Source organism: Anser cygnoides, chromosome 2 (genome assembly GCF_040182565.1).
Source record: "Anser cygnoides isolate HZ-2024a breed goose chromosome 2, Taihu_goose_T2T_genome, whole genome shotgun sequence".
NCBI classification, from domain to species: Eukaryota; Metazoa; Chordata; class Aves; order Anseriformes; family Anatidae; genus Anser; species Anser cygnoides.
Window position 1 is genome coordinate 115241903 of NC_089874.1, and position 113042 is coordinate 115354944.

General features: G+C 42.8%; 1 protein-coding gene across 3 annotated transcripts; it reads left to right on the forward strand.

The window, feature by feature from the left end:
* Window positions 1–22585: 22585 nt before the first annotated feature.
* Window positions 22586–93457, forward strand: TAF4B (TATA-box binding protein associated factor 4b). Of its 3 annotated transcripts, XM_066992881.1 has the most exons (17): window positions 22587–23033; window positions 38078–38226; window positions 38965–39072; window positions 43092–43259; window positions 43365–43487; window positions 45606–45695; window positions 48774–49346; window positions 54309–54444; window positions 54880–54985; window positions 60081–60250; window positions 62976–63106; window positions 68779–68904; window positions 69962–70018; window positions 80776–80895; window positions 83645–83726; window positions 84490–84550; window positions 87885–91709. In XM_066992881.1, the coding sequence occupies exons 1-17, from the start codon at window positions 22760–22762 to the stop codon at window positions 87910–87912; spliced, it is 2502 nt and encodes an 833-aa protein (XP_066848982.1). In that variant the 5' UTR covers window positions 22587–22759; the 3' UTR covers window positions 87913–91709. The 3 variants fall into 3 exon arrangements, with proteins under 3 accessions (XP_066848981.1, XP_066848982.1, XP_066848983.1); XM_066992880.1 differs by having other exon boundaries at window positions 22586–23033; window positions 83645–91715; XM_066992882.1 differs by lacking the exons at window positions 83645–83726; window positions 84490–84550; window positions 87885–91709 and adding an exon at window positions 91755–93457 and having other exon boundaries at window positions 22592–23033.
* Window positions 93458–113042: the final 19585 nt, after the last annotated feature.

A 113042-nucleotide genomic window follows, 5' to 3' on the forward strand; every position in this document is an offset into this window, starting at 1 on the left:
AACTCACATTTTTTAATGACAAGTAGTAGGTAAAGATAGAGTGCCTGAGACTAGGGTCTAGAAAGCTTTAACAATTGGTTCCTTGATATAACTATCTAGCTGAAAGGAAGTGCATAAAAGTAGAGTGATTTTAGTCTTTTTGGGATTGTGTCAAAATTCCTCATTGCAGAGGTATATATTTCAGTTAGTTCCTGAGAAACCTGTAATATTTGGAATGATCCAGTCTCACAACAATCTGAAGAAAAAAAAATGACTTTGGTTCTGCTTGTGTTTTCTGACACTATTTGAGTTTCCATAAATCCTCTGGAAGAGATGGTAACAAGAAGGAATTGGCAGCCATTCCCTTCCACAAGCAGACAAATACAGAATGCTGATTCATCATTATTTTCAAACTTAGATTTAAATTTCAAATGTCAGAATGCCAGAAGCTTTATACAGGAAAGATAATAATGTATAATGTTATGGTAGCCTTCTCTGTTTACAACTGCTTCACTAAAGGTCTCAGTTCAGAATGTTTCCTGAGAACAGCTCCTAAGAGTTAGATGTTTCTTGAATAAAGCCTTTAACATGCTGGTGACAGCACCTCATTTTCTGCATTCATTTCCAATTGACAAAAAAATAAATAAATAAAAATCACTTTGCTTACTCTAGTAGGTATGATAGCTCAGGATCTTCTGCTAGTAGGATGCCAGGGTGAATTGCAGGCTCTTTTTTCCAGCGCGGACCATTTCATCTTGCAATTTAAAAAGAAGGGCATTTCTGCATATGTTTTGTAACATCAGCAATAAAACCAGGTAACAGTTACAGCAAATCTCAAGGAAGTAGCTTCTTTTGGTAGATGAAGAAGGAAGATAGCAAAAGGAAGAACTGCCATTTTTGGTTTAGTATGTCGTTACCAACTGGTCTTAATGTCATCTCGTAACTTCAGTGGGATTTCCTACACGCCCAGTCTCCATGGACGATATGCTGTTCCAAAAATCTGTGGGCAACATGCTCTAGGTTAGACCAGATCATCTCCAGAGGTCCCTTCCAACCTCTACCATTCTGTGATTGTGTGATTCTGTGAAAATGGAGCTAGCATCTGCCTGCATAAATGGTTGAGTCTCAAAAAATGATTCAGAGTCTATTTAATAAACAGTAATTCATTATCAAAATACATGACAATATCAACCTTTTATTAGGGTAAATTATGCTTGTGCTTCCTAAAAGGGATTGTACTAACAGGGTAAATTTGTCTTGAATTTATTCTGTTAGCTTCTTGTCTGGTTCTTTCATTTTTGCCATGTATATGTTGCACTGGCTATTCTATAGAATATTAATAAGAAGTAGCACCTAAAATGCAAGCCTATATGTTCTGATATAAAGTGAAGTACTCAAACAGCATTGCACACTACAAGGAAATTGGTGGCTCTGCCATGTTCCAAAGGGGCAATAACAAAACTAGAAAAAGTCAACATGATGCTAAATTTTTATTCTTGTATCTGTCATTTTAGTAAGAAAATACAAATATTTAGAATAAAGGCACTCACACCATGTTCAGCAGTTTGCACTAATGGGAGTAAGTGCAGCAGCTGCAGTGAGAAAATCTTTCTGTGTCCTGATTTTATTCTTCAAAGGGGAATCTCCAGCTAGAAGGAATGTATGCAATAAATAAAGAATAGCAGAAAATCTAATCTAAGCCTCCATGGAGCTGAAAATTCTTCGAGAATTCTTGGAGGTTAATATTTTTTTTAGGACACAGAAGCAAAGTACTGTAGTTCACTGATTTTTTTTGAATGTCAAAAGCAAAGCAGAAAAGATAAACCTGAGAAAGCACTGCCAAGCAGTGCTGAAGAAAAGGTATCAATGAACTTGAATATAACTTAATATTCTTGTCTGTTAAATGCAAGGAGTTAGGAGTTTGCAATGGAGACGTGTAGTATTCTGGAGATGCTTCTGGGGGCTCTCACTTCTGCATCATCCCTGGCCTTTTGAAGACTCATGGCCATATGAAGGACAGAGGAAATGACAGAGCAGCTACAGGGCAGTGCTTCTACCTCGTCATCAGAATTCTAATCAACAACTTGCTGAGGGAATACAGAAAGATAATTATATCAAGTGCAGTTTTCTTTCAGATGGCCTGATCCCGTGACCTGAAGAAGGCCTCCCTCATTCCTCTGGCAGTGCTATTTCCAGTGCTGCCCAGGACGCTGTTGTCCTTTGCCACGAGGGCACGTTGCTGACTCACACTCACCTTGTCCACCAAGAACCCCCACGTCCTTTTCTGCCAAGCTGCTTTCCAGGCAGCCTGCCCCCAGCATGTACTGGTGCATGAGGTTATTCTTATCCAGGTGCAGGACTTTGCACTGCCCTTTGCTGAACTTCATGAGGTTCATATCTGCCATTTCTCCAGCTGGACTCCATGCCACTGGTCACAACCCTATAAGCATGGCAGTTAAGTTCTGCTAGCTTTCAGTACACCCCAGTGTACTCTTACCTAGCCTGTATTTCAGCAGTTTGTCTATGAGGATGCTATGGGAAATACTGCCTGAAGTCTTATTAAGGGTGAGATTAAAAAAAAACATGGCACTACCCTTATCCACTGAAGTAGAAGGCTATCAAGTTGGTTAAGTGCAATTTCCCCTTCATGAATCCATGCAGACTACTCCCCATCACCTTCTTGTTCTTAATATGTTTAGAAAAGGTTTCAAGGATGATTTGCTCCATCACGGTCCTGGGGATCAAGGTGAGGCTGAATGGCCTGTAGTTCCCTGGGTTCTCCCTCTTGCTCTTCATGAAGATAGGAGTGACACTTGCTTTCTGCTAGTCCTCAGGAACCTCTCTTGAACTTTCAGAGATAATCAAGTGGCCTTACAATGACATCAACCAACTGCCTCAGCATTTGTGAGTACTTCAGATCCCATAGACCTGTGTAAATCCAGTTAGATTAAATATTCCCTGACCTGATCCTCCTCCACCATGTAGTTCTTGCTCCACAATTTCCTACATGTCTCAGGGAGTAGAAATTTCTGAAAGTTGATCTTACTGGTAAGGATTGAGGCACAAAAAGTATCCAGTACCTCAGCTTTTATAATGTTCTTTGTCACCAGGTCCCTGCCCCAATCAGGGCTGATAAACGTGTGGAAGCCTTTCTTGTGTTTCACATCTCTCACCAGATTCAACTCTAGATTGGCTTTGGCTTTCCTAACCCCATGCCTGCGGTGTCTCTGTATTCCTCCAGGACTCCTCCTCTGTCCTTACTTCCACCCTTTTTATGTTTGGGTTTTGTCAGGAGCTCCTTGTTCAACCAAGGAGGCTCCTTGTTCAGGTCTCCTTGCTCAGTTCCCCACATGTAGGACTGGACCATTATTGAGTTTGGAGGAGATGATCTTTGAAAACTGACCATCTCTCATGGATCCCTCTTCTTTCCAGGGCCATACCCCATGGTGCTCTGCCAAATTCTGCTCTCCTGAAATCTAGGGTTGTGATTGTGCTTTGTAGTTCCATCCTCTCAGGATCTTAGTTTCCAACATCTCATGGTCACTGCAGCCAAGGCTCTCCTGGACCTTCCCATCACTGACAAAACCTTCCTTGTTTGTAAGTGTGAGGTCCAGCTGAGCACCTCTCCTTGTTGGCTCATTGCTCACCTTTCTTAGGAATTTTCCATCTATGCACTCTCCTAGCCTTTTGCATTGCTTATGCCTTATTGTTTAGCTCCACCAGTAGATATCAGGATGGATGAAGTCTCCCATGAGGATCAGGGCCTGCAAACATGAGGCTTCTTCCAGCTGTCTAAAGAAGGCCTCATCTACTTCTTCTTGCTGATCAGAAGGAACAACTTCACCAATGTTGTTCTGCACCACCTGTTTTCACTGCGGTGGTGTGTAAGAGAAATGGCACTAGTGGTCATTGTCAGTGACAAGACTCTCTCTGTAATCTGTTTTTGGACAAATATAACTGAGTTGACTCCTTATCCATCCCAAGGCAGAGCCCCATGAACCATTTCTGCTCTTGTCACACATAAATGGCACTTGTTTTTGTTCTCTTCTGTCTGCTCATTGTTTATGTACTCAAAGTATTTCTTTTTAAATCACAGAAGAATAGCATTGCCATTTAACATTGTGTTCTTTAACTTTCTGTACGTAGGATATCTCAAAGTCACTGTATATTTTATCAGAAGGTCTTTGAAATTTATTCTCTTGGTAAATAAAAAATAATAAATTATAAAATGAAATATAAATCAGGGAATACAGTTATATTTGTTCAAAAATAGATTACAGAGAGAGTCTTGTCAGTGTTAATAACCAGTGGTGCCATTTCTCTTATACAGCACCTTAGTGACAACAAAACACAGCAAAGAAACAATATACTCAGATTCCTGTAAATAAGATCTGTGAGTATTACTGTGCTTGAAACCAATTTGGGAAAATATACGCTAACTGAAATCTTGTTGTATTGAATGTACATTTATTGTTTTCCACTTTCAACGTCTGTGGGATTTTTGCTTCTTGCTTGCTTTTTTTCTACTTCCCAAATGTTTTCAAGGATAAAATAATTATGACTGGAGATCCAGTTGCAGGGTGAGGCTCTTTTAACACTTCTCACACACACTATGTATACATTTCACTTTTAGCTTGGAATGAGCGTATTCCAATTTTACAATGTTTAAGAAGAAGTCTAGATAGATATGTTGAAGACACATATCACGTCATTGTACCATGGTATTCATCCTTCCAGAAGGGGCCCCATTTCTCTTTGTCCCCATTTCTGTATTTGATATGTGTGCAGTAATTTAGCCACCAGGACTGAATAAGGCACACAACTCACTGAAAGCCAAAACTCCTTTCCCGTGAAAGTTTATTTGTTTATACCTTTCTGTCCTGAGTAGTCCCAACATCAGTGGAAACAAAGTAGGTATGTATTTTCAAGAGCCGAAAAAATCACTAGGAAAAACGACTAAGGTATTTTGAAATGCTTCCTTTACTCCAAATTTCTAACATAGATTGTGCAGGTACAGGGAATTGTTGCTTGAAATGGTAGCGTCTCTAACCTGTGTTACACAGATATATATATAAAATACGTATCTATACAGGTGTGTTTCTTTTCAAGCAGAAGCAAAAGGGAGGAGAAGGAAGATGCTTTGTGTTGTGTGTGCAGTCTGTGAGAAGAGGGTCCCAGAGTACAGGAGGCCTGCTGCAAGCAGGAGATTGCATTCATGGGGTGAAGTCTGGACCATGGGGACAGTGGATACTGGAAAGCTGCCCTTTCCCTGTTAAGCAACTGAGGAAAGCAGATGTGCAACCAATCCCGGCATGTGCAATCATAGAGTCATTTAGGTTGGAAAAGGCCCATAAGATCACCAAGTCAACCATCACCTAACACTACCAAGCTGCTAACACTACTCCACTGCTTCCCTAGGCAACCCATTCCAGCGCCTCTCTTCAGTCTTTATTCTTTCCATGAAGAAAATCTCCCTGACATCTAATCTAAACCTCCCCTGGCACAACCTGGGGCCATTTCCTTGCATCCTAATGATGACAAACTGTTCGGATATTCCCCTGGCATGTGAGGTGTCCTCCTGCCTGCCCAGGAGAACTTCCCTGTGTGTTCACAGGAGCAGACACACCAAAAGGTGGTGGGAAGGTTGAGCTCTAGGAGAAGCAGGGGTCACACACAAATAGACTTTAATTGCAATGTCGATAGCTGATGCTTGCATCAAGGTGGAAAATTGCAAAGTAGTTATTATAGGCCTTGGTCTTCCCTTGTTTTAAAATAAGGGCAATAAGGAATGCATGCTAGAAAGAGGTAAATGCCCTTTGAACTACTATACAGACAGAAATTGACTGTAATTTTCTCTAAGCAACATACAAAAATGGAAAAAAAATATAGTAACTGTGTTGATTTCTAATATTTATTGTGCTTTAAGGATGTAGCAATGGTTTTTACCACTCCCCATCTTTTTCTTCTATTTTGCATGAAATTTTAAAGCATGACTCTAGTCTAAAAAGATACTCTAGAAAAGTATCATGGTGTTATTCCATAATGCTGTATATTCTTTTGCAAGTGAAATAGCAATTTATCTTACTATCGAATCAGTCGGAAAATCAAGTTGAGTTTGCTCTGAATATCAGTAAGAAAAATCGTAGATTAAAAGACTAATTAGAAGCCTTGCTGAGGGGAAAGAGGGCAATAATAACACCTGTGCCTCTCTTGTATTGATTCTATAGCATTAAAAAGGAGTCTTTTTTCAATAACATAATTTAAACATTATTATTAAATCCTACTAGTCTTCTGATAATGATAAAATATGATTTTGCATAACTTTCTAAATACATTCACAGTTTGGCTATTATTATGCACATATTTTTGCAGGAATAAGGTACTGCGGCTCACATAAGTTCATTATGCAGTTTTCTAAACACCCCATTCTTTCTTACTCATTCCAAGTGGGTCTTCATTCTGCCATGTGCGATGCATAGTTTTACATTGGTGATTTAGCCACGGGGAACAATTCAGTTTGGAATAAGTCTGGTTTGTAGGATTCAGGGTTTATATATTTATTGAAAATTTTAAATACAGATTTTATTTTTGGTTGATGCTTGTCTTTCCCAGACTTTCTCGTAGTGTTTGGTCAATATCAACTTGAAAAATTAACTAGACACTTACACGGACAATAAATTATAACCCAAGAATCAAGGGTAAGGGTAATTTTGCTCTCTGAGAATAGGAAATAAAAGATGGAAATTCATCAGAAATTATGACCAGGAGAGCCAAGTGGAAGAGAAAGTGTTTGAATCTGGTGAAGAGAAGCAGATGAGTATTTACTGGCATTTATTGGTTAGTGAGCAAAGTAAAAGCATTATAGGGCTAGAACGGAGGAGAAATATTGTAATGGATTGGAAATGTAACAAGAAATTGCCTGCGGAAATTTTTGCTGGCCTATTTAAAGTGGAAGTTGTATGAGCTCTAAAACAAGTGGAATTGGTGGCTAGATTTTAGGTACCTGTTGGTTTGGATTTTTTTAAGAGCAAACATTTTATGTTATGAAAATACAGTCTGCATTTTCCCTAAATGTGAAAAGATACCAGCTTATATCTTTCAAAGTAATGTACAGTTTTCTGCATTCATTTACATAGTGTTTTACATTGTGTGTATTCTATATAAAATAGAAATGGTGAGAAGTTTAACAATGCAATTTAGCAAAGCTTTGGTCTTAGTCAAGTGATAGAGGTAATATTTATCACAAGGAAGCCGTGTGAAAAAGGGATGAGTTTTGTATGTAGGGTACTCAAAGAGATTTTCTTTCTCGAATGCTGGACCAGAAGATAAATTTCTGCAAGGAAAGGGCTACTCGTGTTCTTGTAAGTCCTGTTTTTCATCAATTCATTAGTGTTGGTAGGAGACAATCTTTTAGGAAGACTTTGAGAAAGCAAAGGAAGGGATGCTTATGTGCTATTTCAGTCAAGCTTGAGAACTTCAGCTTAAAATCCTCGTTTAATTATCACTGTTCACTCACATCGTTCATTTATTTTCTTCTGCCCGTTGCTGGATCTGACAAAGCACTGAACAAAATTTTCTTTCTTTTTCAACGTTGATTGATTTATGTGTTCTAAGAAAAAGGTTTTATGAGGGGAAATACTGAAATTCATACCAACCACTAAAGAAACAAGGTTCTTATCAGCTCTTATGGTGTTGACTCTAGCATCCTCTCCATTAGTCTTTCTTAGAAGTTTTCCAAGCAGTGGTTTTCATGTTTCTTTCCTTCTACCAGTATATACGGAAGGAGCTTCTCATAAATGTCCACAGTACATCACTGTCACCTTTAAAACTTTTCCCCACTGAAATACCTATGAAACCAGTGACAGCGTTTAAGTCGCAGTCTGGCATTATCGTATAGCTAAGTAAAACCTCACAGCTAGCTGTTTTCAAAGGCCATGTTTTTCCCTTCAGCCCCCTCCACGCTCACTTGTGGCCACACGTTCCCACTTTGCCTCCTGTGCCATCACTGTTACTCATCTGATCTTGCAGTGAGATGGGTAAGTAAGCTAAATTAGCAGAAAAACAATTGCTTTTCTTTACAAGTAGTTTTCTACCCATTGAATTTCACAAATTGGGAGCAGATGAGTTTCGGTGTCAAAGCAAACGAAGGCAATTACTGGGGCAGAAAAGTGGAGCAGAATCACCCTTCTTTGTCAGAAGTTAGCTTTTAGATGAGCTTAGCCATGATTGAACCTATAAATAGCTAGTACACCGAGAATGCTGCTTATCACATTGATCTGCTATCTCCCTGGGCCCGTGTGCCTGTAACCACCCTATTTCCTTTGTCTTCTACTTTAGTTGTAAGCATTTTGTTCAGGGGTTGCCTCTCCGTAGTGTATGTATAAACCACAAATTTTGAAACTGTGAAACTTTTTGCTGTGATGTTTACCACACCGTGTCATCTTTCCTTCCTAACAGTTGTCAGACATTATTAGCTACTGTTTGGGGAGGATGACATGGCCTTCACAGAGCTGTTTGTCCACATCATTGTAAAAAGGCTTAGTATTATAACATCTCCTCTGCATAATACAAATAAAGTTAATACTGGAAATAAGAAGAATTTCTTCATTCTCACCTAGCAGTTTGGAATTTGAGGGCTGTATATACAGCTGTGTTGGGTACATAGAGAAAAATCTGTCACCTTCCTTCAGGAGGAAAGAACTGTAAGGAAAATTTATACACTTGATGATCATGTCTGTTTGGCCTGTGCGGGTATTGTTCCTAGTGTTACAGTTCCACAGTATGTTCTGTGAGGGTAGGGGGGAGCGAAGGAAGAAGGTGGGAACTCTTCTTTTTTTGGTGGTCAAAAGATTACTGTCACCCCCTGAGAGTGCAATTTGATGCTGCACCTAACATACTGTGCATGCGAGCTGCTGCTGAAGAAAATAGCCCTGAACTCACTGATTCATTAAAAAAGCGAATTATTTTTTGTGAGTTGCCACAGAGTTGTGTGATTGTTAAATCCAGTTCAAGAGAAGTTGCAGGAATGTATGTATGGAAGTGGCTGGGAAGAACAGAACTGCTGCTTTTTGTGGTGATCCCTCATTAGGATGTGCTGTCAGGATGTGAAACTGTCCTCTTAGCTCGCTTTCAAAAGGGATGAAAAATAAACTCAGCTTGTCAAAAAAAAATAAACAAATCAGTTTTGAGTTGGGTCAACACACTGGTCTGAGTTAGCAGCTGCAGAACAGCTCGTCCAGCACAAGAGAGGAGAAGATGCAGGGAGGGTCAGGAGATGGGGAATCTTCTCTTTGGAGACCACTCTCAGAAAGGTGGCCTTAGGTTGGCTGGTTCTGACCAAGCTGCTCCCCAGGAAGGGGATTCCAAGTGCTAGAAGAAATTTTCAGCAGTTTAACAACCGAGTCAACAAAATGAACCATCTTTTTAAAAACATATATTTTTTCCTTTCGGAAGCCGGGTGTTTTCACTGGCCTCACAATCAGGTGGATTTGCAGAAGAATGGGAGGACGAAGAACTATGCCATTGAGTGGATAACTGACTAGAAAATTGGGAAATCAGAAACCTGTTCAACTGGCCTTACTGTCAGGAAAGTTATAATCTGAAACTGTGTCTTGGATTTTCTACAGTACCTCGTAGTGAAGAACAAGGATGTACCTCAGCAACCTTCTCTCCTTCTCTCCTTACGCACCGTAAGGGTGCTGTCACCCTGATTTCCTGGTGCTGTGGGGTGGAGGGAGTGGTACAATGCCACAGCCACGACGTGTGGTATGGTAGGGAGCTGGCTATTTTTAACGTGGTTTTGTAGGCTCTAAATCCATACTTAATGCTCTAAGTTAACTTTCAGTAAACTTAAAATTCTTTTATGGCCTGAAATTTATTTAAAATTGCAGTTTTTCAGTTAGAATAGCAAAGTTACTTCTGTGCGCTGTTCTAAATTTGTGTTTGACTTCACCTACATTGCTGTTTCAGCTGTTTCTGACTTAAATAAATCCTTGCAATAGTTTGCTCCTTCGTGAATATTAATTTGTTGTTAGCTAACAAAAGAGTCGCTGTGATTTCTTTAGCATTATGCTTATGCAGACCTGACTGCTGATGCCAGAGTAGTGATTAACAGAACCATTAACGGGCTCTTGAGGGTCCAGAAACAGTCAAATACATCTTACACAGCGCTGCAACTGTAGCAGGTAAGCAGTTTGACATTTTTAGACTTTTGTGTAAAAGCCTCAGATGACCCTTTGCATCAAAAACAAACCAGTTGCTTCTATTTTTACCTGTAAAAAGAGGAAGTCAGGTTAAGTTCTCTTTGCATGACTTCTTTAAAAATGTGAATATCCCTTGAGAAAAACAACTGTTTTTCACAATAAAACACATTTTATTATTAGCAAACTTATCTGTTCCTTGTATATAGATCTGATGAATAACTTTCTTGTGTAATTTGGACATAATGCAGAGAGACATCAAACAATATTACTATATAAAAGAGTTGAGCTAAACTTAAAACAACGACACAATCTCTTTGAAAAGAGAGCAGTGTGAATGGCCAAACTGAAAGGAAAACTAGTAGATAACAGATTCTTAATTTCAAATGCTGAAGACTAGCATACCACCTGTAAGTTAGCGGATTGATCACAACCATTTGAGATGGTCCTTTGAATCTGTTCACAACTGTGCCTGAGGTCATGTTAAAGGATAATGTGACTAAGCCTTAATTCCTGAGGTCAGTCTGATTTTAACAGGGAATGCATAGTTCACTATGAAACCAGTTATTCACTAGTTATTTCTGTGTGCCTTGAGTGGTAGGGCAAAACTGGAATGCTGCCCATGAACCAACCTCTGAAGACCCCAAATAATTTGTTATCAGAAATGAGTAGCTCTGCGGTGAATACCTGTATCCAGCTTTTTCGGTTTTGTGTTTTTCCTGTGTAAAATTCTTAGTTTTCTGAGATGCCAATACTGGTTGGCCTCTTCACAATGCTGGACACAAAACAATGGCTGTAGACTTTCCTGTACCTCTGCCTTGATTGTGGGTTTTGATATCAGCGGGAGTCCTGGGCTGTACTGGGTAGATTTGTTGGGTAGCTAACAGTTTTGGAAGGTTAGTGTCAACTTAATGTATGTATATATAGTAAGTACATACTGCATGTATGGACCATATGAACAATCACTTCTATGCAACAAAAGTATTTGCATAGTCAGTGCATTTCTCAAAAGCTGGATGTTGAATTCTGAACCAAACACCAGCAGGATTAGAAAGAAAGTTCAAGTTGAGCGAGCTGTGGAAGCATACTAGGTTTTGGAAATACATTTATAATAACCTACAACAAAGACACATGAATAGATATAAAAGCTTTACAAAGCTTTTCTTGATACTTGCCTCAAGAAATGGTAGCCTGTTGATACAGCAAAAAATAAGTGGATTCCATCTGAAATTTGTCTTGTGTTTCTTTATGATTCTTTTGCTCACTTACTGCTTTTTATAGAAACCTTTCTTTGTAGATATTGAAAACTCACATTAACTGTACTTGAAGGGACACAAACAGCAACTAAGAGGACATTACAAGAAGGTTTGTGGTAGTGGACAACATGACAAGAGGTTTTGTGGTAGTGGATTTTGAGTCACATCTTGCTCTTGATCATGGGCTTTATAATTGACTCAGGATGGACTGGAACACATATGGTGTGGGTTCCCTTGTGTGTAGTGTTTGATTAAACTAAAAGATTTCCTTATTGGTGTTGCAGCTGTGCCACTGGAAGCAGCAGTGAGAGAACTCCTCTGGATGATTATACTTAGGTTTCCAGTCCAACTGCAGAGAAACTGTTGAATATGTTGGTTGATCATGGAAGCTATGACCAAGAGTATCAATTTTATTTATTGTTATTATTAAAGGAAGACACACTGAGGCAGGGCTGAGGAAGTACCCTGGCTGAAGAAGTGGTTTCACCTGTTTCAGTCTGTACTTTGTACTTGGCTATTCACCACCTTAACTTACTGGAGTAAATTCATTGCTGGCTTTGTGCCTAATGGTTGCTGAGGGCTCTTACAGTGCATGAGTTCATGGGGTACATCTTTAGTGAACAAGACTGCCAAAGGCCAATTTATGTCCCCAAGACCGTGGTTGTACCTTGTCTCTGAAATGGACAAGCTGTATCCTGGCTGACCATTCCCAACGTGTGCTGTTCCTGAATGCTGCTCAGCAATTGTCTGGGAGAGCACTGGTTAAGCTGAAACAAAGGATCATAGAATGGCTCGGGTTGGAAGGGACCTTAAAGATCCCCTAGTTCCACCCCCCCCTTCCATTGGCAGGGACACCACCCACCAGACCAGGTTGCCCAAGGCCCCATCCAGCCTGGCCTTGAACACCTCCAGGGATGGGGCATTCACAGCTTCTCTGGGCAGCCTCTGCCAGGGCCTCACTACCCTCACAGTGAAGAATTTCCACCTAATGTCTAATCTAAATCTATCCTCTTTTAGTTTAAGACCATTCTCCCTTGTCCTATCATTATCTACCCGAGTAAGAGTCCTTCTCCATCTTTTTTTTGTAAGACCTCTTTAAGTACGGAAAGGCTGCCACAGACCATTGTAGCAATAGAGATAATCCAGTCCCAGTGTCTGGGCCCATGCACTGACTACTTCTCTTTTCTGGCATAGGTACAGCTAAGGTGACTGCACCTTAGCTGCTGCAGTGGATTGATCTCTCCAGCACAGACAGGAGCAGCGTCCACCTTTACTATTCAGAATGGCTTCATTTAATTTTCTGTGATAATAAGATACAGGTACCTTCTACACATAGTAGAAGAGGAGGGAGAAAGACAGTAAGCCAACACATTGTAATACCTTCCGTGCTTTGGTTACTTGTAAATCAGACCAATTTTTTTCAGAATGGATTAGAACCGTCTATGCCTTAGTGAAGCGAAAATCAAAGATCACGTTTGCTTTGAGGCAAAGGACTGAAAGGCATAATGATCCTTTAAAGTCTTATGCTAGTTGTATATATGCTTCTGTGTATTTTACGAATTTCTTGTTACCAATGGAATAAAAAATCAAAAGAGAAAGTTGAAATGTGAATATCACTTCTGTATTGGCCTATCTTTATTTACAAGTGGATAGTCTTAATGCTGTATTTTTTTCTCATTATTGTGTTGATACTGTAAATGCTAGTTTCATCAATTTGATATTTTTGTCCTCTCCTAACACATCTTAATGCCTTTGATGGCTTTAACGTATCTGCTAGTATTGGCAAATAAATAAACATTTTGTGTTGTCATTGTAATTGTTTAAGAAACATAGATATAAAAGCTAGATTCCCCCGCCCCCACACGCAATACTTTTAATATGTCAGGCATTAGCTATTCCTGCCATTACCATTATCTCCTTGGAGCTTACAGTTAAAAGGTAAGGAGAAGTCCGAATTCCTTCTTTCCGCCTTTCTTTCTTCTTGCATATTTTTTTAATTATTTTTCTGAAGGTGGGTGTAGAGTATCCAAGTTAACTTACTGATGCAAGTGGTAGTGTTTTTGCTTTGCAGTCATCTATTGTTCGGTACTGTGATATGCCCATCACGCTTTCTTTTGGTTCCCTGTCCTGCTGGGACCTGCCTGTAGTTGCTTCTTATTCCCTATTTTTTGCCTCAAGGGTGTAGTTAATTGTTTTACAGCTCATGTTCTCTGCTTGATTCCCAAGAGCCAGAAAGCAGGAAAGTTCTAGCCACCATCTGCTTTTCCCCTGTCCTGTGGATTTCTTTCATCTCTAATGAACTCAGACCAAAACACAGACCACTGTACTCATGAGCTACCATAATACTTCAAAGGAGCTTTTGAGCTAGCTGGGCAAGAATTCTGGGGCCTACAGATAGACATTAAATAGATCAAGCAACGAGCCCCTGAAAAGCTGAGGATTTACCGAATCTGACAACTGTTTTACTAATGACAGTGTTGTAAACATGAAAAAGATCCCTTCTGAATGTACTTGTTTCACTGTTAACAGTGCAAAGCCCAATTTTGTCCCTTTCTTTATCATTTGAGAAAATGTTGATGAAACCTTGACCACAGGATTGGCAGTGGTGCGTTAGCACTTGGGCCAACAGGGATATGGTTAGTTGACCATGTCATGGGCCAGGGTGGTTGTAATCAGCTCCTCAGTAAACCCAGATGAAACTTCTGCCCACTTTCTCCTTTTCACTTAAAAGACCAAGTGCTAGGGTTTTACTATTCTTATTATGGTGTATTTTTTTATTAAACTTCAGAGTGGGAAATATAACCTTTGAATCGCTACAAATATTTATTCCCTAGATATTGCAAGAAAAGACTATAGCTTCAGCCCTAGAAGCCAGTCTTGCACACCAAACCACGTGAGACTATCTATGATAGTAATTTAGATGTCCACACTATTATCCACTAGATGTCCACCAGAAGACTATGATAAAAATTTAGATGTCAGTCAGTTTTGAGTTCCATTTGAGGGAAACCCTGTTTATATATATATATAATATATATATATATAATCAGATGTAAAGAAATAGGTACCAAACTTTGGCTGTTCTTCAAAATGGAAATTCTCAGCTTTTTGCACACACACACAAAAAAAGGTGTTTGTGAAATGCTGAATATGGCTCTACATTGGTTAGTGATGTATTCTACATCGTGCTTACTTAGAATGCTTTTCTCTTAGACAGACTGAGTTTCTCGAACTGTTGCTCACAGGACAGTGTTGAAGGGTTTTGAAATGTATCCCCTTCCTCTAGCTCTGTATCAGAAGTTGTTTTAGCAGACACAAAGATGCTGGTGTAGTAAATGTAAAGAAAACGTTGTGTGGCATGAAAAGATTGAGAACTGCTGTTCCAATAGAGTATCTGGGAACATAAACATAAGATCAAATCTTGAAACATTATTGGACTCCAAGCAGAAGTAGCAAGGGGAAATCTTGCCTGGCAGAGAGGCAATTTCTGATCTGCATATTGCATAGTGATATTCGGGGAATCCCAGTCTGAAATGTATACAAGCCTTTATGAGATTGATTACAGCAGGTAAATTAGTTAATGTTGTGGTGGGGTGTATAACTTCCTTTCTTTACTCAATAGGCCAATGCGATGCTAAAATTGTGTAACAGTTTTTTTGGAAAAGAAAGCTCAAAAGGACACCATCATCCTTGCTAGAAGTAAATGATCCAGTACAAAGTGTGTGATAAATGCTTCAAGAAAAGCTTGGTTTTCTTTCCTTTGCGAAAATGTAAAATGCTTAGTAAACTTACTTGTTTTAATGATTTCATTGTACACTGCACTGTGAAATCTAGTTGAAAAAACATTGAACTTCCTATAATAGGGAGAAACGAGCCACCACAGGTATGCGTTGATGACTTTATAGGAAATAAGTATAAAACTTTATACAAAATCTCACAAATTATTCCAGGTGACACCTGTGCATTCAACCTGATGTATGAAATCTCCCCTAACATCTGGTGGTACAATGTTAGGTAACTTTTGTAGTGTCTCTGTAGATTGATAGTGCTGGGAGCTATAGTGATCGCTGCTAATTTATAATAGTGTAAGACACTGCTGGGAACATTTCATGCAAAAAGCTGTGTAGGAAGGTGTACGGCAACATGCTATTAGCATTGGTTATAAGACATTATCATTTTTTTTGAAAATGATGAAAGTGCTAGGAATGTTTTATCCTGTAGCGATCCTTATCGCAGTATTTCTGACATGCTGTGGTCCCTTCATAGCTTAATAGCTTCCATTTCCCTCACAAGTAGAAAATACAGGCTTTAAAGTATATACAAGAATTCACACTAAAAGTGTGATCAGAATGCAGTAGGCTTTTGTTTTGTTTTGTTTGTTTGTTTGTTTTTTCAAATAGCTATATTCTCAGGACTTACTACACTGTGTTACAAAAAGAGGATACATAAAATACTGAGCTGAGCTACCCAGGACTTTATAAAGCTACGAAACAATGCTATCAGTCTCAAATGAAAAGATTACTGTTGTAGCTTGCAATTATTTCTCCCATATCTTAAAGAAGTCCAGCTCTAGAGATGGGTCTTGATAAACAAAACATTTTGACTATTTAAGAGAAATGCATATTAGCCAGCAATGTGTCCTTGTAGCAAAGAAAGCTAATGGTACCCTGGGCTGCATCAGGCAAAGTGCTGCCAGCAGAACTGGTGAGGCCATGCCTGGAGTGCTGGGTCCAGTCCTGGGCTCCCCAGTACAACAGAGACCTGGAGCTCCTGGAGACCGTCCAATGAAGGCCACCAAGATGATGAAGGGACTGGAGCACCTCTCCTCCGAGGAGAGGCTGAGAGAGCTGGGACTCTTCAGCCTGGGGAAGAGGAGGCTCAGGGGGATCTGATCAGTGTGTATGAAGACCTGAAGGGAGGGAGCAAAGAGGTCAGAGCCAGGCTCTTTTCAGTGGTACCAAGGCCAGGACAATAGGTGATGGGCACAAACTGGAACACAGGAGGCTCCTCTGAACATCAGGAAGCCCTTCTGTGTTGTGCAGGTGACCGAGCACTGGCACAGGTTGCCCAGAGAGGTTGTGGAGTCTCCTCCTTGGAGATCTTCAAAAGCTGCCTGCACAGAGTCCTGGGCACCCTGCTCTGGGTGGCCCTGCTTGAGCAGAGGTTGGAGGAGGTGACCTCCAGAGGTTCCTTCTCACCTCAGACGCTCTGTGATTCCGTCAGTGGAAGAAATAAAATAAAATTAAATTAAATTTAAAAAAAAAAAAAGAAGCACAATCTTTGAAACCATGTTCATTGTTAAAGCTCTTCATGCTTCTTTCCCCAGTAACTCTCAGGTGTGGATTAGCGGTGCCAAAGGCAATCCCCAGGAGAGAAGGTGTGGGTTCAAATTTACCCCGCCTAAGTGCCCTGACCTAGGGCTTCCTGCCTCCAGGCCTTCAGCTTGCGTAATGCATTTCAACAAGAAGTGTGCTTTGAGATCCAGCATGCACTTCATCATAAAATTAATCATAAAATAGTACAGTAAGTGACCATAATAAGGAAGTTTAGGCAAATAGCATAGAAGAAAAAGGGAGAAGGAGCAATAAGTAGACCAACTTTCCCAAATATGCAAAGAAGTTAATTAATTTTCTCTGCATTAATGCTTTTGATATTAGTGTATATATATATATATATATTTAGTTTTGCTAAGATTAAAATGAGCTAATAATCCCTCTCTGTCCCTTCAAATATGAGAATGGGGGGGGTGGAGGTGAAGAAGGAGAGAGAAGGAAAAAAATCTGTATTTTTATTATTCACCAAAATAATTAAAAAGGTAAATCCAGGTGTTCTTTTTATTTTTGATCAAGTAAACCAATTTGTTTGAAACATCCATGGAACTAAAAGGAGGAAGAAAGATCACAGTTCAGATTCAGAAATCAGGTATTTCCATGCTTTTGTGTATTTTATGTATTAAGAGTGAATCAAATTACAAATTGCCAGTGGAAGGCCAGCTAAAACACATGTTCAGCTAAAAAACATGCACGTGCTTAATCCAAGACAATATTCAAGCATAAGGAGGTGGAAATTACATGAGTGCAGCACTCCAGCAATAGTTTCCTACAACATCAGATTTCTGAGGATCCAGGAAAATAAGGACACAAACTTGTCTTTTGAAGGAGAATTCATAATGTACCCTGATAAAACTGATTTGCTATGTCCTTATTCTAATCAGTGGTGTTTTTTCCCTTTTTTTTTCCTTTTCCATAGAAAAAATAACTGTGCTGTAGACTTATTTTCCCAGCAAAGTTGGAATATTCGTTAGAATGTTAATTCTTGAGTGTTCTGTTTTCGTTTAGAAATAAAAATTTCTAATAGCTGGGATTGCTGCCTTTGTGTTTATAAAACGCCGATTGACACAATTAAATGCAGTATATGTTTTTAAGTTTTGGAAAGTGCCTAGTGGAGTGTAGTTCCAACTGACATCTGAACTTGTTTAATACTAGGGCACAGGAAGACACCCCATCTACTGCAACAGAATTCCAGTCTCTGCTCAAGGATGTCGGTCAACACCAATGCCAGTTTTGATTTGTCTGCATCTGATAGATAGCAGTTGTGTTAGAGCTTTTGCTCAGCCTTATTGTGGCTAGGATGATCCTCAGCAATGTGGCTGCTGGTTTGCTTCGTAACACAGACAACGCTTGCTGCACGATGTTAAACGGTGGGAAGGAGGTACAGTCCCATTCAGTCCCTCTGGTGACCCTACTGCTCTTTGCAGGTAGCCTCTTCATTGATCATCATCCAGTTCTCACGTCAGAATCAAGAAATGGGCAATGTTGGTGGTAGGGGGACAATAGGATGATAGGACTAAATGATCTTGGAGGTATTTTTCAACTGGTGGTTGGTTTTGCTTTGAGGTGTTTCACAAATACTTAGCAGCACAGTTTTTGCTAAGGAACATAATTGAATAAATAGATTATAGCATCACGTATGGAAATCAGTGATACTGTTTCCTTTTGTCTCATTCCAAGTTTTCAGTACAACAGAGGCTGAAATGCAAGTTTCAGAAATAGAGAAATGAAAAAGAATATGAAAAGAAAAAGAAGAAAAATACCTAAGTCACAGAACAGTTGTGGTGGCTGTTATAACCTTTTTGAAATTCTAATAGGCCGTCATTGCCTACAGTGCCTATAGCTGCTGAATGGACTTGTTTCTTCCTAAACTGAGCTCTGTAGTTTTCCTGAAACTTGATGGAACTACAGTTGTGCTAAACCTAATATGTTTGTTCACTGTACGCTGTGAATAGAGGCATACATTCACCTGTTCTTTTTTGCTTGCACATGTTATTTGCCAGAAAAAAAAAAAAAAACAAAACAACAACAACAACAACAAACAAAAACAAAACAACAACAAACAAACAAACAAACAAAAAAAACGTTTTCCAGGAGCTGATGGAAACTGCTTTCTCTTAGTGAATTTTACCGGAAAGCAAATGGTATCCTGTATGACTCCTTAATACAGTTAGATAATTCTTACAATGCTAAGCCTTAAAGAACACTAACATTGATTTATCTCGGTGTTCCATTAAGTATATATTTCTGCCCTATAACTAAGACTTTAATTCTGTGAATCTTTCTTTCAGAGGCATTTTAATTGTACCTATTCTTTGCTTCTGCATATTTTCAGGTGCCCATTTCTATTGCTTGTGCTCATCCCTTCCTTCTCTCCTTTTGTTTAGCTTTCTGATCTATTTTCCTCATTTAAAATCTAGCTTGGGAGATGCATATGTTTGCCTGACCTTCACGCTGCATCAGATCACTTCTGTAGCTTCGTAACGTAGCTTTGGGTTTCCCAAACCAGCAGGTGCACACCCAGGCATGCTTTCTTCTGCTTAATGTGGCTCACCTAATGGCTAAGCTCCGTGTTCAGTAACCTCACTCGTTATTAGCAGCTCAGGGTAGTCAAGCAAGCTTTATAGTCTAGAACAAAATAAAAGTATATGCCCAATCCTTTTGTTCTACCTTCTTGTTCTACTTGTGAATGTTTTGTAAGGTTTGAAGCTGCAGTGTACTGTACCTCACGGAACAAAGAGTTTGACTTATGTAAGTGCAATATTGGCTTTGGCATCTGTCAGCCTGAATGTCCAAAAAGAAAAAGTTTCTTCCGTAAAAGATAGGCAGTCAAGAAAAAACAGGGCAGATTGTGACACTGACTATGAATTTTAAAAAGTCTACTCAAATTGCAAACTTAATGTAGAGGTGTGGTTCCTGAGGATTTTAAACAACCAGTCATGATTTTACTTGACCATATTCATTACTAAATAAATTCACGTTTGCATGTGCATTCCCATTGTTTAATCTATTTGGTCATATCTTCTACTTCTTCATTTCCAGCCAACTCATTCTCATCCCTTCCCTTCCCTTCCCTTCCCTTCCCTTCCCTTCCCTTCCCTTCCCTTCCCTTCCCTTCCCTTCCCTTCCCTTCCCTTCCCTTCCCTTCCCTTCCCTTCCCTTCCCTTCCCTTCCCTTCCCTTCCCTTCCCTTCCCTTCCCTTCCCTTCCCTTCCCTTCCCTTCCCCCTTCCCTTCCCTTCCCTTCCCTTCCCTTCCCCCTTCCCTTCCCTTCCCTTCCCTTTCCTTGGTGTGAAATTTTCTCTTCCCTGATGTTTATTACTCTTATCTACGGCATCTCACTTCTTTCAGCATCTTTTCCAGAACAGCTCATGTTCTTTGTTGCTATTTAACACGTTTCATGGTAAACCCAGTTATGACCTTTTAATTTCTCCCATTAAAATTGTATATTTTAACTAACGAGATTAAATCTTCACATGTTTCTTCCCTTCATGTCACAGTTACATGTGTAAGTTAGTTCTATAGTGCTGTCAAGTCTCTGTCATTTAAGAAAAGCTTAAGGCAAATATTACAAGTTTCTCATTCCAGCTAATTTGCTGCTTGTATTTAATTGATGATTTATCAATCAGAGAGAAAATAAAACTTTTGTAAAGAGGATTACTGACCGATTAAAAATCCTGAAGCATATTAGATGGATTTTATAGGGTTGAAACAAGGTGTTGGATGTGAAACTGCCTTCAGATCTACGGACTTCATAAAGGTCTGTTTTTGAAAGAGTTAAGGACTGCTGTCTGGACAGGAGTTGTGGAATATTAGTTCCTTTATTATAACACATTTTTCCAGTGTGGAGAAAGAACTCTTCCTTTTATTTCCTGTGCAGTTTCACAGAATGATAGGTACACCTGCTTTGTTTGGAGAGGATGCTTACGGCACTTTAACTTAGCCCAGTAATTTTTAAAACTATTTTTAAGACGTGTATATTTCTAAATCTTGTGGGCTTTGTTCAGTGCTTCTTTTTTCCCCTCTTCATTATCATTGTGCTATACCTTCTCCTGTGTTGTCTTTCATATTACCCTCTTTGCTCCTTTTGCAGTCTCAGGATGTTTTGTCTCACTACGCTGTATTTTCCGCTCTCTCTTTTCACACTGTGGTTCCTCCCAGCTTTAGTGCATACTCTTTTACTTCAGTTGCTTCTTTTTCTCTTCCAGGTATGCTTTCCCTTCTAAGGACTCTCATAGTGGTCTCAAAGATTCCTCCAGAAGTTGAATGGCCCCAAGAAAAGGAAACTTGGTCTTAACTAATGGGCCAACTACATTCTTCCTTCAAGTCCCAGAAGAGCAGAGCTTGTTCTGAGGACAGCGTGCCTACCTGTGCATCCAGCTCCTTCTGCCATCAGTCACTGTCTTTTTTTTTTTTTTTTTTTCTGGAAGAGAAGTTTCCCTGCCTTCTGTTCTCTGAGCATCCTTGGACACATGGGAGGTAACTAATACCCTGGTTGTTACCTTGGGCGTGTAACATTGGCTCATACACGTAAGTAATTGTAATTTAATTAGCTCAGACTTGGCAGATCCGAAAGGGGTGCAGAGAGTGCCTCCTCCCTGCCGTACCCCATGGCCTCCTCTTCCAGGGTCTTCCTAGTCCACTCTTGCACTTTGAAACTAGGTATTGCTGCTGCCTCTCTGGGATTTTGGACCGAGTTTGTTCTGGAAGGGCAGAATGCCTGAGGCAAGGGAAAGGAGAGCTGTGGTGATGAGGGCGAGGGGATGCTGTGCGAGAGAGCAAGCACTGTGTTTGGATCCTAAATAGTTCTGTTAGGCTCCTGGATTTAGGAATATGTATCTCTGGTGCGGTTTCTCTTAGCTGGTATGTTGAAATGAAGGTGGGATAGCAGGACTTTCTGCAACCTGTTAACAGCTACCAGTGTAACAATAGTGGTGGAAGTATGGCAGATCGAGCTGGACGTGCGTATAAAAATCGAGGCACTTAATCAGGTCGCCCCAGCGACGTGTCCTCGAGCCTGTTGCTGTCTGTACCAGTGAAGTCTGGGAGGATATGGCTACCTGTGCTGTGGCCACGTGCTTGCAGTTCTCAAGTGATTCCTGCTCTGTTGCCTTTTCAGCGGCTGCTGACAGCCTTTATAAGCAGTTATGCTGAAACTGAGCAAGGTTGTGGTGGAAATGGGCAAGAAAAGGAATGTCCCTCCTCCTACCGCAGCGTGACAAAGTGATAAGCAGCAGTGCACGGAGCTATCTGTCAGGGCATGGAGCAGAGTTGTACTGTTTTTGTATTCGGTTCACGTTTTAGCTTTCCACTCCATCCTCAACTAATTGCATTTCTTGTGCACATTTCCACCTGAAAACGTGGCTGAGACAGACGAGTAACGTAAGAGGTGCCGAAATGAAACTTTCTGCTAACACTTCGCCGGATTTGGTGGGGTTTGTACTGCTGCGACGAACTGCACGCCAGGCCTCGATTTCTGCAGTCCCGCTGCTCCCACCGCGGCCAGGCGAGCAGCGAGCCTCCGGCTGTAGGGGCACGGCGGAGCAGGTGCACAGAGCGGCTGCGAACCCCACTGAAACCGGCCCAAGGTCACGCCGACACCCCACCGCGGCGGGGACGGGCACGCCTCGCCTCCCTGACACAACCCCGCCGCGCCGGCCGGCCGCGGGGCTGCGAGGGGCGGCGGGGCCGGCCCGGGGCGGGCGCCGCCGCAGTAGGGCGAGCTGGGCGGCCCGGGCCCGCCCTCCGCCCTCCGCCCGCCTTCCTTCCCTCGCCGTCCCCTCCTTCCCTCCCGCCGCCGGCAGGGGAGGCCGGGCCCACGTGTGCGCCGCCCGAGCCGCCGCCGGCAGCGGCGGGGTGACCGGACCGGCCATGTGTGCCCGCCGCCGGGGCAGCGCCTGAGCGCCGCCCGCCCGCGATGCTGCGGGGCGCCGCGGGGCTCTACGCGACGCGGCCGCCCCCGCTCTCCCGCGCCCCGTCGCCGCCTCCTCCTCCTCCATGAGCGCCCCGGCGGCCGCCCCCGTAGGGCTCGTGCCCGCCGGGCACCCGGAGCAGGCGGCGAGCACCGCGGCCGGCTCCCCGGCTCCCTCCCGGGGCAGCGCCGCCGCCGCCTCCTCCAAGGCGCCCGGCGGCCCGGCGCCCTCCGCCCCGCCGCCCGCGGGGCCCCCGCTGCTGCGGGTGGCCGCCGGGGGGGCTCCGCGGCCGGCGGTGGCTCCCAAGGGGCCGCCCGCCGCCACCATCCAGCTGCCGGCCAACCTGCAGCTGCCCCCAGGTGAGTCGGGGTATGGGGGGGGGGCGCCCTGCCCGGCCCCCGGCTGCAGGGGAGAGCCGGGGGGCCGCGGGGGTCCCCTGGGTGCCGAGGGGCGGCTGACAGCCGCGGTGGGGAGCGGCCCCCGGGTGGGCGCAAAGTTTGGGGCGAGTTGCTCGCCGGCCCCAAAATTGCCTGGGGGCTGTAAGGCGGGGGGCGCTGGGGGCGCTTACAGCGCTGGAGGCGCTCTCAGTGACCGCAGTGTGGATCTGGGAGCCTCCATAAAACAAGTTTTTGTTGTCTTTAGGGAGTTTCGGGGCAGGTCTCTTGCTCTCTGCCCGCCGACTGGCCAAGTTGCGGCAGTTTGTGACTTGAGAATTGAGGCTTTCAGGGAATTGAGAGGGATGAATAATGCGAAGCGTGAACCTGTGTCAACAGCTGTGGAAATAACCCGCTCTTAGCATGCAAATCCTACTGCTTTCGCTCATGCTCTAAGCAGGCTGTTTTGGAGGAGTTACTCTTATCGAGCAGTGTTGGAGGAGTTGTTTTCCCTGCTACAGCCAGCCAGGCCACTACGGACCATTACCGAGGCGAAGCACTGCTCTGCATAAGGTCTGTGATGAAGCCTGAGACACTTCTCATCCATAAAGCATCTGTGGGAAACACAGAGTTTAGAGAAGCACCACGTTTATGGGTGTACTTCCCATAGCAGCAAAGAAAAGGTTAGGGTAGGAAGCGTGTAGTGGTGATGAAGATGGCTTAATGCTTTGGATGCTAACAGAGGTTAGCCAGGTGCTCCTACCTGCGCTTTGTCCCGAGAGGATCATGCTGTTAGTTCTAAACTTCCTTCTCCTCCCTGTCGGGCTTCTTTATTTTAAGTGTTTAAATACAGCGACCGATGCCACTAACCTTAGTCTTAATATATTGAGATCCCAAGGTATGGTATCGTTCAGTGCTGCTGTTGCTGTAACTGCTTTCTGCCAGGACAGTTCCTTTGTTGGAGCATCTTTCGCAATTACTTTCAGGTAGGATGTTGCCTAAATGGATGGCTGATCGTACATTAATTCCTGTGCTGCTGCTGCATGTATGCATTTCCTCTTTTTTGTTTCTTTTTCATCTTTCTTTTCACGTGTCTGTATCAAAGACGTATGCCTCTCCAGGAACTGTAAGAAGTTAATGTAATAAGAAAAAAGGAGTCTTTATTAAGTAAGTTTTCCTTTTGATTTCCCAGCACTCGCATTATGCTATAATGTCTGAGGATTCGGCAGTCAAGGATGAGCCTTAACTCCTTGCCAACTTTCCTCTGAAATGAACCACAGTGGACATATGTTACTGTTATTTCATGGTATGGGCCCCCGTATCTTCAGGTTTTCTACCTAGCGTTTTGACTCTCGGAATGGACCGGTTTAACTGAAGGATGTTCAGTTAAACGTGCCGGTGAACGAACGCACGTGCGAGGTGCTTGTCGTTCGGGAAGAACAACTCTGCAGTACTTTCTGACGTTGTTTTCCTATTAGCTTGGTTTCGTTATGTGAGGGCATACTGCATGTAATCGGACTTGTATTTGTGACAGTAGGCAGATGTGGCAGAAAGTAGCATTACCTTTCTGTTGCATCAGCTTGTTTTCCTTGCTCTTGGGACAAGAAATGAAGAAAGCAGGCTTTGTATTCAAAGTTCAGAGGTGCCAGTGCAGTACAGCGTTGTAAACTGTAAGTAACTGCATGGAGTTTAATACTGCAGAAGGAGCACAGTTGTCAGATTTCACATGGATCAGGGAAATCTCTCAAAATAATCATCCTATGGACAACTTAAAAATGCATTCTTGCTTGATAAAGTGTTAATGTTCTACTTCTGTCTTTATTACTTTTTAAATATGGAATCCATAAAAATCATCCAGATACTTAACTGCAAGATGTATAGCATAAAAGCTACACGTGCTGATCTACTTAGAAAAGACAGTGGAAGAAAACCACCAAATCCTGATAAGTTTGTTTCAAGTAAATGATAAAATCTAGCCATGCAGACTAAAATTGGCAAGGGATAATTCAGCTGGCTTTAAAACCATGGCATTCAACCTGTGATACCTGTGGAAGCTGTAATGAAAAATGCATGCAGACGGTAGGCTCGCCCTGAGCTTCAGTCAGAGGTGTTTGAATTGGCTTGTTTTGAGAAAGTGTGGACAGCAGTGCTCTTAGCAGGTGTTTTGCAGTACTTGGGAACTTAGTGCAGTCTGGAGCAGGCGTTGCACCTGTGCTTGCAGAGGGCTGCTGTTTGGGGAAAAGAAGGGCACCCAGGATAGCCCTGTTTGACCACATTGTTCGCGGGCAGCAAGGGCTCTTGAAAGTCATGGATTTAGGCTGTTTTTTCTTTTTCAGCTTCTGCTTTTCCCTCCCTCGCCCACAGCAAAGCCAGGAGGTGGGGGAGTTACTGGCTGACGACCAGATATGGCTCTTCACTCTCTGAGCATGGATTTTCCTTCTGCCAAAAAGTTTCCCAAGTAAGATCACTGAGCTTCGCAAGTTCTCTGGTGCATACAGAACCCACACTTGCTCATGAGTAACGAGTTTTTTCCTGCATTTTCTTCTGTGAAATGCAGGTTTGGGGCCGAGTGGCCAGCTGTAAGACTAGTGCTGTGTACTCAAGGCCTTCCTCCTTTACCCTTAAGGGTATCTCCTGTACCAGCAGTGATGAGGTGGGAGACTGCGCCTGTCTGACTGTACTACGTTTTCAGCTGGGGGCTCTTTTACGTGCTTCCAACAGGACAGGTTCTGCCCTGAAGCTTTGGTTGTGGCGTTTCAGCCTTAAGTACTCTCAGACTGGATGGTGGGGCTTTTCAACAGGGCTTTATAATACCCTTGGTTAAGTTAAGCTTACTGTTGCGGGGGGGAAATGGTTGAGCTGTGCTCTTAACAGGAGGAAATAGTTAAAGGCTCGGGAAGGGGAAGGAGTGGCGAGGTTTCTCTTAACACTTACTGCATTTCTGGTTCTTCTCTGTCATAGCTGAGTAGGGCAAATAAATTATTTTAACAAAGTAATTTGAATGTTTTGAAGGGCCACAAGACATGTTCATAGCTCACCTTAGTGTGTTTGGGCCTGATGCCAGTTTGGACAGGTGGAGGGTAGAGAAGGAGCATAAAACAATGAGGGAGTGTTGTTCCTTGGTTTCCTTCTTAACTTTTCTTGAATGCAGTTCCCTGTCCCTTCTGTGTCTGCCCATGTGGATTTTAAGTTATTCCCTGGTTCTCAAACGCTGTGGGCAAGTGTAACAGCATTGATCACAGGCAGGTGTTGAAAGGACGGTTAGACATAGCGTCACAGAATGGTTTGGGTTGGAAGGGACCTTAAAGATCCCCTAGTTCCAGCCCCCTGCCACGGGCAGGGACACCTCCCACCAGACCAGGCTGCTCAAGGCCCCATCCAGCCTGGCCTTGAGCACCTCCAGGGATGGGGCATCCACAGCTTCTCTGGGCAGCCTGTGCCAGGGCCTCACCACCCTCACAGTGAAGGATTTCTTCCTGATGCCTACTCTAAATCTACCCTCTTTTAGTTGAAAGTCTTGTGCTATCACTCCACTCCCTGACAAAGAGTCCCTCCCCAGCTTTCCTGTAGGCCCCTTTAGGTACTGGAAGGCCACTATAAGGTCTCCCTGGAGCCTTCCCTTCTCCAGGCTGAACAACCCCAGCTCTATCAGCGTGTCTTCATAGGAGAGGTGCTCCAGCCCTTCCATCATCCTCATGGCCCTCGTCTGGACCTGCTCTTGTGACGGGACAACAAAATGCAGAGCTCAGCTGGATGCTGAGCATCCTCCATTGTTACCTTAGAAGAGTGCTGGTTCATCTGGCACAGGTCAGCATAGATAATTGAAACTATTGCTGAAGACGTCCACTGGCTGGGTCCGTGCCGTGCCTCTGCATTGCTCTAGGCTTGCAAGCTGGTGCAAGGCTCTGCTGCCGTATAAATGTTCCCTTCCATCCTCCTCAGAGGCGAAACAGCAGCAGGCACAGGTCCATGGCTCCTGTTTGCAGCTCAGTTCTCTTCACTTGTGTATTTTGGCCTGTCCCTGGCAAGTTTTCTTCTGCCTACAGCTTATCTGGGCTGATAGGGAGTAACTGTTTGGGAAGCACGACTGTGCTTGCTGGCAGAAGACAGGCAGCCAGCGAGCAGGCACCTGTGGGTGGGAGGGAGGGAGGTTATGCAGTATCCCAGCTCTGCTCCTGGCTGGCACAGGGCTCTATCTCTTCGGGTTTCTCTTAATTGTGTAGCTCTAAGGTCACCTGCAGAGGTGAGGGCAGGCAAACCTCTGCACGCTGCCGCCTCCTGAAGTTGGCTGGGGGGCTGTCAAGTGCAGCACTCCCTGTCTCCCTCCTGTCCTGTTTGTTGTCTCTCGGTTGTAAAACTGCAGGAGGAGTTTGATGTTTTCGTATTTGCAATGGGTCCTTCACTTTGGAATAGAAGGAAGTGCTGATTTTTAAAATAAATTCTTATTTTCTGCTTTGATTGTGTAGGAGGAGGATATCCAAAGAGTTCTTGTTTGAACATGTCAAGAAACTAGAGGCTTTCCTTCAAAGTCTGCAGTTTCTGAATGTAGATAATTTCTTGAAGTCTAAGCATAATACTTACACTGTAGGATGACCGGTAGGTGCTAAATGATGATGGTTTCAACCCTTTTTATCCCAGTAGTGTCCTCTGTTTAGTAGTTCTGTCAGGATGGACTGTTTGCAAACTCCTCTCTTCACAAGAGGCAACACCAGCCAACTTTTTTTCTGAGGAGGGATCAGCAAAGCTGTGGCAGACCTGTGGAACTAATACAGACTTAAAAGATAGTGAGTAAATGTCTTCAGCTGATCCGTAGGATTTGGTTTTACTTTTGTGACTGAATGAGTCTGGTGAAACAATGCCTTCATATCATTAAAGGCGCTGCCCTATGGGAATTATGATTTAAATCTTGGCAGAAGATATAAAGCTAATTTCTATATTTATGGTTTTCTCATAAAAGCAGATGCACTGTGAATACTGGAGCACTGAAATATGATGCTCAGTAAAATTAATGTTACATGCTATTCAGATTTTACAATCAATTACTGATTGGTGAATGTTAAACTTTTTTTAATCATTAGAAGAGAGAACTTGAGCCTGACTTCGGTTGCTTTTGCAGTATTTAAAGGATGCTTATAGAAGTAAAAATAGCATCATCCATGCACAAGTGACAGCCGAAAAAAATACTAAATATATTTCAATACTATTTTTCCAAAGTCACTGAGAAAGTAGGTAAGCTCTGGAGTTGTTACATTGAGCAGTTTGCAATACCAGCCTTTTTTAAGTTCTCTTAGAGAACCAGGTATTTGCCATGTCACGTGATGGAAATCTGTGCTATGTTTTTTTGGGTAGGACTGTACCTTAGAGTTGTTTATGCAAGTCTGGCTGTAAGTTGCAAAGCTTCTGGTGTGCATCAAAAATGAATGATACGTACTGTCCCATGCGTTTGAAGAATTTGTGTGTTTTTGTCATCTGAAGTTTTTTGCATGAAGCTACTTCTCTGAAAATTCTGGTGATTTTACAAGAAAAATGTGTTTAACTTACAAAGCAGAAAAGATCACAAAAGATGTAGGTAAGTTGCTTGTTACCCAAATTGTGATGGTTAAGGTCTGTGCTGCTCTGTCACCTTTTTGAATGAAGTCCACTGGCAGATTTTGTCTCAAAGAAATACTCTGATCAAAACTGAAGCATGGAAAACCCGATGGCAGATGGAAAACCCTTGTTACTCATGAGCAGATCTAGTTTCTGTTCAGAACTCATGAAGCTCAGTGGTCTTGCTGGGGTAAGTTGCTGAACTAAGAGCAGTTGGGTGTTACGGTTGGTCTTGTTTTTCATAGCCCATGCCTGAAGGCCTCTTCTCGTGTGCACTCCCAGTTGGGTGGAGACAGAGGAGATGGGTTTGTTGGTACTGGCTGCTCCTAGGTGTTGCCTGGAAAATTTAGATTCTTTGTGTGGATGTTCACGTGGGGTTAAGAAGTGGGTGACGCAGGATGCCCTGGTTGGCAAAGCTCTCCAAGGCTTTCATTTGCAGCTTGCCAAGTGGCAGATGCTTTTTAGCTGAAGTGGAGCCCTCTGGAAGCCAGGTCCCGCTGGCTGTTTGGTCTATCAGGAGGGAATCCTCTTGGGGCAGCTGATGGTGTGTGTTGAAGGGGGTGGGTGTATTCAGGACACCTGTATAGGGCTTGTATCCTTATCACTTCACAAATATCACACAGTTTTGCTGACAGTTCCAACAGTATCCATGTAGACAGAAGCTAATACTTGCATGAAAATTTTGCTGTCTTCTGCAAGGATTTTTGTTAGTTCTATCCCATTTGGGACAAGGGGATAACCAGTGTTAAAATTCAGTGTTGAGCCCCATGCTTGCCTTTCTGAAATATGTATATGAATATATTATATGAATATAATTATCCAACAAAGGGGTGAGTATGTGCGTTTAGAGGAAATCAAGTGGAATTCAACCTGCTGTTGGTCCCTATGTGAACAGCAAGAGAACAAGTGTCTCATTGCAAGATTAGTCTGGATTAATTGAGTTAATTCTCTTATTTAAAGGAGACAGAGATCTAAAGGGGGGTGATACTGCCTTTTATTAGAACTCTGTCAAGGCACCAGTTCAGTTTTTAGCATCTCTTGATCTAAAATTAAAATTCATAATTAAGCACTCCACAAGTTTCAGATTTCTCTGTAACAGCTTATTGCCTCATGGTGTTCTAGAAATGCTAAGTGCAGGGTATTGGCATATCTTGTGGTTCTTATAGAGCTGTGTGCTGCTATGTGTCAGACTTCGAACTCGCTATTTAAGGAATTTGACTCCAGTGAATACTAGGAGATCACAGCAAGCTAGAAGAAGGTGTGGCGTATGGATTCGCTGGCTTGTTGCAGTAGTTCCCTTGAAGGTAAGGAAATGTCACTTTGGCTCCTTTGAGATACTGTATTATTGCCATCAGCTGAGTTCTCTGCAAATACACAAAGCTGCTTCATGAAGTAACTTGGGTCCATGAGAACTCAGAGTCAGTTTATCTAATCTGTAGGCAATCCTGGAACTGTCTGATTACTTAGGCAGGAAAGCAACCAAGCCTCAAGTAGGAAAGTTGCGAGCCACAAAGATGAGGTGGGGAAATGCTGATGGGAAACAATCCCAGAGGCTGAAAGATGTGGCTCAAGGACAAAAGCTACATGTTCTCACGATATCAAATAAGACTGCCTCGTGGAACGCAGAGTTGGCCTGGAATCCCATATGCCTACCCATAATAAAAACAGAAACTCTTGGGATTCAAGTGTAATAAATACACTTTGGGTTTGAACAGAAACAGTAGTGCCATCTTGGAACTATGCCCAGAAAACGTCTATGATCTCAGTTATTTACAGCCCCTCCAAGAATCAATGCAATGTCCAGATTTTCTTCAGATGTTTGGTATGGACATCTGTTGTTTGCTATAAATAAAAGGTACTCTACCTTGCAACTGGGACAGTTATATTTTTGCATAGGAGTTCTACTGTTACTTAGTAAAATTATGTGGATATAAATGTATTTTCAAATAATGAAGCTCAACTGTGTGTGAGTCTAGGAAAACTAACAGGAGCACGGGCCTGTATTCCTTGAAAAGGCAGCGATGCTGTTGGGAGGCCCCACTGCTAGTCCGGGAAACAGATATCCATCTGGGCCCCAAAAATGCACTAGTGAGCAGCTAGGCTCCAGCACTTTGGGTGAGATTTACTGTGTGAAACATGGTTTCAGGTATTTGCGTTTTTAGTCTAGTTCCTGGAGTAGGGGAGGGAGAGCGGGCTTTATGCTCTTCAGAAAGATGCACAATGCCAAATAATTTGAAATGATAGGTTGCCTGACTCCGTTCTATCCTGCTCACAATAGATTTCTTCATCCCTTTGCTGGCTCTGTATGTTTGAGAAGGCTGTGCATGTGCAGGCTGTCTCAGGAGCTGGTGCCCAGCGTTCGTACAGAAGCTTAGTGGAGAAAGGTTGGCGTTTCAGGAGGTTTCGGCTGTGCATACCTTGAGCCATTAGTGTGACAGAGTTGTGGGTGCATAGTGCTTTAAAAACCTGCTCACAGTAGTACAGGTAATCTGGGAAACTGTGCTGCTAGCAAAACAGTGCTGTTAACACCTGGACAGTGATGTCTGCGGGTAAGGCTGGCTTTGAAATGCTTTGAGATGCAACCAGACGTCCACAGCTGGTGCAACGTTAAAAGCAGTAGGCCAGGGTCTGCACAAATCTGCAGTGCAGCGTTCGTGTGATTGGCAAAGATGCAGTCAACTCCTTTAAAGTACTTGTGGGATTTGGCGTTTCTCTGCACCCTTGCATTTTGTTGAGCCTCCCTCTATTCTAGCATGAGAGCAAGTTGGAATTACGACCTTTGAATGCTTTTCCTGGACTGGAAATTCACGTCTTCCATACCTATGGGCAAAACAAGGTGTCTTGAATTAGAACTAAAAATTGGACACCTCACGGTTGTATCATGGTATCCATATGCTAGTCACAGCTTCTGAGCCACTGGCACAAGGACCTATTAGTATACAAACGTCCCTGGAACAAGGAAAGAATGCAAAGAGTGACTTCTGAGATATGTAATTATTCAGTTAGTGAAATGACAGATGAAGAGAATCAACTGCTTGAGGGCCTGGGGATGTGGTGAGTGGTTCTGGTTGCTACCAGACCATTGTGATTATTGGTTGACCATGGCTGAATTCCTTTTGCCTCTACAAACATTAACTTCCAGAGGTTGGTGATGATCTGTCGTGTGCAATGAAGTGCTTTGTGGATGGAGTGCACTACAAGCTGAACAACTCAGTGCGGCCCATGTGGTGTAGACAAGCCCTCTATCCCGCTTGTCTAGGAAATGTAAGAGCAATCACACGTTTTCCCTCAAGAAGTCCCCAAGCAGGAAATATTCATGGCCTCCCCAGAAGATCAGTTGTCAAAATACGATTGTATTCGATTTAAGATGGCACTTGTCACTGGGAGCCTGTGGCTGGGTAACTTCAGGTGGCAGCCAAACTGCTGTTGTAGCATTCTTAAGGCAGTGAGAAGCTGCACTTGTCACTGGTGTTGCCTCCAGATTGGGCTTTCATCCTTTTTTCTTCTTCAGTACAGGAACCTGCAGTCGACATCTAGAAAAACTCAAGTAGCAGGTGAGGGTTATGGGGAATAAGTAGTTACCTTGCATGCAGCACAGTCCATAATTCACCTGAAAACATAGGACTCCAACATATTAGTGGTTATACGAGTTGCGTAGAAGTGGGCCATGTTGGTATCTAACTCGCCTGCCACGTCTTTCACAGTATTTCATTAACACTTTCTGCCTGTCTAGCAGTCTTTTACAGCCAGTCTACAACACAATGCACCTTGGTATGGTCACCATTTAAATAGTTAGTCTCTAAGGCCTGTTTTAGATCGATCTTAGTCCTGAAATGTGTTTTTGTATCTTTTAAATGGCTCAAGCAGGATTGAAGAAGAAAAATTGCCTTTTTTTTTTTTTAAAGGATGCATTTAGAGAGAGAAACTGTTTTCAAAACTGCTGCATGGGTTAGCAGTGTTTGGCCTTTTATTTTGTGGATTTTGGTTCATCCCAAACACGCACTCTAAGAAACTTAATACTAATTTTCCTTTCAAGTTGACATTCAGCTCCTGCTAAAAACATCCCCTAAATCTTACTCTTACCTTGTAACTGCCTTCAGAGCTGTCCCTTTGTTTTGAGAAGTTCAGTGAAAACAGACTTGTTTAGGAACAGAGAGCACTTACATGTTTGAAAACAGCAGCGATGTTTTTGTTGTTAAACTGTTTGCTCATTGATTTGGGGTCTGAAAGTCTCACTTAAACCCCGCGTATTTATAATTACTGTTTTTAACCTGTATTCAGCATTTCAATGCAATCCTGAAGGGAACTTTACTAAAATTGGGAACATATCTGATGTGTGCACCCCTTGTTTCAAAACAAACAACTCGCCCTTGTTTGAAAGCAGCTGTGGTAACTCGGGTTCTCTTAAACGAATTGAGTCTGATTTTGTTGGTTCTTGCTTGTATGTTATTTGAGGAGGCAGGCATGAAAGGTATGATTTCCGAAGTAGGAGACTGGCTTTTGCTTTCTTGTGTTGTGCTGCAGTGCGCTGTGGCAAAGCAGTGCTAGAGAGCTGTTGTGTTAAGCAGTTGTGTGGGAAATCGTGTAATCGAAGTGGTGATTTAATGTGACAATTTGAGCTTCACGTGGAACGAGGGATGGTGCCTTTCCACAGCAGCACCCCTGCTAGCTAGTTCACCTCAGGTGAAACTTGAGAAACAAAGTCACAGAAACTCCTTGTGGATGTCCTCCTTCCAAAATGGCCTCCTCAGGCTTGTCTTAGGCGTTAGAGACGTAATGGTGGAAGCTGGGACGCTTTCAGCATGCGTCATGTGCAGTCCTGCTGGATGAAGCCCTGAGCTTCGGTTGCCGGCCCAGCTGTACCCTGACAGCTGTGTGGTGGTCCTGACACCGTTCCCTGACCGCAGAGGTTGAAGCAGCAAATGGGAATTTAACAGCAGGCCTTTGGTTTTCCATGGCACGTGCTGCTGGTGTGCCTATGTGTAGAGGGTGCTGTGGGTGGTGGCTGTCTAAGCCCTGTCTGAGTGACCCCGGGCGCTCTTTCTGAAGGAGCAGCTCCTCTTCAGGAGAAGGCAGCTCGCTGGGGACAAAGGGCAGGGCTCCCAGTGAGACCCTAAGTTGGGAAGCTGTAGCCTGGCTCCTTCTGGTTAGCTCTAAGGGAAGCTGAGCTGGGTCTCCGTTGTCAGCTCCTTCCTGCAGGACTGCGGCTGAAGGTAGGTGTGCAGGGAGCAAAAGGTTTACGTCAAGTAGCTGATTTTATTTCAGATGTGTTCACTGGCAGTCAAGAAAAATAAGTAGCTTCCCAAGGGGTGTTTTTGGCAGGGTAGGCAGAAGTCCTAGTGACAGAAGTCAGTTAATTGTAAAAAGGTCTGCTAATCTGAGAGACACCAGAGCCTTCCAGTGAAGCCCGTGAACACCTCGTCCCTGCTGGTGGCTGCTCACTTACATTTTCTGTCTTTGATCTGAAAATAGGAACAGCCTTGCAACTGTGAAGGGATTGTGCCTTGGGCTGGCTATCAAAGTGTAAGAACGTCTTGCCTCTCTTCACTGAAGCAACTAGTGTAAAACTATCAAGCTGCATCTCCTGTAAGCATTGCTTTCTTGGCAGTGCTGCCCAAAAGAGGGCACCTGTGGTGTTAGCAAGATGCCTGGCATTGTTCAGTAAGTATGTACAATATTTCGGTCAGAGATTGCAGATATCTTTTCAGATTTTAAAAGTGCTGAGTGGTGTTAGTCTGAAACCTGAATTTCAGTTCTTCAGAGTGGTTTTTTTTCCCTCTCTTTCTGTGGAGTTAGTGTAGTGACTGACTGCAAGAGTTGATCTGTGTAATTCTGCAAAAAAATGCTTTCTAGTGAATGTGAAAACAGCTCCTGATAAGCAATATTTTTCTTGTCAGTTCCAATAGTATTATCTTGGTAGCTGCATGACTCTGTAGTGAGCTTTCTCTGGAGAACCTCAGGGATACCATTGCCTGCTCTTCTTTCATTTCACACTTGTGCAGCTATATGCAGTGCATGAAGCTCTGAGCGCTGTGCAATTTTGCTCTGGCAGAAGTTACCTCCTATGTTTCTTCTCAGAGCCTTCACTATTGACTTAAGCACTAGGTCATTGCATCCCTTTCAAGGTGAAAAGGAATCAAAAGTTTGTGTTTTGTTTTCAGCTGTGAAAAAGTGTAGCTTGCCACAACCAGAAGTGGAATATGCCCTCCGCAACAGCTTTCAAGTTGTTTCAGACAATCCATGTGTTGGTTTACTGTCACTTCACAACATCAGGTTGTAACTGCCAGAACTCTGTGTTTGAGGCTTCGAAGTGATGTCTTGTGGCTTTTCACTCTACAGATTTGTAGTAGTGGCTGCTTCAAGTTTGTCTTCAACTTTATTTGTGCTGGTATCTGTCTTTTAGTGTTACTCCTGCAAGAGCAGTTGTAGCAGATTACCATCATATTGGTTTTGTTGGTTTCAGAGTTCTGCTTTCACTAGCTGTCACAAAAAGCTATTGACATGAAGAGGCTAGCACCTTATAAAAAAATTGCCAAATGGTACAAATATAGCAAAATTGAAGTTTGCTCCAAGTGGAAAGGTTCATATTACACTGGAGAGTTCTGTGTGACTACACTGGAGTGGCCTTGGGTAAATTCTTCTGTGCATGCTATCACCTGGTGATAAAGCTAAAAGACTTAAAGACTTTTTGAACTGTTTTGATGAAACATGAGTGTCCATGTATAAAATAATCCTGTCATCAGGTAGAAAGTTCCCTCATATTTGTGGCGTGGTGCTGTTGGGGAAACACTGCTGTCATGGTCAAATGTAAAGGGGCTACTGGGACCTGTCCCCTGGTGGGGAGGGTTATTTTGTGTGCTTTTTTGTTGTTGTTCAAAATATTGAACAACAATGACCTGTGTAGTATTTGCATAAGCTTTCCAGCTGTGTTGCTTTTGAGTTAATTTCCCATCAAGTGGAGCCTGCTGGAAGCTCTCCCTGTTCAAGTGACTGGAGGAAGGAGTACACTTCAGGCACGGTCTTCATTTCTGGCAGAGCTTAACTGAAGCTTCATAACAGTAGTGTGAAAACCACCCTTATAATTAATTAAGTTGGCTGGTAATTAACCTGTTTTGTTTCTTTCTTGCAGTATGATTCAGAGAAGTAGAATTTGTGCTTCTGACAGTTTTGATTAAAAAATAAACCAACCAACCCCATATATAATGGCTAGTGACAAAATATCCAAATTCATGAAAACAAAGAACATAACGTATTCCAAATCTCTAAAGGAATTAAATGGTGCACTTATGTATCTTTTCTTAAAGAGTAGAGCTAGCAATGAGGTTTTAAAGCAAGCTGAGAAAGGTAAACCTAAAACCTCCAGCAGCGATGCTTCTACAACCCTGAATGGAGACCTAGAGCAAAGAGAAATGCTTTTGCTATCTAAATGCGTGGCATCATCAGCTTTCCCTCTTTTCATGGAATCTGCATAAGCATGTGATGTGAACGAGGAAAAAAAGGCATTTTTTTGACTGATGAGAAATTACATGCTATGAATTGCTGTTTAAATAAGACGACATGAGAAGAAAATTGAAAATCTTCTGTGATTCCAGGCATTCACTGATTAAATTAAAAGATCTATCTGTACCTAAATGTAGCAATAGTCAAGATTTCAGTGGAGAAGGAGAAAGCTGAGTTGTTGGATGGAGTAACAGTATTTTTCTGGATACGCAACTGTCTTGTGAATCTGCCCCACCAAGTAAAGGTTGGTTGAGAATGGGGGGAATCATTCTAGATGCAGCCCTGGCAGCCGTAGTTTGTGCTGTGTAAATGGCAGGCGGTTGGTTTTACAGAATTTTATATGAAGTTTTTTGTTGCCTTATGCTTTTAGATGCGGAGGATGAAAAGCTCCCTCTAAGCACCTGGCAATAGTTTCCCATTTATCAACTGTTTTTAAAGAGCTGGTGGCTCTAACTGTTCTATTAATTTTAACTCGGGTGGAAGCAGTGTTTTAGGTTGTATTGTGTGGCATATTTTGACAACTTCCAGATGAACCAGCCATTGAAGACCATTCCATGATACAGAGTTGTTACAAACCAGGAAATACCACGAGCGTGGCAGAAGAACTGGGGTTCTTCAAACATTGGCTAACCTGCAAGACAGATCTATGCGGTCCTCAAAATAAATAAATAAAAATAAATAAAAAATATATTTTAAAAAACGAAGTACTCTTATTTACTTATCTTGCATTCTTCTGTACATTTCCTCCTTTCCTGTATGAGGCCCTCACTAACCAGCTGTGTGCAGGGGGCAGTGGTGGACCTGGCAGCTGCTGAAGGTCAAGGAAGTGAGGGCAAAGGGAAGGTGCTCTGTATCTGTAGCTCCTGTGGAAGATTTGCAGGGGTCCAGGCCAGGAACCCAGCTGGCTTTTTGTCATCGTGACCTTGCTGAAATGTCTGGGATTTCCAGAGTCCAGCCCGTGGGGGGACAGGGAGTAAGGAAGAGGCATTGGTAGCTGAATGGCTCCCAATGCAGAGCTGCTGGGACTCTGTTAAGGCATCTGATTCTCCTCAGAGTGCTTTTAATTTGAAAGCTTGAGTGAAAATACCTCATTGTTTGTTAACTGTTTAATTGTCGGTCCTTATAGCTGATGGGTCAGGAGGAGGGTTGTAGGAGCAACCATGCTGGGCAGACATTGCTGTTAGTTTAAAAGGAAAAATAAAAACCAAGGAAACAAGGCAGGAGAGTTACTTTTTCGTGGGGGTTTTCCTATTTGGCTGTAATCAACTTTGTTTACATCCATGAATTCAAATGATTTTGGACAGATCCTTGACAGAGGGACAGCTGGAAATGTCTGGAATGGCTTTCGGTGGGGACCACTGCCCTCTGACTGAGGGGCAGGGTCTTGGTGTAGGCAGGTGAACTGGTATCACTCAGGCTGCAGTTCCCATTGCAGGTTTCCTCTAAACTGCATCTTCACCTGCAAGGATGTGCCCGAATGCTCAGAAAGGGAAAATGTGTATAGAGGCAGCTAAGTCCAATAGTGGTGATACGTTTTGCAGGCTGAAGTACTGCATGAAGAGGTTGCTGTTAAAATAATTCCAGAGTGTGTGTGTCCTGGTGGGGAGAAATGTCTTTTCTTTTTTTTTTTTCCATGTCCCAAATATCTTTTGACTCAAATAATGAATCGCTTTGCAGTTTATATCTTGTACACACAATGTTTTGATATGGCTGTCTAGTCAAGTTTGTCACTTGACTTTGGGAGTTGTTTTCTGTGATAAAATGCAGCGTAAAACTGATGTAGGCTTTTTAGCTCTTAAATTTCTTGGCAATTGTTCCTTGGGGTAAGAAACTAAATATTACAGTAGCTTATCAGTGTGGTCTAGCTATTTCTTCCACAGAAGTATTGAAAGCCATAATATCGCTTAATTTCTAACAGTCTGGATGTTTTTCTCCAACAGGAACTGTTCTTATCAGAAGCAGCAATGGCCAACTAATGCTGGTATCTCAACAAGCAATAGCACGAGCACAGACTCAGCCACAAAATAACACAAGTGTACGACCGTCTGTACCTACCAGCACACCTGCAGTCAGAATATGTGCTGTACAGGTAACTTCTCTCACAGGCTTAATTTTATGTATCTGTGTGTTACATGTTCATAACAGGGTTTGCAAGTAAGCTATTAAGGGTTAACTAAGCATTTGAATGTTTTCTGAGCAGCATGGTCGGTGTGTTTCGCACATGATCATTGTGCTTTGCTTTCTCAGTTTTTCAGATTGCTAGTCATTGCATATGGTATAGTTCAACTTAAAAATTTCCTCTATTTTGAGAAAGAAGGTGCTTATTAAAAAAAAAAAAAGCAACACCACCCATACTACCTAAATGTTTATGGCTAGTATAACTGCAACCTGTCAGTCTTATGGGATACTTCTCTGAAGCAAAGTGAAGCTGAGTACCTTTCCCAGGTCCCCAGGATTTTCCTTCTCCTTCCCTAAGCTCTGCTGGCTTTTTGCTTCCATCTTTTATAATGGTAGTCAGCACACAAAGTAAAAGTAGGTCCAAAAAAGTAATTGTCTGCATAATACTCCCCAAATGCTCATCCTTTAACCATTTTATTCTGATTAGGCATTGTGGCTAAATGTCCCTGAATATGTTCTCACGTAAACTAGTAGGCAAATAGCTGCGTTGAAAAGTGCTTTAACAATATGGGTTGTATGAATGATACTTGTCTCATTACTGTAAGAGCAGGTGTCTTGGTTTTTATTGAACAAGAGCAAGTACTAACTTCAGTGCCTGTGTTTTCTGCATGTGCATAATTGTTACTTATGTATTTATTCTTTTTTTAAGAACTCTGGCACCCAGTTACTAAAGAAAGCAGTAGCTACTCCTGTGAAAACGTTATCTCAAACAACAAATGCTGTGGCTTCTACTGTTCAGCCACCTGCTGTAATACAGGTAGGTAGCAGCTTCATTGCACAACGGAATAAGTAATGGAGAGAACTGGAGAAAATATGAATATATTCTTGTAATTTCTAACTCTAATGTGGTTTTCACTAACCTGATAGCTTTTGCTCTTAACTTAATAATGCTTCTGCCAGCACATTTCAGATTTTCCCTTACTGCAGTAGAAAGTGCTTGCAGAATATCAGTGAGCAATGTGTAAAATAAATAGTTCAAAGAACCATTTCCAATGCATTTGTGCCTTGTGATTGAGCTCCTTTAAGCTCTAGATGAAGCTTTTCTGGGAGATGGAGATTCCCTAATACTTTTTTTGTTTGGGTTCCCTAATTTCTTAGGGGGGAAAAAGTGTATTTGAGATGGTGCTGCGGGGAAGATAAGCTGGCTGCACCAGTCAAGCTGTTTTTCAAGTTTGTACTTTGGATACTTTTTTTTGTTTTTCTCATTAAAGGCCGAAGGAAGATCATAGCTGAAAACCTCTGTGTATTTGGTAGACAGATTCCAAAGATACAACTGTAGGTAGACAGTGATTGGAAATGCCACATTATGTTTAGATTTTTTTTTTCCAACTTACTTCTCTTTACCAGAGAGAAGTGCTGTAGGACTCTTTTGAATAGACCCTTTCTACCTGTAGAGCATGACAGTTCTAGATCCAGTTCTTCCTCTGTTCTTGCGCATCAGAGTTCTGGATATGCGCGTATAACGAAAATGCTTCTTTCTGCAGCTAAAATATACTGTTATCCCTGGAGAAATTTTCCTTGTACTTTTTTTTTTTTCTTGTAGAAGAGCTTGAAGGGGACTGGTCTAGAGTGGTTGACCAAGCAGTCAGAAAATGAACAAAACCCCCCCATGTTGGATGCATGTTCTTGACCTTGAGTGTGTTTGAAAGACGGGGAGATAAGTTTGCTGACAGCAGTAACTAACAGTCTGATTTACAGATCTGTCCTCCTGCTGTTTTTCTGTATTAGTAACTGAAAATTACTTACAGCTCTGTCTGTGATCTTTTCTCTCTTCCTTCTCACTACAGATGGATAATGTTGGGCTTAAAGGGGAAAACCCAGAGATCTCTTAATACCTTTTCTGTTTTACTACAGGTGGAAACAACACATGCTTCTTGTCTAACAATAACAGTAACCTGTCTTCCTGACCTATTTTTATTTTGGAATTCTAGCTTGCAAACCATGTGTTTATGGTCTCTAAATAGAAGTCTTTAGGATATAAAAACAATAGTCATCTATTGTGCTATGTGGGGAGAAGAGAGAAAGATTTCTTACAGCTGATGTGAGGATGCATCCCCACAATCTAATGTGAATAAATGTTGAGGATTATCATGCTATTAACTTCTCAATTTTTAACTTTGATCTGTCTTTGATGTGGTTCTTCTGTACTTTCTTAGTTCAGTTTTGATATAATCAGTTCAACTTGTGATTTTCTGAGATATTTAAAGAGGTAGTATTTTTGGCAAGGCTTCTTTTTTTGGTTGTAGAAACCTGACCACTTCTAATGAGCATGGGGCTGGATTTGAGTAGCCAGAAGGATGACTCTAGGGAAAAATGCATAATGCCGTTTTGTTTTTAACAGCTTCCTCAGAGCCTGCCTGTTTGCAGACTATTACAAACCCCTCTGTACAAGGCTCTTTTATAATAAAGAGTAAGTAGGTTCGTATGGATACATATTGCTATCACAGGGCTGCTTCAGTCCTCAGCCTGGGGCAGGTGAGATGAAAGAGGTCTGACAAGGGAGCCTGTGTGGCAGGTTGCAGGAACTGCCTGGGGAAGGAAGGAAAGGAAGAGCCCTTGGGCCTGGCGTCCTTGGCAGCTGTGTTGTTCATCAGTCCTAAAAGAACTTGCTGGTGTTAATTTTGAGTTTTTGGAGGTAACGGAAGAGGAGTGTTGGTGTGGAAATACAATGTCATGACAGAAAGTGGGAGACAGTGGAGAAGAAATAGTACTTGGCTTGATTGTCTCTCTTATCCTGTGCTGAGTATAACTTTGTACACTACTGCATGCAGAACTCTCTCCTTTTACTGACTGCAGGATTATTCTTCTCATCCACAAAAGCATATGTTAGTTGTCATTCCTGAATGTTTGAGCTCAGAGGTTGGACAAAATACCTGTACTTTTTTTTAAAATCTTTTTACCTTCTTCCCAGATGGGATAACAGAGTTGCAAAGTATCTAATTAGCATCATGCTGGGGCACTTTCATTTAGATGCAGAGCACTTCTCTTGAAATGACTTCAAAATATGCAGGATTAATGCCATTTTTTTTTGTGGTGACTGTTTCTCTGTTGCTCAAAGTGAGAATGAGAATTGTCAGTACCGAAAAAGGTTGAGGGCAGATGACAGAAGTTAATTCCCATATATTCATCGTTCTGGGAAAAGGGTCAAGCAGACTTCCCGTTGTTCCCTCCCTCAGCTGATGAAATACTGTTCTGGTCTTGATGTGTAAACACACTGGACTTAGCAAGAGAGCAGCTCCAGCAAACCTCATGTTTTCGGTTTTTAAAAGCCCAAGGCATTGCAGCTTGACAGGTCTGTACTCTGTCCCCTTCCGTCTTCCTCCCTTCCATCTGTTTGTGGGATTCTCGTGCCCAGTTTGCCTCCCTGTGGTCTTAGAGCTGTTGAGCCTCATCCTTGGAAGAGGCAGTGGTGGTGGCAAAGATCCTGCAGAGAGCTATTAAAGTGTTACCAACAGTGGGAGCCGAAGCTGGAAAGCTTTCTGGTAGCTGCCTGCTTCTTTCATGTCAAGCTGGCAGCGGCTTGGGGAGGTGTAGGGGGGAGAAGGATCCACCCAGGAAACAGTCTGACAAAAGTGCCAGTGTTTTTGCTCTAGCTTTAAAGGTTGACTCACTAATTTTCCCTGTTCTGAAGGGTTTAAAAGCACTTTGATATTCTACACAAACTCTATCCAGTTCTGATTTGATATTGTTTTATCTGTGATAGGGTAAGCTGGGCATTACCATCTTATGAGTAATGGGTGCAGGAAAAAAACAATACTGACTTTCAGGCTTCAAATCTAAACTGGAATTTTTGCTTATTTCTGTTTTCTGTGAGGTCAAACTGTGGCTTTTTAGTTAACAAGCTGAGAAAATGAAAAGTGTGCTTTTTTTTAAGAAATGAAACATCTTACTTGTACCGTTATATCAGAAGAACAGGTTTTTTTATGTATCTGAAGTATTAATACTCATGTTTAGTAGGTTTTCTTTGGCAACTACTGTTTTTCAGCCTGGTTTGCAAAGGAGAAAGGCAATTTTAGCTTTTGCTGTAAACCTTTGCAACTCTTGTGCTGCTGGAGTTTCAGAATCTGTTGATAGATAAAGAGGTTTGAAAAAGACCTGAAAGTCCCATAAATGAGTTTTGAAAGGGTTTGTGTCTGGGCAGATTTGAGAGAGATCCAAATTGGTGCCCACAAGGAAAAAGCAGGAAGAACTTGGGTGCTCTTGCTCAGCTGGCTGCTTCCACTGGCACGTGCATCCTTCCAAAGTGGACAGAAGACATCTTCGACCTGGTGCCTGCACGATAGGAAACGTAAGGGACATTGCAACTGCAACTGGGAGAGGAGCTGCAGGGGAAGAAGGAAAGATAAATAATCACTTGAAGTCATATTTTATCTTCAGAGTAGTATAACTTGGCTTAGAACTAAATTGATTAGTCTTAGACCATAGAAGCTTGACAAAGTTAAGGAGTAGGTTTCTTCAAGACAGCCTTAACCTTTCCCTCTTCTCTTGAAGTTGCAGGCAGTGACTTCAGACTGTGTGAGCCTCCATCCTTCCCCACCACCCACTGACTCAAAAACAGAATGATGGCCGTGCTGGTTTTGTCACTTACTGTATTAAATAGAGCCTCTCAAAGGAAATGAATCAAAAGTTCTAAAAACAATGACAAGATTTGTTCATTTATGTTTTAAATAGTAATCTCGAGTGTGGCGGAAGGATGCTACTTAATATGCTAGCAGAATACAGTATGTGTTTGTCATATTAATCGTTGGTTTAAAAAGTGTTAATTTTTCTATTCAGCCAGCAGCTGCAACAGCTAGTGTTACTACAGTTACTGCTGTAAAGCCTTCGAGTACTGGAACACCTGTAAAACTTCCAGTTACAGGACCACCTGCACAATCCATCTCCCAGAAGGCAGTCTCTGTGAAAGCAGAGGGCACAACAGTAGCACAGACCAGCGCTTCTACAGTAAGGAAAAAAAAAAATTTAATTAAAAATTAACATTCTCTATATTCATCAGAGGTTGGAGAGCCAATGCAACATCTAACAGTCTTCTCTTTATTTCTGCGCTAGGAGATGTTAGAGAATGTGAAGAAATGCAAGAATTTCCTTGCCACGCTAATAAAATTGGCATCTAGTGGACCTCAAGCCCCTGAGATGGGGCAGAATGTGAAGAATCTGGTGCAAAATCTCTTGGTGAGACTATTTTTTTAAAGCAAAGTGTCATTTTTATATTGTTTTTGACTTCGACTTTGTAGTCTTGTTCCTTCTCTTTCTGCTTATGTTTTTTTTTAACAGCTAAAGAGCTGGATTTGTGGCAGAATATATCTGAGTCTCCTAAGTCTTATAACACTCATTTTAGCTGGATCCCATACTGTATTTTCTCCCACACATTCCCATTTCACTTTATGCACACAGGTATCTGATGACAGGAGGCACTGATAGTTTTTACATAGCTTTTGAGTCTGAGCTGTTTTTTCACGCTAGCATAGTTTTGGGTCCTCAGTGGCAAGGGTTTTACTCTGGAGGTTGTAGTACAGTACTGAGTCCATTTTACTTCTTTACTCCCAAGACAGAACCGAGTTGCACATTGATGGTGAAGCTCCAGTGAAATAAGCATGAAATTATCTGTCGTTAGACAACAGGATGGAGAAGATAATGTGGTGGATTGCCAATGTCTCTCTCCTTGCCTTGTGGTGTAGCTCAGCACAGCTGGGTTTTCTTGGTAATAGTTTCTTCTGCCCCTCCTTGTCTTGGCATTTGACCACTGCTGCAGTTTTGTTCCACTTCAGCAGAAGGCTGTGTGCAGGTAGAGGGAGACAACTTTGTGTTACCAAAGGAATATTTCAGTCTAGAAAAGCAAGGTGTAGAAAGAAGGATGATTGCAGGGAACAGATTGTTTTAAGATGCAGGCTTGCAAAAATATTTGATTCCCCTTCTCTTCTTCTGTTGCCTGTGTGTCCCTGCTGGACTATACACTATGCTTCTGTAGGAACATATGAGAATTAATCCTTCTTGTGCTTACAGTGCTTTTTTTCAAAGAACAGTAATTACCAGCCATTAATAAATTGTTTAACAGTGCATTTCTTTGCCTTTTTACAGTATTTTTAAAATGCTGTTCTTCTGTCATTCAGTATGTGTGTATGATGTAAATGCAAAATAAATTAATGTTTCATATGCATGAGGGAAACAAGTAAACACCAGCTGTGAAGTAAAGTGGTCCTTAAGGCAGCATTTCATGGAGTGGGTGTCAAGCACCTTATTTGCACTGAGATGTGGTATACCAAATCATTGCATTTGTGTCAGTGGGACCTCAGCAACCTGTATCTGCAGCTCAGTGGGGTCCAACGACTGGATAGGAGAGCTGCCCAAAGTTCCCTTCTATGAATATCTGGTCCTTAAACCCCCTCCTCTTATCACGGAGCTCCTTGGAACAGCTGTCCTCAGGGAGGATAAGGTTGAAAAGCATAATTTCTCTGCAGATGGAGAGACTGGCACTAGGGTCCCTCGTCCTTGTGTGTTTCTGTACCTTCCCGAAGGAGGCAACTGCATGGTCTCACCTGGGAGGGTGAGAAGTGGCGGCAGTGTCTGGGGCTATCCACCACCTCAGCCCCATTGCTGATGTGCAAGGGGGTCCCGGAAGGCTGCTGTGGCTTCCTAACCCTCTCAAGCCACTGAAACAGGTGTTTGTGGTGAGGCAGAGCAAAAAGCTTCAAGGAAACTGTGCTTTGTGAGCTGGAGGAGCGTTGCTGTGATGGTATGCAAAAGTGATGTTCTGATGTTTGGCTTCTCCTGCTTTAGAAAGAAGGCGTTAAGTATTCTGCTTTATTATGCTTTAGTGAGCATTAGACTGGAATTGTTTAACAAAAACAGCACTGAGTTGTCTTTTGTCTCGGATCTATTTAAATTTTGATCCTTATGCAGATAAACTACCTTTACAGCATAAAGTACTCTTGATGGATTTAAAATATTTCTGCGTAAAAGAGATATTCAAAAGGATCAGTGTTACTTACAAATTTGTTTCTATCAGTTCACTTCAGTGAATGGGTGTTTGAACAGATATCCTTAAGTGTATTAACTGCCTGTAGTCGAACAAAGGAATTTAATTTTAAAATAGCGTATCTAAATTATAACATCATTCTATCCTAAAATGTGTTCTTTAAATATACAGGAGGAAAAAAGCATTTGAGAATACTGAAATTGAATAACACCGTGATAATGTAAACTTCCATGAATTGTTAATACACATATCGGGGGGAGGGAGGGAGATAGATTCGGTTATAAATTACTGTTGTAATTATATTTTCCTCTTAGGAAGCAAAAATTGAACCAGAAGAATTTACAAAGAAGCTGTACATAGAGCTCAAGTCTTCTCCACAGCCGTATTTAGTTCCTTTTCTTAAGGTAAGTGTCTGATTGTGGATATATGGTATTTAATGGGGGAAGGAGGACCAGAAAAGAGAGTTTTCAAGTAGTTGTTTGCCCAGATCAGTTGAGGAAATGGTGCTTAGCCTAACCCTATTTGACTGCTGCTCTTGGAAAGATGGAGAGATTTTTGTGGGGGATTTCAGAGGTGTTAACTTCAGTTGTATTCTCATGTTGGAGCATAATTACTCCCCAGTAACTACTGGAGACAAATCTTTTGGAAGCTGGTACATCTACCGTAGAGCAGCTACGCTAAGATGACCTTTTACTTCCTTAGCAAAACTGTAGCTGGTTTGAATTCTAATACAGAAGAGTGACAATAGAGGCTGTGCGCAGCTTATGCAGTACTTGACCTTAAAGAATTTGCATAACGCTCAATATTCACTCATCTGCTGGCTTCTGTTAACTGGAGGCAGGGTAAAAACCACCCCTTTCTCCAGAAAATGTCTCACGGACTCCTGCCACTTAGGAAGAGTAACCCGGGATAACTCTAATCTGTTCAAGCAAGTAATCATGAAAATAAGAAAATGCTTTCTTTTTTCTTGAAAGCATATAGTAGAATGGAATTTATTGACAGTCAAAACGAAAATGAACATCTTTGTCGTATAGCGACTGCTAAATCCCAGTGAAAACTTGGTTATATTTGCTTAACTGCAGTGCACACAGTGTTGTTAGACCTGATAGATCTGTACTTTTCTCTGACATTCATTACAGGCATAGCAGAGAATCAAGGAAGGGTGGTTATGTGGTAAAGCTGTGATAGAGGTTTTCTGGAGTTTGCCCTCTTTCTTTGTATTTGACAGTCCATGTAACAATACATCTGATAATGTTGCTATTGCTTTAGATATCTGGTGTTAATCTCTTCAAGTATGGGATGAATATTTTTGTTACAGTGACAGCCTTTAAGTGCTTTGCTAGTAAGTTTGTCAGGAGACTAGAAGTCTCCTCTGCAGGGCTTGATGTAGTATGTCAGTATTTGTTACATTTTTAAAAAATCTAAATTCCTGTTTTTTTTAAATGCCCATGCAAAAACCTAAATAAATAAATAAATCCAGTCTGCATTATTACAGCCGATTGCAGTTCAGAGTTTTGATGTTACTTCCTAGAGCAGCCTGTGCAACAACCGCAGCACAGGCAGCTCTGCTACTCGTGGACGGTTTCATCCTGGCTGCAGAGTGACCAGGCTGTGCACGCAGGGTCAGCACGATGGGCAAAGCTTGTCTTTGAGCTCTGCTAGCTGCCAGGGCAAGTTTGGCTGCAGAAATTGTGAAAGTGCTCTGTCGGAGTTTATAAGTTGTCCCCCAACATGGAGAATTGGTAGGTTTGGTGCAAAGACCCTGAAGCAGCTCCATGGGACTGGAGCATCCATTAGGTTGGGTTCGTCAGCCTCTGTCAGGTCTGTGCTGGCATCACGCAGAGCTGCTGCATGCTCCTGGCTATCACGCAGGCTTTTCTGGTCTGGGCAGTATCCGTACCCTTGTAACACATGATAAGATGCTCTATCCTTGCTGTACGCGAGATGAACAATGACACAGGAAAACTTCAGCATCATTGTTAAGGCACAGCGGGGATCGAAGTTAACTGACCTCATAGCGTTACCCATCCTTTAAAGCATCTTGTGCTGTGGTTGCCTTTTTTCTGAAACACCTGAAGGGTGTGTAGTCGGTACAGACCAGCCTTACTTGGCACATGCTCTGGGCGGCTGCGGCAGGGCTGAGTGCCCAGTGGCAGCTGGCTTAACCAGCACTTCTCTTTGGTGCTGCCCTCGTTTGGGGGGGAAGTGCCTGTGGCTCAAGTCTAGGCAGAGATGTGATACGGGTCATTGCCGACACATTTGTAGCTAGTAAGGTGGAGTTTTAGGGAGGATTCTCTGTGGAGTTGGCTCTTATCTTTTGAGCTTCAGATTTTTGACAGAGCTGCTGCATGTTTTTGGTTTTGCCTGTTCCAATAACTTAAAAAAAAGTAAATTCTAAAAAACACTGGAAATATGGAAAAAAACCCTGTAAAGCCAACTTTATTTTCAAATCTGCTGGATGCTTTTGGTGAATAAACTGCATCAAGAGCATGAGGAAAGCTAAGCAGTCTTTTAAAAGAAAGGGAAGCTAACATTAAAGATAGAAGTGCCATGGAAGGTCCAGATGTACAAACAATTTGTTCACTCGATATATTAGCAAGTGAGATAGCGTGTTCCTTTTCATATGAAGCCCAGAGCAACAGCACTGTGCTGGAGACTCTTACAGGCTTCAAAAACTGTCAGGGGAAAAAAGTTTTGTGAGAATATACTGGTAGCTGCAGAAATGATTTCCCCTGGTTCTGAGCCATAACAGATTGTAAATAGTCAAGGAGAAAATCTGTAGAGGGCTGGAAGATTATTCTGTCCATTAACCTTCTCAAACATAGCTGTACTAAAAATGAGATGTTGCCAGATACTTTTACTAATGTTCTCCTGTTGCAGAGAACTTCTCTGGCTTAAGCTGTGCTGCTGCAGCTATGCAGACATTAGTAAAGTGGTATCCCCCCCTAGTGTAGATACAGCTGTATTGGTATACAAGTGCAGGCATCTTCAGAGCTTGCTCCTGATTTTATTGGATAATTTGTAGTTCTCTGCTGGAGGAGCTCAATGGAATAAACACAGCTGTTATGAGAGAGCAGTTTTTTGGCAAAACAAAAAGAATTGAGATAGTAGAATAGTTAAAAGCTGGTCTTACTCTGGTGCGTAAGTTCCACATTGAAACAGTCTAAACAAAAGAACAGATTTTGGGATAAATTTCCATATAGATGGGGTGTGCTCCAGGTAGGGAAGACGCGGTGACTTGATCTTTGCTCAACCTGTGTTGGTGATTCTTAACTTAAACCTTCATCAGTTTAAGAGTACTTGCATTTGTGCTACGTGAATTGTAGCAAAACCTCTTCTTTGGAATAACCAGCTTATTGCCTCCTGGAAAAAAAAAAAATAATTAAAACCTGAGGAAGAAGGCTCAGTTGCTAATGTGAGATCTAGTATTGTGGGAGACTGTTCTGGTGTTATAACCATGTTGTTTTCTTCTTGTTTTCTAGAAAAGCATGCTTGCCTTACGGCAACTAATGCCAAATGCTCAAAGCTTTATCCAGCAGTGTATGCAGCAGCCAGCTCCAACCCAAGAAGCTGTTTCAACTTGTACCTCTGCACCAACTCCTGTAGCGGTGGCAACCTCAGCTGTAGCAACAAATTCTCTTCCCGTTATAAAACCAGTGTCTGCCTCTGCAACAGTCGCAGCCTCTCCAGTTATAAAACCAGTCCTTTCCAGTGCACCGGTGACAGCCTCTCTGCAGACCGCGAAGCCTGGTCCTGCCTCTGCAGTGGTGACGGCCTCTCTTCGTCCCGCAGCGTCAGTCCTCACCACCACAACAGCGACATCAGGGCTGACTGCTATCCAAACTGTGAAGCCGGTCTTCACCTCTGCGGTAGCAACGTCCTCTCTCCAACCTGTAAAGCCAGTGCTCGTCTCCGCAGTGGCATCCTCAGCAACAACCCCTCTCCAGCCTTTGAAACCAGTCATCGGCACCCCCATCAGTATTAAAATCTCCCAGCCAAACTCCATCGTTGCGCAGTCGGTGGGCACGCAGCAGGTGGTAAAAGTGAAACAGTTGGTAAGATGAATTTCTCTCCTTCTCTGTACCTGAGCTTCTTTTGCTTTGACTCTTAACATTTTGTCAGGGTAATATCAATCCGCACCTTAGGTGTGGTTTTTTTTGTCATATGAAGCCTGTCATGAGTTAACCAGTTACATTTGTGATAGTTGTGAAATGTTGCACGCTTGCCAAAAAGGTGAATCTAAAGCCACCCTGTAAGCTATGTCTCTTGCAAGATGAGCTGACCACCATTCAACCAGCCTGAACGTCCAGATAGAGACACGAGGGAAGGTGCTTGGACTCCTGGTGTGTGTGCAGGTGGGCTAGGTTGGTATGTGAAAGAAAAGGCAGGAAATGCCTGTGTCAGAAACAGAAATTGATGATGGGATGCTTACGTTAATTACTATTAGATGCCCTGTGAGGGCTGTGCCTCAGCTAGCCCCCAGGGGTTCCAGTCTCCTTTCCTTCAAAGATCCTGCACTGGATGCTTTGCAGGAATAGGTAGTTTGATCTGTAGTGATATGCTAACTGAAATGTATTAACAAGCTCGAGGAGAGCTCTGACCTCCAGATTTACTAAGACGTGATAATTATGAAGTCATCAAAAAGTCAATTTTTTCTATCAGGCCTCATTAGCTAACACATTTCAGAAGGAATAAATGCTCTATTAAAACAATACTCTCAAAAGCAATGCATTAACACTTTTTTTCTTGGCACAGGTTAATTTCTCACTAATGCTAATGTTAAATGCCAGCAAGCTGTGGATCACCAGTATACCCAGCAGAGCAACGTTGTAAAATAAGTTAGGTTTGGTTTATGGATGTTTGAGATACTGAGCAGTGTGCTGTGTCTACATGCATGTAGTGACCTCAAGAATACTGGGAGAATCATCTCCTTTGGCAGATGACTCTTCTTGAATAGGACTTCCTTGTAAGGATTTGTTCCTTCCAACAACGGGAAAACGTGAGACTTCCTCTGAAGCTAGATTTACTTTCCACAGCTATTGTAGTGTGTGAATTTCCATTTGTAGTTTTGTTATTGTGTAGACTTGATTTCACAGTATTCAGACCAACTGGTGTTTTGCATTTTCCTTTTTTTTCAAAGCATGTAAGGTGGATGTAGTACAATAATAATTTCTTCTAAGTAAACAGCTTATTCTACCAGCTTTTCACCTTTTCAGAGTTGCTGAAAGCACTGAACTATATAGGGTGGTTTCTTTTTATAAGTGGGTTTGGTGTTGTGTTGTTTTGTTTTTTAAACAACTGCTGTTGCATATACACTAAAACTTTGATCGTAGTTGCTACAGCCAAATTGGGAAAAGAATTGCTACCCTTGTTGCCTTCAAGGACTAAATCTGAATTTCCAGCCAGAAGAAAATGAGGGCTGCTTAGGTTGTACGAGAGCTGGAGAGCAGTTTGTTGGCTCCACAGCGAGCCATGTAATCCAGGGGAAAGACTGACCATCTGTACAAATAGATGAGGAAGCTTAACTCTATGCTGTGGAGTCAAGGCGCTTCTTGAATATCATTTTGGTGAACTCAAGAAATGACTTCTGCCTCCTCCAGTACGGCAGTGTGGCAGCCTAATGAAACTGCTTTTCTGTACTGTGCATTACAAACACTGACTTGCGTGCAAAACATGTTTTATCCTCATTTGGGTGGATCCCAGGCAGAGTGATTAAAATCCTTGCTCTTCAGAATAGCTATTTAATTTTGGTCTTGGATGTAGTCGAAGGACTGAACTGACCGCTGGCAGCTCAGCCCTATCAGGAGCTCAGTGTTTGTTCAGGCGACCTGTTAGCACAAGGAGCAAGTTGGTAGAAGTGGCTGCATCTTCTAGGGCTTCCCTGATGACTTTCCTTTTAGAAGGACAGAGGGCCTGTCCGCTGACGCAAGAAAACGAAGCAGGACCTCCCCTCCCTAAATAGAAGGGTCCTGCCGCCAGCTGAAAGGAAGCACGCGCCAGCTGTGCAAATCTGTCTGTACAGTGCTGCCAGCAATTTTTTTCCCTTTCCAGCCCTCGGGGTTGTCTGATGCCACACACTCCCTCTGCATGCCCGTTCCTAATTTGTCTCTTGTGCTTGAGGAGTGGAAAGCAAGCATCTTCTGTGCTTCCATGTGCTAGCTCCATCAGTGATGCTTAAGATTGCAGCTCTGCAGTGGTCTTGTATGAAAAATGTGATGGGAGAGATGCTGCATGTGACCACTTCTTTTCGTGGCACGGTTATCAAAACTCTGGGTCTGTATGGTGGGCACCGAGGGGGCTGTTCTTCAGGGGTGCTGTTGGGACTGGGTTGTGTTGTGTTGTGAGCATTGCCCGTGGCTTCCCTGGCAGCTGCATGTTCCGTGGGGTGCCCCCCCGTGGCCTTATTAACACGGACTCATTTAAGAGTATTGGCTTCCAAAGTTGTTTCACCTTAGAAATAAAGCGTGTCTTGCTGTAGTATTGCTTTGTCTCTCATTAAGCATAATAAATGAAAAATTACATTACCGGACGCTGTCTGTAATGGTGATAACGCTGCTATGGAATTAGAGCTTTGCTTAGTATGAAGAGCAGGAGGAAAGAGCCTGTGCTTTGTCCTCGATGCATGCTTTTGCTCGTAGGGCTTCCTTCATAAAGCAGTATCACTTCTGGTGTACGCTGGTACTTTAACACCTCGCAGCTGATCTCCAAACTTTGCTTTATGAAGGTAGAACAGATTCACGCGGTTCAAAGTCTGCACCAGGCAGCTGCCTTTCGTGCTGTCAGCTGGACGTTGCATTGGGCTTTTTTACTCAAGTGTTGCTGCTTTTTATGCTGATGTCTTTCTGAACTTGCTTAAGGGGGTTGAAGGAACAGTCCCTTTTCTTTCTTCTTCAGGCTAGCAGCAAGAAGTAATAGAAACAGTAACACATAGATACGGTCTGTTTTTGTAATACTTTTTCGGGGCATTAGGTCCATGTTGAAATTTCTAGGACTGTGCCCTTTGCCAGTACCAAGGATGTCCAGCTTTTGTAAGTCTAGCAGCTAGAATGGCAAAGAGAAAAACAGCTTTACTGCCAACCCTTCCTTTCTGTTTCTGGTTGATCTAGTATCCTCGGTTACTTGACTTATTTCCCAGTTCCCACCTAGGCTGTTGACTTTACATTGCCTATCTCTTGTTCTTTTGCCTGCCGCAGTAATCTTGAATGCTTACGTTTCCTCCTGTGCTGTTTCAGTTTTTTGTGTGCTGAAGATGAAGCATCATTCTCACTGGCGGTAGGGAGGATCTCTAGGTGCATGCCAGTATGGATGCTGGCAGATCCTGTGAGTAGTTTGCCCAAGCTGCTTGCTGGTTCAGTACTTACCTGAACATACAAATTGTGCTCTCAACGTTGTTTTTTGACTTCCAGCCTATGGAAGCTGGATCTTTCAGAAAGATCAAGTTGTGTCTTGGTTAAAACCCCAGTAGAAGCAAATGTTAGTGCCTGTACTCGTTCGTGACCAAGTGCTGTATGTGTGAGACTTGACCCTGTCCACAATCAGTGCCTGTGTTCCTGTGGTTCTTTCATGTGCATACAAACTTGGAGAGATGGATCTTGTGTGTGCTTTTTTCCCTCTCGAGAATTGTCTGTTCTTTGTCTGGTTTTCGAACACCACCTTCAGCTCAGTTCTGCATTTCTGCCTCAATGCCAAGCCATGATGCTGTAAGCAGTAATAACTGGGGGAGCATATTTTCACTTCTTAATACAGAGTACCTATCGTCTTGTGAAGGTGTGATTCTTATGCTGATTGTGTTGACTGATAAATCTGGAATTAGATAACAGGAGGCAGCCTGAAATAGAATAAGTTCTGAAGTACGGTAAACACCAATTATTTAAATATAAACTTGTGTACTTTATTTAGACAACTACTGTACAAGAACTCTTTAGACTTCCTGAAGTTAGAGTAAAAGACTTAAGAGAAAAAGTTTCCTCAACCATTTAAACTCATTGTATTGGCTTTTTGCCCCTAACCAGCTGGGATTCAATCTGAAGATGTTGATAAATTTGTGCTTTTGGTAAAAAGTCTTTCTACTACTTGTAATCAAGAATTTTGCAAAGGATGTATCAGAAGCTGCAGCCCACGTTCTGCTTGCTAGGAGGCTTAGGGCATGAAGCTTTTGGAGATACTGCAATTTTATTGGTTTCCTGCATTTTAATGGCTGTCCCCAAAGAGGAAGAATCTGTCTTTATAGGCTGTGCCTGTAGGTCTGTGTTGTGATGACACCCCGCTGTCTGGTTTTGTTTCTTTCAACTACCTCTTTAAACAAAACTATCGACCCTCTTCCTTTTCACCCTTTAGCAGTGTACCACTGTTTTTGTATAGAGGCTCTGCTCAGTGTAGGTGCTGCTGGTTAGCACTTCGTGTGCCCTCTGACTGGTATGTTCAAGTGTACTTTTGCTTAACACTTTGAAGCTCAGCATCTCAATTTACAATTGACCTTGCAGCTCCAAAAATGCATTAGTAACTTCATAGGGTGTATTCCTCATGACAGGAAAAGAATTTATTGCAAGACTTTTAGCTGTTTCTTTTTTTTATTATTTTATTTTTCTTTAAACTAGATGTATGTGATACCTACTCTTTTGAACTTGTTGGCAGGCAGACACAGTATTCAATTGGCAGTCTGTTAAACAAGGCCTAGAGAGGAAAGTCTCTTAGTGTAACAGATTGTGTAGTATTCAGTGAAAACTTTCTGATATAGCTATAAATAGAGAGTAGGGGTGAAATGTCTGTTAGAGCTTGCTGAATGAGCTGGAGCATTATGCTCGCCACCAGTTGCTAAGATTTTGTTTCTTGGCATTAAAGTCAAAAGAAGTGATGGTTGATTTTTTTTTTTTTTGAGCATGCTGTTTGTTATAAACTGAAAGCTAGACATGCATGCCTGCCCTGCAGCACTTCTGGCTGAATGAACATGTTGATACTATTTACTTCTCTGTATATTTAGCTCTTCTCACTCTTGATATTGGATATTCCACTTGCAGGTAGTCCAGCAACCATCAGGAGCCATTGTAAAGCAAGTATCCACACTCCCACAGCCCTCAGCGCTGACTCTCCAGACATCTGCTGAGAAGAGGATGCCGCTGAATACGCTTGTTCAGACCAACCAATTTCCTACAGGTATGGTGGAACCTCTGTAATGGAGAAAGGAGAGGACTGCTGAGGTGCAGAAATCAGTACAGGCTGTTGGTAGGAAGGTGGCTGTCTGTCAAGAGAAAAAACGTTTCAGTATGATAGATTGTAAATCTTTACTGGGTGTTTGTGGTACAGATGTCATGTCACTCAGTGTCATGTCACTTCTTCCTTCAACAGGTCCAGGTTGATGCATAATGTAACTTTTGTATCAGCCAGCCAGTTCTCACTAAAACCTGCTGATCAGCACAGAGGAGGGTATATGGAACATGTAGAATGTAGTACTCTAGAGTGTCTGGTTTTCAGTTGGACCTAATTAGTTGTTACTGAGTCTGCAGTAGCCTTTGTTAGACATATGAACTGATTAAACAGTTGCCTGAGCATTTTGCTTTCTATTATGGCATGTTCTTTGTTTTGTTTTAGGTTCCATTCTGAAACAAGTTACCCTGCCAGGAAATAAAATTCTGTCGCTTCAAGCATCTCCTGTTCAGAAAACTAAAATAAAAGAGAATGGAACAACATCCTTCAGGTAAAAATGAACAATATAGTTTCCTCTAGGAAGGAACAAAAGAAACAGACAGCGCATGTAGAGGTGGGAACAGAGCCCAGAGAAAAATAGCTTTCTTTAGAGACTTAGGATTGGTGTATAGTGTGAATTGGCAAGGGGGATCTAAAAACTGTGACCTCATAGCAGATCTTAATTATTCTTAGTATAGGAAAACTGTCCTGATGAGTTAGGGTTTTCATCATGTTATTTTACACGAATGTAATTATACAAACAGTGTGCATCAATATGTATCAGTTTTTCACTTGTGGAGGAGGCATATTGATCTTGATCCTGTGAATACTATTAACTAATGTAAAGTAAAGTTACCTTGTATTAAAAGCTCTCCACAGGATTAAATCAGATAAAACATCTGCTTTTAACAGACAGCCAGATAGCATTGAGCTGTAATTTGGGCTGGCTGGTAACCTGTTTAAAGCTGTGTGCTGTATTACAATATCTTTTATTAGCTCTTCTTACAAGCTCAATTCTGTATGTAGAGGTGCAAGTCTTTGACTACATCTCTAATTGTGGCTTCTGGCATATTCTCTAGGCTTTCAGATTAGAAGAATACTTACAGCTGTTAGTTCTGATTCACTTTTCAAAAGGAGAAATGATTTCTGTAGCTCTAAAATCTGATGTTGGGGTGGAAGTGCAAACTGTCGTAAGTATGCGTTATTGGCCTTAAGACGTTAAGGCAAACTTGAAGTTAGTCTTCCAGGGGTAAAAGCAGATATGATACCTATTTCTTGTCAACCAATTGACTTCTAATCTTTTGAAAGCTACAGTTTGGTGTACACAGATACAGAAACCTGTTGTTATTTATAGTAACATACAGTACATACAAAATACTGAAAACATTGGTAGTCAGAAAAGGAAAGAAAAAGCTGATGTTAAAACAATTGCTCTGTTTAGCTCCCTCAAGCTCTTATGAGCTATGCTTCAGAATAAAAGTTGGGATGTAATTTTGTGTAGTGATGTTTGGGGGGAAAAATACACATCCCTTTAAAAACAAACAAGCCAAGCTACTTTATAAAAATATCATCATTTAAAAAAAAAAAAAAAACACCTCCCTAGAAACAAGATTTTACTGTGCTCATCCAGTCAGAATATATCAACTGCCTTGGATGAAAAAGTTTGACTTGAGCTTCTTGATGTTCTTTCCTTGACTTAAGTTTTTAGAGAGTTATTTAGGAAAAACTCTGCTTCTACAGTGTGATCCAAAATATATTTCTGTTCCTAATTTTGGACTATGAATTTCAAAGTAGCTCAAGTCCATGAGAATTCAGATGTGAAATCTCTAGCTTACCTAACATTTTTTTTAGTAAGTCTCTAGTCTCTGAAGAATTTCTCTTTGGATACATTCCTGATGCTACCACTTACCAGTGTGACCAAAGAGGTCTAGCTCCACATAGCGTTATTCTGGCCTGGGCAATAGACATTCCCCAGTAAACTGTGAAGTGTTTTGCTCTCTTCTGTCCTGACTTTTAATATTCCCACCAAAGCTATTCTTTGTGACCTATGATCCATCAACTAGCTGATCATGTTTGAGGCAGAGAACACCATGGCTCCCTTTCAGGTTTTGTGATGAGATTTGTTATGGGCAGAGAGCATGTCTTCGTAACTGATGTGATTTTGTGTCCATGTACAACTATGGCCTCTCACTGCAATGTATCGTCAGTCCTGAATCCCTTTGCCATTGTGTGCATAAGTTAGGTTAGGATTTGGGAATATAATACTTGCCAAACTCTACTTAATGCAATTTGACCGTGTTTGCTCTTTAATGTTGTTGTTTTTTTCTTGGTGTTGGTAGAGATAAGTAACAGGAAAAAGGGTGATTTTCTTTTTCCAGTTAAAAAGAATCCTCTCTGAAATGGGAACGTAACAGCTAAGTTTGTGCATTGCTGGCACTCGGTTGTCAGAAGACATGCACTGTAAAGGGCAGTCTGCTTTAAAAGCATCAAGAGTTCTATAAATGGCTTTACATACCTCTGTAAAGTGTATGCCAGAGCACCCTGGAAAAAGTAAGACACATTTGCATCTTAAAATACTTACGTATTACTTACAATACTTAATAATATAATACTTAAGACTTAAATCTATTATGTTTAATACTTTTTTTTCAAAAGTACGTACAACTCATTTTTGCATTTAATCTGGGAGGTGCCAGAAATCTCGACTACTAGACAAGCAGGAGTGAGACAGCAGTGGAGAACATCTGGGCAGCTGTGCTTCCTGCCCTGTGGCGCTCATGAGCGGAGCTCTGGTGGCTCACACTCTGCTGGAATTGTTCTGTCCCGTGTCATTGTTTGTGACAATGCACGGAGTTTTGGGTTAAGCATACCTTTGTAGTTTTATCACTTTTGCTTTTGATTAAAATGGAGTAAATAGAAGATGGGTCGAGAAGAAAACATGCATTGTTCAAACACCAGAGGGTGCCACAGACTCGCTTTTCAGCCACTGCAGCCAAATTCGTAGATACGAGGCACATCTGTATTGCTTGGGCTTCTTTTTCCAGTTGAATATTCAATTTGCATGTCAAATCTGACTCCGTACAGCGTAACATAGAGAACTGTGCATTCTGTTTTTCCATTTGTACTGACAACTTCAATTGCTGGAGACCTGTAACAGCTAGGAGAGCGTTTCTTGTTGATTTCTGGGTGTGATATGATCAGATGCAAAAAGTATTAATGGATGGAGTGCAAAAGAGGGACTTTGTGGAGGCTTTGCTGAAAATGAAAGCAAGTCTGTATCCAGCCAAAACACCTGGAGTATTTTTAATTTATCACTTGAATAAAATGATTTTAATAGCTTACTCTACATACATAATGCGATACTTACAATGATTGAGATTTGTTCAAGTAGTATGGACAAAATAATAGTAAAGAGTGCAAACTTCACATGTCTTCTGAAAGTTATGTTAATCTGTAGTAAGCACTACTGCTAAGGAAATTTAGGGATAGGTTCTTTGGGCTAAGTAAAATAAGTGCAGCAGTGTTTACCCATGTGCAAATTAATCTTTCGTCAAGGCTAGTGACTTGGTGACTTAATGCAGTCTTATGTCCAGCAGTGAAGAAGTTGGAATTGGTCTTCAAAACCAGTACAGGCAGAGACGTGTGCTTACGTATAAGTTGTCATGTGTGCACTCCCATGAGAGGCTGTGATCGGAAAGATGAAAGAAAATAGTAGCTCGACAAAGGATGGTTTTAGAGAACTGAAGCTGATAAGAGTACGGCTATACTCTTGGAATGGTTCAGTTGCTAGTTTTGTAGAGGTTCAATGGTGGGGAAACTGTTCTGACAGTGGTGACTTTAGCTTTAAGTTGTACGGGTGATCATACAACTGTCCTGACAGTCCTGGGATTTAGTGCTTTTCTTAACGTGATAAATCTGGGGCACAAGCGTACTCAGGAAGCTATGTCTAGTTAGACGTAATGAATGAAGCTAGTTTGAGAATCCATTGGGTCTCCTTCTCCCCTAAGCAAATTGTATAGAAGCTGCCTAGTGTGAGAGTACACAAATGAAAGGTAGGAGGGGGTAGGGAGAGGCTGGATTCCTTTCCTAGCCAGACTCCTTTTCAAAATGTTACGGGACCTAAGTCTTGCACCATGAAAACCTACTGAAGTCTGAAGGAGAAAATCCGTCTATAGCTTAAGGAGGAGAGAGGAAAAACCAAAAACAAACAAAAAAAAAACCACAATGCTTTTTTGTGTCTTTTGAGCATCACTCAAGCCCAAGCCATTTTCCAATAACTTTAGCTTCTTCCTAATGATAGTCAGGAAACGGCCTCCAAGAGATCCCATTTAACCTGAGAATGGGAAGTTTCTGACCTGCCCCTCGTTCAAGAGTTATTTAGGCCATACAGTGATTCCTGCAGTTGAACCTTGCCGGAGAACACCTTTACAAAGACTTTTTTTTTAGTCCAGATCAAAATACTTTCAGATTGAGTGCTTCCACTTGTCTGTACTAATACTGCAGACTTCTATTATGGATCGGTCCTAAACCCTTGAAGCCAACAGGAGGACCTCTGTTGCTTTACTAAGCAAAAAGGCTTTCTCTTGGTGATCTAAGCTTTTCTGAAAATAACTCACTGTTTCATTACAAAACTCCTCCAAGAACTTCCCATACAAGTTTTATTAAGTATTCTAACTTAAGTGATGTTAAATAAATAAAAGAAGCTGAGACACATGAACTATTTGCTCAACATGAGGTTTGCAATGGTGGTAGCTAGCTGTTACTGTTAGTCCAAACTGTGCCAGACTTGGATTTTTATTTTGAGCATGTAGTCCAAAGCTGCCACAACAGAATCTAGCTCGTGAAGGAATGTTGAGAATTAGACCTCTGCCACTGTTCTGCAGAAGCACAGCATCTTCCCTGCTATGTACAGGAGTGTTGTACGACACGACCGATTCAAAGAGCGGGGTCTGGGTTGGTTGTAGTGTACAGACAAGAAATATTTGCCTTGTTTTTTAAGGGAACTCACTGAAAGAAAAGTTAGTCACGTTTCTTCTAATATGCTTCTGCTGTAAACTTCAGTTCATAGGATAGGCATTGTTAGAGATAGGCAATGTTAGAAAATAGACTTGTTTGTGGTTTAATGAGGCAATATTCAACTTTGTTCTACACTTGGTTCTGCCCAGTGAATTGGATTTTTAGAACAATTTTCAGTTTACTTGTGACTTTAACTTTGTGACTCCAACAGTAACTTTGACTTTGTTGTCTTCTGAATACCACTGCTAATAAATTCCCCTGCTAGAAGATCAGTGGTGGAGGTGGGGAGGCTTGTGGGGATTTCTAACCCAGGTTTACCTCAGCCCATTGTTTCCAAGATTGTTCAAAAGTTTCTTGTTAAGAATTTGCATACCTCGCAACTGAGGCATTGATTAAGCTAATGTTTGAGGTACTTGAGAGAATTGTGAAAGCTTTTTAGGACATGTCTTTCCCTGTCCACTCCCATACCACAAATGTATTGTGTAGAGGTAGCCTCCAAAATATGTGAACATGGCTGTTTGATGATAGAAGAGGTATGTCTTTGTATGCATTCTGAATGAAGCGTAAAATGATAATTTTCTCTTTGGTAGAGATGAAGATGACATAAATGATGTGACTTCTATGGCTGGGGTCAACCTGAGTGAGGAGAGCGCGTGCATTCTGGCAACAAATTCTGAACTCATTGGTACAGTGATCCGCTCTTGTGCAGATGAACCTTTTCTCTCTTCAGAAGCACTTCAAAAGAAGATCTTGAACATTGGTGAGAACAAAATATGTGTAACTACTGTGTACGGATATAGAGTTGTATTCTTGCATCTTTCATCATCCAGCCTCTGATCTTTGAAGAAGGAGCTGGTACTCCAAGATCTGCTATCGCCATTCATGTGTTCTTACCAAACTATACTGGGTTTTTACTTCCCCTTCTAGTCAAGAAATACGCTTTAAATTTTTACGTGGAAGTAGTCTGAAGCCCAGTAGGGGAGAAAGAAGCTGGTGCCACTTCTACATGTAATAATTCTGTGAAGTGAGCAACTTGACTACTTTTACACTTATTGGAACACACAAAAAAAAACAAAAGAGATGTTAATTTTGAACACTGAAGTGTGCTTTTCTATTCCCGCAGCTTCTAATTGGTTATATTACATTTTTTAACATTTTTAACAGCTTTTGCATTCCTCAGCCTGTTTGGGTATATGTACTCTATTGCCCAATGTCGCACATCCTGCCCATGTGGTTAGAAAGAAATGTTGTACTGCCAATATGCACAGGGCAGACTTTTGTTTATGAATCCCCCTGTGGAAGAATCTTCCATTGATTTTATACAAAAGAGATGTTAAAGGTATCCGTCTGTGTCAGTGAATGCTACCATGGAATGTATGTTGAATGCATGTTGAATGCCTGGGCCTAAAATGTAATAGGAAGGTGGGTTTTTTGTATGTGTTGCTTCAGCCATTAATTTCTGAGCAAAATTATAACTGTTGCTTGGCAAGGTGTGTTACGTCTGAGCAGGGAGTGTGCACTGGTACAGCATCACGTTGCCATCTACAGCAAGCTGGGTGGGTGTTGCTCAATGCTCTGCTCGTGTTTACACTGTAGTGCACTGCCATACTGCAACAGTGGGCTCACAGCTGAGCATACAAGAAAGCCTGCTGTTCACGTGTGCAGCCCTAATTCTGGTGCAGTGATCTAATCACACGATCACAAAGTCCTCCTGTTTCTACATGCAACTTGTTCCTAGTCCAAGGAAAGCAGCTAGCTTGTGAGGAGTATGTAACTTGCAAATGCAACCTGCTGCCTCTGTACACCCCACACTAGTTAGCCTGATAGATGTGCCATCTGGGCCGTGCAGGGCATGGTTCAGTGGGGTCAGTGCCCCCTCACTAGTTGAAAGGGGAAAAGACGTGTTGGACCTGGTCCTTAGAAGCTTATTTCAAAGTTTGGTAGATGGTCAACCCAATTGCCCATGGGAGACAGGTATAAGGAAAAATGGAGCTCTTAAAAAGTGGAAGGAGAAAGTACGTCTAGAATAGCTGTTTTGTGGTGTTTGGACAATTTATTTAAAGATGGAAAATACCGGCATAGCTCTTTTAAGGCTTGCATGATAGCTGTTCCACATTTATGACGTGAGTTGTTATTATTGAAAAAATGTTTTGATGGCAAGGAGACAAACACTGTCAGGGAGTGCACCAATTTAGAAAACAAATGCTTCTGTTCCTGAATGGAGAGCCCTCTTCTGTTCAATAATTGCGTGTGGAAGGGTGGTCTTGAGGTTTGGGGAGGCTTAATCTTGTTCTTAAAGTGGTGTTTCAAGTTTCAGGTATCCTGATTGTCTAGTGGTGAATTACAGAGGAAGTGTTGAAAGATGCTTGAGCAAAATGAGCTTTGCATTCAGCTAAAGTACAGCCTAATATTTACCAGCTGAGATCAAACAGAGAGAGCATTTTGATTTTATCTGGAAAAACATTGTAGATTTTCCCTGTCTGGTGAGATTGCTGCGCCAACTAAAAATGTATAATAAAGGCAAATGAAATAGGTGATTAGTTTTTTACAGTGTACTGTTTATCCATTCTTAACACTTGACTTGGCAATAAATACCAAAATGGATTTTGAATGCATGCTATGCATTGCATCATAAAGTCTTACAGCCACTGTAAATGCGGTGAGGGGCAAGCAAAAGAGCTTTTGATGGGTGCTGCGTATAAAGTGTGTGGAACAGCTGCCTGCCTCGCCCGTAAGGGAGAAGTCAGCACTGTCCAGGTACACTGGTGGAGCTGTGTTGAGTGGCCGACCGTGTCAAGCACAGGAACTTCACCATCAGCAGCCTGCAGGAAGGTTGTGAAGGTGACACCTCGCTCTAGGACCCGTCCAGCAGCAGGGAGGGCAGTGGCAGCCAGAGAATGGGTTGGAGGCGATGGCTTGATGACCCCGATGGGATCAGATTGGTATTTTCCAAGTTGCCACCTTGGATCAGTCTGCCATGTGCCCGGTTGGTCGAGGTAGGCGAGAGGAGGGCTGAGTCTTGCACACCCGGAGAGCGCTGCGAAAAATATCCCTATTCATCGAATAAATGTCATGAGTTGTTAACAAGCACGGTGTCAAGCGGGGCAAAATGTAATTCTCTATTTTTTTAATTACTGAAATTAACAGAATATGGCACTAATTTCTACAGCTACCACTTCTCCCCATCCCCGAACACGAAGCTTGATTTGTGTTCTTATTAACTTTGTCCTATAAATGACCTTGCAAGGAGAGTGATTCTAGAGGCTAAGTGAAACAATGTCTATATTTTCTGAAGCTCCGGGCTAAGTTTTATTAATGTAATGTCTAAGATCTTTGAAGTTGTGACTTTACCAGGAAAATCATAATCTCCAAACCTTTATTCATAATGGGTATGACTTCCAGGGGGAACAGAATACCTGCTGTGCTAATTATTTCAATTATCAGCTACTACTAAAACACGTAATGGATTTTCTCTGCTTCCACAGGTAAAAGGCATGACATTATGGAACTTAACTCTGATGTTGTGAACTTGATCTCCCATGCTACACAGGAGAGATTACGAGGGCTCCTAGAAAAACTAACTGTAATTGCTCAGCACAGAGTATCAACCCACAAGGTAAAAGGAAATCATTAAGCAAGTTTTTGCACCAAAGTTTTCCTGCTTTACAGCCTTGCAGCTAAACCTCTTCCAAGCATAGGTACATCATACGCAATATGTACATTTTCAGTATCTACCTAAGGCTGATTTTGTTTTAACTGTTTATAGCCTCTAACTATGCCTTACGCTTTCTATTCGACTTGTTAGATAAGCGCTCTTAAAACCCAACATAAGAGTAAATGCATTTCTCTTGTTGCATAGAAATGGTGGTTGCCATAGAAAATCTCTTACATAGTAACGTAAAATTGGTAAACACCGACAAAGATATTGGTGGTGGTTGGGTTGTTCCAGGGGCTTGTATTTGCTTTATGCATTTACTGTGGGTGGAACCGCAGTATTTTCTCCATTAAAGGCCTTGAGAAACTGAATTGAGCAGTTTAATTTTATAGTGCTTCATGTGAACGGTGAAGGCAGAGACCCCTTTGATCATAGTCTCCAGAATTTTTGTCCCACCAATGCTACTTAACTCCTTCCCTGTGGTATTAGCTTAACTCAGTGTAAACTAGATCAGGTGCTAGTGAGCCTGGTTTCCTTAAGAGGTCTGTGTGGTACAAATGAGAAGCAGTAACTTAATAGTGGCCAAAGAAGTGCATTGAGGCTTTTTTTGTCTGCCTAAATTAACATGAGTCCCTTTTTTTCAGTATCAAACAGTATTAGGAAAAAAAATGCAAGTTATAAATCAGTCAACTTTGATTTTTTTGTGATGTTTACCAGGAACTTTGCTCTTGTTATATTAAAGTAAGTATAAACAACCAATGGGGTAGGAGTTATTTTTGAACAGAACACTTTTTATAGGCTTCTAAACAGAGGAGAAGCAATATTAAAGAGCAGGACCTATTTAGAAACTTCCAAGTATTTATAGCGATGTTTAGAGCAGCTGGAGTATGCTGTTCCTTGCCAGAAGAGTTTAAAGAAAAATGCAGAAGTGTACAATTTTTATGAAAAGTCTTTAGAAATCTGTATGTGTTCTGCGTTGTCTCCAAAGTGGTAGGTCTGTTAAAGTTTGTGAACAGAAGTGAGGTGGAAGCTGAAGTCTTGAGGGACTGGTAGGACTTTGTCTTGCAAACACCGGAGGTGGCAAGGGGGTGTTTTTGGACAGTGGGCTCGGTGTAGCTATGGCTGACTTTCCTCATTGAACTAAAATGATGGGAAAACTGATGAGTTTTGGTCTGTTTGAGTTGCCAGAAGTCAAGATAAGATTGCAAGGCTGCAGTAAGCTTATTTGCTTTGCGGTACTGGACATAATCTTAGAGGCCCAGGTACCCTTTTTTAGCAGGAAGATGTATTACACTATAGGGAAGTGTCCTAGAAGATGACATGGATGAACAGTTCATAACGTTGCAAAGTATGCCAGCAGGTTTTCAGGAACCTACCTTCATGAATAGGGTTTGGGAAACCTACCTTCAAGAACAGAACGCTTAAGTTTTTTAGCCCTCTGCTATGTATTTGTGTGTTCCTGTAGTCCATCTCCCCCAGTGTTTGCCATGTTCTCTTTTACCTCTTGGCTATCAATAGGTACCAGTGTGTGATGTGGACTCCTGTGTTGGAGAATTATCCAGAGACTTTCCAAGAGGATTGGTTAGTTGCCCTGCAAGGCTTTTCATGGAGCTGTCTTCATTACAAAAAGATAGCAATATGACAAGTGTTGTGCAACTGAAGTAACTGTTGTTAAGGTAGAAGTTGGTGTAAACAGCCAGTAATTCCTAGGCTATTACTCAGAAAATTCTTCCCAGTTTGTTCAGCTGCTGCCTAGAAGCTTCCATCTGATGGCTGGCCCTTCGGAGATTGGCAGGGTAAAAGCTTCGTATCATAGTAGCCCTTAGTGATATGGTTTAGTGTAGGACTTGTTAGTGTTAGGACAGAGGTTGGACTAGATGATCTTGGAGGTCTCTTCCAACCTAGACAATTCTGTGATAGCTTACTGCCACATACACTTCCCCCTTTTGCCCTTTTTTGCTAAACAAATAAATACATATGTGCACACACATGTATGTATGTAATTAGAAGCTACTATATTAATTGGGATAGAACTGTTATGATGGCCTTTCTATCCAAAGCAGGGAACAGACTTTCAAATTACTGTAAGCTGCTCTCTGTGCTGCAGCTCCTAATTGCAGTGCCTGTATAGAGGATGAAGACAATCAGCTAGCTGGTTCAGTTGCTTCTCTCCTATAATCTGGAGACTTGTGACATCATGTGATAGTCAAGACCTGAATTAGCCTTGACGATTACACAGTACAGTGATTAAAAATGTTTTTGTTGTGGTTTGGCTCAGCAGAGCGTGAGATGACTGTTACATGCTCCTGCGTTCGGAGGCTTGAACTCATGTCTTTGAGTCCCGTGCTGCGTTGTCAACAGGGCTCAATGGCAATGTTTTCCTAGTGTGCAGTAGCAGTAAAGCATGGCAGCCCTGCACTGTACTCTCAGTATTGGCAGTATGATGTGGCAGCTCCATTGGTTTAAGGGGTAAACTCTCATGTAGCTACGGGGTAAATGCTCCTAGATGTGAAAACCAGCAGCCTCCCGTTTCTTTTCGTCCTCCCCTTGTCCTCTTGCCCACTCCCTCCCCAAAGCCATCAATCAAACTGTAGAATGCAGAAGTAACTCATCAGAGGTTAAGAGACTTCTGTTTGTAACTTGGTTCAGGAATTGACTGGAGAAAGCCAAAGCTCAGTAGGTTCCCACGTAGTAGCTTAGCCTCTGTGCCATCCATGCTATGTCCTCAGCAAGGCTTTTCAACGTGACTTAGATTGTTGAGCTCTTGTAGAAGAACTGTTCTGTATGGGATTCTTCCAGTTTCTTTCTTGATGGACTGAAGTAGAGTGCAGTTCCCACATCTGTGTTATTTTTTTCTGTGCCCCATGGCGTACGATACATTTTTGGTGCTAAGCTGCAAATGCCTTAGATTTTCAGATTCACTTACAGGTACATGGCAATCTAGGAAGGAACCTGTGAATCGTGGACAAGGCATACAGCTTCTTTTTGAAAATGTTGCCAGGTGTTCTCACAAAAACCATACCTGGGAATGTTTTGCCTCAATGCTGTATGTTTCAAATATGTGCGAACCAAAGGTAAAAATCCTGGGACAAGTTGGCAGCACTTTAGAGCACATCTGTGGAGAAGTCTCAAATATATTCATTTCTCTTGAAGAAAAAGGTGTGGAGGAATGAATTTTGTAAGTCCATACAGATGCACTGATGCGCTGTTATATGAAAGGAATAGCTTGTTTCAGGATAGTGGAAAAACTTTATTTCACTTATGGTGAACTCCAGTTTAAATTTAGCTCTGTTAAAGTAAAAACAACTTCTGAACTGTCAGATATGCAAGCTCAGCTTTGGCACATACAAATCTAACCATGCTTACTATTAGGGTTACCTGCATTACTTATCTCTAACTGTATAACTTCAGTTTTTGTGGTGGTTGTGCTATTGTATCGGGGGATCGTCTGGCCTTATGTGAAGAAATTAAGCTGTTATGTGAACAAAAACTGAATACAGCTTGCTTCCTCATACTCATAATGGTAATGAGTTATGCACAGGCACACAACACAGTACTTTCTGTCTGAGCAATTACAGTGCTGAAAGATCACAGAGAACAAGTTAGCTGAGTAGGTAGGACAAAATATAACTGCAGATGTTCTTAGGAGACCTGAAATCAGGTATCTTAAACACTTGTTCATGAGTGGAAATAGTGTAAAGAATGCTCCTATCTCTTGTCCCATACAAGTTTGGGACAAGAAACGTTGGGGTGCTTCTGTTTGGGCAACTTGCTTTGCTAATTGGCATAGGGTCTTTGATTTGATTTTAAAAATGTATTTATCTAACTCCGACTTCAGCATTCTAGAGAAGCACTTCTAAACTTTGAAAAATAATCTTCTGGTAATACAGCTTTCTTCTTTGTCCTGTTAAAAGGATTGCAGCATGGTGGTGGATTATAAACCGCTGCTCCAAAACAAATTGTACTGGTGTGCTGAGGCTGACTCACGAAGTAATGTATGTTTTGTGGGGAGCAGTAAAAAGTCAAGAGCAGTAACAAAAGAGGGGGCAAAAGGCTTGTCAGAGTTTTGCAGAACCACAGACTCTTCTTGGGAAGGACAAAGTCTCCTTAGTTGCAACACATGGTGTGGTCTGAGCCACAATTGGTGATACGTGACAATGTGGTGGCTCACTGAAAAGACCGAACTTCATACAAGAAGAGGGATTGATTTCATGCCTTGGTTGCGTTGTGAGAATTCAGCTTGGAAAACAGCAGCACCCCACAACAGGACTTTTACTTTCCTTCCAGCTTTTAAAAGTATATGACTGGGGTGGGAAGAAGAGTCCGAGTATACTGTGTTTGAAAACTAAACATTTGGAAATTGAATTCATTGATAGTTCATGTATGTAAAATATACTCTTGCCTAAAATATGATTGTAAAACGTGTTGTGCTTGTTCCAGAATAATTGCATGTCAGGGTCGTTTCATCGAAGTGTGAGACTGGGGTAGTGTAGAAGGAAGAAAGAAGTGTTGCTGAAAATGTGTAGTGTGTTTGGCTGGTAAAAGCCTAAAGGTAAACTTCTCAGGAAAAGAGAAGCTGATGAAGTAACAGAGGCAGAAGACTGATGTGCATTTGAGAGAGTGGTTCAAATAGGTGGCACAGATGTGCCTCTTCTGGAATGGGCTCCCTGTCTTGTTTTGTCTGGTGCTGTTTGACCAATTTATGGCTTCAGTAGCCTGTGTGGAAGAGCAGAAGCAGTAAAAACTAGATTTTCATTGCCAGCTGACAACGCTTGAGATCTTTCCTTTTGCCATCTTGGTGTTCCTATCTAGACAAACTAAGATTACACCTCACTCAGACTTTCCAGAGAGGGCGATGATGATAAGAAAAACAAACTGCTGATTGCTGCTTTTTTCAACCTAAACTAAAATGGTTGCAGGCTTGTTTCAATGCATACATGTCCAGTTAGTGTTGGAACCAGTTGCTAATATTCTCTGGCCCAGCTTAGAACAGAGCGCTGGACCTTTCAAAATAAACCACTCTGACTTGAGAACGTACGCTGATGCAGAATAATGTATTCCTGCAGCTACAGGAAACCATATGTAATTAATCACCTCACTTTACTTACCCCAAGATTTATTATTACTAGTTCTGTTCCCCATCAGGTGAGGCTTATTTCAAATTCTGGATTAAATGTCAGAAACTTTTAAATTTTGAATCTTTTATTTGAATCTTATCTTTATCCTTTTTTCTTAAAGGAGAAAGGATATGATGGTCTACTTTTTTTTTTCCTCCTCCTAATAACCCATCTAGAAGACAGCCTTGTATGTATGTTTACTGGGTATGAAATTGCTTCTTATAATAGCCTTTAGTAAAGACTACAATTCTAATGTTGTTATAATCAATAGACAGTAGAACTAGATCTTGATAGTGGCACTTGTTCCATAACCTCTTACTAGTCACAGATCCAAAGAAGCATGCTCCAGTGGGGAGGAGATATGTGAATGGCTACCTACCACCTGAAGTCTTTCTAAAACAGCCTACATTTTTCAGCTTTGAAAAAACAATATTTTTCTTTTCAGACTGTTGCCATTTGTTACCCCTAGTAGTGTATAAAAAAAACTGGTTGTCTATAACAACGTTCTCTTTCCAGGGGAGCGATAAGTACATCGTATCTAGTGATACCAGAGCACAGCTGAGATTTCTTGAAAAGCTTGATCACCTGGAAAAGCAGAGAAAGGACGAAGAAGAACGTGAAATGTTACTACGAGCAGCCAAGGTAAGAACACCGTTTCCTGCTTTCCAAGGAGGTAGTGTTGTCCTTCAGATTGGTGAACATCTGTAGGTTTCTCCAGTTTCTGCTTTAGATGCAATAACCATTAACCTTGTAATTGGAGATCTTTAATGTCTTTAAAGTTTGGGACAGCTCAGGCTGTACAGAAAAAGGATTTTAGCTTTTTACCTTCTAAAGATCACAGGACTTCTTTTAGATAAGCGGTAGGGGAAAATCTCAATCTTCTTTTAAGATTATTCCTACTGGTCAAAATGAAATAAGTATTTACATAGCCGTAAACTTCATTTCTGGCTCAATTTTTGGTTCCAAAACTGTTGTGTATTTCTCTATAGCTGTGTGTGGCACTGTTAGAAAATACGGATTCACTATACTTGTTCAGGCTGGTGTCTGGTGAGATCCACTGCTCTGCCAGGTGTATTTCTTCTCTGTAGTCAGATCAGAGTGTTTACCTTCAAGCCTGGTACCCTTGCATCTGAGAATCCCTGCTCACGACACTGCTAGTACAGAATAAGTATCCTTCCTCGTTGCCTCCCCTCAAGAACAGAAGAGTAAAAAAACCAGCTCAGTAGCTGTTGCAGCATCAGACGGGACTTGATCCTTTCCTGTTTGTTGTTGTTTTGTTTTAAGCTGGATTCTGGAGCCCCTTGGGTGGAAGCGTAATCTAGACTCGAAAGAATCGAGTTGTACTTGCACAAGTACGACTCCTTTTCTTTCCTGCACTTCCTGTCCTTTGTAAGTGTCTGCTGCTGACATGAACAGCATCATGCCTAGACTGGACCTGACTGACAGCGTTAGCATCATTTTCAGCTTAATCTTGCTTCGGGCGAGAGCAGAGGCAGCCGGCCCAGATGAGGGGGGGGGGGGGGGGGGGGGGGTTGTGTGTGTGGAGGGGGAGGGGAGCCAGTCTGGATGGAGGCATTCACCCCTGGAGCGAAATCTTTCAATCACAAGAGAAAATTGTCATGTATTAAATATTTAACGGATGCAGCGGTGTTTGGATGCTGGTAATTTCTGTTCAATCTTTTTCCTCTTCCTTTGGTAGAGCCGTTCCAATAAAGAAGATCCCGAGCATCTGCGTTTGAAGCAGAAAGCAAAAGAGGTAGGACTTTCAAGTTACCATGCTTGCCTTTGTGTGTTGAGAGAAGGTTGGCAGCCCTGTCCTGGCAATTAGGTCAGGGTTTATTTTGCTGTTGCATACCATTTGCAGAGGCCTTGGGGAAGGACAGGAACTGCTACAGGCAAGGGCAGTGCTTCAAATGAGGTCAATGAGTTATGAGCTCTCTTTTTAACATTTTATTTTCATAGTTTTAGTCCTGTCTAGAAATGGCTCTTTGTAAACTTCCAGCAGTACACTTGGTAGGAATATAATGTGGGATTAGAAAAAAAAAAAAAGAAACTTTGAGATTTAGCATCTGGGACTGTACAATAGGCTACATTTTTCCAGGGTAATTGTTCGTTTTGTAAATCTGATACTGCTTATAATTCTTTGGCTGGGAGGCGGTACTGGGATTTAGTTTTAAATGGAAAATGCCTCTGGCTTTTAATTTTCTGGGCCCAGCAGTTTTCTGTTCTGGAATGGAGCCCTTGTTTCACACAGTTCATGTTTAGCTGCAGGGGTTTTAGTTTATAGCTTAGACTGGTTAAGCTTTTACTCCCAGAGGCCTCTGCATAGCAACTGTAGAAATCAACAAATAAGTTCATTTATGTCTGCAGCCTTCTCTCAGTAGCTGACTTTTTACATTTCCCAATATCCATTTCCTGACTTTTCTAGCCTGAGAGAAAAAAGCTCCACTAATTGGAGCTTATTTTAATTGAGCCTTAATATTGGATCTCACTGGAGTTGCCCCCAGAGCTACTGGGAACAGAATGAAATGAAAGTACCTAAGGTTGAAGATGTGTGTGCGTGTGTATGTGTGTGTGAAATTTTTCACTTGACCTACAGATTCTTTTCCCTGCTGAATAAATCATCAAGCCTGTTCACATTTCTGATTAAGGATCTGACAGCAGACGATAATAAAGACAATTGAGGTGTGAGACGTGTGATACAGAGCTGAAGAAATTGGTTTCTATAGTTACTTGACTGATTTCATGCAATTTTTAAGGATCTTTGTGCTAAATGAGAGTGATTTTCTGAGCAACCTTCTTCCTTAACTGTGCCTCTTGAACTATGAAATTTGTTGCTGCTTAACATTGCTGCACTTGGCTCCTAGGTGCCAGCAGCAGCAGCAGGTTATTTATGAATGCTTTAAAGGCCCTTATTGTTTGGATTAATGTAGGAGCTGAGGCAAAACAAATGGAAATCCAGTAAAATAGTATTAAAATCAATGCTCTGGATTTATACCAAAGTAGAAGAAATTTGTAAAATGAGAGGAGAGAAAGAACTTGCTTTACTATCTGTCTTTTAATTCCTTTTTCCTCCTTACAACTCTCTCTTCATGCGTCCAATCTGTGAGTACAGAAGTTGCCTTAAAGCCCTTTCCAGGTTGCCTCTAGTGCCACCAGGATCAACAATCAGTGGGTAAATGCTGATTTGTCTTGTCTTGTAGGTGGCTTTACCTCTGCATCACCTGACTGTTTCTAGAGTTTTTTTCTTTTTAATAAAACACTGCAAATCTGCACTTAAGCCATTCATTTTTGCAGCTTCTTTTCTATTTTCTTCTCAACAATAATGTATAGGGTCTTGAAAAATGTTCTGTGACGTGGATATTTAGAATAGAAGAAAAGTGGGTGTGTGTTTGGGTTTGGTTTTGGACTGATTTGTGCTGCTAATGAGATCTCTCTTTAAAAGTAGCTTATAGGTAAACAAAAAAGGAGCCAACGGCGTGGAGAAGGCTGCTTGAGCTTAGTGCCTAGTGTTAAGTTCTCTAGTTTGCATCCTTTCATACACCTTATCTTGTGCCAGGTTGACACAGCTTTCATCACATTTGTCCTGCGTTGTTATCCGTGCTGTTCACAGAGTGATGATCTCCAACTGCTTCATCAAAAGAGAAGAAGGCCAATATTCCTCTTTGGACAATCCAGATCTTTGTGTCGGTATTGCTTTGTCCTCTTCTTTCCTGACCACGAGGCAGGCAAAACCTCACCAGATCTCACATGCAGGGCACCCACCTTCTGTGCCATGAGTGCTCCCTTCTGTCTGTTTCAAGGTTGAGTTGCAATGAGCCCAAATGCAGCTGGTCAGTCTTGATACTTCGTTGATCATTTGTAGGTAAATGATCAGCTCACATTTGCATAAAAAATGCAAGCATGAGTAGAACTGGAATAAGATCGAAATAAAAAACAAGTTTTCTGAGGCTGAAACAGGTAACTCAAAAGTGCAGCGCATACTGGGATGAATGCCTGAAAAGGCTCACCACTGTCTGTCTTATTGGTCAAGCTGTGAGTGTAGTCTGCTCCTAAGAAACCAAAGGTGGGAATTTTGATTCCTCTGTCAGCTGGAATTGGATCCCTTCCAGGCCATGCTGGTCAAGTATCCACTGGAAAGCCTAATCAGATTGTCCCCTTATAGTCCTTAAAGAACGAATATGGGTCTTTCTTCCTCAAAGCTGTCTTCTCTATGTTGATGGTAACCTGCTGGGAGGAGGGAGAAGGTGTGGGGTAATGGCACTGGGCATCCTGACTGTGTTCTAAAGCAATGTTTCCCAGGGCGTACATCATGACAACGAATGCTTTTAAATCCAGGATGTGCTGTCATCCAGTAGCCATAGGCAACTTCTTGAAAGTGCTGGAAGTGCATCCAGAGACGTGGCAGTGGATTCCTTTATCCAACAGGCTGTACATAATTGCTGTGACCTTTTTGTCCCTTTTCACATGACCTATTACCTCATACTTCCCCTGTGATAAGTCAGTTTTCCCTATATTCTTAGTCTCTGTAGCTTGCTATGAATTAAGTCTGTACTTACTTCCCCCTTTCACCTGTTTCAGCGAATTTTAATACCTACGGAAAGTGCACATTCCTTCCGAGACAGCTGCTGGGCTTGCCCGAAGCTGCTCCTTTATCCACTCAAGAATTTTGTCCTTGCTCACCTCATAGGCCAGCTCTTTGTGTAACAGCATTCCCAAAGCCTGGGTAAATTGCCCCTGCTTTTCATTCAGCCTTATCTGCCACTTCAGACTGAGAGGATACAGTCCTCGCTCTGTTGTCCCTCATGCTTGTACTTTTAAAATTTATTTTCCTAGGTGCTTTCTGTTATGTCCTGCTCTACTTTCAACTATACCTCTAGTTATAAACAAATGTTAAGCTGATATAATAATTCTTCTAGCTATATTTGAAAAAAAGAAAATTATTGAACAGGCATACATCTTGTTACTCTGCAGAGTAGTCCTACAAATAAGAAAGGGCTATGATCTAAGAATCTGTGTTATGAGCCTTCCAGAATGTTAAGAATGGAAATCCTGTGAAAGTGTTAGGTTATTAAATGAACTGAAAAGTGAACCAAATCCCTATTTATGTGGCCTTCATCCTGGTATTTTGAAGAAGGATAAGATAAGAGCAGTTGGGGTACCGTGAGGATGATATTTTAAATCCAACTGGCTGGCTCGCTAAAGATAGCAACTATCTTTATCTTTGAAAAACAAAAGCCCCCCAACACTCCACTGAGCATGTTCTTTGGGTTTCAAATAGCCTTTTGGCAGTTTCCCTGAGAGACTGTAATGGACATGTAACCAGCTGAAAGTCTATGGCCTTGGATTAGAAACGCTAGCAGAACAAGTGTTATCACTAAAAACGTGACAAAAATATGATAATGGAGAGCCAGAGTTCTGTACCGAGAAGAAGTGTTGGGTGGAGTGCGTGCTGAGATGGAGAATCCTGCACGTGGAAGACATCTTAAGCGCTCTCTGGTTTTGAGACCCTGAGAATGGGAGAACACAGTACTACAGCAGCTGAAAATCATTCAAGATATTGTGGGTTTGCAAGAGCTGTGGTTGGTTTTGAAGTAATGTCTTGCAAGGGCTGGACACAGTCCTGTTGTGATAATGCAGGTCTGCTCTAAGTGATGGAGTAGTTTTCATCATTTCAGATGCTATCACTTTTGAGAAAACTACTGGATATATTGCTTTGACGTGGTGCTGTAGCCTTTTTCTTGGCTTCATAACAGAAGTAGCCTAGGCTGTGTCTAAAAACATGCATGAAGAGATCTTGATGCTGGACATTAGACACCCAGCAACTTCTCTGGGCCTCCAAGTAAGGCAAGCTGATGGGACTGCACAGGCTAAAACATGCTCTAGTTGATCTAGAGTACACAAAAATGTATCTGTAATTGTTAAAAAGTTGGTAAAAGGAAATATGCACCCCAAACCTCAGAAATCCTTACAAGAATGGGCAAAATTAGGAGTCACGAAGTTGCTGCACCCAGGATTTTTTCTTAAGTTGTGTGGCTACCTAGCTATTTATATACTAGAAAATGTCAAGTATCAATTGAAGGAAAAATAAAACAGAAACACCTTTTTTTTTTTTCCCTGTGGTAGATTGCTGCACGTCTGTGCTGCTAAAATTTTCCATTATTCTCCAAAATGTCTTATTGACATCTTATTGCAGCCTTTAGTTATAAATAGATAAGGCACCTGGTTTGGGGATGGGGAGGCAGCCACTGTGTGGTCTGTTTTGCCACTGAAGCATCTGTGGGGAATATTAACCTGAAATAAACCTACAGTATTACGTACAACTCTATAAGTTAGGCTGCATTTCAACTCAGCGCGTGCTATTCTGCCTTTCCAGTTTTAAATCTAAATTACAACAGAGGGAAAAGTCACTGGAAACTAATCGTATGGCTAATTAAAACAGTTTGAAAGGAAGCAATTGCAAGAAGAGAAATTGCATTATAGTCAAGAGGAGAGGATGGTAAATGTTTAAATATGCAGCCTTCAAATGTCAGTTTTCCTCAGAGAATGCCCCCCATATGAGAACTCCGCGATGCAGCGGCACTCAACCTGTAGGGCAGAAAACTTCCTATGGAAAAGGTAGAGGCTGGAGGCAGTGGTGTTCACTGAGCTTTATGAGAACCACTGTGAGAGGCTCAGAACCGAAAACAGATTTTTAAGGTTTATTTTTAATTTTCATCACAAGTTCCTTTAAGATGCTTAAAGGGAATGCAGAAAAAAAATGAGTGGTTTCTTCAGAAGACAACGAAGAGGGAAGCAACTGAGAACAAACAGCAGGAAAATTTCAGAACATTAGATGGAGGATGCAGTGAAACTTCGTTGAAAAAGGTGGCTGGAAAAAAGAATGGATAAAAAGAAGAGAAAACTCAGTGCTCTAAGTGGCCCCACTTTAAAGAACTAAATGTTAAGTTACCTTTTAAAACATATAATAAAGGGCTGTAGTAAATACCCATGTTCAGATTCCCTTTTTGTGGATGCAAGCTGGTAAAAAGGAAATGTTGACCTTTGGTGACAGGTGCTCTGATTTATCTGTAATATTTCAGTATTCTCAAATTTATTGTTTTATTTCTTTATTGTGGAAGCTGGAAGAACTGGCGGATTCTACTTCTTTTGTATGCCTACAGTTCTTGCTTTATTCTCCCTGCAAGTCTTATACAAATTCTTGTTCATCTACTTTAGTGCTTTTATTACTCCTGATGTACTTATTGCTGGATAGCACACATAACCCTTAGGCATACATTAACTTGTCTCCAGCCTTCCCTGCTTTCCTTTCCTGCCAGTTCTTCTGTTACTTTAAATATTTTATTTAATCTGTCCCGTACTCTGTCAGCCTACAATATCACATGTGGAGACATCCCCATCCCTACTTTCTTTTCTTGATATTAAACCCAGAATCATATACGTATGCTTTTTAGTCTCTACCTCTATATAATTTATACCCAAATTCACAATTGTAGTGTTTAGCTTTCTATCTGTCTTACAAGCATTTCTTGTGAGCTCATTTCCATCCATACGGCTCTATTGATTTATTGCTTTGCTAAGACTATTTCTTTTTCCTAAACAAAACTTCCTAGCACTTAAATCTGAGAAGTACATGAAAGAAATATGTCTCGAGGTTTTTCCTAGTACTTTGTGTGTTGGAACTCCTGCAGATGTGGGCAGCGGTCTGAATTTCTTCAGATGCGTCTGATCTGCCAGCATCATGCTGGACAACTGCCATCTATTTGGCTTTTCTTTAACCTCCGACACATTATTGATCTATGAACCCTGACTAATAGTGATGCTTAATTTCTTGTCTCTAGCTTTAGAAAAACCTTTTCCGGTAAAACTCTTCTTGGAGAGAGTCTAGTGAAAAGGCAGAGTGTAAAGGTTTCATGCACTGCCTTCTGTGAAAATTATGCCAGTCCTGTTCTGCTTTGTGTATTTGTGCCTAATCACGAGGGCTTTTCTTACCCTTTTTCTCCCACTTGATATTATAGTCACCTGCTGCTGTACGCTTCATGGGCTAGTTAGTGTGAATGAGTTGACTATTTGTAGTAGAGTGTGCTTTTTCCCTTCTTCTGTTGTGTTTAAGGCATCCTTCCTTGCAGAGTTTAGGGAAAAGCTTGCTGAATTTTCATGACTTCACTTGGAAGCTCTGATTCTGTGAACAATCACATATCATGTACTTCCTAACTGAGGAAGCTTAAAAGCAACGCGCAGTATCGCTTTAAAAAGTCTCAACGTCTCATAGCTGAAGCGCTTTTTGTTTTCTTATGCAACTTGAGATTTAATTTTTAATATTAGAATGCCACCAAAAATGCTATTGATGTAATAGTAGAAATAGATTATGCATATCTTCTGAAATGTGGAACACGAGGCATCGAAAGTGAGATACAATTTCTGTGAGCAGAAAAGGAAATGTTTTTCGCAGTAGAGGATCGAGTGAAGAACGGAGAGGTCAATTTAAAAACCTTTCATTTTGTGTGATTACAGCCATGCTGCAAATGCCATTTCACTGTAAGGGAGGACTTTCAAACATACCTTACTCCTTGATTTATGCTGCAGGTCAGATTAACTAAAATGGTTATTGTGTCACCCTAGAGATTCCTGCTTGCTGCAAGACCAGACTTTAAACCCTATTTTTATTATTAAAAAGGCCAGCAGCAACAAAGACTATTTTACAAGTTCTGAGACGTTTTCATAGCAATTTGATCTTTATACACAGGTTTTTAGAACTCTTTGTACTGTGATTCTTTGTGTATGTAAAAATCAGAAAGGGGGAGCAAGAGCAGGAGCATTCATTTGCCTCTTGCCTGTAGCCTGTCTGCTCTTCGTGCTGTTCCCAAGGAATGGATTTGGGGCAGAACATGCGTTCGACTTCTGTGTCATGGTGGAACAACAGCATCTGTCAGGAGATGAAGGGGGAAGCCCGCTAGTTTGCGGGTCAATGTATGACAGGTTTGCCCTGCTCCTCTTGAATTGCTGTTAAACACTTCTATCTTGAAAGAAAAAAAAAAAAACTGTTTTCAAGGTACATACCTGAGTGTGATAGTTTCTATTTATATCCTATTTTGGTCAGATACTGATATTAAAAAAAAAAAGCAGCCCCTAGAAGGGAAAAAATGCTAGATACAACTTCTCTGCTTCATATTTCAATGCAGCTTATATGCTACTTATATGCTACTTTTAATGTCTTTCACTTGTTGCAGTGATCTTTCTGCCCTAACTGTGTGCTACAAAAATACCTGTTAAAAACCGATTTGACTCAATGTAGTTGCCTCTTACTCTTTCCTAATCTTGTTTAAGAAAATCCAACAGTAGCAAGCCAGCCAGTATCCCCCAGGTGTCCCTTGATGTTATCTTCTTCTTATCCTCTGTACTTTAACTGCTCACGTGATGTTTGGACACTTCATACCATGCTTTTTAATGGAACAAAACTTGTTGGAAAAAATGATTTTGCTGGCTTCGGCAGCGTAATTTGGATGACTGCCCATGTGTCTTAATGGGGATCTGTTGAGTCCATTATGGAGATTGAGTGTTTAAATTCATTTGTCTTAATTATATTTTCAGAAAATCCCTGAGATGTCTACAATGCAACAAGACTGATTTTTCTTTTTTTCTTTTCCTCTGAAGCCTTGGTCAGATTCTGACTGATTTGAAAAAAATGGACTGTTTACGAGGTGGAAAACTTACTGGGAAGCTGCTCTTCCCAGTAAGAGCAGATACAACAATGCAGCTATAGCTATGATGTGTGTTTCCAGCATCATTTTGGGAATCGTGTGGTCAAAGATGCATCAATTCTGCTTCTAGAAAATGCATCTTTTTTGTATCTCCCAGCAAGCGTCATCCTGCCCTCCGTGGGGCTGGATTTTCTTCCAACACTGCTCTCCAGCAGCAGCGCTTGTCCCCTCAAGGAGTTCATGTCGACTGCGTGCTTTCTCAGCTGGAATCGTGCAGGGCAAGAGAGTGCTCATGCTTGGGCACTAGCCGGTCTTCAGCCAGTGTTTTCAGACACATTTTCTGATTTGGGGGTGGTCCTCTGTGGAACCAGGAGTTGGACCTGATGATCCTTGTGGGTCCCTTCTGACTTAGGTGATTCTATGGTTCTGTGCTACGCTATCTAATGCCTCTCCGAAGGAGGATGGCAGCACAGGCTTGGGCTAATAAAAGGCCTTTGCTTCGTTTTGTTTAAATTCAGACATTTTAAAGTCCTTCAAGTGCAGTCTTTCTTGAAAGTAAAGCAAATCATCTTTTCCCCTTGCTTTTCTTTTCCACCGGAGCCTTTTCTTGAAGCTTGGAATTTAATCGGCTCCCAGAGTCGATTTTTAGTTGTTTCCCCCCAACACTGGTTGCAATGTGTTCCTGAATATAATTATGCTGTAAATAATAAATATGCTGCAATATAATAAATATGCTGTATATCTGTTGCATATATAAATATGCAATAAACGTAAAACAATTTATATATTTATATATAGCAAGAGTAGTGTGTACCGTAAGCGAATGATGGTGCCTAGTGTTGCAGGATCACTGCTACATTTCTCTAAGCAAAAGCCTACATAGTGTGATCAAAGCTGACTTGTAAGTAGTGTTGTTTTTGTAACCGAATGATTTGTCTGATCCTCAGAAAAGAAAAAAACAACTACTCATAACATGTATATCAAAGTCTTGCGTTTCACAATTTCTAGTGAAAAATCCCAAGCATCTATATTGGAGTCTTAAGTGGAATGATGTCCATTTAGTGATCTTGCACTGAAATACCTTTTTTTTTTTAATAGCCTAGCTAATGGTGTTCTCAATGTGAAGCTGCCAACGTGATTAAAGAAAGAATGAGTCTACCTATCTGAAGTAAAATGGTAGCGTAAATAAAATTAGCAAACTTACAAAAAAAAAAAAAAAAAAAACAACAAACCACAACAATAACTTCCTCCTCAACAAACAGCAGTACTTTTATTGTGGATTCTTATTTTAGTAGTAATAGATAGCAAGGAGAGAAGATGTGCAATGTAGTTGCTACCAGCTCAGGTCTTCTTATGAGCTGAATTTTTCTTCAAGCGGGATCTCTGACAGATGAAAAGCAAGCAAAGACATAGCGCATTGCAGGCTTAGTAAGTGAAGTATCTGTACTGACTGCACGAGGAATTCCAATTAATTTTTTTAATGACTAGGGGGGAGGAAGGGAGGAGAATTGGATAATTTGCTACCATGATGTGGCTATACGTTCTTTTCTAAAAACACGTGCATGCACATGCATGCAGAGAGCTCCGGTCCAAACGGATTTTGTAAGTTCTGAGAGCAGGGAGAACACTGGCCAAGGAGCTGTTGTAGTTGCGTGTCAGATCATCCAAGGACTAATATTCAAACCCAGAGGTTTGTGCTGAAGGACAAACCCAGCCTGACAAAACAGAAAAGCTTCCTTTTCCACAGAGGGAGTGCTCCCCTCCACCTGCGCTCCCAGCTGGGCAGCTGAAGGATCTGAATGCAGTGTAGCCACGTTAGCAAGAGGGCAGCCCAAGCCAGTAACTTCGTCAGCAGGCTTGTCTGGGGTTGAGCTGCAGAGCAGCTGGCATCTGTAGTTATTGAATAGAGTGAAATAGTATGTACCTCAAAATGCAGACATAAGCCTTTATTTTTTGCTCTTGACTAAGGATTTCTCTCCTTCCTCCTTTGTTCTAGAGGCTATTTCCTATCCCCAAACCTTTAAAAGAAAGGGAAGACTCGTCTTGCTACTTGAGGTTCATTAAAATACTGTTGAGATTTGCTGGCTAATTGATTAGGCTTTAAATAAAAAAGTAAATAATCCCACCCAAAGTCTACCTAACCCACGCAGAGGTTCTCTGCATCTCAAAGAGGATCTCTTTATGTTGAGGGGTTTTAGAGGTGAGTGAAAATAAGCGGTATGCAATGCATCTCTAACTTGCTTCAGATACATTTGAATATTCAAATGTGTTCTGGGGCTGGTGAGGGTGTCAGTGAACTGGCAGCGCCCATGTTTTCAAAACGGTAATATTGAGTTTGGGGTTCAGGTAAAACAGTTTGAAGAAGCTGAGTGTGTCTCGTTTTTGTACAGTTGCGAATTGACATTGTGAATTAAGAATATGACTGGTTCACAGAGCTTGGCGATTTCAACTTTTAATACTAATGCAGCTACATAAACCAGTTCTGATGAAATATTTTCTATTAATCAGAAATGGTTTCTGAGTTAAAGAACCAGCAATGAGGCTCCAGTTGAGAGTGTGTTGATACTACAATGCAATCTCCATAAAAAGTGTTATTTATGCAGTGTTTCCTGTAGGTCTGTTAACGTTTCACGGCTCTAAGAGCAGCTTGTTATTGGAATCTATCAAGAGTGTCCAGAAAGACAGGAAAAAATGCTGTCAAATATGTTGTTGCAGTAAGCATTACTGAACTGTCTGAAGCTGTGATAAAGAGAACAAACCCTTTAGGATACTGTGCATTGTAATTAATGTAGGTGTTTTCTTTTTAAACTAGATGCAACAGTTGGAGTTAGCACAAATGCAACAAAGGGAAGCCAACCTCACGGCTTTGGCAGCCATTGGACCGAGGAAGAAAAGGCCATTGGATTCATCAAACGCTGGATCTGGGCTGGAGGTACTGAGATGTCTTGCAATGACTTGCATGGTGGTGTTGCATCTTTATATAAAATTATTTTCATCCTTCCCTATAGGAAAAAGCAAAAATAATTTTGACAGAATGACTGGTTACCTGCTGTAAGCAAAGTGGTCCATGGGTTAGATACTTGAAAAGATGATTTCTGGTAAATTTAATGGGTACATTTGTGTGTTATATGAAGAACTGTGGATAAGAGTACTGTATGTAAAGGACTAAATCAAATGGTGGGTCAAAACTTCTGTCTGCAGCAGAGGGCAACACTGCTGTGGGGGTCTTCCACAGCAGCTAGTTGTAATGGACCAGCAGTTGAACTCATGATGGCAGTTTTAGATGGCTTTTTGAAACAGCTCTTTGACATTTGGTTGTGTGTGTGCTTTTTTCCACATACAGTGTGTAGGAACTCTTCAAATATGCTGTGAGCTCACCTTGGCAGGATCACCAAAAAAGCACCAGAAATAAATAAGTATGTAGTGCTAGACCATTCAGTTCCTGCAGTGTGTCAGATCTCCTTTTCTGGCTCATCCAGCACTTCAAAAATGCCTTGAAGGTGCTTTTAACAGATTTTTGGTCTGAACACATCTCTTAGTGTTGTGCTGGAGATTAACTGTTTCCAGGACCTGGATAGCTTACGAGGCTGCGGAAGTTCTTTATAAGGGGTCTGACAGCCTGTTTCTGTTGGAGATCATTACCTTGTCTGGAGATGGGAGAAATGCCTTGCCAGCTGCGATGCAAGTCTTGTTGCCAGTTTTGCCATTCTTTCTCAGGAAGCCTCAACACCATGTGAATGAATGGCTGCTTGGTGTGTGACCCAGGCACAACGAGCAGAAGCCTTGGGAAGTAGCTTATGTGGTGGAAATGGTGGTGAAGTTTCCCTGTCTGATAAAACTCAAGGCTTCCTTCCCCCCTCCCTGTGTCCTAGGAAGCTTATATATATGTGAATGAAAGTACTCTAGCATTTTTGCATGGTGGAGTCCATAAAGACCTTTAATAAAGCTCAGCTAATGCGCGTAACATAACGGGGACAGTAGTGGCACCTGTCCTTTACACTTCCCCTCAGCCTGGGTTGTGACAAGAAACCTCTCTGAGGAGAGAAGGTAGACTTGTTTCCTTGATTTTTGTTCTGACATGGATACAGGCACAACTCCTTGAATGCTCACTGTTTACAGCAAGTGAAGTGAAGGAATCAGTATCTAAACAAGCTACAGAAAGCAGCATGCCAGGCTTTTCGGTAGCTGCTCTTCACTTTGATGTTTTTAATGCATTTTCACATGAAGCTGAAAGTATAGGGTTTTTTGTAATACCCCTGGAAAAATTAAAAAAAAAAAAAAAAAAAGTTCAGCATGAGAACAGTTTTCCTCATCCTTTTCTCTTCTTCCCATAAGCATCTATCGAGTAACTATTCCTGTTCTTCGTAGTGGTTTTCTGTAATTATGCCGGATTTGTTTCTGAATATTTAACAAGGCAGCCTGTTAGGTGTTTTTCAGTTATTTCTCATCATCTGCAATGTGTCTACCTTGGCACAAGTCTGTAAAGCTTTTAATAAAGTGAAATGTGTAAGTGTTGATATTGTAAGGTGGCAATCCATTATTTGCATTTTAAAAGAGCATGTTTTTAGACCATGTGTCTAAAACTGACCATAAACCTTGATAGCATTTCATTGTCGTAAATTTACCTGCTGTGTTATAAGACGCTTCTCTCATGGGTTGCCTTACTAGACTGAGTTGTAAGGGCAGTAGGTGAAAGTAATTCTGCTAGTGAAGCTACTTTTGAAACTATTTCTGTTTCTCGCGTGTAGTTTTGCATTCTGGTGCCTAGTGCTTAGGCTTCATGCTACGAGAAAGCAATTCACTGGTTCTCTGTGGACCTCTTTTTTTTTTTTTGAAATCATGCAGGATAGCAAACTTGTGAAGGCTGTTTAGACTTAAGCATTTAAGTGTCCCAATATATCTCAACAAGATTTATAAAAGGCTTAAGACTTCTCATGTAGGATAAAAAATGGTTTAGACAAACACTATATTTCAAGAAGCAGAACATTTGTAATACATTCATGATAACATGGCAAAACATTCTGAGCAGTAAACAACATTCCATTCTTCAGAGATGAAAGGAGGTCTTTGAAACTGAAAGCAAGTACAATATGGCCTTAGGCTGATACACATTTGGGCATCTTTAAAACCATCTTTTTGGGCAACCTGTCTGAGAATAATTTAAACAGGCAGGATGTACTTTCTCATTTCAAATTGCAAATACAGACAGCTTTACTCACAACTAATCTTAAATGTCAGAACTTCCTGACTGTGCAATGTCAAAGAGTAAATCTGTGCATAATACTCCTGTGACCATTTTTTAAAGCCTAATATCTTGGCAGACAGGTGTGATGGAAGGAATTATTCCTGAATATGAAGGATTCTTTGATAGTATTGAATGAAATCACTAATGTTAACCGTATTAGTTTTTTTTTAATTTAAGACTTCAACTTGTCTTAGCTGATGTTCTTTGTACAGTGTTTGTGTCTCTTAAGTCTGTGTTAGAGCAAAGTTGTGTGTTCAGCTTTTATCTTTACAGCCTACTGTAATAATTAAAGGAAAGGAGTTGTTTCAAGCTATTATTGATGTAAACTGGAAGCCCTAAGGTATTTGGGGAGACAGGGAAGAAGTAATCAGTTACACTATGTATTGAAAAAGTGAAATGCTGAAAGCAAATGTATTACGTATATGCTTTTGTCCAGTACCAAAAGGTAATGGGTGCTGGAAGAGTGCAGCTCAACAGAGCGGGTCAGAATGGATCTGATACCTTCTCTTGCATTAACAGTAAGTGTGAACGGTGGAAAAACAGCATTTGGTTAGCATACGCTTTCCTTTCTCCACAAACGATTGTTTGGAATGGTTCTCCCCACCTTGGGTATCTGTTCCCTCCACACTCAACCACTTGGGTTTGCACCTCTGCTGGAAAGTCTTTTTCCTGACATACTTGAATATTCAATTCCTACACAGTCACCCCACTTTCTGCTCTTAAATTATGGTTTCTTTACTTAGTCTCTTAAGAAGACCTGTTACAAATTATTTTAATCTGGGAACTAAAACGTGGTATAGCAGAAACATGTGCTTTACAACTAAAACCCTGCTTTACCAGCTGCCACATCGTTTTGTAGAGTGGCAGATGACAAATGAAGAAAGAGGCTCCTGCCTAGAGGACTTTGTCAACTATTTTGGGCCTAAAAGCATTATGAAAAGGGTAAAATGTGTCCTGCCATTGTTATTGCCTGTGTATTGCTACGCTTGAAACAGCAGTAGAGGCAAATCCATGACAATCATGGAATGGAAAAAATAAGGCTTGCTCTAAGCCTAGAAAGCAAGCAAGCAAACAAACGACATAGTATAATGGGAATTCCCATGCCTTTCTTATTTGAAACACTAGTTGGGGTAGTTTTGCATGTTGTCTTTATTTTGCCTGTTGACTTTATTGCAACTTAACATTTGAATGGCATTGTTCAGAAAGAATAATTTCAGTAAACCGTGGTAAGAAAATCCATGTATTGTGAAAATGTGCTAATTGGTGCTACTTGTATTCCAGAGGTGGTAATATCTTCATCTCTCTCATTCTGGTCCCTCTGGACACTTTTGGATACAAATGAGTAAGAGTCTTTTAGATTTGATTCATTTGTGTTTTTGGGTTTGTGTATTTGTTACCCACCTCGTTATCTCCCCCATTTTGGGTGCATGTGGGGAATACTAATGAATGAAAGGGTGGGAAGACTTCAAACATAACTCATCTTGAAGAAAAGGGAGAATACTTCTTGTAAAAACAATCAGAAAAAGAAAATTTGAAGCCACAGATTTGTTTTTCTGATTCTGTGTTCTGTTTCATCATTCTTTATTGGTTGGTACAATGCCCTATAATGCTTCCAATATTGAGAAATATTTGAGGATTATTTTTGATTTAAGTTTCTCTGCTTTTCTGATGACAAAGCCATTTTCAGAATGTCTTTGTCTAGTTCTCACTACAACTGGAGTCTTAGAAGTTTGAAAACCCATGCAAATGATTTACAGCTTTTTTTTTTTCTTGTGAAGAAACAGGCTGCAGTTCTGAGTATAAACTTTCTTTTTCAACTGAAGGTATTCTGTTTCCCATCTTGTCTTTCTTCTTGAACAGAGAGAAGTGTTTTTGTGTTATCACTCAGTAGGGACAAACAAGGTCTACCTACATTTTCAAAAGTTAGGAGACTGAATGTTACTCCTGTGGTCAGCACCTAAAGGTTGTGGTTGGACCAGTCTTCCTCATTATATGGGAAAACTTACTTGGATGCCTGCATGTCAGTCTGACTTTCTGGGGCACTGCTTTTTCTCATGCTTCCTTGCTCAACGATAACACACTAAACAATCGGAAGTGATGAAGTCTTATCATACCCCAAAGTGCCCTTGATGTTGTATCCTTCGCTTACCTTCTCCCAGGTTGCTCACGTTGACAGACTCACAGGTAAATCTTTTGTCTCTTCTTACTTTTCCTTTGCCATTGGATCATGCAAGGTTTTCTTCCAGATATTGTGGGCGGCTGTTCAGTCTGCAGCCCAGATTGGCTACTCTCTCAATAAGTGTAGGTCTTGCCATAACATAGGCTGTCATCAGTATAATTTTACAAATAATCTGTTAGCCTTCCTCTGGGGAGTCTCAGAGGTCTCTCTGGGGTAAACATGGCTGTGCCGAGTTGCACGGTGGAAGGGATGGGAAGCCACCACTTCCTGAGCATTCAGATCCTGGTCAACAAGCATAAAATAGGGCGATGCACATCTTCCAATACAGCGGTCCACAAGTAAGTTTGTGTTTTCTTTGTGGAAAGTTTGGCAAGAAGAAACAGGAGAAATATCTTGTCTTCTATGCTGGTTATTTGCTCTACTTATAATATCCATTGTGTGTGGAGAAAGCAAGCTGGTTGCCTTCTCTTTTAGGGCTAGCTCTGTGCCATGTCTGATCATGTTAGTAGAACTTAAATTTAGCCTGCTTGTTTTACAGATTAGGATGCCAGTATGCGTGCAGATCAAACACATTCTGTATATGGTGAAGGCTTAAGCTTTTGGAAATGATCTTAAGGCTGACCCAGGAAGAACTAAGCCATCGAGCAACAAGTCCTTTTTTGCAAAATGAAGGAAAACCCTGCACCTTAGAAATGATTGGGGAAGAGAGGCATTTTGTTCACCCACTGTGTGACAATCCGGTCACTATGGGGTTTTTTTGGTGTTTGAGGGAGGGATGTGTCAAGGGAAGGGACATACGTGGCTTTACACTTCTGGAAGTGGTAGCCTTAGAAGTTACTGCCACCCTTCTGACCATAAGCTACTCTAATGAGGATACGTTAGCATAATTAATCTACTTTGCTATTGGTATAAAGGAAGTGACTCAGAATGAATTAATTAAACTTAAACTTGGCTCTGTAGTGGATGAGGATGGTTTTGCTGCCCTGTGTATATCCATGGGGTACAGAGAGGCTTCTGACTGGTGCTTGGCATTGGTACGTGATAGTCTGCTAAGGTATTTTCTTAAAAGCTACAGAAAATGAATTTAAAATCGATTGCTTTAAATTGGACCTAGGCTACTTGAATGTAAGTACGTCTTCAGAACCAGGCTACAAAATCTGTTTCTACACTTGAGGGATTTTCTTCTCTCTTTCTCTCTCGATGTGTGTCTGTCTCTCTCTGTGTCTGCCTCCCTCTCACTACTATCTTCTTCCCTAGCTCATTTTGAGACTTCAGTCTAAAGTGATACAGGAGAGTTTTTCTTTTTTTCTGCTTTGCATATGCATAACGTATGCAGACTCTTGATTTCACTTCCCAGTTCTTATTCAAGCTGTTGGACAACTGAAGAGTCTACAAGGGTGGTCGTACCTCTGGGGAAGAGGGGAGCTAAAAGCATCCTCTAATTATAAAATATGGCTTCAGCCACATACTTATGTGCTGCAAGACCGAAGTGTGCACACCCCTGTCAGCTGGAGAGTTTCAATTTCAGCTCTGAATTTCCTGGCTGCTGTCAGTCTAGGCCATACACTTGACGTGAATTCTTTCCCCTTTTAAATAGGCAAAAATATTCTCGACTGCCATTCATAAGCTTCAGAAGTACAGTTCATCGGCCCATGTCGTGCTTCCTCTGTGCTAGATATGAACTTAATTCTTCTTATGTGTGAAAGATATCTGCAATTTAAATGACTAATTGCGTTGTAGCTTTAGGCTGAACATATTGGTAATGCACAAACATTGATGACATGTGAAGGGTCAAGAGATTTATAATTTAGTTGACAATACGTTGCTTAAAATGATGTGGCAAAGAGCCAGAAAATTTCAGCTTAATAATTGTCTATTAACTAACATGACATATTTGTATAGTAGTCATTACCTCCAGGTACAGATTAAGCATCTGATGTAGCCATATGCGGTGACGTGCGTACATGAATCTTGGGCAGAACAGTGAATAAACTGACGTTGCTCTCGCAGCAATTTGTTTCAATATGTAAACCGTGCTGTTGCCTACATTTGAAAGGACGTGCAGGAATGTTGCGCTGAAGTCTGAGGAAAAACGTGTAGTCGAATGGCATTCTCTGCTGTATGGATCTGACAGCTTAGGGAGGCTTCTCTGTAGACTACAGATAACGTCATAAATATACATGTTTGTTTTCAGCTGCATGAGAAGCAGTCTGGAAATAGAGATCTACGCCTTTTTGACATCAGCTTGATCTATCCTAATGGTCTATAAGATTTTAAAAAATGCAACAACTTTTTTAAAAAACTCATATTTTTATAAACACTGATTAATGTAGCATTTTAGTATCATGGATGTGGGAGTATTTTCTCAGACTGAGGCTTGATAGAATAGGCAGCATCAGTGCACTGGCTTGTCACTAAAGCATTAACTTCTTTCACTTTTTCTCTGGCCTCAGTTATGCACTTACTTTTATAAACAAAATTTCCACAATTCTGACAGGCTTTCCTTCTTCCTCGCTGCTGGTTGAGACCCAGGAGAGTGTTCGAGCACCTCACAACGCATTGATGGCTTTTTACCTTTCTTCCCCTTCTGCGAGACAGGAAAGTGCTCTGTGTCTTAGAGCTGGGAGACTGTTGTATGGGATACACCAGCTAGCACAGACCTCAGTGTGACCACAGGTGACAGAGCTGGGGATTGAACCTGAGTATGAGTAGCTGCTCTGGCTGGCTGACTGTTTGTACCACCTTCCAACAACGTATCTACTGCAAACAGCTGTAACTTCTCAGCTTTTTGAAACGTCATTGAAAATTATCTCCTGACTGTTTCCTTCTTTTGGAGGTATTTTTATAATGCATGGCAGAGCTGCAGTGACAGTTTGCTCTCTTGGGATCTTAGCTTGGAGACTTAAAAGTATTTGTCTCACCAGAAATTAAGATGAGAGCTCTTGACTTTACTTTTAACACCTGCCTGAAGTTTGCTTCCTTAAAGTGCCCCTCTCTGATTCTTCTGTAAGAGTCTGAAATTCTGCATGCAGTTTGTGTGAAGCCACAAAACTTGAGAAGGAAACGTGTACTCTGCCAGGAACGGGTCACTGAGCCTGGGCAGGTGGGTGGGAAGGCAGGTTTCTACTGACCTCTGTGAGCATTGTTCCAGGTCCTATCTAATAGCTCTGAGCAACTTTGATATTCCTGCCAGTACTTAAGATGCAGGCTTCTGGATTGTGTGCTCCAAACACCTTGGAGACGAGGAGTTAAGGCTATGATGGTAGCTCAGGGAGAAGACTCTTGACCTGCAAGTCTTGCTACCTTTCATGACAGCTGTGGCTCTGTATCAAGTTCACTCTTGCCTTTCCAGAGATATTCAGTATTTAATTCTTCATCCAGCCACTGGAGAGAGCTCTAAAGATCTTAAAGACGTGTTTTGGGAGCAACCTCCTGACACTAGCTGCAAAACTGGTGTGGGACTACTGCAGGAGCTCCATGGTGTTTTCTGTTGCCAGAATTGGTGAGAGTAACTCATCTCTGCTAGGAATACACAAAAGGCTGTGAGGATCATGAGAGCGTATTGCTCTGACAAAGTTGCTGATCTGACTGGACTCTGAGGATAAGCAAAACACAGGACTGCAGCTATTTTTTTTGAAGCAGTTTGCTGCCCCACTGGAGGAATGTAATAGATTTGGGAGCAAGACATGGGCTGGTGTTCTAGTGCAGGTACTAAGGTGTGAAAAACAGCATGGGGGAGCTTCTGTGCAAGAGGGAGTACATGAAATGCAAAGGAGAGGACTGCCAGTGCTCCAGATAAGTCTTCTCTTTTAAGGACTGATAACACCCCAGGGCAGTTGACCTGCTGCCCAGCCAGAACTTGCTGAAGAGGCGGCTTCTGAGCATGCAGCAGCAGAGAACCCTCCCCTGAAGCACCCCTTGAGTAAGCTGAAGAGCTCAGAGCTGGACACTTCTTAAAGTCCTGGACACTGAAGCACATGTGATGGTTCATTTTGGTGTGCAGATGGCACCATAACTTCAAATGTCTTTATATTTGGTTCCTTAAATGTTTTATTACAAGCAGACAGGTATATTACCCTCTGCCATTTGTTCCAGTGATCAGAACAAAACCGTGAAAGACCAGTACTTCGATGCAGCTTTGTGTTCAGAGACATGTGCAGGAGGCTTTGTGCAGCCTATCATAAGGTGTTGGGTGAGTTTCCTGACCAGGCAAAGCCCGTTTGCAGTCCAAGTCTGGACTGGAATTTGCTTCTTTGACTTCTTTGATTTTTTTAAACCATCCAGCACCTCGAGAGAAGGACCCTTTCTTTCAGCTTGGATGTGGCGGCCATTGCTTTAGATGTGCTCAGTAAGTAGTTGAAGAGCCCTTGAAATGCTGTACTCGGCTCTGATAAGCCCATTTGCTGTATGAAATATAAAAATATGAGCTGCGTCTCAGCAAACAGAAGTCCAACGTAAGCTTTGGCCTTGGAAGTGATTTTACAGCACAACATGGCTCTGTCTCTCTGCCCTGGCGTCATGGGTAAGAATTTAAGAATAAATAAATCCATAACTCTGTCTCAAACATGGGTGGTTTGGAGCTTCTGCTCTGCTGTGACATCTTGCAGCTCTGATAGCTTCCTGGGCAGGCTCAGGGATTTGTGATGTCTGCCTCCTTTTTGTAAGGGAGGTAAGTGGATCGAGGTGGCTTTGTTTTGCATCTTTTTAAAGGTAAGACTTCTAGTCTAATGACTATTTAGAGAGAAAATACTTTCACCTCCATAAAGTTCTTTGAATTATACAGGACATTGCTGTTGGGTTACTGAAAACCCTTGGGGTTTGTTTCATTTATAACATTGCCTCAGGCCTTCTGCCGCATCCTGTTGGACTGACCTCCTTTTCAACCCGTGCTGGCAGCTGCATTGCAGAGCTATCTTTTCCCTGGGTCCTTCGGGGCTGTCATATGACAAACTTGAACTGTGACCCTTTTGTGTCTTACCAGGACAGCAGTGCCCTCTGTGTGCTGCGTGGCCAGCAGTCTTCCCCACACGCGCATTTGTTCCAAGCCATTTAACAAACTGAAAGCCTCAAATGATGGCATTTCATAGTGTTTAATAGTATCGACTGTAAAGCAAATGAAATGGTGCTGAATACCCTGCATGCTGCTAGTAAGAAATACAGCTTCCATTTCTGCAATATGCCCTGGGTTTTCCGTGGTTAGTATGTGCTCTCTGGTGAATCTTTATTTTTTTAATAAATTTCAATGCTTTCCCCCCCTAACAACAGTAGCATTCAGTGCTATAGATAGACCACCACTAGTATTTGTTTTTAATATATATTTTTTTAACCAGATTTCTCTAAGCAAAGTGGGCAAAGTCATTTTGCTGAAGTCTTGCAGAGAGTGTTAGGGTAAGAATTGATATAGTTAACGTAGCATCTGAGCAGCACCATCTCCAAGTGGTGTTGATGCTGGCAGGCATCGCCTTGCTGAAGTTACAGAGACTGAGCACTTGTATTTGTACAAATTGCATTCATTACCAAGAACCCTCCAGTAGTGATAAGAGACTGGCTGTGTAGCATAGATTGGCTCCAAGATAAGTAGCCAGTCTATTGTGCAGCTCATGGTAATCTTCCTCGTCCCCACCCCTAATAATAAATCTTGGGGCATTTTGGAATGCATGGGGGTTGCTCATTCCAACAGCCTGAATGTATAACTACCAAACATCATCTCCACACCGATTGTGCTTTCATAACCAAGTGAGGCAGCTGACTGAGATGGATAGGCTTAGACACAGCGGTCTGAACACACGGACCCGTTGACTGTGTGCATTTGTTGCTTTCTTAAAGGACATTTCACAGGCGATGGCTGGGATAAGAGTGTCTCCTGGCCATGTTTCAAGGCTAGTGCCTGTTCTCAGCAATAGTTTTCCTCAAGAAGAGGTGCAAACGTCTGGAGCCTGCGTGCTTGCAATTGGGAGGAAGAGCCTTGCACAGCCTGGGGCTCTGTGCAGTGCAGGAGCAGCGGTGGTACAACTTTCACAGTGAGCTTGTCCTTCCTCAGTGCAGGTGTTCATGGTATGACTTCAGTGAAACAGCAGTTACTTATCTTACAATAGTATAGTTCAAAAAAAAAAAGGCAAAGGATTTTTTTTAATAAGTCATTTCATTGCTTTGACTAAAGTAAACCATTAACTGGCAGGTATTTGCTTTGTCTTTTGAAGTATCTAGTGTACAAGGACATCTGGATGGCTGGTTTCTGACATGTAAAGCTGAACAGGTTACTTTTATGCAAGTAGGCAGTACAACCCAACCAGTTTGATTTAAAAACTTGTATTGACATGAAATTTTATTTTATTTTTTTCTCTCTTCCCTCCCTTTTTACTTTTAGGGTTTGAATGGCAATGGAATTGCTCCTGGATCGTCAAATTTTAGCCTTACGAAACAGCTGCTGCGTCCAAGAATAACCCGTGTCTGTCTCAGGGACTTGATATTCTGCATGGAACAGGAGAGGGAGATGAAGCATTCTCTAACCTTGTACCGTGCTCTTCTGAAGTGATTTGAATTTTACATTTCAACTTGCTGTCTACTGCCAAAGAAAACACTGAAGCATTGTTGCACTGTCTTGAAATTCCAATTTCTGGAAAATGATCCGTTGTAAGGATAACTCTTGTTTACAGATAAACATTTTTATTAAATACCTAACTTAGCACCTCTAGGGTTTTTAATAATACTTGGTTTAAACCAGTCTGTAAACCAGTGAAAACACTGAGCTGCACACACAAGCACCTGACTACCTGCTTGCATTTAACTGTCTTGCAGGCTCCGAGGGCTTGGTATGTGTACCTCGTTCATGTATGTCACTTGCTTCAGTATTCCAGAGTCTGCAACATCTGTTCTGTCTGTAGTGCCTTCTTCTAATCCAACCTTATCTAGGGAAACAAGTAACACTTTAAAGGCACTGCATAGCATGACAGCTGTGTTTATTCATGAACCAGCAGTCAGTCAACATGCTAATGTATTGCCTGTCTGACTCAGCATCTCCGTCAGTTTTCTGGGTTTAGAATTACTACTGAATGCTACTTTGTGGAGAGCAGAGTAGCAAGCAAAAGGAACAAGGGACACTTTCGCTTCCCTACATCACCTCAACTGCCCTCCTCTTTTCGCTGACAAAGTGACTGAGGGAAGGTGAACAAATTGGTCGTTCTTGTGGTTAAAGTACATCAAATGGTGTAGGCAGGGCATACTTGGATGTTTGGGAAAATGTGCAGTTACTAAACTTGAATACAGGGAGTGGAAGAGCCTAAAAAGGAAAACACATTAAACTGATCTCATGTTTTTCGTTTGTAGATATCAAAAAATAGCAATGAACTTAAGTATAGATTTAGAAAGAAATGAACCAAAACAACCTGTGCTGACTGCAAAAAAAAAAAAAGTGAAAACTTGAGATACAGTAAATATTCTGAAACTTTACAGCTGGAGAGTCTTAAGAAGAAGAGTAATATTTGGAAAGCACAGGATTCACTGCTTTAATTGAGAATATTGGTTTAGTTGTCATCTTAATGTTTATAATACCTTAATATGGTATAACGGGAACTTTTCAAGTAGAAAGTTAGTTCAGCCAGTTGCCTGGTTTTTGTTCGACGAGGAGGAGGACTCCAAATTATTAAGACTGCTAGAATAAATTCAAAAATCTGCTGGTAAAAACTGTCTTGTGGTAGAAGGGAAAGCCTCCTGGTCACCCTTCTCCCCAGCCTCCAAATATTTTGCCTCCCATGGCACAGTGCTGCATAGCATGGCTGTTTCCCAGGAGCAGTGGGAAAGGCACTGACTGTATTGAATGGCTTCCTGCTAAAACTTTTTTTTCTTTCAAGGAACAAGCTTCCTATGGTTATTTGGCATGCAACTTTAAAACTTTAAAGTGATAGATAACTCAAATGCCCTCTACCATCAGAACCACTGCAGATAGTTACCAAATTGAGTAAGTTTTGAGTCAGTTACGTTTTTTGTGTTCAAACAGTAGTGAATAATAAATCTAGCAAATAAATGCTGTAAATTATTTATATATGTATATATGGCATATATATATATATATATAAAAGAAAAGCAGTACTTTGACTAAGCTATAGTTTGCAAGATATTGATAGCATCAGGCAAAATTGTTTTTGTATAATTAAATGCTTAGCTTTACTTTTTATGTAAAGTGCAGCATTTTCCATTTTTGTGTACTGTATCTTATTGATCAGATGTTTAAAATTATTTTAAATACTGCATTAAAGCAATTATTTTATTAAAAATAAGCAATAGTTACCTTTGTCTGTTTCCTAGCATGAGATACTCGGCGTCTGAAGCTGTCATCGCTGTGACTAATGGCATGGTTCGGAGAGCAAGCCCCAGCTATCTGCACATCACAGTGATTGGCACGGTTGCCCAACTCAAAGTGTTAATGATAAACATCTGTCTTCCAAGGTTTTTAGCAGAACTAGGTGACGGAGAAAGGAATTGTTCGAAGGTGGGGGGTGGAGAGAGAGGGGGACAGGGAGTAAAAGCAACCCCTCATTTATCTGATTTCCCCCTGTCAGTCGGTACAGAGGCTGTTTTTTTTCACAGCTGAGCAGAGGCAAACACTTTGCACATGTCTGGGGAAGCAGAAACACGGGAAGCTTCTCAGACCTCAACAATGTGCAGTGGAAGCATTGTCCTAAATTGTTCTTGAAGCAACTCACAGGTAATTAAGCGCAGGCTGGAAAACAAAGATGAGCATCTGTATATGGGCCTGCCTCTTCTTTAAACCAACAAGGCACTTAAAATGAGAGATATCAGAGAAAATAATTGATTAATAGATATATGTAATAAAGTATGACGGGTAATTCAACTGTTTTTAGGGCTTGCCTGCCTGCAGTGCAGATCACGTGTTTTCATTACTGCTGTCACAGCAGGTTTGCTCTGTTTGGTAGTTCCTTTCTCCCTTCCCACCTCTAAAGAAACCTCAAAACTTCAGGCTGTGAGGAAGAGCAGGCATATTCAAAAAGCTTTTCAGCCAGTCTTTAGGCCTAATTTCAGACAGGAGCAGACAAAGCCTTTTGCAGGTTCAAAATTACTTGTCTCCTTCCCAAGCATTTAGCCTGTGCTTTATTCAAGTTCAGCTTTGCATCTGAGAAGAACCAAGCATCTTCCGAAGGGGCACTTAGGAGACACTTGAGCTTTGGCCAGCCGCACCAGGAGCGAAAGGAGGAGTGACTACGTCCCTCCTCTTTTCACAAATGCTAAAAAGCTCAGTCAAGCCCTGCCATCGTGCTCCCATGCTTCTTACTTGTTGGGAAGCTTGTGTTCAAGCTCCGGCACTTAGCAGCAGAGCCATCTATGCCACGGATGCTGCAAGGGGTCTAAAGCTTACTGCAGGCACTTCTTGCTGTCCAGATGGTCTGTTAGTCTAGTGCCTATTTCCGATGCACCGAGCTGTCCAGGGAACTATCTGTGGCATTCAAGTATTTTGCCTTCAGAGAAAACAGTGTATCTGGTGGTGTGTAGGGGAAAGCTGTTGTTGCTGGCTCTTGACTGATACCATTTTAGCAACATAGCGTTGTGCTGGATTTTGTGTGTTACATGGGAACAAAAGGGATCTTGTACTTTCTCCTCTTGCTGTTGCTTTTTTCCCTTTACTGCCATTTTTGAGTCTTAATGCTGAATCCACTTGCCAGCCCTTTGCACTGTCTTTGACTCCAGCTTTTCCTGGCCCCCCCGGGGAAGGACTAGCTGAAGTACACGAACACACCCTGCAGCCTTGTTCTAGGTTTAATGAGGAAGGTAGCAGGGGCCCGTGAGACTTGGCTAGATGATTCCTCAAAGCCACGGCACTGTCTTGGACACTTTGACACGAGTAGCTTAAGGCTACTGTTTGCATCGAGTTGTTCTAGGCCTGCTCTCTTGTAGGCACCTGCGCCCTGCCATGTGAGTGCACTTTGCTTGGGAAAAAACGCTGTCAGCTCTTCTCCAGGTCTGTCTGTTTGCTGTGCTCTTTGCTTTCCTCTTCATTTGTGATCGCCGGGATTAAGAAGGAAAGACAAAAGCAAATGAGGCTGTCCTAACGGGGCAGGCAGCCCAAGCGATTGGACTCGCTCTCGGCAACTTTCCAAATGAGGGCTGCTGGGTTTCTGAGGCCAAGTGCTGCACGCGCTCGATCTCTGCATGCGCCACACGTGATGCCTACACGTCTTCTGAGGCTGGTACCCACAGACCCATGGCTGGAGCCTGCAGCTCTGGAGATAACTGAAAATCTGCAGTGTAGGCTTTACTCTGGTGGGCACAAAATTTAGTATAAAGACTGAAGAACATACCGCACCTGACCTCTCCATTTTGCCACTTCTGGCACCGGGCTTATTGCCGCAGGTCAGGGGTTTGTCCTGCCTACACCTGGTAGGAATGCAGCAGGTCTGCAAGTCACAATGCCAGTGTTTCACTTGGTGCAGGCCCTTTGCAACATAGGCAAGTGCCCCCTTTTTTTTTTTTCTCCTTATTTTGAAGGTGTAAGGAAGAAACCCAGACTTTTCCTTCCAAGATACCTCAGTCATTGTTCCTACTGCCTTTTCTTCTTTGTTCTACTATAGGCAGGAGCTGATCACTCCTGTGCTATCTATAGCTAGCTATTCTTGCATGTTAGCTACTAACTTTGCCACCCTGTCCACTCTCAAGATGCTCTGCTTCCCAGCTCCCAAGTTGCTCCCAGGAAACCTGCTTTTGAAAGGGTTTTTGGAGAGAGGAAGGAAGGAAAGAAAAGGCCAATCTCTACTCTGTACTTTAAAGTCAATGATTGTTCTGAAGTGGAAGGAGGTGGTGGTGCAGATTAGCTCGCATCAGCCCTGAGTCTGCTCCTTTATTTGCAGTGAGCATGTCTGTAGAATCACTGGATGGTTTGGGTTGGAAGGGACCTTAAAGACCACCCAGTTCCAACCCCCTGCCATGGGCAGGGACACCTCCCACCAGACCAGGCTGCCCAAAGCCCCATCCAGCCTGGCCTTGAGCACCTCCAGGGATGGGGCATCCACAGCTTCTGTGGGCAGCCTGTGCCAGTGCCTCACCACCCTCTGAGTGAAGAATTTCTTCCTTATATCAAATCTAAATCTAACTTCTTTCAGTTTAAAACTATTATCCCTTATCCTATGCCCTTGTAAAAAGTCCCTCCCCATCTTTCCTGTAGGCCCCCTTTAAGTACAGGAAAGCTGCTATAAGGTCTCCCTGGAGCCTTCTTTTCATTCTTCTATGTTTCATGGAGGCCAAGACTTCTACCGTTAGTCCCTGCATTAGTCAAGGGTTTTCTACGGGTCCTTGCAGCAGTAGGTCCTTCTCCCCTTTCAAAGGCTGTTTTTCCCCAGTAGGTATCTTTCTTCAGAGCCACCTAAAGTTCATGCCTATGAACCCACCAGAGCTGCTCATCCTTTCTCTTCCCAGCACCGTGGGGGTGTTCTCTGCGGGTAGTGCCAATGCTAAAAAGTCACCCTCGCCTCGACAGCTTGGCGTGGGCACTCCCGCTCTGCAGGCTTTCCTTTGAAGAACTGCGGTTATCAGTAAACAATTCTCTCTAGCAGGTCACAGAGAATAGCACTCCAAAATTAATCTGGAATGAAAAATTATCTGACAGATCTTCTGTATCTGGTTTTGAGAGCTAATTCATAATTATGTGTAGTTCCCCAAGCTCGTTGAAATACTTGCAGTTACACTTTGAAGTGTTCACCGTGACCGGGTTTATTATTTACAGTTATTTGAAGGTGTTTCTTATTTATGTCCTTAGAAGCTGGAAGGAGGAGTACTTTTTTTCAAGTAATTATGTGCAAATATACACGTATTGTGTGTACAAGGACGGGTAAGTAACTTTTTAAAAGAAATACCATGCTTCTTGTAGGGACTGAGTTGTAACAGCTGCTACCAGGTCTGAAGCTCCAGCATCAAGAAGCAGGAGAGGAAGGAGATGAATTCTTGAAGAAGCTGCAAGAGGTAATACTTAAAAATCCTCTGATACCTTGGTGCAAAATTAGGCAGAGAATAAAGACTCCCTTGAAGAGCTGATCAGCTGGAGTCCTCAAGGAGGAAGGTAGGAAAAGAAGAATGACAAGAAAAAAAAAGGGCCTTTCTAGAAGAAAAAGGATGCATCAAAGTAGGTGGGTATGTGTATGCAGGCTGTGTATTTAGTGAAGCAAACTTATTGCATAATTACTACTTGGGAAGAAATCCTTAAATTGTTACTTCCTGTCCAATGCAGCTTTCACTCTCAACTTGGAGTTTCTTAAAAATGGGCGAAATCCTGTGTAATCCTCTGACTGCTGCTGTTAGGAGCAGCAAGAAAGACGATCACCAGCTTCAGCCCGGTGCTGCGCTCCAGCCGCACAGCTGGAACAGTGCCAGATGTGGGGAACGTGCTCTCTTCACAGGGCACGGTGGCCTGACGGATGCTGAAAGAGAGGCTGGAACATGCAGACGTGTGGATACGGCACGATCTATTCAACGTCTTGAAAGTGAAGAAGTTTTCCTGTACCGACGTGAAAAGAAAACACGGACGGAGGCTTACAGCCCATGTAAGCATCTGCCTGAGCATCGAGCTGACACAGTAATCAGGGCTGTGCTACCTCTTGTCAGGGCTGGGGCTGTAATTGTCTGCGCTCTGCCTTTCACCAGCCGGTTCATTATCCCTTTGCAACACGGCTGCAAGGTGGTGCAAACTCAGTCGGGCCTCGTCTCACAGAGCTCTCAGAGTCTTTGCTTCTCATCTGAAAGTTTTAGCCGCCTTTATTACAGAGGAAAAAATTTGAAAGTGACCCAAACTTCAGGCACAGAGGGCAAATATTAAAAGCGAGGTGGTTTTTGTCTTTGAAATTCCTTGCTTCTTAGAGACTGCTGGTGAGTGATGCCCTGGAGCTGGGAAGGATGGCTCCAGAAAGAGATCCCCTTGAGTGTTTAATCAGCCCTTCACAGTAGTCTGCTGTGGATGCTGAAACAGAAATCAGTGTTTCTAGTTTTTTTTCCCATGCTGTAAAGAAGAACCTGTGGGAAGGTTCTGACTGTGTCCTTACACAAAACCAGGATATCCAGTAATTAGTGAGATACCTCCAGGGCAAGCTCAGATTTTGCAACACTTCCCAAGGCAGGGAGAATGCCCAGGGCTAGGGCAGTCTTGGGAAGAGAGTGAGTCAAGAAGCCTTTTTTTTTTTTTTTTTAATGTCTCTATAGTCTTGATCAAGTCAAAACTTAAGAAAAGTTTGCAGGGATCCAACTATTCCAGACCTCGCTACACCTGGGTGAGGCTTCTTCACCTCCTGGGGTAGATGACTGTCTTTTGGGGCTTTTTCTCTGTAACAGACTGAAGTTTTGGGAATTAAAAGTTGAGTTTCTGATGATAGCCCAGCATAGCACAGCCAGCCTGGGGCCACAGGACTGCCCTGCCCCTTGGCTCGTGGATGTTGAAGAGGTCTCCTGGATGAGACAGGTTCCCTTGTGGGCATTAAGCAACCCGTAAGGGGCTTGAGCCCTGGGGGATTTGGAGATGTGGCACAAATACTCCATGGCTCTTTGAGCTAAGAGCCCTAGATGTGGCTGGCTGAGGTTAGGGTGTAGTGACCTGAATGATGCTCACATGGCCATGCAATTGCTGGAACGGATGTTCCCACCCTCGTCTTGCACAGCTTTACAGGCACTTCTTGCACTACTGCTCTTCCCAAAACCTTGTCTTCCCCTTCAACCTCCACAGCTGCTCTGGTTCTCCTCCCCATCTCTGAAATTATTTGTTTACCTTGGATGACGACCATCCTATCCCAGCTTTCTTTAGGCTCTGCACTTGGGTTTCCTTCCACTGGAGGACATCTGCACAAACAACTCTTCAGCTGCCAGTTGCCTGGGTTGCAGGACCACAGATCTCTGCGGCAGACCTCTTGTCCTCTGTGCAGACAGAAACAGTGAGCTCTTGGATACCTTCCACGTGTGTTGAAATGGTAAATCAGATTCAACAGAGCTAAACCAGGGTTCAGTTACTTCCTCTTCCCATGATCTGTGTTCATTATTAGGCAGTGTCGCTCCTGTCACACCTTCCCTCTCGAGGGCTTACAAATCTGGGATGTGACATCCGGAGGGCCTTGAGGCTGCAATGTTCTGCGCCATCACCTCGGTGTCCCCCTCCCTCCAGCCCTCCCGAGGTGTCAGGGACACAGATTCCCTTTCCCCCCGAGGAGGACAACACGGGTGGAGCAGTTTTCCTTTCCTAGACCCCTCTATGGATCAAAAGCAAGGAGGAGGAGGAAGGCTGTCTCACGTAGCTGTAGCTATTTTGAGCTGTCGAGCTGTTTTCTCTTGGATGTCTCCTTCAAGTTGTGCTTTGCTGTACTGCCAACAAAAACTTGCTATTGTTAGGCTTCTGCAGCATTGCAATGAATGCCGCAAGAAGGAAGCACTTCTCAGCAGCCCGGCACCTACATCCCTGTGTCGGGGATTTCCCTGCAGGTAGTTTTGGTAGTTCCCCCTCCCAGTGTGCCACGTTTTGGGGATCTCCTTGGCACATGGCTTGCGGTAGCAGAGTCCCTGGCCCTGCAGCAAGGCTACCTCTCGCAGCACCTCCTGGACCCATGTGGCCGGTGGGGCTCCCTTGGCTCTCCGAGTGCTCTTCTGTCCCCAGGCAGGCAGGGATGCTTCTCGCAAGGAACTGAAAACAGCCTCCACTCCCCTGGGCGTGGGGCTCTGCCTCGTACCCTGCCAGCAGCCGGCTGTCCATGGGAAGCTGAGCAGCGTGCTGTAGCGGCTTTGGATAATTAATGCTGTTTCTCTGCACTGAGTGCTACCTAGCACTTATGCCCTGATTGATATCTGCGCTGATAAAGATACGCCCTGCAACAACTGGATGAAAAAAGATATGAGAGAAGAAACATATTATAGAACGGTTTGGGTTGGAAGGGGCTCTAAAGACCTTACAGTTCTACCTCCCCTGACACCTCCCATCAGACCAGGCTGCTCAAGGCCCCATCCAGCCTGGCCTTGAACACCTCCAGGGATGGGGCATCCACAGCTTCTCTGGGCAGCCTGTGCCAGTGCCTCACCACCCTCTGAGTGAAGAATTTCTTCCTTATATCAAATCTAAATCTCCCCTCTTTTAGTTTAAGACCATTCCCCCTTGTCCTATCCCTACAATCCCTGACAGAGAGTCCCTCCCCGACTTTCCTGTAGGCCTCTTTATGTACTGGAAGGCCACTATAAGGTCTCCCTGGAGCCTTCCCTTCTCCAGGCTGAACAACCCCAGCTCTCAGCCTTAAAAAAAAAAATCAGGATTTTTTGCTACCTGACTGAACATGAGTCCCAAACTCACGTTCACCCTTCCAAAACACAGCCACCCTCCATTTGGTGACCCCCATAGGGGCCCCTAGAGCTCTCCCCTGAGCCGACCTGTGTATGTTGTGCCCCAGGCCTATGCCCAGAGGTGGGGAAGGGGCTCGGTACCCCCCACACTGCTCATGGGGACACCAGGGCCAGGCTGAGGCCCGGGGCAGCACCCTCCTGCCCCACACCTGCCTCTGCCCCAAGGCCAAGCAGGGGGAGAGGAGCTGCTGCCACCCGCCCTGCTTAGTGTATGCTGTGAAGTTGTGGGGAATTTGTGTATACGTGTGTGTGTGTGTGTGTTGTTTAGTGAGCTGCTCGCTGTGAATTTAATGGTTGAGTTTTGCTATCGGTTACAACTCCCCAACCCCCCCGAGCAGTTTATTTCATGTATACAGGAGTGAAAAAGGGAAAAGTAAGAACACCTCTGGGGAAAATAAGGGGTTGGGAAATGGCTCGAAATGTGAGCGCGAGATTGCCAAACCCACACATTCAAAAAGCATGAATCAGATCTCCAGGAATCACAAGACTGGTGGTCTGAATTTCAAATATGAAATCTGGGCAGTTTCTGAAGGGTATTTCCCTCCTTGTTTTCAATGCTCCAGGGGAAGCTCATGCCCTGGCTCTGGGAGCCAGCGCTTGTGGGCTGGAGGCGAGGCCCACAGGAGCCCGTCCTCCCCAGCACCAGACGATCAGCCCAGCCTCCAAATCCTCCCAGCCCACCTGGCTGCACTGCTCCCCATCCCCTCTCTTCTGCCATGGGACATCGCTGCCGCTGGTGTCCCCGCCAAGCCGCCTGGAGGGGTGGCCGAGCCCTGGTAGGTGAGGAATCGGAATCTCTGTTTTAGACGTGTGGACTTTAATGAGAGAGAGCCATTGCTTCAAGTAATTCAAACACTTGCATAGCCTGGGCCAAAGCAGCACTCCCCAAGGCAAGGAGAGCTGCCCCTGCTTTGGAGGGACATGAATTACCAGAGATTGCCTTGAAAGCCTCATGCTGAGGCAAACACGCCTACACCGGGCAGCTCGCTGCCTCTTGCACCGTCCTTCCTCCCTGAAGATGAGGGAGAACCATCGCCCCTCAGCTGATGGAACCTCTTGGCCAAATGCATCCCTGCTCATATCCAGAAAATCCAGCATAATCATGCTTGTCCTCTTGCTTTCCATACTTTTCGAGAGCACACTTTAATACTGAGCTGAAGATATTTTATCTGGGACAACAAATCAATATCCCCTTACCCAAAATCCACTGTTCCCCCTTCCCCCCCCCCCCCAAAAAAAACCAAAAAACAAAAAAACAGGAGAGCGCCATGAAATACTTAGGCAGTGCTAGACAAAATCTCCCAATTTGTTGGAGCCCAAAGCCCCAGGCAGCGAGCAGCCCTCACCCACACCTCCAAATATGTCTGTGCTGGAAGGAGATGGGCGCTTCCTCCCTCTCCTGCCTCACTTGAGGCCCTCCAGATCTATCACTGATCTAAACTGCTGTTGCCCAACTCAGCCTTGCAGAGTCAGCTTTGCTGCAAGTCCTTTCTTGTCTACCCCTCTGGAGTCCCTCAGCCACTGCCAGTGCCATGGTGTTGGTCCTCTCAAGTTCCTTGGTCACGCTCCATCTGCTCAGCTCCAGTTGTCCACACCAGAGGACCTGCATGGTGACCCCTCTGGGAGAAGACTGCCAGGGATGGTTGCCTATGCACCACCATGAGACCTTCTTCCCAAGCCAATGCACATTAGCATTGCCCCCCTGCACTGGACCAGTGTCTTGTTTCTTGGCAGATGTCACCCCCACGCTGTTGTGTTGCCCCCTTGTCACTCCTGTCCCAGCTCACAGTTACATGAGCGTCTCCACTGGACCTCATTGGTGAGAAACGTGGGGAAATCCCAGGCTGCATGGCTCTTCCCAAGCTCCCGTCAGGCAGGCAAATTACCTGTCACAGGGAGAGCGTTCGGCAGTTAGAGGGAATTGCATGCAAATGGGAAGAGCAGCCAAAGAGCTCCAGTTCTCCCAGACCTGCTGAGACTGAAGTCTGCAGTCGGCAGTGCACCTGCTTCGGAGAAGGGTGGAGCTGCAGTGGGTAAAAACCTCACAGGCTTTCTCCTTCAAAGCCGAGCGGTGCATTATGCATTGAAGCATTTGTACCAGCCGCCCATGGTGGAGGAATCCGGGTGACTTCTAAGCTGGTGGGCAGAGACAGCAACCAGCGGGCAGCGAAACCACTAAAACCTAACAGGAGCAGGAGCTGTTGCAACGGTAGCTCATGAGCTGGTCGGCTTCCAGCGGAGGAATGACTCAAAGCCAGGTTATGGTTACCTGTGAGCCGTCATGCCCGGCCCCGGGCTCCCCGGGGCCTCGTGCAGCGACGTCTGCTTCCTGAGTTCGGTGAAAGGGAAAAGGTGCCTCAGCCTCTATTGATGAGTGTGAATTAATCCACTCTTGCCCTAGGTTGGAGGTAATACCAACAGCACCAAGCACTCCCTCCTGCTGCATAACAAACAAGTGTGGGAGTATCCTGGCCTGAAGGACCAAGCACATTAGCCTGTCCCATAAGCGAAGTGCCTACATCAAAGACGAGGTGAGAATAATGCGTACAAGCACAGCCAGCAGCACCTTGTAAACATGCCTGCTCGCCTTGTTAAAGGCTCTTTATCTGTTAGATGGTCTCATTATCTGGTAGATGGTCTCATTTGCCAATATGAATACACAGGTCTGCTTCCACACTCACTAGTGGGAGGCACACCATGCATGTAGCACAGCAGCAGAGAGAGGGAGGTGAGCCCAGAGCACATGAGGATCCAAGGCAACGTGCGCAGTCACAGCCCCAGGGGAGCAGACCCAACCACACCCCAGAGAAGCTCTTGCTTCCACTCCTCTTCTCCCAGTTCTTCCCAAACCACACCTACATGAGGGCGAGAGAGACCAGGAGAAGCCCTTCTCAATGCTTACTGGGGTCATGTGTAGTAAGTCAGCCTACACTCTCAGTTGGAGCACTATGATGAGACCTTTAGCTTCCCCCAGGCTGAGTCTCTGCGATGTAGTCTCCAGAGAGGGAAATTTAACCCTCTCTTCACTCTAAATCCATAGCTGGGCCCTCATGCTTTCTAGCTGATCAGCCAACACCATGCATGGCCTCCTGGGCACTGGGCACGGTGCTGGCTCCAGGGATGAACGACACAGAGCTCCATGGCAAAGCCATCTCCAGCTGCTCCCTGCCAGCCGGGGCTGTGCAGTCTCAGCCCAAATGCTGCTCTAAGTCAACACAGCAAGCACCCACCCCAGATCTGTACGCAGCTCCCACTCTTCCTTGGGGACAGGGAGAGCACAGTGCAAGGTGCATGGATCGTCCTCTCAAGCCTTTTGTCCACACTGCAGGCCTGCTGAGCTACTCGCTGAATCCCACCTGCCCAGTTTCCTGGATACAAATTTCCATTCCTTGAGGCTGACCTCACTCAGGCTGGCAAGCCACTCCTCTTGGCCCCCTTACACACTTCTCCCACCTGCTTCTCCCCCTGGAGTTGCCCACAGCGGTTATTCTGGGACCCAGAGCGTCAGCCCAGGAGTGATGAGTGAATAATTTTACTCATCGCAAGCTCTCCATCAAGCTCATCAGTGTGTGCAGGCTCTGGAAGAGCTGTTTTTATGAAGCAACACTCATCTGGCTTTAGCTACGTGTGCCATCAGCCTGCTGAACTTTCCTTTGAAGGAGAGGGATTTCCCACCCTCCGCTGCAAACTCCCAGTGTGCACAGAGGTGCGTTGGTCTAGGCAAGATGGCCTCGGAGGGGATGGCTCTGTTCTTCATTTCTGAATACCGCTGACTCTTCGAAAGAATGGATTTGCTGCTTGCTCCTTGGCTTCAGAGCAGCAGCCCTTACCCAGCTAAATTCAGCTGGGGGAATTCCACCTGTAAGACGTGCAAGTAAGGGCAAAGACATCCTCTGCTTTGTCCCTGTCAAGTTTCTGCTCCCCAAGGCCTTGCTTTCCCTGTTGGTAGTTCCTGCATGCAGCAGCAAGTCTGCTCCCCATGTGTTTCGCTAAAGCAGAAATGCCCACACATTTTTTCCATTGTGAACCTGGCTACATCCCTGCCAGCTCACGCAACGAGCTATTGTTAAGTAATTGTTTGAGTCATCAGCCGAGCCCACACCCAAGCAGGCTTTTTAGATTTGACACATGGAGGATTCACTACCGTTGGTGTGGCTCTGGGGTACTCTGCCTCCTGCCTCGGCCCAGGATGGAGACAGCAGACGGGGCTGACCGTGGCCATGCCTTGCCCCTCCAGCTACCAGCAAGCCTTTTCCCTCAGGAACAGAAGCTGAATGCGATGCAGAAGAGCCACCAGATTGCCCCACGCAGGAGCTTCTTCCCCCCTTCCCAGTATCTTGCCTTTGCTTCCTGACGTCGCTATAGATAGAGGTCTCTCTTGCTCTCCCTGTCCCCGCTGTCATTACCAGGTAATGCAGAGCAAATATCAGCGCTGCTTCCCCAACCAGCGCCGGTGCCTCCTACTGATCCCTGTTTGACGTGTGGGATTTATAGTTCAATTTAAGTTTGGCACGGTTGCTACTCCCCGACTCCGGCAATTAGGGGATTTGAGAAGTGCATTATGGGCCCCTGATTTTTCATATGGTCATTCTGGCTGACACCACCCTTCTTACCGCCTTTTTACATACACAGCCAAAATGCTCGGCACATTTTCAGAAGAGGGAAGATTAAAAACCCAACCAAAAAAAAAAAAAAAAGGCAACAGAAAAAGAAAACAAAGTGAATTACTAAAGTTTATAAGGCTAATACTTTATAGGGCTAGTATGCACAGGCCTGAGGCCTTCCAGATAATATAATCTAATACTTGGAGATCCCCTGATGAAAGGCACTATATATGCAAAGTGCTTTATAAACATTAATTAGTTAATGTTGAAAATTTTGCCCTGGGCAAAAAAAAAGAAAAAAATACCAAAAATCCCCCTTCCCTCCCTCCCTCTAGTCCCTAACTATTCAACGTTAATGATTCTCTGTGTGCAAACTTAGAGCACATTTTAATTTCTGTTTACTTCTGGGAAGATGGAAGCACTTTCATATATATTATGTTTCTACAAGCACTGGTAACATGGTTGCTTCCCCTATCTTCTGATTTAAGCTTTGTGAACCAAGACACCTCAACGCCTACAGCACGATCTTGGCTGCAGTGTTTGCAGTAACACTGTCCAAGCTCTACCATCAGTTTCAGCTCTTCCCTTTCTACTCTGTAATCACCAACCAACCAGGCCATGTGTCCTTGTGATGATAGCTTTCATACCAGGCCACCTGCCCAAACCCTGGTGACTCTGGGCAGCTTCTTTCAGCGTCATCACACCCCTTTACATATGCACAGGAGCAACAGGCAAAGCAATAAACTTGTTAGTTATTGAAAAAGGAATTAACTAAGGGGGTCTGAAGGGAAGGGTAGACCTTGCTTCTGTAGCCTGTTGCATGCAGGATGAGGCTGTGTTTCAAAGCAGCTTGTGTAAAAGACTGCAAATTGTGCTTTCAATATTTCCAGCAGGCAGAGCATTTCATGATCCTTACTGAGCAAGTGCTTAGCTTCTAGGTAACATCTTTGGAAGTGTTCAGAGTTGGGTGGGATGGGGCTTTCAACAACCTGATCTAGTGATGGATGTCTCTGCCAGTGGCGGGGGTGTTGGACTAGATGATGTTTAAGGTCCCGTCCAACCCAAGCCCCTCTATGGTTCTGTGATTACTGAGGCTCCTTTCAGCTGAAGCCTACATCTGTGCTGGTCTGCTGTAGAGATGCTGTGCAAGACCCTCTGACAAGCAAGCACATTGCGCCTTCCACCACGGTCTCTCCTGGTGCTTTCAGAGCACCGTGCTCACCTCCAGACTTTGTAAAGCTTGAGGACCCCCTTCTACCACCCTGCCACCAGCTGGGCTCCTGCAGGCACCAGCAGCAGGACATCTCAGAGAGGCAGCACCAAGGGATGAGACCCCTGGTAAGGAACCACCATTTCCCTCAGCCTGAGACTTGGTAACCGGTATGAGCAAACTCCTCATGTGAGACAGCCCAAATAACCGCTGGCAGCGCATCCATCCCCGAGGAGTGGTGAGAGCTGACTTCAAAACGCGCGTCCCCAGCACAGAGGCAGGCAGGGAGCCAGGGCAGCACCTGCAGCAGGGCTCGGTGCCGGCGGGGCTACCAGCCGTGCTGCCTGGCCTCGGCCCTGCCCAAACTCGGCCCGGCGCTGCCGTAAAGTCTGCGCGGCTGGGGAATGTGGAAGGAGTGCTGTAATGGTGGCCTGGCCCTGCTCCTCTCCGTACCCAGGCTGTGACAGCCACCACAGCGCAGCCAGTCGTGGTGCCAGGAGGCCAGCTTCAGCCAGCATGACCAAAACGAGCCCCGTCCTTCCTGCCAGCCAGCTCTGTGCTCCCTCCTGTGAAGGGCTGCTCGCCCTTCCCCAGAGACTGCTTCTGCTCTCCGGCTGCACTTAACTGCACGGCTACGAAGGGCTGCTGGCTTTACAGCACTAATAAGACGAGGCCTTCACACGCAGGAGGTGAAGCAGTGGCTACCTGAGTAGGAGGTGGGGTGGCCCCAGCAGGAGGACATGTGAGGATGGGCCCAGACCTCAGCGGGCAGGCTAGGGGAGGCTGGCTCCTTCCCACCACCACAAATAAGGCTAAAATACAACACAGGGCCCCAAGGAAGTTGCAGGAAGGCTCTGATGGGGACGAGGGGGGCTGAACTCTTGGACATGTCTGCTATCCAGCCAGACTCCTCCAGCCCTGGTGTCCTCATGGCTTCCCAGTGTGGGGTCCCGGCTCCCCATCTTTAGAGAAGAGATGATTTATCAAGCTTTAACTCTTCAAGAAGAGTTTGGGCAATTCTTTTAGACATATGGTTTGATTCTTATGTTGCCCTGTGTGGAGTCAGGAGTTGGACTTGATCTTCATGGGTCCTTTCCAGCTCAGGACATTCTGTGATTCGTGTTGGAGGAGCATTGTGCTCAGCAGGTAAAGTTACTGGGCCACAGATCCCATGCATTCCTGAGGACCTCCAGTCTTAATGACAAGCCCTCTTCATATCGATGACAGCTATGGATGGGGCCTTCAGAGAATCAAAGTCTGCAGGGATTTGCCCTGGCCCAGTCCAACCGCTGCCACCTCAGGGCATTGTGGCCGTTCATCTGAGCATCCGAGGCAGGCGAGCCTTCTCGGGGGAGTTTTGTCTGTACATGAATGCAAGATTAAGCTAGCAAAGGGTAATCACTTACACATGTATCTAATGCAGACGTACCTGAATGAGCTAAGCTGTGCTTTCATCTCACGCAGTTAAGGATGTTTAATTTTAATCCTGTGTCAATGGGGAGAGAAAAAAACCTGTACTGAAGTTCTAATAAATAAACCATGCCACTGAATGCTCGGATCAGCACATCCTTGCTAGAAGCAGTACAGAAAAAGCCGCCTTGCAGCACTGCAGACTCTTAAAACATCCCTTCAAATAGATGCTATTGCAAGCCAGTGATACACTCATGCTGTTGTGTTGACTTCGGATTGTGAAGTTTTTGCCATTCTGAGTGCATGAAACACCAAGGAAGAAGGAAAATGTGAAATATTTAGTAGCTTTTGATGTTCAGCTTAACTCTTGAAGACCTCTGATTTTTAGAAACCATTTAGCATCTGCTCTCAGACAGTCTGGCTGTTTCAAGGTGCATCATGCTGGGCACCTGCCAAGTCAGCCACTGAAATCACGAGTCTGCTTGGAAAACCCAGATCAGAGATCGCAGTGGGGTAAACCATCTGCACTGCTATTGCTGAAGTCATTGATTTTTACCTCTTCTGCTTTTAAATTACTTTGTGGCATTATCTGCTCTCAAGGAGAAAACTGGAAATTTCAAAAGCAAGACAAGTCATTTGTAGTGCAACAGGCAGAAGACCTGATTTTCCTGGGATTTCTTGAATACCTAGACCCTGGTTAGGCTCCCACGACAGCAGCTAGCACAGCTAAATGTTGCGTCTCAGTCAGATGCTACCAATTTTACCAAAGCCGTCAGCCTGTGCCACAGCAAAGTTATTTGCAATATGTATTAGGACCAAAGCTGTTTACCACCCACTGACGAGCTTTTATGTGTAAAACGTCCCTTTCACTCCCTGTGCTGAAGCAGACACAGGTTTGTTGCTTTGATAGTTATATGAAAAACCTTAACTTTGCTTCAGGATATTTATAACCAAAACATGCAGAATTATTGCACCATAAAGTCTGCTTCGCTGGGTTTTGCCAATATAAAAAGAAAAAAGGAAAAAGAAGGTTAATATAATAAAGAAAAAAAAAAGACTGATGAGTACACTGAACACGGTTCAGATCTACAGCACTATATCGTCCCAGCAATGCCACCAATTCAATTTAAATCCTAAGGAAAAAGCTAATGCTATTGAGGCATGGCAAATTAACAACAGTGCTGGCCTTGTACATCACCTCTCCAAGACAACGAGCACATCAAACACCTTTGCTGCTCTGTGCGGAGACGGAGCAGGGGAAAAGTAGCATGAAAGTGAAATGGTTTCTCTTCCTCTGCCACGCCAGAGGCAAGTGCCAACTTTTGCTGCTGTAAACTGTAAGGCAAGGCAATCTGAGGAGTTATGGAGAGAAAATGAATGCTACACTAGCAGGCAGGCAGGCAGGCAGAATGAGACAGAGGTATTTTTAATTGATGCTAGACGAACATAAATACCTGAAGCTGGCATTAAGCAGCACAGCCCTTTTTCTCTCTGTGCCAGGTACCCATTTACCCGGGCTCATAACCAAAGGCCAACATGACATCAGAAGCCCTATGGTGTTTTGCCTTTGGGCAACAGCCGGTAAAACTGGTTTCATCTGGCAGATGAGTGTGTGAGCTGAGGTAATTGGTGTGTTCTTTTCTGCCTCAGATTCCTTATCTCATCCTGAATATTCCCATAACCTCCCTTTTTCCAGCCCTTTTGTTTCTCAACAAAAAAATATTTACATTGAAATAAACAGTGGGAGCCTCTAGATTGCATCACGGCGAGACACAGGTGCCGGCAGCTCCGAGAGCAGCGAGCAGCGCAACGGCAGCTGCCGGAAAGGGGAGCTGGAAGCGGGGCTTTTTTGGTGGGATGTCTCGTACGGAGCAGAAGGGGTTTAGACAGACACCATTTGACAAAGCAACCTGGCTCAAAAACAGCTGCCACTCTATCGGTCTTTCACTCCTGAGATCAGTTTGGATTATTTTTCTGGGTTGTTTCATGACTGAAGAATAAAAAAGCCTCTGAATGTGATGGCAGTGTCACGAGGGAGTCTTTCCTTCTACAAACCAAAGCTAGAAACAGCCATGGCTGTTTGCAGCTCTGCATGAGCAGTGCTTTGCTCGTGCAGCCAGCCCGGTCTATGCAGATGTTGAGTGGGATTCCTGCGGGCATCCCCCCCATCAGTCCTTGCTTTGCTTGCTGAAGAGAGCAGGCCACAGAACAAATCCTGCTGGTAGAAGCATATTTTCCAAAATGTCAGTGAACACACATTATGAATTTTTTGTTAGTTTGGCTTCACCCATCGTTGCTGTTGGTTTGGGAAGACCACAACGTGTCCACAGGCTACACAGGCTCAGAAAGCTACTGTGGGGCAGCACCACAGTCAGGCAACGTGTGAGCCTGTCATCTAGGTCGATGGGACAAATATTTCTAGCTTGACAGGAACAAGCAAACCTCTATGAGCTGCCCCTGATAACACCTTGAAAGGGAAAAAAGTCTTTCTCCTCCTTTCCAAAGGTATTACTGATGGGCATAAATATAGCACAAGGACTGGGCATGATGCCTAGCAAAGAAAGACTTTCCAGAGATAAATTCCCTGCTCTGACACATTGGATCAAACCTGGTAGGATAAAGCCTCCATCATCTGCAACCTGAGGAAATGTGCCCTGCTTTCCACAGTGTCCTCTCTACCTACAGATCCACCTGAAGCTGCAAAGGGGTGCTGGGTTCAGAGAGAAGCCTGGGAAATGTGGCCATGTACAAATCCAGAAACTTAGTTTTAGTCTCTCATATTGGGACATTTTGGATATTTTCCCTGACCCTATGGAAATCACTGTTGAGGTTTCCCACTGACGCTGAGCTGAATCCCAAGTCTGTCAACCCCAGCCTAGATTAAGAGGCAGAAGAAAAAGCAGACGATAGAAAAGGGAGACTTTAACTTGCCGAACAAGGCTAAAACACAAATTGGGTGGTTATGTTAAACAGTCCAAATGAAAATTATCCAAATGTACAGGATTATAGGAGAAGAAAGAAAACAGACGACTGGAAGGAGATGATGAAAAATGGGTTAAGGGAGGAGGAAGATATAAAAGGTGGGAAAATGAATGGGAAAATCCACTCTGGGATGAGGGAGAGGCTGAAGAAGACGTGAAAGGAGGCCACATGGAGGAACATTGGTGTGAAAATGTGGCAGAAATGCAGGAGATGCTGGGGGTGGGGATGGACAAAGGAGTTTCAACCAGTGACATGAAGAGAGGGGCACCAACACCTCTAGAGAGGCTGGAGACTCTGAGCTGTTTGTGCCTGACACATACATGCACCCCTCGTTGCACACCCGGGGATAGCCCTGTCCAAGAGGCTGTGGCACTGCTGTGGTGTACCACCGATGCACCCCTACCTTGGCAGGTAGATTTTTTGGCAACAAATGGCTTGAGAAGTTGCTCTGCTTGGCCCACCCAAGACGGTGCTTCTCCCATGGACCCAGTCCATAATGACCAGACAGCTCAGTGACCACACACAATGGTCCTTGGCCACCATTTTCTAAAACAGGCCCATGGCTATGAATTTGGGAGCATGGTTTGGTCGCTGCGCTCTCTCCCATGCTTGGAAACTGTTGGTCCCCAGCCTGGCCAGGGTGTCCACAGCAAAGCAACTTGCCTCCCTCCTGCTTCCCTCTCTCTTGGGTGAAATGCCTGCCAGCACACAGCTTCAGGGACTGGAGGAGATGAATGCCTTGCATTCAGGAAGCGCATTTCGGACTTTTAAGAATGATGAAATGAGGCAGCTGTCCATTGTGAGCAATTTAGCCTAATGTGATACTGAATTCATCTGTTTGATACACCCAGATGCTCCAGCAGTGACTGCATTAAAAAAAAAAATCTTCAGTAAATAATGGAGATGTGAATAATTTTTTTTTCTTTTTTTAATGAAAATGGCAAAAACAGTAATTTGCTACTGTACATCTGCATCAGTTATTTAACATGACATCTTGCTGTAGTAATAATCCATCAACATCCAGTATTGCATATGGATTCATAAAAAGGTTTATGCTTGTGTTGGTGCATTCGCTGTCTGCCAAACTAATTATATACATTTTACAATAAATTATACATATTGAACTCAGAACCTGCTGTGTTAATTGCTTGCATTTTTATAGGGGAAAATGTGGTCACAGAGTGATTTTTCTTTTTAAGCATATTGAGAACATGGCAGAAGAAGATGCTATGTCTTCAGTTTACAGAGCTGAGAAATCAATATTTAGCCTGACAGTTTACCATCACTAAAACAAACAAAAAGATCAGCAAGAACAAACACTTGGAAAAGCTTTCTCTGGTGCCTTCACTTTCCTCATTCCTTTAGGCATCTGTGCCTTAGCTTGGAGAAACATGGAAATGTATGCACTGTTTTAGTACTGTGAGTGTCCCACGGAGATAAAGACCAAACTTCTATCGTACCAACAGCTAAGGACATATTTCAATGCCTTCCCATAGTGGGACTCCACAAAGAACTGGTGGTGAGCACTGGGTCTACCTTTCTCAATGTTCTGCTACTCACTTGTTCATTCTCCAGCGACAATGCCATGCAATTATGAGCTACAGCTTTGCTGCTCTCAGATATTCTGTGAGTAATGCTTTAAATATGGTTTATTGCATCAAGCTCAGCACTGGCTTTCAAGCCCCCGGTAGGACTGAATCCCCATTCAGTTCCCTACTGAAAAATATTGCAAAAGACCTCTCTCAATTGGAATCAAACAAACAAAAACCAAAAAACACAGAGCAGGATTAAAAAGCCAGATAATATGACTAAGTGAGGAAAGCAGAATTAAGTCATATCTTAATTGTAAGAAAATGCAAGATCATTTTGATGATCCAGAAACAAACGGTGTAACTTAAGGGTGACGTTTGAGGGGGAAATGCATTTGTGTCCTCTTTGGATCATTGTAAGTAGAAGGAAGCATAAAAACCCTTTCCTGCTGTTTTTTTTTTTTTTTTTTTTTTTTTTTTTTGAGGCAATACATGCAGACTGTTCTGTTTTCAGGGAGAAATACTGTAGAAAACTACAGCAGTTACAGTTACTG

Excerpts from the sequence above, each read along its gene's own strand:
- TAF4B (XM_066992880.1), top strand. The coding sequence starts at position 22,760 with ATGAGCGCCCCGGCGGCCGCCCCCGTAGGGCTCGTGCCCGCCGGGCAC. Across the intron at positions 54,986-60,080 it reads AATGGAACAACATCCTTCAG|AGATGAAGATGACATAAATG; the intron begins GTAAAAATGAAC and ends TCTCTTTGGTAG. Across the intron at positions 70,019-80,775 it reads TGAAGCAGAAAGCAAAAGAG|ATGCAACAGTTGGAGTTAGC; the intron begins GTAGGACTTTCA and ends TTTTTAAACTAG.